Source organism: Haemaphysalis longicornis, unplaced genomic scaffold (genome assembly GCF_048455015.1).
Source record: "Haemaphysalis longicornis isolate Haplotype H1 unplaced genomic scaffold, Haemaphysalis longicornis Haplotype H1 scaffold_5, whole genome shotgun sequence".
In the NCBI taxonomy this organism is placed as follows: Eukaryota; Metazoa; Arthropoda; class Arachnida; order Ixodida; family Ixodidae; genus Haemaphysalis; species Haemaphysalis longicornis.
Genome location: NW_027526385.1, coordinates 192,132,841 through 192,238,097, shown reverse-complemented (window position 1 = coordinate 192,238,097; position 105,257 = coordinate 192,132,841). Strand labels below are relative to the sequence as shown.

The window sequence follows — 105,257 nt, the reverse complement described above, 5'->3', positions numbered from 1 at the left end:
CTACTCGGCATTCAGAAAACACAACCCACCCGAGTTTGGACATTCGGTGCTTTTTTACACTGTGAGGACAAGCACCACGAAAAAGCTATTCCGCACTTACTGTATTCTTCACTTGGTGATGTCTACGTGCGAGACCATGTCGGTGTCAATGTCAGCCTAATGAGAAAAAGCGCTCTTTTCAGAAAGTCTCTTCCATTTGGCTAATCTTATTTCGCCATGCAATTGAATATTTGCGTCCCACAACCGAGAGGTACTACCGTGAACCAACACCAGCTAAAGATAGATATCAACGACACCAAAGAAGCAGTTTTTGCCGTGCCTTTGATTCATTCTCCAGATAGCGAGTTTTTTGGCCCCTCTCTACCATAAAAAAAACTATCGCTTCAGCTTTACATGCGGCTGGTTATTGGCACGTTGCTGAAATATTAACGACTTTTTTATTCCACGTTTCGCTTGTTGCAGAAAATGCCAGTGAACGGTGTCGGCGTCTTATTTGATTCTTGCGCTCACGCTGGTTTTGCTTCCGCTTTCAGGATGTAGAACAACTACTAATTATAGTCGCAACTATCGATAATTTTGCACAATGTGGCGCTCTATCAATTCTACTCATCTGTTTTGTCAGCATGCTAATATAGTATAAATACATTCTGTCCCATTTCTCAAGCCACACACTTCTCCCTCTTACCAACATCTTTGTACCTCGGTCGTACTTAATGAGTGATGCGTGCTTACCGGACCTGGCGATGGCAAATCTGGCTGCTCAGCGAACCGTTCACGTTCAGTCTACACGAATCTCCTAATGGCGTTCTCAGGGAACCCAAACCGGGGCCTGTATTCGGCAACACCCACACTTAGCGATTTTCACGCCAATTGTTTTTTTTTGTTGCAATAACTGCTGCACACCAAATTAAGAGTGAATACATAGCGTGGAGTTGCCCTTGGAGGCTCCTATAGAAGCGTAGAATGAAAAATCTGAAGATCTCCGGATCTGATAAGATTAATCGAGCTGAAACTATGTGGGGTCACTCTGACTGGTTTAGAACAGTCGCGACAGGACCACATCAGTTTTTCCTCTGATGTATGACCACGCATTAGGTTCCAGGCTTGTGTTTTGGTCAGAGGACGGGACCCACCGCTGGAAACAACCCGCAAGGAGTGTTTTAGCATATCGGGTAGCTTACAGTACGCTAGCCTTGCTAAACACCTACTTGGGCGTTAGCTTACTGCGGAGCGTAAAGAGGAACGCGTGCTTGTTGTTACGCTCGCTTGACTAGTTTTACTACAGCGCTAAGTTTTGTTATGCTAATGCTAGCGGCTCCACCGAAAGAGCCTGATTCAAATTATTCAAATTTGGCCTCTTACGTGTGATCTCTCAGCCCGAGGTATTTTGTACCTGTCACTGGTGTTTTTAAGGATTCAGGAAATACCCCTGGGTTGTATTGTAAGAATTTTGAAAGTATGCGAAAAATGGTCAAAACACCTTGATTATTGAAATATCTTGAAAAACATTCATTCTGTCTGAGGGGGAGATACCATGTTTTTGCCGTGGGTTTTTTTGCTCGAGATACTCATTTTATGTCGAAAGAATATACGCCGCAAAGACCACGCGGCAGTTGCGGGCCGCTGCCTGCGACGCAAATGCGGCAGCAAAAATAAACCGCACATTGCCTAGGCCGGGCCAATTAGCAAATAACCTTCCTCGCGTGTGTTTGGGCGCCTAAAACTCTGCGGCAAATCACAAGATGCGCTGAATATAAACCTCGGTGCGCGGGATCAATTTGTCGCGCGGGAAACTGCGCACCGCCGCACATGTGGCGATCGATATTTCTTTATCAGGCTCCGTTTAGTCGGACATATCCAAGGCCAGCTCAAAAATTTTGATGTTGCCCACTAGATCTGAACTGCAATGGTACAACCACAATTGTGGAAACACCAAGCTAAAAATAAGGAAGGGTAAAATTGAACTCCGTAACAGGCAATCTAGCCTGATTCTGCTTACGGCAAATTGATGCAGCGGTCAAATCGATCTTTCTTGCTCGGCGGCTATATTTCGATGTGTTGTTTGATGTATACTGCATTTGCACAGTGTTTGCGTGGGTTGTCCGCAATCTCAACAGACGTGGGGCCAGGTCGCATTTTTTTATTTTGATTTTTATATCTTGGCAAAAGCAAGGGAGGCTCAAATTAAAGGCGGCCGCGGCCGGACGCGGCCGGACAGAGGCCTCAGCCACCCGATTTACACAGTACACAACAGTGCTGTTCACAAATTTAAACCTAATAGCAGAATTGTAATTTAAAATAGCACTAAAGCACAGTCATTGACACATTTTCCATGTGTTATACAAAGGATAGGTCTAAAATTCACAGAGAGGTCACACTGAACACACAAACGCAGTAATTCTTCCGCATTAACTTTAAGGACTTATAATACTATGTCAAAATTAGGTACTAATGTATTTTAGTTTGTAATTGTTCTAAACTTGTCCCTTAGGGGAACATATAGACACATACTTCAAGGATAATTCAATCGGCTCATTTTCCCAGAGATACATCTGGAGGGGTCCATGGGCTAAAAGCAGACTTGACCGCTTGACTGCGACCATGAACCCTTACACAACAGTGCCAGTATGACGCGGGGAACTTTTATTCAAACTCTACCATTCAAATGAAACATATGGCTTGAAAAGTGATTTTATTTTTACACAATGTGATACACAGGAGGTAACAGTTTCAGTACACCATTTCGAAAAAATACAATTTCACAACTACAAACAAAATGCAAATATGCAACGTCATAACGCTCGGAAGTATAAAAACATTAAAATGTATAAAAATGTATAAAATGTATAAAAATGCATCAGGAGAAGCTATAAATGGAAATGTGAAAGGACTGTATAAAAAAGAGGAAACGCTTAATTATATATCAGTATTGTAAACGTTTTGCTTAAACGAGCCATGAACACAAAATACAAGTGGGTTTTATTTGAAAGATTTCGTGTTTTACAGTGTTCCCAGCCCTTGCGCGGCATCAAGTGATGCTGTATTCACTGAGAAATAAAGTTAGGTGTAAATATTTATTTTCCCGCCAAATCGTGTGTTTTGGTGACGTCTACAATGAAGTCATAACGGCGCGGATACAAACGAAATTCGACTGCGCCATTCGGCCCTGCAGTCTTGACGCCATCAAACCTCCCAGATGGCGCTTGCATACTCAGCCCTCCGCCTTTGGTTTGTTTTTGACCGTATTTACATCTGGCGTGGTTTTGTTACGATAGAAAGTAGTCGCTTCGTGAAAAATGGGTTGTACGTAACAAACAGGGTCACGTAAGGGAACGTCGCTTACGCTAATTGGCCAGCGTCGTATAAGACGACTGCAAAGCGCCGGACTGCGGTGCAGCTAAAACCAGCATAGTGCGCCCAGTACAAACAGCAGTGCACATCGGTATTTCTATGTTTACGTGTAATATCGTAACTTTTGTTGTTTGCCGCACAATTCTTACTGCTGTAAAATGAATATGCATTATAGTTAGGCTCAAATAGCTAGTTCGGCAAGCTGATAAGCTCTGCCTAATTTGCGTTTGATTTGGCCGGCCTCCGCAAATCGCAGAGCAGGCTGGTATGACATCATAGGCTTTGTTCCGGGAAATGAGCAAGGGGGTCGCGAGGCCATTCACTTTTTTCCTATTTATATAGCTTATTTCAGCGCAGTTTACATTAACAGTAGTGCAGTATCATTCTAACGCGGGAATCTTTTTATGAAAGAAACTTGTGTTTTGTCTTCATGGCTTCTTTAAGTAACATTTCTTTGACGTGTTTTTTAAATGTGGGTTCACTGGCGACCAAGTTTAATTTTTGTCCCAATTTATTTATTATTTCAGTTGACTGGTACAGAAAAGATTGGTCGTTCTTACTTTTGGAGTGTGCCGTATGTATGCCTGGGATGGTACCCAGAAGATTTATTGTTTGCTTGATTGTGGGTATTTTGCTTATAAAGGCTTTCTTGCTGATAAGCACCTGAAATAGACGGTTGCCGCCATGTGATGAATATAGATCTGTCAGCGTGATTAAGCTACCGCAAGAGATTCAACGTAATTTCTGTTTTAATCCATGTCTTAACTTACGGCCCGGAGTTCGCTCTCACTGTGCCGTCTTGTAATCTTGTAGATGCCACCAGGGGGTAACCGTAAGTGCATTGCTAAGAAACGTGTACTGATGACGTGGTTTGTGAAAATAAAGCTGTTCCAAAAAAGATGCAAAATGGATAATAACCTATATTCCGTCATTAGAAAGGCCGGTGTATTTTTTGTCGCTCGCTAAACTATTTAACTCCACTGAAACCTACAACAGTGCACGTGCTCCTCAACCAATCGTTAACGCATCGTTGCAGTATAATTACTCCATTTCGACAGTTACTGAATACCCACGAGGTACTCTCGAGTAAGCTCATCAAGCGCTGCGTAGTAGATACGCGACGAATGAGAAGGCGTTCCAACGAATATTGCAACAAATGTTTAGATTACCGCCTATGTAATAACAAACTGTTGTTATATTGCAAAGTCTAGAGGGAATAGCTAGGGGAAAAATTAGCCCCATCTTCCCTAAGGGAACGCTGAGTAGATGCGGAGCAGTTAGTGGGGTACTGCTGACGCTTGCTTGCGCCGACCCACTAACTGACGGGACTGTTGCTTCCATCACACTTCACCGAAAGAACGGAGTGAAGTGGATTCAACCGCTGCAAGCGCTGAACTGAACGCGCGCAGCGCGCTACCCGATTTACATTCAAGGTTGAAGGAGAGGAGACGAGAGGAGGAGAGATGCGCAAGCTCCGAGCATGCGCCGCGAAAGCAGAAGCGAGAACGCGGGAGAAGCGAAAGCGAAGTGCACGCAGCTGGTACGAGAGAAGAAGTGGCGGGAGTATCGCGCAGCTGTGGGAGAGAGGGAAGGAGGAGAGTGGCGCATGCGCAGTGTGAGTGCGGACGCCGACGCCGGACATGCCAAGACTATAAGATGCTCCGCATTTAAAACACGTTCGCACTGTTACGGTTGTACAGATAGTGTTTTTTCGCTTAAAAAGGGCGTCCACGTTGCGGCGTTCACAGCTGGAAAGAAAGGTTGCTACACTTAAGTTAGTGCGCCTGCTAGTCTGCCACTAGGTGAGCGGAAAGCGTGACAACATAATAAATAAATATTTCCAATTGTGAAAAAATAAATAAACGAACAAAAATTTCACACAGTAACCGAGAAACCGTGTGTTTATTGACGAGGCAAACAAAGAAAGCAGACACAAGGAGGACAAACAGCTTCCCCCTCTTCTTCTTCAGACTTGCGTCTTTGGTAAGGCACACCCATAAAATTCGGTGGATTGACCTCCTTGATTTGGGACGGCGACACCTCATCACAGTGGTCATACAACAGAGTACCTTTATCGCTGTTGCCGCGGTTAACTTTTGGCACTTGCCACAGCTTCGGACCCGTTTCACGGACAGCCAGTGAAATATCCTCCGAAAAAAATATAGTTTATCCCTTCAGCTTGAAACAGTTCCGCAGCACTGCCATTTTTTCTATGACGTCATAAAATCGAACCACAGCAGGTCGCTGTCACGCGGCATTTTTCTTGCCAACGCAGTGTATACGCTCGACCGCCGTCACATTTACCCTTAGCCCGCCTGCAAAGATGTTGGTCACGACTCTTCCCAAAAGAGCGCCGCGAGCTTCATCCTTATTTTCGTTTCTCCCATACACAACTAGGTTGAGTGATTGATTTATTGTATAGTTTAACGTGCCAACGCTACACATGTGATGAAGCGCGGCGTAGTGGAGGGCTTCCGATTAATTTCGGCCACCTGCGAATGTTTAACCTGCAACGAAATCATATACACACAGGCGTTTTTGCTTCTCACCTCCATCAGAAAAGCGGCTGCCACGGCCAAAAATCGAACCCGCATCTTGGTTCTCCCCAGCACAAATACACGGCCAGGTTGTTCAGACGAATATAGCTATTTAAGTCATGGATTTTTATTCAACTCTTTCACCTCACAACGAGCCGCAGTTATTGCTTCGACACAGTCATCAACAACCTTCTTGTGGTAGTGTTTAAGTGTGGCAAGACTGGCCTCTATGGACGCAATGTTGTCCTGTGCACTGTGTAGACCAGTCTGCAGAGTGTTTTGTGAAGATTTGACCGGTGACAACTAATAGTATCTCTTTCAGCTTAGTGAAAGGACCTTAGATGCCCTTGCGCCAAAAAACCTCACCAAAGAAGTGTTAGGACCAGTGTTTTCCTCGGTGTCAGCACTAAGTTACAACAACAACCCGATAATGCGCAATGCGTCAGAGCAACAAACAATGATACACTTATTCAGCCACGTTTACAGGGTTCAAGCACGTGTTCAAGTGGCACCGCCGCTAGCTTACAAAGACGTTTCCACGTTTTCCACAAGCACAGCTGTAACCAGAGTAGCATTCTTTAAACAAGCTAGGTACCTAACTCAATGCCCCTGTATGATAAGCGCTTCGAACAAATGCAGGTCCCGCTTTCACAATCCACAATCCACCATACTAAATTCCAAAATGCAAACTGGAAAAGTCCAAAGCCAGAAACTACGCCCAAGTCCAGAGCCAACGCATGCTCTAACCGCAAAGGAAGTGCGTTGCGACCCGAGTGCGATGGTAGCGCAATCGGATCGACGCCGCTTTCATAGCACGATAGACCCTGCTTCGAATACGACTACGGGAGGCGTGTTTTTTCTTCCGAATTGGCAGCCCATGGTATTTATTTCTGCACTAGTAACCCCCTGCCCCTCGGGCTTCTGCTATGGCCCAGTGGTAAGGTGGCCGGTTTGAGGGCGCGGAGGTCCCGTGTTAGATTCCCTGGATCTCCTCAACCACCCCTTTTCCTTTAAGCACGCCCTTCGAACAACTGGTCGTGGACTCCTTGCCACCTCGCTACAACCGCACGAACAAAAGAATGCTTCTACAGCTCCGCTGTTAGAAAGTAGTCTCAAGCAGTCGGCATACCCGCTCTGTACGTCTAACGGTAAATGTCTAAATCTAGCTGTGGTAAACCAGGCCACTGATTTATTATCAGAAACTTTTGGCGAGTGTTGTAACGTAATTATGTCGTCCTGCTCGTCTGGGACCGTATTATAAATAAATGTGCAATGCTCATGCAAAAATCAAGCTAGAGCCGCTGATGCTACGGAGGCACGTGTATGTGAAGATGTCAAGGAAGAGTTGGAGAGGACATTTCGCTTCTTGAGATCTATGAGATAAAGCGTATTTTGACGCCCAGTAACTCATTTGGAACGGAGTTATTACTGAATTTATGGCTTGCGCTTCACGAGCACTGAGTCACCAAAGAGAGAAAGAGTAGCAGCAAGAGGTTTAGGGGCGAAGCCTCGTAGGGGCTGGGGATGTTGTAGTCTCCTGTCGTCATTTTAGATGCGGAGTACCTTGGGAACGCACAATGTACGTCTGTGTCCGTGCGCATAGCATTTACAAACGCAAAAAGTCACACAAGCACCAGCAGAATTTTAGCCTGTGTATGGTAGACCAGACAGAGTTAGAGTCAGTCATCTTACCTATTGGCCTACGACCATGAGTTAGTAACCGAGAATAAAACGGCTTACTCCCTCGCCTATAACGGTGCGGAGTACCTTAGGACCTCCTCAGGTCCGTCCACGTCCACCCGTGCGCACACCTCCATCAAACGAAAATCAAGCGAAATTCGATTTGAGCCGTGAGTTGCAATTAATTTAGGGAACAATCAAGCTGAAACTCACCGCTCAAATCGAATGACGGTCGGGGCACAAATCGGATGTCACTCGGGGTGCAACTTAGACGTCATTTCGAGTCCCTGTAGTCGGCACCCTCGCCATCATCCGCGAAGCGTAGATGCGGCCATTTTTTAGTCGTCGTCTCATGTAGTCGCGGTACTTAAACACCAGGAAACTCAGTAACGTCTCGCGCTAGAACGTAAGGAGTACGAAAAAATCAGCGGGACACACATTTACGCCTCCCGCTAGAGAGCTTCGTGCTTGAAAGACAAGAGCCCTTTACAGCAAAGCTGTATACCTCTACCCCCCAACGGTCTTATCTCTGTTGGCGAAAATGCCAAGGCGCAAAGAATACGCTTACACAGTGCATGCTTCCCCCTCGCCAGTTTCACGTTAGTAAAGACGGCCCTGGAACTTTAATCACCGCATCCGACGAAAGACAGAAGCCTTCTGCGGTTATGCGGCTTAAAGTGTGATCGTTAAACGTTGTAGCTGCGGCGTGGGGGTCAACAAAAAGAATAAAAGCAGGGTAGTGGTCAGTTTAAGCGAGAAAGCGACATTGTCTATGTTTCCAAGTGTTATGCTGTATTTTCTAGGCTGGACTGAACGATGCAGTTTTGCGTAGGGAGAGGGTGAAGATGTTGGTTCTAGAAGGAGTTGTTGCAGCATAGAATAATGGGCTAAACTTATGGTAGAAAGTTCAAAGTTGTAACCTTAAGTCTAGGGTACAATGCCCTCTCATTCAGCTCACGGTGGTCATGAGGTAATGAGATAGCACAAACAGCCTTCCACGTATTGATAAAGAGGAATACGCCGTATTTGCATTATTCTAAGCACATCCCAATTCTAAGCACCCTCTCCTACGTTCGGGAAAAAATTAGGTTTGCATGCGAATCTAAGCACCCCCTTTTCTAAGAAGCCATCGCAAGGCGGATTTCGCACGAGTGGAAGCGGGCTCGAGTTGAAGTCGTTTCAAAGTCATTTAGGAAGCTGTCAATTACGCAGAAATTCAAAGGAACAGAAGGCGATTTGCTGGGAGATACTGAACGCGGCGGGCTAAGCGTCACGACTCACTCAAATGGTAGTGAACGTGACTGGGTATCATACGAAAGCGGCGGGTTCACAGTACTTGTTTCTAGATTGAATATTTGCCCAATAAAACATTACTCCTTTCGCCCGTCTCGTCGAGTTACGGCAGCAAAAATAGGTGGCGCGGGGGGGAGGGAGGTCATTTAGGTTTTTCGATGCTAAACATCCTCCTGACTTTGGGCATCGCAATCTTGGAAAAACGTGGTTGAGAATCGAGTAAATACGGCATAATGTTTGAGTTGTTCTCTCCATAGCATACACGTGGAATCGGCTAGGTTGCGCGGAAGAGGATGGGTGCGTTCCCGAGTTTAGAAGAGTTTAAAGCCTAATTTCATGTTCCCATCAAACATCTTCGTCCACGTAGATTTGTAGATACTTGTGTTTTTTTGTCATGTACAGAGTTTGCGATTCGTCAGAATTGAAACCCCTTGTGGCACGGTGAAGGATGATGAGGAGACGTTCCTAATATTTCCCCGTAATGGTTCCTTGATTAATTAGCAATGGCTCCTGGCGATCACGATTATTGCGGCAATAGTGCTCGAGAGGAGGAAGGTTTCAGAGTTCACGTGCCCCTTTGTCGGTGCCTCGTTCTCTTTCAGCCCCTTCTGCCCAGGTGTCCAGATTACATTACTTTCTTTATTGTGGATGGGAGTATCTTACCGAAGCGTTAGGTATTCTGGCTGCAGCCAATAGTCTAATGAAATTTGAGAGTCTGTAATGATAATCACGCATATATATTCGGTATTTGAGCTAGTCGGAATGTGGAGAGGATTGCTCCAACTTCCGCTTCTACGTTCCAGCTTGCAGGAGAGTCAGGCTGTGAAAAAGATTGCCGGAACAGTTAACTACGATAATTGCTTCTTCTTACTTTTGCACATCTCGGAATCAGCGTATTATTACCGTAATTTCTAAATCGTGTTCTCATAACTTTGGGACGACTTTGACTTACCGGAGACCGGAAGCCACCATGGACATTTGAGGCCATCTTGGAACGGCTGCGTCAACGACGGAATGCCGAACAATACCCACGGAGTCATTTCGCAAACGAAACAAGCCAAATAGGCGGCATATCGGAAGGCTTTTTTCGTTGCTAGATAAAGATGACCAAAAAAGTCAAATATTCATAATAACCAGAGCAAAATATTCTGCCTGTGCATTATTATTTATTGTTAAATCCTTTAAATCCAACAAGTTATTCAGTCACCAAGCTTTCCAATCAATCCTCAAATCAATCTCATTGTTCGACCCAGTACTATATATTAGGTTGTTTAAGCTACCTTCAGCCTTTAAAAATATTCGGATGCAGTCTAAGACGACGCGACTAAATGCATGTTGCTCTTTTTTATATGTAGTTCGTCCCACTATTTTTTGGCACCTTGCCTAATAAAAGAATCAGTCACTATTTAGGCGGAAGAAGTTGGCTAGTTATCCAAATTCTGCAGCAAAGAAGCTAGGCAAAAACTTTCAATTTTAAAGTTGCAGAGCGGTTTGCAGAATTTCCGGATAAACAGTTTCCGTCTCTCTGTCTCTTGAATATTACTGTATTTCTGCTTACTGAAAAAATACAAAAAACACTACTAGACATGCCCACTTGCGCTTCTTGATTGCAGTGCTCCCAAATCTTTCGCTCACAAACAGCCATCGGCGTACGGCCGCTTGAAAGGCGACAGTTCGACGATGTAGGCGTTGGCTTTGCCATTTACGCCACCGACGAGCTCCCCTCGTGACAGTTCGTCATAGCGATAAGAACTGGCAACGGTGATCGACACGCCTCTGGTTGTTTTTGCACCGAACATTTTGGAGAACTGCAATTACGACGTGAAAGCTGGCATGGCGCGTGGTGTTTCTGTATATCATGCACGAGTAGGCTGAAAACTACAACAGAAACTATTTATTCGGAAGTTCTGCAAACCGGTGTGCAGCTCTCTGTTTGGAATTTCTTGCCTAGCTTTGCTGCTTTAGCCTCTTCAGTCCCAACAATGCGCAAATACAAAAATCCTTTTAACACACTTTTATTCGATTCATTACGCAAAGAAATCAACGCAAAAAAAATACAATAGCAAAAAGCAAACGAAAGTATTAGAAGTTGATGGTACCCAATTGGGTAGTGTGGGTTTCAGTGCGTGTGGAATGCAAGGACCAATATTTTCATAATACAATGCTTCAAAAATGCTACACAAATACTACAACACATTTTTATTTGGTTCATTATCTATGGAAATAAGTGCAAAAAAATTACAATAGCAAAAAAGCAAAAGAAAGTTATGAAATTTGATGATACCCATTTGGGTACTCTTGGTCTTCTTACCCTGTGGACGCATTCCAGCGGTCGCGCCGGGAAAAGCCATTTTTGCCGCCTCGCTCTTCAGGGATGCCTGGACATATCGCCCCACCCAGAGGTGCTTAGTGAAAGCAAGGCCTGCTTTTGACGGGGAGACAACTTTTGAGGCGCTAATTTTGAATGGGGGAAAGGCTATTGCCATTATGGTTATGGTACCCATTCGGGTACCCCGTGACCGAGGAGGTTAGAAGTTGGGTAAAGAATCTTCTCTCTGATTATCTAATTAGGCAAAATAGAAAAAGTGTTGCTTCAATACACAGAGTGAATGTGCTTGGACTGCGAAGCCGTCAACGACACCCACGACAATTACCAATGGGACGTCACCTCATTTCTCACACGGGGCTGTAGAAAGAGGGAAACCAGAGACGAGTTAAATGCACTTAACAAATCTTTCCATTACTGCAAAACGACAACCACGACTCATTTATGTTCACACGCGCGCACACACACACACACACACACACACACACACACACACGCGCACACACACACACGCACACTCACACGCGCAACCACGCGCACTCGCACGCATACACACACGCACGCACACACATACACGCACACACGCACACATTCACACGCACACACGCAGGCACACGCACCCACGTACGCACGCATGCACACACGCACACACACACACACACACACACACACCCGCCCGCACGCATGCACGCACGCACGCTCACGCATGCACACAAGCGCGTGCGCACTTACACACCGACGATTTCTAACAGCACCCAGAACTCGCACCACCGCTTCGCTTTAGCCCACATTATCCGTTTCTTATCCAACGCGCCAGTAATGCCCGTGGGCATAAAAAACGTGACCTCTTTTGGAACCCGGACTGATACAGCGACGTGGCAAAGCACCCACCGAGTGATCAGAACGTGGACTGCTCCGAGGCCAACAGGATTTTTTCCCGCAATGCTTGAAGCTTCTCCGCAATACTCACAAATTAAACTCTTCAGGAACCTTGTGGAACCATATACTGAAGCCATGCTTTATATACTGGTACTTTTCACGCCCAAGATAACATGATAGGAAAAATATCGCGGATCATTTCGAAATATATGACTAATCGGGCTGAAAAAACCGTCGCGCATAGGGTTACGTTAACTCTTGATCGCCTGGTGGCCGATGGCTGAACTAGGCGTGAGCTGGAAAGCTAGGGATTACATTAGTGTTTCGTGTTGCTTTTGAATTTAAATTTAAATTGCCCTGAGAAGCTTAAAAGAAAAGTGTATGATTCGACCAGGTTTGCCCTGGTATCTCGAACTATGTGTGGGGTTTTATTCTAAACACCGCTAGTTCCCATTTTACAGCAATAGCTGTTTTAACATATGAATATTGACAGTATCTGCAATTACGCTACACGTCGTCGGTCCTCGTGGGGTTATATAATGCTAAGAAAATGTTGAATGGTTATGAGGTTCAATCCATAATAAAACTTGTTCCTGGGCTGCCCGACTCAAGGCATCCTCGAGAAAAGGTGGCGAAGTAGGGACAAACACAAGGCTGACGGCCAGGTCTGGCACTACTGCAACTGACTATATATCCGAAGTCCGCAAAAAAATGGCGGCCTCTCACACGTAGAGGTGTGGCCAGGGTTGTACCAGTTATACATCGGCGGCAATGTTCGCACTGTTATGCGAGCTTGTTAAGGTTGACAAAAGTGAAATTTAATTTTTACTTGTACATTTTTGCTAACGTGATTCACACGATTGGCTCTCCATTTTGTGTTGGAGGATAGGTCTCGGGGAGATGACGCACGGAAAGCATAATCGAGGTCGACACAACAGTTACTTTCTGATGCTATCCATGTCTGACAGAGGGATTGTTCTGTGGTATCCTGTTTTACGATGTCTTTGATGAGTTGGGAAACTGTCTTTTTTTTACAGGAAATTGGGTTTTGTTCCTTTTTAGGATAATCGTCAGATTATAATCATTTATAACGAGAACATGCCAACGAAAAAAGTGAAAGAATGAGGTCAAGTTTTAGCGGAGGTGTGTTATATGCAAAGATTTGAAGTTATTCGCAATAGGGTTAGTGCAAGAGAGACAAAACACGAAGCGGGCGTAAGTGGCGCTACCTATGAAAATTTCCTCAATAAACATATCGTATTATCGTAACCATCGGGACTCCAACTTGTCATCTTTTCGATGCCTAACCACTGCCTTATAATTGGCAGCGAGGTTGTATACCGGAACGAAACTGGTGCCGGAATTGCAAGCAGCATATACATAAATTTGGGCCGTGTTAGGGCCAGAAACTGGTATAAAATAGAGTCCTCCAGGTGACAGACGGGGTTGGAAATTACGTCCACTGCCACTCTTCACCGCCCACCGCTCTGATTCGCCTCACCACTGCTTAAATTCTCTAGTCCCCCACCTTTCCTACTGACCCGTTTGAAAATGTGCGGCTTAGAAAAGAAAAACGGCCACAGTGTGACAAAAGCCCAAGCCGGCCGCATATATTGCCCCCCGTATATGTGGAGGAGTGGAATGAAGTTCTAAGTTGATAAAATTGCCCGCTATGTGAAATCTCGGAGTGAATGGTTATGTTTATCACAGTTTCATTTTGTTTAAAGACTTCCATTTTTCCCCATAGCGTGGCATAAAACACGCGGTATTTGACTAGAACTATTCGATTTTCGAGAAGAAAATTTGAAATTCTTAAACATTACAATCGGCCCTCTCTGTTCTCGAATTGTTGACTTCTCAAACATTTCTGCGGAAGACTCTAAAAATAAAGGTTCGGGAAAACGGCAGCTCAACTCGGATACAATTATCGATTCCAAATTTCCTACAGTAAAAACTAACAGCGCAACTCGGCTAACAGCGCAACTCGGATACACGAGTCGTCTACAAACTTTTTGCTATAAGATCTAAATTGGCAAATGCACAACAGAAAAACGGAAAAGGATAATAGAAGTTCCACTTCGCAGGCTAACGTTGGTACACACACATGAAACGCAATATCCCTTTTCAATGGCACACAAGGGCCATAGTGTACTGGATGTGCAAGTGGGTTTACCCACCTTTACGTTGTGGTTGATTGCAACTGACCTAATCCACATATAAGCATATAGATTCCTGAACTGTCTACTCGATATCCCTGCTTCTGCATCGAGCGCGTACCTTTTCCCATGACGGCGTGCTTTTATGTAAACGCATTTTTGAATCATCATCATCACTATCACTAGCCTACTCAGGTCCACAGCAGGACGAAGGCCTGTGCCATTGACCTCCAACCGTTCTGGTCCTGCGCTGCTCGAGTCCCATTTCACCCACGAATTTTTTTAAACCCCTAAAAGGATTCACGGCCTCGCTCTTCATCTGGACGCATCTCTTGGTATCCACTCTGTTACCCTAATTGTTCACCGGTGCCGGTTCGTCTGACTACATGGGCATCAGAAGTTCAGTTCTTTTCCTTTATTTGAACTATGATCTTCCAATCTAGTTTTTTTTCGCTGAAACATATATATCCTTTCTGCCTTTGAGTGTTACTATTATCATTTTTTGTTCCATGGCCTTTTGAGCCGACTTAAGTTTTCTTTCCATATATTAAGTGAGGCGGCAAGTTTCTGCTCCGTTTGTCATAACCGGTAGTATGCACTCGCAGTAGAATTTTTTGAGCAACAGAGGTAGCTCATTTGGGAGTGTTTACTGAGTGCTCCCCAACCCATACCTATTCTGCTCCAATTTCTATGTCGTGGTTGGGGTCAGCACTAAACATCTGTTCAAGGTAGCTATAGTCAGTTACTTCTCCTAGCGCCTTGTTTCCTAAGCTGAACAGTATGTTTTTGGCATGCTTATTGCTCAATAATTTCGATTTATTCATATTTATCTTAGCACCACAGCGTGCTTTTTATTGAATTTCCTCAAGCATTGTTTTCAGGTATTCTGCAATCTCCATCAGCACAATTATATCGCCCGAAAAACCTCAATACCTCACGTATTCCCCATTTGTCCTAATCCAATGTTTTCCAAGTCGAACTGTTTAAACACCCCTCCAGACATGTTGGGAGTAGTTTCGGCGAGATTGTGTCTCCCTGTCTAACTCCCTTTTGGATGGGAAATTTATCGCTTTGACTGAGAAGGTTTACCCTGCCCGTGCATTCCTTATAAATGTTTCATAGAAGTCGGTTGTAGCTCTGCTCTATTCGTTGCTCTCGTAGAGCTTATAGCACGGCTGGGATGCGCATGGGTTAAAACGCTTTCTCATAGCCTCTAAATGCCATATAAAAGCGTCTAGTTTATTCTGCAGGGTTTTCTATCCCTTGACTGACAACATGGATGTGATCCATGGTTGAGTACGCTTTCGTATACTACGCCTGCTTTCTGTGTTGTTGGAAATCCAGTTAGTCCCCAGTGCGGCCTACTATAACTTTGGTAAACAGCGTGTAAGCAACTGAGAGTAAGCTGATGTGACGGTAATTCTTGAGGTCCTTGGGATCTCCTTTCCTGTGAATCAGAATGTAGAGGTTTTTTCAGGCTATAGCCCCTTTTCACTCTTAAGCATTCCGAAAATAGTACAGCAATCCTTACCAGTGCAATCTGTCCCCCATTCTTCGAATAAATCCACCGCTACGCCGTCGTCACCTGCAGGTTTTCCTTTTTTCACGCCTTAGCCTTTGTTTTCACCTCTTTAGTTACAAGCGGGTCATCGCAATTAGAGCTTGCACTCTCAGTTATTTCCCCTGGCGTAACGTCGCTGTCATACAGCCTAGTGTGGAATCGGTACGTTACCTTTATTACTTCGTCCCAGGTATGCGGAATTTTAACCTGCTCATCTCTGAATGCGCTCATGTTGTCTTTGCCCATGGCTAGCCTTCTAGTAGAGTCTTTGAAACTTCCGTGTACATGCAGCATTTCCTCTACCACTGTCATGTTTTATGTTCGAATGTCGTTTGTTTTATTTTTGCTAACCCTTTCGCCAGCTCGGTTATTTAATCTCATCTACTTTACATGATACTTTTATGTTCTTGTGTTTGGCAAATATTTCTCTAATTTCCTTAGTTTCTTGCTGCCTACATGTTCCTTCTCCCACAGCTGATTCTGATTCACTAATTGCCGATGATGCGTTGTCAATCAGACTGCGTACACTGACCTCGTTCTGCTCGTCTAGAAGCCGAATTGGTTTTTATAGCTAATTGAAAATCTTGCGATCGCGTCCTTACTGGCTCCATACGGTGTTTATTCATTTTCTTAAGTTTTATAATTTCTGTTTTGAGATTCACCCTTGCCTTGCATGTAACCATCCTGCCATCTCTGCTTCAAATCTGATTTAGCACCTCTACGTGTTGCACAACCTTAGTAATCACTTAAGATGAAGCCAGTTTTGCTGTTTGCTTACCCTGACGTCTTTTCCATGTACATTTCCTATTATTTTGTTTGTAGGAGAAGGCACTATGTCAACCTCAGGTTAGTTCACCCTGCAAATCCAATCACTGCATTTCCTCGACTGTTGCGATTGTCTATTCCGAGATTTCCCGCTGACGTTTCTCCCCTTTTCTTCTTCCTAACTTTGCGTCAATGTCTCAAGTGTCAATGGGTGACTGTGTTTTTGGCTTCTTTATTGCTAATTTCACGCCCTCGTAGAAGGTGGCTTTGGCTTCTTCATAGTAGCTGGTTGTTAGCGCTGAGGCGTGTGGCATCTTTAACCTGTATAGCTCGTTTAGCTAAATCACAACCCTGACCCTCTCGCTAAAGCTGAGAAATTCCTCCACGTTTCCTGCTATTTCTGTGCGGATTAAAAATCCCCCCTCCTGTCCTCTGTTCTCTTGGGGTCCAATGTAGCATAACATATTCCCGCTAATGAGCTCTACGAAACCTCCCCCGGTCCTCTTAACTTAGCTGACACAATCAGTATCCCATTGAATGTCCGAGAGCTCCTCTAGCAGTGCAGCTAGGCTTCTTTCGCTAGATAGGGTGTGTGCGTTGACCGTTGCCAGGATCAAGTTCCAAAGGCGGTATGTGCGGACCCACAGACTCTTAGCACTCTCTCATGTATCACTGTTCTCAGCGCCGCCGTCGGGAGGTACTCCACACCTCCTGTGGACTGAGGGCCGAGAGTTGTGTTGGTTTTTCATGAAAGGTAGCGCCAAACTACTACATCAGGGCGTCCAGATCCTTCTATGGTGAGCAAGTGCTTGTAGTGTCCACGAGAATTCCTAGTATTGTTGAACCTTTATAGTGCATCCTCTTAGGTATCCGGGTTAATGGTAACTTCCGGACCGCGGCGCACTCCGTAGCTGCATGCCAAAGTTGGGCTTAGCGAACGAAAAGGAAGAGAGAGAGCGAGATTCCTTTACCACTGACGACGTTGACGTGCACGCCTTCAGTGACACTGAACAAGGCTTTATCTGCTTCGCTGTTTGTATGCCCAGTTCTGAAGGAATTATCTGAGACGCTTGCCTACTGATGAAACATTCACTGACGTCTGGCCGTTGGAAAATTAAGCCGCTGCTATGCTAAAGTTTAGAGCTACAAAAAAAAAACGGCTAGTTTGAAATTCCGCCGGCAAATAAGGCCGCTATTAGCGTCCTTCCTCAGCCTTTTAACACTTTTTGTTAATATCTGCTGGCAGTATTTGAAATCATTGATCTTTTGGTTTGAATACTGGTGGTGCCGTAACTAAAACGTCTTTGCATTGCTGGAATGTCAACTCTACAAGATGGAAAAGACATGTTGATGGTGACGATGCTGATGAAAGACGAAAGAAAAGTTTTCGTTTGTAGATATTGAGCCTGGTCTATTCGATTGCGCTGTCATCGCATTTACGTTTCTCAGCTTTTTGTTTAGATTCGGTTCGGGGTGTTGGCTTTGGACTTTGGGCGAGCTGAAGTGGTCTTTGGAATATTGTTTTTCGACTGTGGGAACGTAGATTTTGGATACTTTGATTCAGTCTGCGGGGAGGAAGCACGGAAATTGAACCATATTTCTTTTATATAATGGTGTTCAGCTTTAGAGAACGTTTGGAACTTATAACTCTTTTTTTCGGTGGGTAATACTTTCATTTTCAGGTGCATGGACATCTTCACATTTCATTCCGGCCCTTACTGGCCAAGGAATCGCTTCTATGAACATTGCATTCACGCCACTGATACCTGTTTTAAAGTTTTTATTTTGTTTATTCTGTGCTAAGACCACATTAAATTTAATTTGCAGCCTCGGGCCTTCATCAATCACTTTTATCAAGAATCGCAGAATACTATCCGACTACTTTAGACTACGTTCAAACCTTTTATTGACTGCAAACTAGCATACCACTCAACTAACTACCATCATCCCCAAATCAAATCATTAAAAAATACCATTGTTTTCAATTATTCACCTTTTTTGTTCGGTGCAGGACGAAGCTTCTGTCAAGGGTTTCCAGCCAAGGATATTACTAGGATATTACAATGTGTGCCTAGTTCATTCTTTTTTGTTAAGTTTTCTGAACTTATCTTTCAGTAGAATCTCACTTTTTTGTGTTGTTGCCTTCTTTAGGACACCATTTCATTATACGGAATATCAACATTTTACTGCTTTGTGCGATACATATACGTGCCAACCGGATGGCTTTGGCTTCTTCCGCGCTAGCGTGTCTTGCACCCAATTTTGCTCCGAAACTAGGCTGCTTTTTCTTAAATCTTAGCGTGGCGTGCAGGTGTTTTTCTTCCTTAGATCGCTGGACGATTTTATAGTTGTTTGAAGACGGTAAGAAATACCAAAATTTTCTGCCTTAATTACCATCACGAGGTCTACAAGGCTTTTTAAAACAGTGATTGAAGCATAATATCTAACAAATCAGTACTTTATGCACAATTACGACCTTGGCAGGAACGTCATAGGCTCGAATGGGTACAAAGCGCACAAAAATAGAGAAGGGCAGTGGAGCGTGCTTTGGAGTTAGTCGATAGAACCAGAGTTTATAATATTGATTCTTGTAGTCCGTTTATTAGATGACCAGGCAATCATTTCAAGCATTATACAGCATTAAATGCTCTCTGGATTTGTAAATATTTGAATCGCTTGCAAAAAGTTTTGCACACTCTTGGAGTTTTCGTCTGAGCTAAATAATTGATTGGAGGAAGTTATATGTCCTTCCTTTGGGGTTTTAGGAGAGCCGGTTGCTGGATATATTTTTTATATAAAAAGGTCATTTTCAAAGGCCTCTACCTCCTTGCACTTGTTTTCTTATTTTTAAGTATCAAAAATTCGGCGCCATGACATTCCTTTCTACGGTGTGCGGCGACGAGTAATTGCACATTCTTCACACTCAGGGTAGTGGCCACGTAAAAGAAGTGACGCCGCGTTTTAAGAGAAAACCGTGATTTCAGCAACAAAAGCGGTGCCCCCGGAGCCCACGACGCTACCGTCCTCATGCTCAGCTAGATGTTTCCTCTCCAAAGGCGAATTTGTCTTCTTCATGTACCGCTTGATTGCAATAACCCAACAATCGACCGGGTAAAATCAATAAACACGTCTCAAATCACGTAAAGTAGCAGGTATTACTGGTTTGAAAATGGCAATATACCTCACATGAAATGGAGAGGGATCGCGAAGTTCTGCTTTGTGGGAACGTACGCCAATATTTTTAATATAATTTGAGCCTTTGAATTAACAAAAAAAACAGTGCTTTCCGCGCCCCCCCCCCCACCACTCCCGAGAACGTCAAACATGAGACGCATACGGAATTCCCAAAACAGAACAAGAAGCTGCCCTTCCCCAGATGCACATGAAATGAGGACACATTAGTTATAAATTGCTGCGGTTTTCCATCGAAATTCAGCTTCCTTCTGAAATAAATTTAATATATATCAGGAGTCAGAATATTCAGAAACGTTCATATATTTTTTGAATTAACTTTAAATGATTAGCGTGTTTCGTACAGTTTACGGTATACGTTTTATCGTAGCCACACCACAAAGATTTCTTGTAATTGTGTCTATAATTAAACTGAACTAGATAAGGCTAGTAAAGCGCGAGCTTCACAGGCTGATGAAATCCACGAAAATAAAGGCAATGTCACTGATGCAAGTCTCCATATAGGCATACCCGAAAAAGATTAGTAGGCCTGGAGGTATTTTTTAAGACCATGAAAATGTGGTATCATTACTCACAATTGCCGAACATGCCCTCTCATGATAATTTTCTTCAATGCTATGCCTTCTAGTGTTACTTGAACTCAAGTGTTATCTTCAAATCAGTTTTATTTGCCATTTACTAGTGTTTAATTGTGGGTTAGTTGGTGTTTTGACATTCGTCGTTCCGCAGCGCACCGAAACAGGACAAACAGAAGATACGCGAACGCAGCTCCGACTAACAAGCTCTTCGCAGGCTAGCATCCAGGCTCTTCTTTACGTAGCCGTACCCTTCTCCTTGTGTAGTTCGAAGAATCTTGACGGTCATTGCACGTCAAGCTGCCGGTACTTTTTCAGGTGTTTGGAGCTAAATTCGGGGGCGGAATACCAGGCCCAGGTCATGTACCATCCTTTCTCGCGAGGTCTGCGTGTCAACTTTTGGGCACTGCTGTACGATCCTAATTCCAAAGCATGCTATGCGAAGGCGCTTGGAGCGTCAGGTAATCGCATGCGCACCTTCACATTATGTAGCATACCGCACAAATATAGAGAACCTACATGACTCTAGCCATATTTTAACTTCTGCAATTACCCAGGCCAATCTGATTTTGAGGGTTGATCACATGGTTTTATAAGACGTTTTCAGGCCCAAGAAAGCGCATTTAGTACGTGGCTCTTTAGCCTGCAACATTCGTTTAGTGGCTGCCATATTCGGAAGGAGTGACCCCATTGTTTTTCGTGGGACGTGGGTGCAGTTGCCTTCATGACATTGCTTTTATACATTTTCTTAGTGACTAGAAATTTTATTTTTTTAGCGTTTGGTATAACTTTGGCCCCTTTCTTGTTCACGACGGCGAACGGCATGTATTCTACAAATGGGATAGAGAACGCTTTTGGACGTTTCAGAGCTATCTATAGAGAGTTTACTACTCTCTGGGGAATCCATTGTTTGCAAACGCCAAACACTTACGTAATGCTTAAAATTGAAGACGTTAAATTATGTAAATGAATGTCGTAAATCGCATAAAGCGGACGCTTTCATAGAAAAAAAGTGTACAAAATCAGGTTACAAATTGTGTGCAAAATTGAGGTGTGAAAAATTTGTACGCAAAGAGCAACAAACTTTGATTTTTCAATGTTGTGGGTTGAACGAGCTATAAATTTTGAACTTAATTCCGAAGCTGTTTTACTGAACGGAAAAGGGGTGTTGACACTGTTATTTTTGTTTTATTCGCTCTTTTATATAAAACTGTTATTTTACCGGGTGCATTAACCTTTCCGAACGGTAAGGACTTGTGCGTTTTTTGAAACGGGTGTATTGATATGTTTATTTTGAGTATACACGCTTCCTCTTGCAATAATTTTTAGTGAGCGAACAGATCATTGTTCATTTTGATTTACTGGTATCCAGCAATCAACCACTCTTCCAAGAGGTACACACCATCGTCGCATGCATCGTCCAAGTAAACACCAGCTATGTCTTCCTGAGGCTAGATATTGGATTCTTCGTAAAGGCTGCAATGAACAAAGCAAATGAAGCACATCCACAAAATTTGTAAAATTGTAAAGCCGACCTGACAAAGCAGAAACACAGAAGAAGAAAATCATTTAGGCATTATTCCTAGGAAACTTCGAACAAAAAGTTACAAGTTCGTTCTACGCCTATTTGGTCTACTGGGATAAGCCTCAAGCGGACGACCACTACAGTGGTCTTGCTGTGAACACAAATAACCAGTCCAGTCATACAGCAGTAACAAAACACCCTTTTTGGTCAGAAGTGCAAACGATACACCGCAACGGGATAAAGGAGAGACAAACTCTAAGCGGCACTCATAAAATTGTCACTATGCACGCTGCTTGTTTCCGTGCGCGAAAACAATAGCAAAATCAAAGCGCTAACCCGAGAATGCCTGATTGGTTTGATTGACTGTAGGGTTTAACGGGCCGACGCCACGTAGGAGATAGGGTGCGCCGTAGTGGAGGGCTCCGGATTAAGTTTGACCACCTGAGGATTTTTAACGTGCGCCGAAATCTCCTACAAATGAACTTTTTTGCTTTTGCCTCCATCAGAAAGGCATAAAATGTTAGGCCGTGGCGGTGTGTCATAGCATATCTTTGCGATGTAATTTGTCTAAGCCGACAACAAAATTACCTTGGACCACATTGAAAGCACATTCACCGAAAGTTTTGTTCGGAAAACTAATCTCGCTTCCAACATCGTTTTTTTTTATTTTGGGGTTTTTCCCAAGTTACTGCTGCCACTTATTTAAGGTCTGTTCTGAAGAAAGGAAAATGCAAAATGGCCATGAGGTGGAAGCTTTCTATGCTATAGAAAGCCGTAGAAAATTGACACTATCGTTGTATTCTATTATAGCGGGCCTCATTGGGCGCATATTTTGTTGGCGCATTAAAACCGACGTTGTTATTTTTATGGAGCACCTTCTATTATTTAAGAAAGGTTGCAGCTTTGAAATAAACCCTTTGGCGCTGCTATTTCAACGGCAATTACAAAATAATACTTATAAGAAGCGTCGGCACGTGCCGCTAAAAGATTTCAGTGCCCTTCCACTCTTTGAATAAGGATGGCATTGCCTTTTGCGCCGTGAAGCATGGCCATAGAGAAATAACTTTATTTTCAGGCAAGTTTGCTTAGTAACAGAGGTGGCCTCCCGTCCGAAAAAGGTTGGCGGCCACGCTACCGGCTCGGTCAATCATACGTAGCTGCACCCAGCGCGTCCTCCTACGGCTCGATGCTACAGATTGGGGAGATGGGTTGAGAAGACTGGCCACATGGTGAAGGTGAGGGTGTCAAGGGAGCCACAGAGGGACAGTTAGGCGGAATTAAACAAAGAGGGATGTATCTTGGGGGGTGGGGAGTGTACGACTGACGCGGAAGTTGGTCTGGAGGGGTCTCCATAGCGCCCGGAGCGTTGGTAATAAATGTGTGTCCAAGGGAGATGGCGGCTGTGGGCGAGACGGTGATGCTCCGTGAGTATTTCGCATGACAGCATCCGACCGCGCGCCGACCGAGCACCGTAGTAGGCCGCCTCGGGGGAGTATGATTACAGAAACCGGCTCCAAATATGGTGTTATTGAGTGAACAGTGAAGTTGTAAACGTTACAGAATTACCGTCTGCTGTCAGTAAATGGCCATATAGGCAGAGAGTTGGGTTACAGAAAACGGTGTTAACTGTTGCTTTACCGGAACTTGATTGTAAGGTTTACCGCGCCGACGCAACGCAGGCGATGAGGCACGCCGTAGTGTAGGTCTCCGGATTAATTTTGACTACGTGGGGATCATTACGTGTGCTGAAATCTCGTACACACGGGCGTTCTTGCTTTTCGCCTCGATCACAAAAGCGGCCGCCGCGGCCGGGAGTCGAACGCGCGTCCCTGTGCTCAGCAGCACAAGGCCTTAGCCACTGATCCACACGGCGAGTGTTTTACCGGAACTATCAGGAAAAAAATGATAGCACACTTAGCCTCGAAGATGACTCTAACATTGCGCACTAAAACTCCGCTGGTCTTCCTTCATCAGAGGGTGGAGGGGCACCGAATCTTCTTAACGCGCGTGTTGAAGCATTAGCTAATTATTATTTTCTAATTGCTATCGAAATAACAGCACCAAAAGGTTTAATTCAAATCTGCAACATTTTTTTAAATTATCGAAGGTGCTTGATAAAAATAGCAACGTCGGTTTTAATGCAACAACAAAATATGCGCCCTGTGAGGCCCGCTATAATAGAATAAAACAAGTGTGTCAATTTGCTACGACGTTCTATAGCACAAAAAACTTCCACAGCATGGACATTTGGTATTTTTCTTTTTTCCGAACATGCCTGAACTAAGTGGCAACAGTAACTTGGGAGAAACCCAAAATTTAAAAAAAAGTAATGTCGGCAGCGAGATTTTTTTCTAAACCAAAATTTCTGTGCATTTGCTTTCTATGTTGTACAAGGTAATTTTGTGGCGGGCTTACAATAAATTGTATCGCAAAGACATTGTATGGCAAACCGCAGCGGCCTACAATTTTACGCCGCCCTATACACGGTGCAACAAGGCACGTTTCTGAGCGCGCGCAGCTTCGTACAGCTGAACAGCGGCAGTTTCGGTCGCTGCTGATGCCTGCGAGCGGCAATTAAACCAGCGCCCCTCTATAGCCCAGCACTGCCTTTTGAAAACAGCCACGCCCCGTGTGACACACCAGCAGAGCGGCGATTAAACTTATCAGGTAGGGCGGCTGGGCCACGCGAACCCACTCTTAGACCGGGTCTCATTGGTTCCCGTCGGTGCCTATACGTGGCGCAGCCATGCAGTTCGGCCAGCGCTCCCGTGCTCCGTTTACTTCTGCTCGGACCTGTACATGGTAAGAATCTTAAGGTTTCCTTCTTTCGACATGTAATCGTAGTATTAACGCAAATTTTGTTCTATTCCAGCATAGCACTTAGGAATGTGTTAGTACTGGACACTTGAGGACTTTCTGAGAGAGACTTCCATGGCATTCATTCTTTTTTGATAATGGCATACATGACCACGTTCAAGCACCCAGATATTTTATTCTAAATTATAAGAAAATTTAGCACCTTTGCTGCTCCCTGAACGATTATTGCGCCTACTGTTACCTACATGGTAGCAAATTTTTATCTCTCTAAATACTGTTATGTTTCGGAGGTTAACGAATCCTAGTGTGTGCTTTTGGGAGAAAAGGGGCATTGAAATAGGAAGGCTTTGTTGTTTAAGGATCCCAATGAGTGGCTTCAGCCGTGTATATCAATATGTGGAACCTTATTTATACTTGCGTAAAGTGCAGTTTAGTTTAGTATCTTATAAATGTTGAGTGCGGGTAGCTATCAAAACCACGCATAGCTTCTGTTATAAATTTTATTAGGTACGAGAGCTTCATGAACTCTTCATTACTTCATTTTAAAATAACGTGTTTTATAAATTTCCTTCTGTTTTCCAGAGCACTAAAATAATGGTCTTTATTTCACTGAAGGAGCAGCACCCTAACTAATGAAAGCTTCTTGTTAGCGTGGCTTACATTCTGGAGCCTCACGCTGCTGTGAACTTTTTATTGCATGCGTTTTACTTACATTTAAAATGTTGCCCTTCCCACTGTACCGGAGGAATGAACCCAAAATTATACAGAAGATTCAAATCGTTGAATCCAAGGGTAGATGTATACCTGAACGCCTCTAGGTCTTTATTACTAGCAGGGGGGATGGTTGAATACAGGCAAAATAAATAGAAATTAGTCCTAAAACAGACAAAGAAACATAAGAGCCGTCGAAGACATAATGGGGTGTTAAAACGCAGTTCATAGGAAATCTTTTGGCTCAGTATCTCGTTTCATTCGCTAAGGTGTGGCTTGCGATACTCACTATAAAGTCCGCGGCAAAGGATGCAGCTCATAACCCGCTGTTTCATGGACGCAATATCTAGGGCTTCGTTTATGCAGCCATTTACATTTTGCTTACAGATAAAATCTAATGCAAAATTTCTAATTAAAGAGCAGCACCGTGGATGCCCCTCAACAATAAAAGTAGTCTCACAATGTTGTCCCTATTTGGTAAACTCTGCTGAAATTCGTAAGCTAGAAAAAATATAGTTTAAAGGCGGAATCTGTCTCCTCATTTTCCTGCATCATATTGACAAAACGTAGAATTGCTGCTGTCAATAAATGAGGGTGGGGTTGTACGTCTTTATGTGGAGGGGGCCCTTAGAGACTATGCACCATATATGCGGAGCATTACGGTCGGAAGCTTTGGCCGGCTAATAAAAATGCGTCGCGTGGGCACATACAAACAAAAAATGAATGGCGTAAATGATGGTAATGAAGTTGATGCCATGATGATGTGGATAAGCTTTCCACATCTTCAAAACCCACTGATGATATCAGTTGCCGTGTATGAAGATGATTTTAATGGTACCCCGTTTATTTGTAACCTTTTCGTATTTGAGACGTAGTGCGATGCGAGAGCATCGTGGTCCCGTGATGCTGGAAATTTCTCTATGCTAACCTGTGCTGCAACAAACATTGGTGTTTTTGTTTTCTCCTGAGTTGTATCTGTGTCCCCCTTAGTACCATCACTGGTAGGTTTTAAGTGCTGCAAGTGGGAGTGAAGTTATACAGACAAAGTTTTCTGTACACAATCCCCAAATCTACTCAGCCGTTATCTTTTTTTTTGCCAAATTAGGATAAGCGTGTTTGACTACAATTCACACGTGTATTTCATAGAGCTTTTTGCAATAGGCAGAGCAACCTTTTTTAATCCGACAAGACAGAAGGCTTGTGGGACATTGCATAATTCTGTCCGCTACTAGATTTCCGCAGTAAGTCTTAATGGCACCGCTACATGTACTAAATGTTGAGCGGAATTTCCGGGGTTCATGCTCAGTGCACAAAAAGACGTTCCAAGAGAAAGTGGAGCTGGATTGGAAGAAACTAAGAAACGCCAATCGGGGCTCTCTTTCGTTACAGCTACTGCGAGTTCTGAACAAGTATGGTAGCGGTCAGAAGTGTCGAGTACCATCCCCCTGATGGAGTAATCACGGAATAGTCTGACTGATGTAGAAGAATGTGGCGGTAGCTCTGGCAGGGGCAGCATGGACTACATGTCCGTCAGGGTGACTGTGTTCCTGTACTAACTCGACAGCGCTGAAACACACCGGTTGGCTGTGTCTCTGTAGGATACAGTTGAAAATTGACTGTTTCCGGTGTGGTTCGGGAAAGGTGGGCTCTTTACGACCTTTAGGGGAAATATTTCTTTCTCTTTTTTTTAATGTACGACAATAACGAGAACATCCAGACAGGGAAGCGTTGCAATTGGGATAGATTAGTACCGAGATCTGGCAGTTTCCGTAAAGACGACAGCATTCTTCCGGTTTCTGGCCTATATATTGGCACGTCGAAGTGGTTGCGGGTGCAATTGCTCTGATTTCTGAAGTAACGGTCCCACTTCGAAAGGTATGAGCGCCCACAGCAGCTATGGAAAGCAGCTTCGCTATCTGAGAAAGCTTAGGGCTACCATAAATAAAACTATCAGTTATGTGTTGCGTAAATTTTCATGTCATATCCCATTTTTACCATGAAAATACTGGCTACTACTGGTTCCTTCAGCTGCTTTAATAAGTTTGTTTCATTGTTTACTTTTGCTTTATAGATAATACGGTTTGGCGTATAAAAGTTTACGATGCAGCTGTATATCGTCAGGAGGGAGGGTATTTCCTTTTGTGTAGACAGATTTTGTCTCATTTTCCCTCTTGACGTCGATGATGGGGTCAATTGACACGGGTCTCTTGGCAATATATTGTTTGCCCAATATGCTTGCAATGCATTTTGCCATGAAGAATTATTATTGATCATGGTGGTTGACAAGTAGGCACAGTAATCGCTTAGAAATACCTGGAAATATGTGCCAAGTCATCGAGTAGTTTGGTTCGACAACGTTGTCAAATCGGTCAGTGTTTGTGTAATTAAAAAGATGATGTGGCATATTATGGGAATACAAAAAACGTGTATGTAGCCCACTGACTTCAAGCTAATGGCCAATATGTTCTCGGAGCGACCTGCGTGGGAGATAGATAGGAAGCTTATCCACCCGAGCCTGGGTAAACCTCAGACGACCAGTTCGTGATGTCTTCTGGTCAACCTGTGATCGCGTCGTCACAGCCTATGTTTGGGCATAAAGGTGCGCCGGGTCACCTCTTACAGGCTTCATAATTCGTCATGGTGCCCTCTTCATGGCGAACGCTGACTGCGGTCATGCTTTCTTGCTGCTATCTGGACCGTCTATACAAAACATGGAGGAGGCATGACCCCTTTGATACACCAGGGCGGCTGGTCACGAAATATGATGTCTTATTTACATGTCTTTTTGTGCTTCTGGGCGTACCGCCAATAGGTCGGCACTTCGAAAATAAGCCGTCTCAAGCGAATGAAAACAATGAAGAGAAAATGATGAACCATGGATAACGTTTTCAGTGGGGGTGTGTGTAGTGGTCTTATGCTCCTGTTTTGTACGGCACATTTCTGTACAGCACTTGTGTAGCAGTACGGCGCCTAAGAATGATGAATACTGTTTAAAGCGTGCATTTTTGGTACACAACCTTGAACGTTAACCTCACTCGCATTGAACCACTTTACAAAGTATTACAGGGCTGGCGTAGGAGTCAATATTTATGGGTGGGCTTTTCTCTTTAAAGCCGCTGTACAGGTTAGAAGATTTGCAAGGAAAAGAAAATTACCAACATTTCTTATACTCTGCGTTTAAGGGGATATTATCTTGAAATATTCTCAAAACTTGCGGAAGTTTTGATAACCGCCATCAAACTATATTTCCTCAACTGCAGTTAGGGTAGTTCGTGTCGGTGTGTACCCAGACGGTTACGACTAGTCGGTGAATTCTGACCGCTATACTCGCCGATCAAGCTGGAACTGAAGCTGTGGTGCCAGTATTTGACTTGTCTCAATACAGGCTATTACGCCAAGCGTGTCTGCGTATTTAATATGTGTGGGTTGCCACCGTACCTTTACTACTGTAACGTTTGCTTCAGCTCAAACATTTACTCAATATCCTCGTTGGAAACAGAAAGATCATCGAGTTAATACAGCTCTAATGTGCAGTCTGTCTTTGTATTTTTTATTAGATTGTGACGGACATTATGAATAATCATATCAGCATCGGCTAGATCGAGGTTACGTACGGTGCGCAGTGACTTGATCGTAAAAATTCAGGACCGTATTTGAGAGTTGTGAAGCCCTGGCGCTCACAGCCGTTGGTTTGGACGGTTTTCGCAACAGCATGCGGTATACTTAAAGCTTTGTTAGCGGGATAAATATGTAAGAAGGTAGAACGAGCGACCATGTGAGCGATCAAAACTTTCAATGGCGATAAAATACACGGGCATGGAATGCATGGTAATTCTGGTTTATTCATTGACTGATTTGCGGTTTAACGTTCAGTAGCTACACATGCGCCATCAGACGTGCGGTAGGAAAAGGCTCCGGACGATTTATGACGTTACCGGAATCTTTAACGTGCACCGAACTCTCGACGCACAGGCGTATCTGCTATTCGCCAAAGCCACTTCTTTTGCGACTATACAAAAAATGCTGATAACAAAAAACATTCTAAACGTTGAGGGGATCTTTTAGAGCTAGGGACTATTCTGCACTTCATTTCAGTATTTTGGTAAGACGATTCTCACTAAGCCCCAGCGGCAGCGAGCCATATCTGAAACGCGGAGATTTTTGGCAAATGAGTGCTAATTTAAAGGCCCCTATGTATAAAGAAAATATTTCCATTTAGGCAGTCATGACGGATTGTGAAGTCAACAAATTCTATTGCGGAAAACGTATACTCCACAAAATGTAAACAAAGATAAAACACACAAAAATGTAGAAGCTGAGGCGCCCACTGCAGTTACAAAGATGAACAGGGCGCCGAGTTTTGTGTACCCGTAATAATCAGGGCATCCTTTTTTTGAGAAATATTCAGGCATGCTCAGAATATTGTCGACCAGAAATGAACCAGTTTGGTTAGCCGGAAGTGGGTCGCGGTCTTTTTCTATACGCAAGATTGCCCGGCACAGTAAACTTCCAAAAGAAAAACTGGCCCGTCGCTGTCAGCAAGGGACAGGATAACGCTTTTAGGTCTGACGCTTGGACGAGAACGTACTAGAACAATTCACTAAGAATTGCTCACGCCTATATACACAAAAAACCGCACATAAACATATGTAACGGCATAATCTAAAACAACATTACAGTTGATCCCGTTACCCGCTCTAATTTTTGTATGGACATACACTAGTGTAACAAGGTTTCAAATACATTTCGCCAGCAAAACGAAGGCGCATGGGAAAATAAGGCTCTCTTACAATTTTTCAAGAGGCCTGCAATGCAGCCAGGTCTTTTTTATAGCTAGTATAGGTGAGGTAGTATAGTATAGTATAGGTCTTTTTTATAGCTAGGTGAGCTAGTCAATAAGCCGAGCCAGAGCTTTTCATTCTGTTTATTTTGGGAACCTAAATGCCATAATTCCGTTTCGGAGCTAGTTTCCCCAAATACTTCCATTTGAAACCAATAAAAAGTGCTAAAGAGACGGCTCTTCTTGCTTAGCATATACGTCATTGGTACTTACAATGAGGCAGTGTGCTCCATTTTCCATATCGTACCTCTCCCGTCCGCATTTCATCGAGCATTTGTACAGCAGCTGATGAGAAAGGCAAGACCACCACTGCTAGGTTTTACTAAGAAAGTACATAGCCCTATTAAGAAATAAACTAGTCGGCGAATGTTTTCAGAGAACGCCTTTTTACTCGCATTAAGTTCTTGATCGATGAACGAAATGAAATAACGGCAGAGCAAAATAAGTTATGCAATCTTTCCCGCCATTGCGAACCAGTAATGCTCACTTACAATGTTTCACTTTTCCTTGAGCAACACATGCCTAGGAATCCCATACAAGCGAAAGCCTCGATTTTCTTATAGATCTAAAATATTTGGTGAATTTAAAGCTGCATTGTTATGTGTTGAGCGGTTCCTAAAATATCTCGCTTTTCACAATGTATTGCAACGAATTCACAAGAAACGCCTTTTAAACATAAAACCGGTCAGCAGTAAATATGAGGCATAAATATCTGACTGCTAAAAGTTATGATACCTTTATACACGGCATAAAACACTCATCATTGTCGATTTGAAGAGTATGCCCGTTTGTACAAGTAACGAATACAAGAATTTTACGACAAAATACCAGTGCCATTTTTGTCCTTCGTAAATCGCCCGGAACAAGCATAATATCTGTATTGATTTGCGCTACAAGAAAATAAATGTCGCAGTGAAATTATTTGCCATATTTTATTTCTTGACACTGCAGCAAATAGTATTACTTAAAAAAATGTCGATCTGAATTGTCACAGTCTCTTAGAAAAAGAAAACATGGGCAGTACTACTGAAGAGAGGCATAACGTAATAAATTGTCTTTTTTTCTACATACCGCTTAAAGAATAAGCATTAAAAAGGTCACGTATTTTACGGGGAACAACCTGTTTTCAATAAATGATATTCGTAGCGCAATTATTGCAAACCCTACAATACAGAAGGCTTTCTAGTTAATCTAGACACTTCCTGAATAGCTTTGAATATTATCGTCTTTTATTCTTTCTATTTTCTAAGCCCAGCTCTTGTGGTGCTAGAATCCTGATCAGATCCCTAGAAGAGAAGCTACTCTAAAGTTGTTTACTGTAGGTTTTTATTTTGTGCAAAATATTGTTCTGTAAAAAAAAACTTCACCGCCGTATTTAGGTCCCTCGCACACGGTGCTGCTAGTTGAGTCGTTAATTTTGTACCACCTGTGCACACACGTGTCCTTCTTGTTTTTTCAAAACTGATATCTCCAATTTTTGTGTTTTATTTCTAAATAAACAACGCCAGTACTCGTGCGCGGCGGCTACATTGTACTGTATCATCTTTTTGTAATCCAACCTTCTGTTTTGCTGGAGAAGTTTTATCAAGAAGTCACTTTCTCAGTGACACAAAAACTCTGCAACGCCTCCAGAGGAAAAACATTTTTTACTCAAATTCCCTTCAACCCGCCTGCAGGCATACGTGCAGTGGTTGTCCATTAGAATCAAATCACGGCTAAATTCTTACGTACGTTAGCATTGTTGCTAAATCAGAAGCGTGATATACGTTCAGGCATAAAGACAAAAACTGCCTTTTACTAAATACAATAGTTAAACAGTTTACAATAGTTAAAAGTACACTATTGACGCCCGACATGTGGCTATAATATTATATAATGTTCTTAATCCGCTGGCATGGTTCCTCTAGTTAAATCTGACCTCACAAAATCTGGACGTCATGAGTGGCCAAGCAGATTTCTACACTAAAGGTGACGTAGTCGCCGGCGGGACAACGTAGCAGAGAATCGTACGTTCCTCATGTTAGATAAGGACAAGGATTGTTAGAAATAGTTTGTTAATATTCCGAAAAGCCACTGATGATGGAACTGAAAAATAGGATGCCGATCCTGATCCCCAGTGGCATAAAAACACAAACGCGCATATGCACGGGTCTCTTGGCAATATATTTTTTGCCCAATATGCTTGCAATGCATTTTGCCATGAAGAATTATTATTGATCATGGTGGTTGACAAGTAGACCCAGTAATCTCTTAGAAATACATGGAAATATGTGCCAAATCATCGAGTAGTTCGGTTCGACAACGTTGTCAAATCGGTCAGTGTTGGTGTCTGCGCAGAAGCGCAACTATATCGGCGCTTGAACGGGAGAAGGAATAGATTTGATAATACCAGCTACAGCTTCGACCTCCCACCCGTCGAAATTTTCATTTTAATAAAAAGTTCTAAAAGGCTCAATTTTTTCAACTTCCAGTCTTTATAATTTATATTTTTTTCATACCTTGCGTGTACTTACCTTGTAAAGATGTGTGAAGAGAGATGCAGACGTTTTCCGAGGACAGCTATTTGTGTGTGACATCGCGCAAAACAGCAGCTCTGTGCTATTTTAATTTGTTGTAGCTGGCATACATTTTAGAAAACATAGTCAAGGTATTTAGGTTGGAAGCATGATTGTAACTTGGAATTAAAGTTTTACTTATTGGAGGACAGTGATAACGACGCAAGTATGAAGCCTATGGGTGTGTGATACATTCAGTATTGGGCAGCAGAAGATATGCTGGCCCTCGGCAAAGACGGGTGTTTTGTTTCCCCTTTTCAGTAGAAGAACTTCGGCTGCGAGGTTATATTTTAAACAGGGGGTATAACAAAAAATTGAACGGCACTGAGCTCAATACCACTAGTTGAATATTAGCTGCGTTTTGAAAAAAGTGGAAAGAAAACGGCTGGCTGCGGGAAGAGATGCTCTTTTCTGGAAGCTACACAGGAAGGGAGGACACTGTATCTCTGGGCCAACAAACAGTTTGACTTCAACAGCTACATCCATTTTGGCTGTTTCCACTACATTGTCTCAGTCTTTTTTGTTTTAAATATGTAATTCTTTATGAAAAGGTTGCCGCTACCATTTACACCAATGAAAGGTAAACACGCTAATCCCGCACAATTCTATTGTGGTTTCAATAACAACTTGTCAAAACGTATGGTACCTTCGCCGAATACGAGCAAATGCTTAAAAACGATGTCATTGTCGCTGTTGCAGCGTATGTATACGTAGAGGACTTCGGAAATAATTCAAAAAGAGAAAACGTTTACTTTCAGTCAAGGGGTTTCGAAGTTCAGATTTGGCTGTTGTAGTTTTCTCAAGGTTGCCAATTAGTTTTCAAACGTACGGCGCCGCATTCTTAGGGCACATTTTTCTGTGGAAAAGGCAGACGCTCATGTGTGCAAAAGCTGCAACATTCTGGGGCACACTTGCGGGACACATGGTTAAGCCGGACCTCGCTTTCACTATTAGATAAAGACTTGTTCTCTGGCCACAACGTCCCTTATTTCAGGACAATTTTATTTTAGCGAAGAATGGGCTTCGTAATGTGAGTTGTTCATTTATGAAAAAGTAGCAATTTGTTCTGTGTCGGCCGACGTAAACTACAAAACCCAGGATATTTGGGTATACTCGAAGCTTTCGCAAAACAGGTTTTCATTACTTCACAAGCTCTAGAACAGAAAAAATAGTTAAACAAGGCTTTTATGTCTATCTCACCCGCATTTCTGAGCAAAAATTTTTGGTCACCGGCACCAAGGTTTTGCCAATTTTATTACACTGCCCGTGGAAGGATTTCGGGTTAGGAGGGAGTTGTCAAGATGCGATGTGGTGACATAAAGTGGGCAAGGGATCTGCGCTTGTTGTAAAGCTATATGGTACTTTCCCATGATTGAACCACGCATAAAAAATAGTGATACCAACCGGTCCGTATCTTGTCATGAGCGTGTCCAAACACGTCGGTCCGGACAAACCATATCCCGAAAAAATACCTGCAAACGAGAGTAGCAGTTTTTTATGTGTATTTTTAGTAGAAAAAATATATTGGAATAGAAAATTTGTTTTTATCCGGCCGCTCAAAGCCAAGTCTCTCGTCTGAAGTACTCAGTCTTTTTCGTTCACAATAATTCAAAAAAGTGAGTACTTTTTTTTTCAGATATGTGTAGCTTGCTGCAATAGATATTTTGAGTACTATTTATGTATTTTGAGGCTGTGATGATTGACTTCCCCGGGCTGCGGAAAAGAAACACTAGCAGACGACGGAGACGAACCGGTGGTCGAAGTTGCAAAAGAAGAAGGCCGCCGGGAGCACGAAGGGCAAGAAGTACGAGCGGAAAATGGGCTGGCGGAGCTAGCGGCCACACAGAGCTGGAGGAACCTGCGCAAAGATTGCGCTCTGGAAAAGGTTCGAGCTCAAGCCAGGAGCATGCTTGCGTCGATTACATGGAACCGTCCAGGAGTGGTTCCGGAGAACCCGCCGCTCCCACCCGTGTGCCTGTTTCCCGGTGGCCTGTTCCCGAGGCGTGTTCGGAGCCATGGTTTGAGGACAAGGCTTAGGCCGGCCGGGCACGAGTTCGCCCGTCAACGTTCCGAGCTGCGGTCACTGCATCTCAACCGCCGCAAAGGAGAAACTGTCCCGCCAGGTTTTTGGTGCACCGACACGCTCCAGCAATATATCTCAGCACCCTCCACCAACAAGGCTTCACACCGACATCACCCCGCCGCAGCGTTGAGTCGGCTGGAACATGAGTTTCTCGCCTCGTTTTCTTTTCCATCCGAACTCTTGTTCGGACTTGTTTGTGTCATTTTTTTCCATCGCGTGGCGTGTGTACTACAGTTTGTTGCAGTTTAGGTCCTCAGTCTCTTTTCCGAGTAGTTGTTTGTCCGCATCAGAATATCTTTTTTCTTTTTTTTCATTCACAAGCAGTGGCGTCACTTTTTGTTGCTTTCCCGCCGCGGGTCAGACGCCCGCCTACTTAACACGCGTCCTCACAATTTCTGGCGTCCGCGACAGAAAAGTGTGACCTCTAATTCCATCTTTAGAGCTAAGCAGGCATGTGGGTGTGACAAGCAAGGATGGATCGCGAAAATGTGACGTCCACTGGCCAAGAACTAGGATTGTCAGGTCCAGCTCTGAAAGAACGGATCGGTGAGGAACGCAAACAAAGAAGGGATCAGTTCGCGACTAAATGCGAGGCGGCTAAAGAAGTCGAAAAGATAACCCAGAAAACCGAGTGCGAGACTACAGCTCGCAATTAGGTTCAACGGGCCCTATTATAAATATTAAAACAAACCAGACACTTCTGGAGAGGTTCAGGTACCCCGAGGAGGGCTACCGCTGATAGTTTAGAGAGTCTAAGCCGCACAGTACGAATACAGGGCGTAAGTGTGCTGGCAGCCTTCTCGGCTACTTTGACAACCGGCCGGAGATGGCCACAACGGAGCAGTCGTGCTCCGCGCTCCGAGAGGCCACAACAGAGCAGTCGTGCTCCGCGCTCCGAGACAAAACAGGGCCGAACAATTCCTCAACAGCTGTCAAAAGAGATTAACCGTTTTTTGAAAGAATGGGTGGCAATAACCTCAACGATCTACCCGAAACCACCGACAACTACCATGAAGCTCAAGGTCTCATCAATGTTGAAAGATGCTGAGAGGAGGCGAGCAGAAAGCTACCTAGACTTTTCAGGGCTCAGGATCAACAGGATAGCAACCCAAGGCATTAATGCTTATTGTGCAATCAGCAGGGCCATCGTCCAGCTGACTGTTGGGCGAAGTTTCCGAGTTCAGGCCAGCTCGGCAAGAAGAATGTTTTCTGGCTAAGGAGCCGCCAGCTCGGACACTCGGCTGTATCTCGCTCAAGCTAGCCCGAGAAGATGGTACAAGCGGCAAGCTTATTGTTTGGGTTCAAGAATTTCCCATTGGAAGCGTAGAACAAAAGTCCACGACGCTAGGCTACGCCAGAGTCTCGGAAAGGCAACCCGCCTACAGCATAGCTGGAGCGGATGCCGAGAACTGCAGGAAGTCTTGAAAGGCTACTTGTTACCGTCTTAGGCGACACTGGCTGTAACGAGGTTATTGTAAAACGCTCTCTCGTTGCGGACACCAAGCTGACAAAAGGCACGAGCACCATCCACCTGTTAGATCGAACATGTCTGTCCTTGCCCGAGGCAGACGTGGAAATCGATTCTCCTTTTTTCTCAGGCCCCCTACTAGGCGCTTCCATGAAGGACCTTCTCAACGATGTTATCATTAGAAACATAGAGGATGCTTGCGATGTTACTACACAGGGCACTACCTTGAACATCCGAGAAGAGGATCCGCTCGAAAGGAACCGATAAGTTTAAGCACGGAACATGGATCAGGCAGTGTCCCAGAAGAGCATCGTGGTCGGAACCTGCCGTCTTTTTTGCCAGCTGTAGCACGATTGAACACCCATATGCGCTAACGCAGCAAAAAGCGAGGCTCCAAGAAAAACGCCGAACGTACCTGCTGTTGCTGACAGCCCCTCTAGGGTCACCACTGCTAACTTATGTGCGCTACTACATCAAGACCCTTCGCTCCGAAAGTTCTCCCATGAGACCGGTAGAAAGAGGATACTTAGCCCAGCTGTGATCGAGTTCCTGGAGACTAACGGCGTTCTGTATTGACAATATCGATTGCCTTCTAGAAAAGGAAGAAAACTTGTCATTGCAGACGAACTACGAGGCATCGTCTTGGAAAAGGCTCATTAAAGAACCCTGAGCGGTCACAAGGGTGTCAATCGAACCATCAATTGAGTATGCAAGGTGTTCTACTGGCCTGCGACGCAGTCTGACACTGCCCACTTCGTAAGTTTTTTTAATTTCGTAAAGTATTGGGAAATCTGTCAGCGGGTCGCGCCTAAACAGCGAGTTGTGACTGGGACCATGGCGGAGATCGAGGCATATTGGCGTGTTGCCATCGCTCTGCTCGTCGACCTCTTCTCCATCGCCGGGAACAGAAGACCATCTAAAAGTTCAAGATGCCACAATCACCCAGCGACGAAGTTAAGGGTGTGACTTTTCCTCTAACTGCGGGGCTATTACCGCTTCTTAGTGCCAATTCGTCCTACATTTCCCCACCATTCTGCTTGAGTACGAGGCAGCGATAGCGCTTGTCGAGCGATTCAGGAAACTATTACTAACACTCAACCAGTTTCTTTCTAGAGTGGCTAGAACACATTAGTTCCCTTCCAGACCGTGAGGCATATTCACAGCCACGGACGTCTTTGCGGCTTCACAATGATACAATAGGCGGAGCAGGTTAAACGTGTTCTCTGTAGGGGTGGTTACCGGTGTCACGTCTCTGCGGAGTACGAATGCAGTGTTTTGTTTTGTTTTTCTGTGTACTTACGCTCCATCGGAGATTCGTTATCACAATTCTGTAAATACTACACAACTCACTGTGTCCTGGGCTGTAAAACTGCAGAACTTTCCTCGGAGAACTGCGCCACGTGGTTTTGTCTGCGAACATGGTCTACCGAGTTTTGCCCGAGACCAACCCCTCTGGATGGGGGATAAATGTGATGACTGGCATCCTCTGGCTGCGAAAAAGAAGGCTATGGTATACGACACAGACGAACCGGCAGCCGAAGATGAGAAAGAAGACCACCGGGAGCACGCAGGGCGAGAAGGATGAGCGGAGAATGGCCTGTGGAGCTTACGGCCAGACAGCTCTGGAGAAACGGGCGCAAAGATTGCGCTTGGAAAGCGCTTCGAGCTCAATCCAGAGCCCTGCTTGCGTCGAGGACCGGGAGCAGTCTAGGGGCTGTCCAGGAGGTACCGCCGCTGCCATCCAGGTGGCTGTTTCCCCGTGGGCCTGTTCCCGAGGCGTGTTCGCAGCCAAGGTTCGGAGACGAGGCCTAGGCCGCCCGGGCACTATCGCGCGCGTGGGCGTTCGGCGTTGCGACCACTGGTTCTGAACCGGCGCCACGGAGAAAGTGTCCCACCACATTTTCGTCCGCTAACACGCTCATCCGACAGATCTCAACACGCTCCACCGATGCGGCGTCAACAAGCTTCACTGATGTCACCCCGCGCAGCGTCGAGCCGACTTCAACGTGTACGTGTTGCCTCGTTTTCTTTTTTTGGAGCTCTTGTTACACTTGTGTGTGTTTTTTTGTTTCCTTCGCGTTGCGTGTGGGCTGCAGTTTGTTGCAGTTTGGGTCCCCAGTCTCTCCTCCGGGTGTTTGTGTGCCGCATTAGAATATATGTTTTTTATTATTCACAAGCCGTGGCGCTACTTTTCGCAGCTCTTCCTGCGCAGGTGACACAACCGACTGCTTAACACGCGCCCTCACAAAGGCAATGGTTTCTCTAGCATGTGCAGCTAAATACCACTTTAAGGTTCTGGTATTCTTGCCTGCATGGTATTTTGCATCCGCATTTTGTCGAAAGGAGAGTTTCGAAATATGCATTCCGGCTGAAATATAAGCACGGAACGTTCCGCAGAAGTAAATGTTGCACAACGTGCACAGAAACTTGTTTTGCAGAAAAACGACATGAATGAGATAAGTTATGCCTAGGGCAAAGGATTCAATGCCGCAGTAGTTACAGTATTTAAAACTAAAATAAAGTGAAACTCCACAGAACATTCCTTACGTTCAAAAGTTGCAAAAACGTAGATCTTACCTGAAAATGTCCATCCATTTGACCCTAACAAAAGAAGAAATATTTCAAATCTACGACACACAGGAATGTATGCAATATTTTATTCCCCTACCAGGGGATTACAAAGTGATTTAAATGTATTCACACATTTGTGAAAGCATTCTTCAAAAATGCGGTAACGCATTTTTCTCTCTAAATGGTCTATCCGTTCCTTCACGTTTATGACCGCCTTTCACAAACTAGCTCTCGCATTCGCAAGCTAACTATTGCAAGGGCAATAATTTTGCTTTTTGTCATTCTTTATACCACAGGTGCCACGCATGGTCCAGCCGTCTTTGATCGCGGTCATTTACCTACGTTGTTATCATTCCGCAGCATGTGGGTGAAAACAATTCTTCAGCGCGGTTTTCCGGGAGAAAATACGTAATTACAAGTTTAAATTGTAACCTCAAGTATTCTAGAGCCCTACACAACTCTTATGGTTGAGCGTCACAGAGAAAAAACTGAAGAATTAGCTCCAAAGATGACTTGAGCATGGTATTTTGTAGAAAAAATAGCTTTAGATAGTACCCACTTCCCGTAATCTGCAAGTTCAGTGGTAAGAAAAGAAAGATTTTACCATTCATTTCTCACAATTGAAATTTGTTCAGCTTTCCTCGTTCGTTATCTCTCCGTACCTAATGTCCCTGATAATTTTTATAACTGTGCTTTTTATGGCTTATGATCTGTCGACATTTTTGTGAACAAATCAAAACTCAGAATGCTGGACGTGTTTACTAACCTCGAGGCGTTCTGTACCGCTTGACGTGAAGGTGTGAGCGTTTCATCGTTTCTTTTACATTCGTCTAGATATTCCCACACATCCATATTCGCCCTATAGATGGGTCTCAATCAGCCGATGTGATTGAGTGCAGATTGTTTAATAGCCTCTATGGATGAATGCTGTAGTAAGTCTGCTTGTATTTACAATTCACGACACCTGCTATATTAGAAAGGTATATTGGCTTCACATGCTCTTGAACTTTACGCAGGATTTTCAATAATTATGCGCATGCTGTGTTGCTACACAATTTCTGCCATGCACAAAAAACATTGGACATAGAGAAACATGAAACCGAGTAGTTAACAAACAAAGACGCAGTGAGAATAAGACCATGAACAAGTCACTCAACGGGGCAAATAGCCAAACTGCTGACGGTACAACGTGCCAGCCGGCGGCGCGAAAAAGAAGACGGAACGCCAAAGAAAAACGACCACCCTCTTTGGTGCCTCCCTATAAACCCCTCTTTTTTTGATGGCAGCACTTTCACTTAATCCCTATTTGTTGGCCGGCACGAAACGTCTTTGAAATCCTGCCTACTTTATCTATAGCGAACTTCCCTGCCCACACACCAACAACACTGACAAGGTGAGTGAGCACTCGACAAACGTGACTGGTTCTCTCAAACAGCCCTGATGCAGAGCTTCCACAACTCTCTCTCCCCTACAGCAAGACATTCATGTTTCATCAAAAGCATAGTCCCCCTGAGAACACAGACATCATGTGCTCACCGCAATTGGCGATTCACGCGTTGTTGCCGGTGCACCACTTGAAGACTACTGATCATGGAGCTTCACCTAGCCGGAGTTCACTATTCACACTATGCAATCTGCCCTGATGAGGCAACGTGACTGCACGATGCAACTCTAGTCTAGAGGTGACTGTAATGAAACGTTTCGGTGGCAGCCTGCAGAATCTGTCCCTCTTGGCCATTTTTCATGTTGGTGCCAGACTACGTCACTAACATGGTTTTAAATTGACGAAAGCCAGATGTGCAGCTGATAATGTGTTTACAGAAAAATTGAGTCTAGCCTTTGGGGAAAATCAAACTGTTTTTTTTTTCAAAAGTCCGAATAGACGTTCGCTTTTATTACTCTAACTTTAATTTATTAAAGACCCCACAGGGGGGTGTACATAAGTGGGGGGAGGGTTTAAAACAGTTACAAAAGCCACATGTTTTCATTGCAGATAGATGGACATACTTTGAATAAAACCTGGTGGATAGGTGATTGAAACAGTGTCGTGGGGAAGGCCAGTTCATCCTCAGGCGGGGCGCAAAAAATTGATGCATTGAGAAAATGAAAAAGGGAAATTCAGAACTCTATAAGCTAGATGTGTTTGAACTGAATTGTATGAACAACCAAGTTTGCACTCCTTTTTTCTACATTTTGCAAACTGAGAGGTCAGGAAAGTCTGCCTAGGTGGGAGAAAATGTCAATACTTCCACATTTTTTAGTTAGAAGCGAATGGTTTTTAAGCCCCAAGACATTTTGCGCGTGAAATTATTTGCAACCATTTGAAGCGCACCCGCGCATACGGAGCAGTAAACACCCAGAGTACAGGTGTCTATACTCACACAGGCGAAGGTAACCGTGGTAGTACGAGGGTCACTGAAGGGATGATCTGAATGAAGCACCACCTGATAACCGTTTTGGCACGCTAAGTTGAATATTGATTTTTTTTCAGTGCAACAGTCATCCATTGCAATAGATATAACTAACCATATGACTTGCCAAAAAAACCTCCAGCAAACTCTCGGGATGTGAAAAATAAAGAAAACAAGAAGAAACATAACGAAACAAAGTTACCAAAGTAGAGCCTCATTCTCTGGTGTCTTCTTGTTTACGTTTTACACATTTCTGGTTGGACTCCTCGGAATGCAAGGCATGCTATGATCAGAAGACTGCTGTTCCGCTTTTGAATAATTTTTGTGTTTGTTGTGAATCTGAGGAGCATTTGGTGTTGTACATACCTTAGGTATGGGCGGAATGTTTTTAATCTGCATAGATTCCAGCAATTGCGGTATCCAAAAGACGTGATGTGTAGGCAGATTTGTCTCCCAAACTGTCAACACACAGATTCCATCTAACATAACTTCCGGAACACCCAATCTTCAAATAAATATGTGTTATATACACCTTAGGCTTCAATCTTTACGTCCAGTTACAGTACAACTCCGATTATACTACCTTTTTGTCAGTGCGAAAAAGCGACGGAAACGGAGGGTGTCATAAAACTTGAACAACGACATTTACTCCAAAAAATAAAGTTTCGTTTGACGGTATTGAAAAAAGTTCAATGTACACTACGAAATAATGCTTTGTAGGGCAAGATTAAACGAAGTAAACGCGAAAATATTATTGTGGTGCAGGTGCCTATCCCGCTGTTTTAAAACAAACCTGGTACGGCAGGCCACTGCCGTGACCCACTCAAGCCTGTGAAGTATTACACAGGGCAAACACGATCACGTAAACACAACTGGAAGCCTGCACCTGTCAGCGCAACCTTCTTGGCGATACACTGCGCAGTGGGAAAAACGAACACCTGTACACTGCCCCTGTGAGTTCTGCGCAACAAGAGGACACGGCTCGCAGGAGAGGAGCAAGCGATTGTGCAGAGTAGCTCGAGGACAGAAACACTGAAAATGAGACGGAGAATAAAGGTCTGCTGGAGAGAACCGATTAGCGCGCGGCAATTCGCGCAAATAGGGCCCGCAGCACATTCATTTCGTCTGCCGGTTGGTTGCGCACTTCGCGTAGGTCGTCAGATGGCGCGGGGCAGGCATGGACAGCGGCGGTTTTTCGAGGTTTATCACGCACTGTTTTGGAGCCGACTTTGCCGGGACTCGACTAGCTCGTCTTTAAACTCCGGTTATTGTTAAACCCGAAAACATATAACTGAGGTTCTACAGTATCTCCAAGTTCTCCGAATGTTTTTTTATATGCAGTGGGGTTATTAAGAAATATCTTTTTGCCTGGAAATAATGTGCTGCAATGCCCAGTTCACAGCAAAATATTAAGGTATTTTGCCACACTGACTGAAGGACGTACAGATGAAGATCTCATGGCAGTTTTTTATTTCAAAGCATAACCTTTATACCCAGTTTACGTAATATTATATGGTATATTTTCCGCTTCAACTACTTTTTTATGATCTCTGACGAAGCGCGCCACTGCAAACAAGGTTCAAACACACCATTTGAGCCACATGTTACGACGCCATTACCATGGGCTTGCTTCTTCGGTGAAGCTGAGATTCAATTGAGCTACATGACACGCGACAACCATGCATTGCCACTTGCACCGTAAATATTTTGCGAATATGTAAAGCTCTTTTTTACACCTTTGGAAAGATAACAGATCCTTCAGCAGAGATAGTGGTGACGTCAAAATTAAAGCGAATATTGTAAAGTTGTCACCCAATGCCATGTGATGTTTTTTTTTTTCACTTTTTAGATCAATACACTATTTCCCACACGTACACAATACGAGTGACCCCGCAATTTACGAAATTTAGAGAATACCTTACAGCTTAGTACACATTGCAATAAAAGCCGAACACGGCTTTTTATTAGAGATTTGCACTTACCAACAGCAAAGAGTGCAGATATCGGAAGCGCCAAGTGTATGAGTGATGCCTTCATGTTGCTTGGGTGATCGTCTGTTTTGGAATCGTAATTTAAGGAGCTTACACGTTTTGTCTACTAAGCTACTAAGCTATAGGGAGCCTTGGTTGACTTTGGCTACTTACGTCTTTCTCCTTGTTGTATTAATTTCAGAATATTGGTTTGTTCGGCTGCAGCTGTTTTATCGGAGAATAGAAGAGCATTGTATATTCTTTGCAATGTGATTTTGCATTGTGTGACTCGTTTCTCTCTTTGTATAGCTGCTTTCTATGACTCTTCGCGTTTCACGATGGCTTCTTCATCGAGAAAAACACCTGGTCTACTTGCTTTGGCAAGATTTTGAAGAACTTCAAACCAAGTTTTCTATAATAACCGTAAAGAGTCTAGGGGCACGTCCGCTGGGTTGCTTTACTTTTAAGTCACGTTTATGGCGTGTAGAAGGAGCTGAAAGGGTATTTTCTTGCGGAGCGACCTGCTGTTAAAAGCAAAACCCACCGAGTATCTGCGCAGGAAGACGTTCGATTGAACAGTTCTTGTTGTGACGCATTCAACACAATATCAAGGCCGTATTATTTCTTGTGTCTGCGCCAGAAGCCGTGTCTGCGTTGTCTTTCTCTCACATAAACCGCAAATAAACATTTCATAAAAAAGATAAAGAAGCAAGAAAATACGCGTTGTTCATACACAAATACGCAGCTTCAGGTAAAAATATTGTTCTCCACGGCTGAACCGTGATGGTAGTTCTTTTACTCCTTTTGGCCGCTTCCGTGTTTCCTTATACATTCCCAAGAATTATGATCTAGACGTTTCTAAGGCTTGACTCATGGTGATCATGGCTTCAATCGTCGAGGTATACGCGCCCCCCTGCTAAGAAAACGAACTTTTGTTTTCCGTCTCTCGAGAGTTTTTTTAAATAACGTGTTCGAGGAGGGGTTCACTCACAGAAGTACTTCATCCGGAATTTTCGATAAGGAGTGGTGCTCGTTAGGTCTCGTTAGCCTCGGTAGGTCTCGAGAGTGTCTTACCTATGATCGCGCGTAGTAGATTGCGCATACAAAATTACACAGACAGCTTTATTTTGGGTAGTCTCTTAGTGGTTCCTTGTGAAGCTATCGCCACAAACTCCTGAATTAGTATCTTTCCTTTGTCTTTGATTAGGGAATAATTATGCCACCATAGCAAAAGTTACGACCAGCGTTATATTTTGCGCATGGCTCGACTGGCATCATTAGCCTGGTGTTTTATATCCGCAGCAAAAGTGCAGCTCTGTGTATGGCTACCATTTCTGCACTGGTTTCGGGCGTTATAAATTCTTCATTCAATTTGTGGCCATTTCCAGGTTTTCTGCGAATTCTAGCCCAAAGATTTTACTCTTGCCTACGTCCGAAGTAAAACAAGACACAAACCTAATCAAGTCAAGGTTCGTCTGTACGAAAAGTTACAAACGAAATATTTCCGCGACGCCCTTCAGGAGAGTCCACGTGCGTCCGCTGATAAAAATTCATGATAGTATCCTGCCTGCTTTGGGATAAATATTCGGAACCGCGGGATAGGAAGGCTGATCCCCTTCGTTCGGTTGCCGGCATGCAAAGACAGCTGAGGGTTTTTAGATGCGAAGCATCTCATGCTCGGGGTTATGTCCCTCCCTCCCTCGTTGTCATTGTCCGCCCTCCCTCCCTCGTTGTCATTGTCCGCCACTGCGCATGGGCGTCTCTTCAGCCCCGTCAGCGTTTGGGTTGACGTCAGCGCAGTCCACTGTAAAAGGAAATAGTTCGGCGGCGCCCGGTTTCGATCCCACGACTCTATGGCCGCAACGGGAGGTAGGGGGCGCAATTCCAACTCCTCTACGAGAATTTAGAACAGCGAGGGGAGAAAATAAGGGGGGTGGGGGCGATGAGTTTAAAACAGAAAAGAGGGAGAGATGGGAGGGAGGAAGCAAATCTATAGGTTAGATGGGAGGAGGGCAAGTAAACGTAATAAAACAGGCAAGTCGGTTGCTGACAACCGACGCCCCGATTCAAAGGGAAAGCCACTAATCATCATCATCATCATACAAACCGAGACGGCAGCATGTACTAAAAACGCGCCTTATGTCCTTCACTCATTCAAACTACGTCAAGAAGCTACTGATCCCACAAAGGCACGTGAAGCTGAACGTCAACGGAAACGACGAACTGAAATCCAACAGGAACTTCAGCTGACCCCATGGCTACTTTGCATACTACTCAGGGTTCCCCTACGGGAAGATGGTGTAAATTTATAGGAATCAGCCAACTGCCTCTACAGGAATGTGAGAAAAATGTGAAGTTTGTACACGCAACCAAATGTAAGGCTGTCAAAACTTTTTTACGGTATTTTTTGCATATCAGCTAGTGGACCTTTATGGCCACCAGTAAAAAACGTTGTGCGGTGTATTCGCGCAATCTTACCGTGAGAAGTTTTTTTGAGTATAATTTCATTGAAACACTAAATTTGACTCGGCAATTTTGTAATAAGTTTATTTAACTGAAGTTTCATGAAAGGTATAAGGTAGGTTTGGTGGAAAAGGCATTAAAATATTCAACAGGTCTTCCAGAACACTAGACCGATACTTCAAGAGAAGGCGAGTCCTATTGACCGCATAACAGGGTGTTTTCAAATTGTTCATCAGGATATTTTTCTTAGCCACCACAGAAAACACTCCTTAAGCAAAGAAACTCTTCCCGTCTAACCATAAATTTCCAAAACGCTTCATAACAAGGTTATGCTTTTTCTCCTTCACCTTCATGAAGTGGCTCCAACCCACAGCGAAGGTGGATTCGCCCGGGCTTGTAAGCGGTGGCTATTCAGGTATGTAAGTAAATGGAAAATTAGGGTTTAAACCAAAGAAAACAATCGCCATATTTACTAATTACGGGAGCAGAAAGGAGTTGAAATGAACGTTTGAAATCGCTTCTTTTTATTTCCTTCCTTCATTTGTTAACATTGTTGTGACGTCACGGGAAGGACTTTCGCTGACCTTTAATTACCATGGGAATCATTATAACCGGGCCCTGTATATTAAACAAAAAATACTTTTGGAAACGCCCACGAAACATTTGGGAAAGTCAAGCCAACAGCAAACTCCTAATAAGCAAGCTGATTTGAATCATTTTGATCCGCTCCACAGCCAGGTCTGGGTCAGTTTCGATACAAATACGTTATGCGTTTCCGTTTGCCGGGCGTTATTGGGCCTATACTGCTGCAACCCATTTTTTAGCTGAAAGTTGCTGCATTTTCACTGCAGTTTTATCTTACTGAGTTCCAATTTGAGGATTTGGCCCATTTAAGGAAAAACCCGTCCATTTGCGGCACTGTTAAAAATTTTCCCATAAACCTACGGTAATAATGACCGCTAACTCTTGATGCCGGCATGTATTCGTATTTATGCGTTGCGCTAATTTAACCGTTCCTTCCTTTTATGGCATTTCACTGTTAGCCCAGAATACGCAACCGAAACCGTAAGTTTTGTCCAACGGAACAGGAACTGTAGCACACTTGTGCAGTGCAGAAACCGTAAGTTCTGTTCAACGGAACAGAAACTGTAGCACACTTGTGCAGTGCAGAAACCGTAAGTTCTGTTCAACGGAACAGGAACTGTAGCACACTTGTGCAGTGCAGAAACCGTAAGTTTTGTTTGATGATGCAAAACCGTACTGCATTTTTATAGAATACAAACCGTTTTTTTCCGTAACGGTTTGAAGCCGTCATGCACTTTCACAAGAGTGTAACTGTAAAAGATCAATACGGCATTTACCAGATGAATTTGAACCGTAAAGCATGCTAACTGTATCGCAACTGTCGCAGCAGTAGCAGGGTTACGGCAAAAAATGAGCGCCTATAAAAGTTTTTTCTGAACAAACCACTTCTGCATTTGCGCTCTAACCTTACGCGATAGTCACATTATGTGGTCTATTTTGTTTGACACAAAACCTGCTTATATAGAAAACAAAAAAAAATTGCCTTTGGGAATGTCACTAGTTAGCCACGGCCATTTGAAATGGCTTGTTTCTCGCAGGCAAAATTGTTTCGTTTTCTAAATAAGCAGGTACCACTGGCATTCTTACTGTCAAACAAGATAGACTACATAATGTGACCTTTGCGTAAACTTAGAGCACAAGCACAGAAGTGCAGAAGTTCAGAAAAAACTTTTAAAGAGATGCTCATTTATCATCGTTAATCTGTTTAGTATTTCATTAATGTTTTGAAGTTTAATCACAATCACTGGTTCCCTTAATAAATACTGTATTTTCTTGACCTGTTTGACTTTGTTCCAGATTCATTTAGCTTTCTCAGTGCAATTAATTCTTAAGAGGCACATGTGGTACTATTTTTGAATACGCTACTAAAACACAATAGAGAAGAGAAGAAATTCTGCAGTTAGCATGCAACTTCAAGCATGCGCACTGAATCTGTTAACAATTTCCACCCACCACTTTGCTGCAACGAAACATATTTGGTGTACGGAATCTGTGTTGTTTATGACACAAATCGACATAGATTGGCAAGACTGACAGCAACAAGGGTACTTTTGAGGCTATATTGAGAACCGTATAATACATCATTCTGGACTTGCAACTTGCAACTTGTCTCGTATCACTTGACGGGCTTGCATGACGAACATTTTTGGATCAGATTGTCCAGTTGTCCAGTGGACGGTCCAGAAACTGGTTTAGCAGAGCAGCTGAAAACAAAAACAAGAAAGTATTTTTATTTGGGAGATTACCAAAGCCTGGACAATTACCAAAGCCATTACCAATAAAATATTAATTTCATACTTCATTAAAACAGGGTGAAAATGCATGCCGTAGACCTATTTTGTATATTTGAGGTTGACCATGAAATGGTACATAAAAAATAAGGCCAAAAAAAGCTGATATATCTTTAAAACATACCTTTGATTATAACAACCTACCAGACGTGTCTGCGTTTTTTTAGTGCAGAGGCCACCGTACTTGCAAATGATAGCTTCCGGTAATTTACCATCATTACCACCAAAAAGGATTGATTAGTCTCTCACAGAAAAGTAGACACTACCTCGTGAACGCCCTGGCTTGGGCTAATAATTGTATGAGTACATTGTTGCTCTGTTTTCGAAATGTATTGAAATTGCCGCCCGTCTGCGGGAGATAGCGCGCGAATAAGAATGAGAACCTCGGCGTGACGGCACGCGGAGGTGACAGAGGAAGGAGGGAAAGAAGATTCTCAGTTGTAAGGGTGCAGCATCTTTATACCATGTAATTATGGTATAAAGATTAACTTGAGTCTGCCTGTCTTGCCTTGGAGATTCACCTTTGACATTCGCCTTTGAGATTCTTCAATGGCCGTTCTTATCAATGTATACGTGTCTTGTAATATATCCAAATAATGACAGTACCAGCTGCTTTTGTCTTTTCCATTATCAGTGTGGCATGTTACACTGTGACAAGTTACATTGTGAAAAGGGATACTGTTTTTTGTATGCAGTTTGCTAAAAAAAATGGCAAGAATTGCTCATTACTATGTGGAGTAAAACACCCTTAAGAGCAATTCTAAACCAAGGGAAAGCAAGTTAGGCCCAAATGACTGGGGCACAAAGCAAGTGGAATTTCAAATTATATGCCAGATTTACCTGTGAGAACGTACGGGTAAGGCATATTCATGATAAGTAAGTCATGACAAGTCAGATTAGTACAGTACAGAATATATCTTTAAGGGGGGACACTGCTCTTAAAAAAACTTTTTGAATTTTTAAGTAAACTTTGAAATTTTTAAGACTTGGTGCTTTTCCCCCCCTGATTTCTTTACACCTTTGGTGGCACCAGTGGCAAGGAACCATTTTGAGTGCCCATTTCAAACACTGAAGTTTAATGGGCTTTAAAATTAGCTCCAAGCGATGCACCAAAAAACTGATTCTCTTATTGCACTCACCAGGGTTCATAGTGTTGGAAAATGTAAAGATTACAGTTTTATGACCAGCACTGCTTTGTCCCTTGTTCCTCCAAAAATGGTTAATTGCCTCTACTTATCTCGGGAACTAATTGACAAACTAAAAAAAATAACGGAATATTTGAAATCAGTGGAAAAGAAGCAGCAAGAGCGACAAGTTTAACAGAGTTTACTTAAAAATAAAAGAAATAGTTTTAAGATACATCCATGTCTCCCCTTAAAGGAGCCATCAAGACAAAATACAAGTTTGTGTTATTCGAAAGACTTAATGTTTTATAGTGCCCCCAGCGCTTGTCCAAATGCAACGATGTTTTATTCACTGAGAAATTGATTAATTTAAGTTAAAATTTTAATTTTCCGACTAAATCGAGTGTTCTCGTGGTCTGCAATGACATCACAGGAATTGAGCACTCTTCTATGGTCCCTATACTCGGGGACAACTTTCTGTGGCAATGGAGCGAAAGCTACGGAGGGAGGCGGAGGGGGAAGCTAACTGCTCTGTGTTACTGCGCGAAGTAGTTCCCAATAAACTGGTTTCGGTTTCAGTTTCGGCGTGACCGATACGCATTTGATCCAGTTCATTTCTTCGCATAAGCTCCATAGTTGAGTGTGCTGAACCATGAACACCAAGCATGCAGGCATATTGGCGTCTCCTTCCACACGCTTCATTTGTTTGTAAACATAGGCCAACGTTTTGACTGGACACGGCCCGAGCGTCCGTGAAGTGGTGAACTCAGACCGATTGTGGACTCTGTATCGTTCAGAAAAGAAGTGAATTTTGTAAGCGCTGCAGTGTTCACTGAATGCACCGATCTGTGAACTCTTCTACTGGGCAGCAGCACCGGCATGTGTGGCGTACGTACCTAGCGCGGTCGCAGTATACCGAAAGAGCAGCATGCACACATGCTTACGCACACGCTCGCTTACGCCGGGAAACTGGCTAACCGAACGCATTGCGAAAACAGCGGAGAGTCCCGGTTGCATCAGTCTCACTTGGGCGTACACTTTGCAAACCACTCGCTTCGTTTGTTTAGACAGCGAAGCTTTACAAACCCTATGCGGAGAATGAAGTGGCGAGCTGCCGAAAGCAGTCGACAAGAACGCCGTGTTTTGTTTTGCTTTTTTCGGGAGGGAACCATTGCGACGCCAACGGCGCAGCCGCAACCAAAAATATCCGAAAATGTAAAAAAATGCTCTCTGTTTCATATATTCTGGCTAGCAATTTAGTAGCATTATCAATGCAAGTCTAAAACTTCAGAACTAAACATTCTTGAATTGCTGCGGTTACCGCCAGCCAATTATTTTTGTTGAACTACTTCCAGGTGCGCAGTGAAAAGGCGTGGTCCGGCTCCGTAGCCTTGACTGCATTGCCACAGAAAGTTGTCCCCGAGTATAGAAAGATATTTCTAGGGACCATAGCTCTGCAGCCAATTGGGAGGCCTTGTTTGATGTTACTGAACCTAGATGGCGCCACCATACCGTAGCATACCGTTTTCTGCCTTTGGCGCAGAGCAAGAATTTCTTTCTCCATGGCCCTTGGTTTGTTTTTGACCGTATTTAAACCTGGCTTGGTTTTGTTCAGGAAGAAAATAATTGCTTTGTGAAACATAGTGCTCGCTCTACAAATATGCTCACGTAAAACACCGTTCCTTGCGTCAGTCGGCAAGTGTAGTCTGAAACAATCTGAAACCCTGCAGTCCTGTGCAGCTAAACCAAGCATAGTGCGCGCAGTACCAACAGCAGTACACATCGGCACTTCTGTTTACGTGTGCTTCCGAAACTCCCACTGTTTGTCCCACCATTCTTACGGCTTTGAAAAGAATTTGCCCTAAATTTAAGCACAAATAGCTCGTTCGGCAAGCTTGTAAGCTCTGCCTAATTTGCGTTTGCTTTTGCCGCCCTCCGCCAAGCCCAGAACTGTCACATGTGATGTCATAGGTTCTGCTGCGGGAAATGAGCTCGTGGGTCGCATGGCCATTCCCTTTTTTCCTAAATATATAGCTTATTAGAGCGAAGTTTACGTTAGCAGTGGTGTCAGTATGATTCTAACGAGGCAATCTTTTGAATGAACCAAACTTGTGTTTTCTCTTCATGGCTCCTTTAAAATATACCCAGATTAAAAGAATACTTATTGGGTGTAGTACTTTCAGTCACATGAACAGACGCAGGGGTTTTATCCAGAATTTTGATTTTGAGGGGGTGTCGAAATCCTCCTGAGGGGGTTGTCGTTCTCCTCCTGGGGAGAACGACAACCCCCATATTGCGTATCCTCTTGGGAGGCTGTGTATATCGCCCTGGGTGGGGTTCTCGTGGTTGTGGAGTCTTTCTTTTCTTTAGGGGGGGGGGAGGGGGGGGTGTATAAGTTCCAGAACAGACGCATACAGTTCACCACACAACTTATAAAGGCCTGCAACTCACTTTGCTGCATTTCTTCTTGAATGTCTCAAGATCTGCGGCGGCTTTCATGGCCTTTGACTTCACTTCTTTGGACCGCGCTGCCTCCTGTTTGGTACCTTCACTTGGTGTGATGCCAACTAGGTACCTAGAACAAAATAAACAGATAACAGTCAGTCCAGCCAACACATTAAATTCCTTGCTGGCTTAGCCTGTTCTTTTATTAGCACAGTGACGCCTCTTTCTTAAGTGACTTAACCACAGCGACTTAATTCTTTCGTTACCGCACCTATTCAAAACCGTTCAATTCCAAAGATACCTTGGGAGCTCCATTTCACAGCTTTCCAGCCGTTTCTGGAACGATCTGGAGTTAGCTCAGAAAATGCCCTTTCAAAATCCATTTCGTTTTCATTTTTGCAATGAAAATGTGATTTTTGACAAGCGTTTGCATTACCTGGGTGTGGAAAAGGGGCGTGGTCAACGCTACTGAAGAAGAATATGTGCCACTGGTAATTAGTCTGCATCAGCGTTTGTTTTTCTTTATAATGGTGAATCAGAAGCCGATTTTCCATCGTCAGGCTTGCACTCTGACAGTAATAATCTCAGAAATTGGCGGAAAATGTCAAGCAGTGTCTGTTTAGGTAGTTTTATTCCCTCTGTGTATGTTGTTCTAAGGTGTGTTGTAGTTTCACTTACCACAGGACCATTAACGAACAGTTTACAACTGTTTCATTTTCATTTCTGCATGGCGAAATTCATATAGGCGCTACTATGCAGTTACCCAACTTCAAGCCTACTTCAGCCAACTTCAAGCCTTGAGCATCCGCTACTGATCCTTGAAAAAAGCCTGCCGTTCCTGATTTCACCCACCCTAACCCAATTCCTGTGATGAGAACTTCCCAGGCAAGTCAAACGATAGGACCCAGTCACCAGATATCAGTTTCGACGAGGAGGGTGCTTCAAACCGCCTTACACACCGCCTACCAGTTTCGTTTTCATACGAGGCTATCTTCAGAGTGTAGTGTTGTTTCTTAGTTGAACCCTCTGTTTGGACAGTCTCCAATACGTTTTGTACTGTTTCTTTTAAAAAATTTTAGGTGGCACTGCAATGGAGGAGGCTGGTAATGCTGATCTTTTTTTATCACACAACAGCAAAAGTTTGCAGGGCATGATTCTAGCGCATTGCACCTCACTGCTGCAAGCAAGGCTACATTAGCGAGTCAGAACATCATAACTGGCGGTGAGCGTCAACAAGCATCAACTTCATTTTGTTTTCAACATCATGCATGTTTTTCCGCATCGCGCGCTTGCCCCAAATACTCTGCTGGCCGGAAATGCTAAGTCGGTCATTGACAAGATGTTTTTATGTTACGTGGGGGCAAATTGCTGCCTCTGCTAATGTCAAACCACCAGATTTCTTCCAGGGAACCGCCAGAAATTGCGCATTTTGAAATGGAGGTTGGGCTTCACTGCATGGCAAGAGCACAATGCAAACTAAAATTTTTTTATATATCTGACAAACTGCTCCACGCAAGTCGACATTTTTTCTAGGGCGGTTTTGAAATGTTTCCCTACAAAATGTATATTTATATTCTAATTTTTTTATACTACCGGTGATTTTTCTTCAACGAAGGAACGGGAACCAGCGAAAAAGAACGCAAAACACGGGGAGAGACGAGACAACACAACGCTGGACTAGCAGCTGAAATTTAATTGAAGAAACCGACACACTCTGTCAACAGCCAAGTCAACGCATGCGGCAACACGTACGCGTGAACGAATGAAAATGCTATTGTTACTAACTACCTCCACTTTCGCATCAACACCTCTCAAGTTTGAAGGAAGCCGATTTCTTTATCGCTGAGGGTGGTAGACGGTGCGCTAATGCAGTTGCCTTCCTGCTGTTGTCTTATGAAGAACGCCTCCAGTACTTCCCTCTCATTCTAAGTCCTGCCTTTTCCAAGGATCGTTACACTATCAAATAATGGTTCGCACTTGCACTGTCGACAGTGAAAGGCAAGGTGTCCAGCTCCTTGAGAACTAACTAATGCGCAAGGCTCCTCCAGCCGCTCATTGACACATTGGCCGGTTTGGCCAATGTAAACCTTCTCACACCTCAGCGGAATTTTATAGATGACACTGTGCTCACACTTAACGACAAGAGGAGGAGTGAACTGCCTCAGGCAGCCAGAAAAGGGGTGGTCAAGTCAATCGACACACTCTTGAGCATGCCGTGGCAAAAACACTTAGACCAGGATATCTTGCTTTCTGATAAGGTAAACAGGTATTGTCAATTTGGCACTTGTATCTGTCGCATCTGCTTCCTAAAACCAAGTTCTGCACTCTGTTCGTGCTACTTTACACACAGTTTCAAAAGGTTAAAACTAGTTGGCCATACTCAGCCATACAGGCTTGCTAACATGTTGTCCAAGCCAATGTGAGAACAATTTCAGAGGATTGTGCAAGGGAAGTGGCACTTCAGCATACACTTCTGCTAAAATTGCATGTAAATCAGTTGAAAAACTGAAAACATGACCCAAGCATTCTACACTTTTTTTATGGTAGAGCAGTCTCTTCACACTTCATTTGTCATAATTGAACTTTGAAAGAAAAAAAAAACGCTGAATCAGAGTTCCGGGCTCAGAGTTGTAATAGCAAAACCAGGTGCCAGTACAAATCCTTGTCCTCTCCATGCTTATTCTAGAATACTAATTTGCTAAGCACGCAAATAAAGCATTACTGTTTCTGTTGCCATCAGGTACTAAAGACAAGCTAGCTCTCTGGTTGATCTGTCTTCACAGACTGTAAAAGAGTCGAGTGCACTCGGAGTTGTCTTGTTTTAATGCGAAAGCATTTTTTAACTCGGTAGGTTGAAAACTGGCACACTGGCAACAAACAAAACGGTTAAAGGCGCAGTCACACTAGCCTGACCATCGGACGATTTGATCGGCCAACACCGTGTCGGCGAGCTGTCAGCGGCCATGTCACACCGCGTCGACACCGACCGTTGGCCAATGTTCCCCGAAGCCCCCACAATAGCTTATCGCCATCAACTCCACTGCTTCGCGAAAGCACTCGCGAAAATATGTGTGCCCGGCTGCGACTGCGATTTCACACTGCAGGGATAGTGCTTGCCGTACTTTGGTTTTGCGTTTTACGATAAAAACCTTGGCCGATATTTATCCCTTATTACCCAAATTACCCTATGTAACTTTTTTTCTGCATGAAACTGATTTTTTTTTGTACAGGCGAGCCGATAGCACACACGTGCAGTTTGCAGTTCGGGGGAGCGGTGTCCCCGAAGAACACGGCCGAAGCGTCTAAAGCCAAGCTACGGATCGCATTAGCGCTAGTGTTGAGTTGTATGAGCTTCATGGACGTTACCGAGTTTATTACACTCCAGAAACTAACCAAACAGAGCTGCATTCATTGCGGCACGAATGTTGTAGGGGCGCAGTTTTCGCTTCTCGGTCTATTCTCGACGACGCGTCAGGCGACTGGTCGGGCAAACGGTTTTATTGGCGGCTTCGGTCAGCAAGCCAGCTACACTACGCGCACTTTCCATCGGCCAACATGTTTATGTCGCCGTCAGCGTAGTATAACAACGTAGTCTGGCAACTCAGCAGTTGGCCAATGGTTCAGCGACTCGTAGGCGTTGCCGTCGCATCGTCATCACTGCCGTGTCAGCCAAGTGTGACCGCGCCTTAAGGGATCGAAGAATACAAACCGGGTGGAAAAATGCTTTGCTTTAACACATATATATATATATTGGCCAGACCGTTCAAAACTACTAGAACTGCTACCATGGCTCATACATGTCCACATTGTGCAGCGCAAAGCAAATGTCAGGCAGATTTCACAGAACAGAAGCACACAGTCTTTGTCAAAATTTTCTAGGCCAAGCCAAAAGTGTACTGGCTGCAAAAAAATTTACAAGCTTGTGTCCCGGGCGAGGCTGAAATATTTTATGTCGGACAGATAGACAAGGCACCTTTCTTTCTTACTGTTATAAAATATTATTGTCACATTTAAAGGTAAAGCCGATTCTTTGAATTGTTTGTGGTCGAGAGGGCTTAGGATTGGCCTAGAAAAGTTTGAGAAAAGGTGCACATAAGCTTTTTTCTTTTACCTTAATGTGTAGGTTACCTTACAGAACAAAAACAGATGGAAGCAAAGAATACATTTGAAATAGATACCGTTCTTTCGCACGTATAACCCGCACCAAAAATGCCCAAATTCTAGTGGCAAAGTAGGGTGCAGATAACGCATGGGGTTTTCCCTTTAGTGCAGTTTCACGGCAATGTGCGTGGTGTAACACAGGCTAAGCCTTCGATTACACAAAACATACAAGGAAGAAAACACAAGGATGGCGAATTGTGACTTTCGGCTTGCAGTCAGTGTATTGTACTTGCTAAATATACGCGTTTTCTTTAGTAGTCCGGGAATCAAATGTCCGGTAAATACGCGAGGATATTTTTTTTCTTTTTCGGCATCTTAAAGTGGAGGTGCAGATTATATGCAGGGGTGGGTTATATGCGTGGGGAAATATGGTGTTTTATCAGAAAATCAGTATTGTATTACTACACACAAAAAAAATTTAATGTGTAATCTGGCAAAGAGAAAAGACGTTTTTCTGGCAGAATACAAACACCAGTTGAATCAATGAAAACAATGGTGCTGCATGCAAACATTGCTCTTTTTGAAATTGATGATCACGATATGATACTCTTAACAATCAAGGTGGCCATAATATTTACCTGAACCTCTTTTTCATTGATGGGTGGCTAACTTACAACCTGACAGAGTATATGCTTGGCTAATATATGTAATTCAGGCCAGCCATTTTTAATGCCGCAATTTCCTGTGCCAAACTTGGAGGCTTGAAATGTATCACATTTTATACAAAGTTTCAACAAGTTTAAAGCTAATTATCAAAACCCTTCAAAAAAATAATGAAGGGGATCAAAGGAAATGAATTGGGAAAGCTTACCCAGCGCTACAATAATTGGCGACTCAGGAAGTCTGGTCCGGAATTCTTCTGTAAGTTCTGTTGATGCCTAATACACAATGAAAAAAATAGAAGGACAATAAGAACAAATTTTAAAGATGTCTCCAAATATCTAGAGGCCTTTCATCTATTCTGTTATTTTACAGTTACAAAGGACCTTCTTAATCCTCAGAAAAACGTCTGCTGTAGCCGAAGTATGCAGTATCTGACATGGGAGGGGAAGGGAAGGGGTTATGAGTGCAAAATTGGGTACTTTGACCGATATTGCATATACATAGTACAAACACTGTTGTTTTTACACGCCTGCAGCACCTCAGTGTTTGCGCACGGGCAAAGAATCGCGTAAACATAATTTCCAAAGCTTAGCACCAGCACTTGGAAAAGGCTTAGTGCATGCGGTCAAGTCTGTAAAGATGCATAATAAGCAGAACAAATGAAGCAAGAATATAACTAGGAGCAATTATTAACCAGCTACAAAAATCAGTTGCGCCCATCAGAATTAGCTGGGCTCTGAATCCCTTCGTGACAAGGCAGAATTCCAGAAACCATTCGTCAGACAAATCAAATCGTTGCCTGACGTTCCCCCAAAGCAGCTTCCACAGTTTTTATGATTTTAGTCAGGTCATTGAAACAGCTGATATGAAATAATCTGACGATGGACAGCTGTGAAATCGAACGTTAGACCAGTTGGACTGCGCACGGCCACCGGCAGATTGCACACAATATACGGGAACCAACCCCCCGGAGGCATTTCTTACCTTTTTCACCAAACGAAATGGGATTGATGCATGCATGGGAATAATAAATACTGACCTTCACTGAACCCGGGTTCTTAATTACATAAAAAAAACTGTGACGAAGGGAAGACTTAACTCCAGGTGCACCACTTCGCGCACTCGTAGCACTGTTGTTCAATCTCACCGGAGTCGCGTTTATCGGCTGCGGCCTCATTCTTGATGGTCCAGCTGACCGTCTGCTTAGACAGGCCTGTACTTCTCGTGATGTCGGCCTGTTTTTCCCGATGTTTGACAGCGCTAAATGGGCTTAATTTATCCGACCGTGAAATCAGCTACCCTGCCACTCATGCCGCTGGTCGCACACACACAAAAAAAGACAAGGCTACTGGCACTGGTTTAACTTAGCTACGCCAACTACCCGGCTGCCAACAATGTTGCCAGACATAGGTTTTCTCGCCAAACTAAACAAAGAAAAAGAATGCCGACCCCGCGGAAGTCCACTTTAAACATTCAGTCGAAAAATGTTTGCCTAAAATTTAGTCTATTGTAGCCGATAGTCTGCTCTAGCCGGGTCCATTATGAGCAGAGTGGACTCCGCTTTAAACATTCAGTCGAAAAATTTTCGCCTAAAATTTAGTCTATTGTAGCCGATAAACTGCTCTAGCCGGGTCCATTATGAGCGGAGTGGACTCCATTTAAAATGCATGGGACCAGACAAACTAACAGCTGTTGTGATGTCAGAATACCCCCCAAAATTAATGCATAGAGAAAAATGACGTATATTGTTTGGGCAACCAGAGCAGTCCCACCTTTTTTTTCCTGTTGGTGTATAACACCTCTGAAATATTGGTCTGCCTACGCCACTAGTGCACAGCATGACAGAAAAGAAAGTGGGAGGTGTTTTATGGCACGACGTCAGCAACACATAGCATTTTGCTTAAAGCCAACCTGTCAGATGCTGCTACGAGCCTGGGTGAATGCCAGAGTGTAGAATCTATAACACCTATGCTGAAATGAATTTCTGCCACACCATCTTGGCTGCAGCATTTCACAAACTTCAAAAGTTATCTGACAGTATTAACACAGAAACATGGAAAATCTTTTTGTTATTGGTGTAACAGCATTTCTCTGTGCATGCAGGAGAAAACAAGCTGAAGAGTATTCGAGGCACTTTTGCCTTGCGTCAATGCAACAGGAACCAATAGCAATATTTGTACTTGGTATATATCACCCCAAGTGCTTCAATATCGAAGTGCAGTTATTGGCTAAGGAACTGAAGCTCCGAAATCCCAATTCCCACCTTCCCATCCATTTTGGTGAGCAAAAAGAATGCCGACAAACTGGTTAGAAAAAACAACTTTTACCTCTCTGAATGAATGTGGGTCTGAAAACAAAGAGTACTCTACTGTAAAGAATGTTTTACTCATTTACTTAAAACAATTACCAAGCATTCCTGATGGATTGGCACTTATTAAAATTTTCTCGATTGTCGTGGAGGGTGCAGCAGAAGGTACCACTATTTACCGGCTGTGCTAATTGGAATCCTCACACCCAAAGTTGGGAGAAGAAATTTCTCCCATCTCACTTCCACCCTCTTTTAGCTGTAACAGATAAATATCATTAAAAGGTTACACTTAAAAAAGTACTATACATTGCCTTCTTTGTTTTGTATAGCTGAACCATCACTGCGCACAGATATACAGCTACAATACAAGACACCCAAGCAACCACGGACGTCCGTGGGACGTCCGAAATACAGCCGGACATCCAAGGCCCAGTTTGGACGGCCACTGTACGTCCATTTTCGGACGTACAGTGGACATCCAGAAACGGATGTACAAGTTTGAATGACATCCGCCAACGGACGTAAAAAGTTACTATGAAGCATCAAATAATGGCGTAAATTGGATATAAAAGCAAAAACGAAAAGCTACTGTGCTTTTCCATTAAAAAGATTTTGCACCTCAACACCCTCGCTTGTAGGTTGCAAGTTTCATCTGCATACTTCTAATATTAAGCCTAATTTTTAAATTGTTTTGAAGCACTTCACCCACTCCAAAGACGATCTCTTTGGGGAAGGATATACAAGAATTGAGAACAGTTAACATAACGTGAAGCAAGTTCACTGTGTTCATGTATGCTGTGTGTAGTATGACCATGTTATATGCAAACTGATTGGATAATTTTCTGTTCTTAGGGCAGCGCTGTTATTACTAGTCGCTGCGCCCTGATATGTGGGTTATAATAAATTATCTTTACCCCCCCCCCCCCGCGTCTGCTTGGTAGTGCGCTAGCCTTGCGCGGTGTACTGTACTGTTCGTTGTAAGGACATTAGCTTGTCGTTATGTGATTCTGGAAATTTTTACTGAACATCCAAAATACAGCCAATTTCGGACGTCCGACTGGACGTACAGAAGTGTTAAAACCGGACGTCCAACGGACGTACATGGTACGTCCATCGGCCCTGAAACGGACGTCATACGGACGTCCGCTAGAGCCGGAATGGACGTACGGCGGACGGCCAACGGACGTCCGGTGGTTGCTTGGGCATGGGAGCACTCTTACCTCGTGTAGCTGCATTATCTTCTCCAGGTCGTCACCAAAGTAGGACACCAGCAGTGGGATCAGGCAGATTGAATCAGCATTTTCCTTGCCAAGCTTAGTTCCAGCCTGTTCCATCTTCAGGGCCCACTCCAGAACGCACTCGCTCTTGGAGGAGGACCGAATGAACAACACCAGCTCAGCCACTTCCTCTTTTGGCACGCCGCCGAGCTTCCCCCTGAGGCTGACACCTGTGAGCCTAAAGAGATCATATAATAACATGGCATTAACATTCAATAACACAAAATTGCATTTACCATTGGAGTTTTTTTTCACACGCGAGGCATTTATGCCTAGCTTGAGCTTACCCACTCGAACTATACAAAACCTTTGTTCTTAGGTGATTGAGCATACCGTACTTACTCACGTAATGAACCCACTTTTTTTCCAGAAAATTCGGCATGAATTTGGGGGGAGGGTTGATTATGCAGGACAAAACTTCCAATTTTAAAGGTCGAAATTTCATAATAAAGTTGCTCAGAGAAGCACTGTCAGAGCCATGCCATTTTCGTGGAAACACGTAGGTAATTATGTAATCAAATTTCTTTTTTATTCGCAACATGCTAGTGGGTCCGTACTCGCCATGGAGCTATACCCTCCTTAGTAAAGTCGCTTGCCGCCTCACATTTGCTGCCAGCCCACAGCGCACCGTTTTGCGTGCTATCAAGGCACTCCAAAACTTCTTTTCCGACACCAAAAAACTTCCCTTCTTTAGACCCACGAAACACACGGAAATCCCCCTGTTCCCCACCCAACAACCTCATTTTTGCCCGAAGCATACACGATGTGCCGCCTAGCCGCGCGGTTTCCATGTGCATCAACGCCTGCTCCACCAGCTTCAGTGTAAATCCGGCTGTGTAGCTCATGGACTGGCCCATCGTACGTTGCGCACTAGGAGCACAAAAAAAGGTCGGAACACAGCTGAACAACAAAATCACGAGCGTGATGGCGAAGTCGCGGAAGCTCAAGAGCTGAGGAGTGCAGAGTACATTGAGTGCTTTGTTCGCACGCCGCCAAAACCAGCCATAGCAACAAAGAGCAGGGAAGGAGTGCGGAGTACGTTTACGTTATGTGCTTTGTTCGCACGCAGGAATGTTTTTATGGCGCAAGAAGGTTCGTTTTGCGTTCAGAAGGTGGCGCTCAGCAAGCGCGCAATTTTTAAATTCTGAGCCACGGCCTTCGCGCTCACGTCTCTTGCTACTGTTGAGATTTCTTTTTCTTAGAATGTGTTTTTAATTTCTGCGCGTACTGTAGCGTCATATCAAGTTACTAAGCTGGTCTAAGGGATCAGCAACCATGCTGAGATAAAAACATACTATTCCCGCTAATTTATTTTTCTTCCTGTACTAGCACAAACTAATGAAGACAGTGTACGTGCTGTAGCACTAGGCGAGTTTACCTAGACTTGCCAAAATTGCTGTTACTGTACTTATTGTCAAATAATTTCCAACTTCAGTGTGACCAAGAGTATGGGGAAAGAACATCACAGTAAATTTGTCGCACCTTTTCCGAGTCAATAACGAAGTTTTAACTTGTGTCAAACATTACAATAATTAAGCATATATTTCAAAGTTTACGTTAACTGTCAACAAGTTACAACCCCTAAATGGCTGACCTGAATGTTTCTATAGGGCTTTTAAAGAGTATTTGAACGAAATGTTTCAGCTAAGAGTTCATATTTTGCTTGTTTGCTTCAGAGTCAATTAATTCATGTGCATTTCTGCATGAGGCTTACAATTAAAAAAACATGCTAAAAATATGAAAACCTGTACCTTTGAAAGTGATCCAGAAGATGTTCTTGTTTAAACAATAAAGGCCAGGCTGCCTTCACATCTGAAGCTGCATGAGCTGGCTGTGATGAGTTAATATAACCCCTCATTTCCGGGTAACAAATATGCATGGCATGGCATGGCTAACAAATATGCATGGCTGCTGCAGCGGCTGTTCTCCAAAAACGCTTAGGCAAGCTTCACCTCTCTCATTTCACTATGAATTTGCAATTTTCATGTTAAAAATTGTAGTTCGGGAAAGTGCATGTAATGGGCAGGTATACCTGCCCGAACACTTTTGAAGTTTCATGATTAAAAAGCAACAGCTGCTGCTGTGAGTAGCGATTTGTATTCACAACACTGTAATGCCACATTAAGGAACAGCAAGAGACAATACAGAACGGCCACCCATTACCAAATATACTACATAAAAGTGAGAACAAATTTCATAAGCATGACCTGCACATGGGTACCTGTACTGGGGTATGTGTAAACATGGATGCATACAGTGCAATAGGGGAAAAAATAAAGACAACTACCAATCTACAATAGACATGTGGGCAAGGGGTCAAATGAATGAAATATGCAGAGAAATGACAAAGGCTCAGTGAAAGAGGTCTCTTTAACGCCATCTCAATCTTCATGCGCTGCGTATTTCAACCACGAACACGGTCTGACTTGAAAATGTTATCATAAAAAGATCACACACCTATATATATTTCAGAGATCGTGTTTTTAGCACATGCACTGTCGCAGGAAAATAATATGTAACTTAGAAACCCAAGCATGCTTCAGAAATAAATTGAGATAGACAATAACAAACGAATAAGTGCTCCTTGCATTTTGCCATAAAAGAACCAAAATCTTATGTTGTCATCAGGAAATATGCGGCTTGGAATTGCGATGCAGATTAACACTGCTCTGAAGCAGGCCTGGGTTTCTTGACTTTTTTTTTTGAGTGGCCAGCTACATTCTGGTTGTGGGATTTTTACAATAAACTTAGGGGTATGATCTTTTCATAAAATCATAAATAGACATAATAGCATGCTTTTTGTCTTTCCACTTGTCCCCATCTGTCGTCACGCTGTGTACACCATCCTTACAAACATATTCTGAACTGCAAACATAACTTGCCCATTTAGAAATTGCAAAGTCGCATTAAGCTTTACATAAGATATGTTATTTGCTTTTTACGTAATTAGGTTTCATTGTTGAGATTGAATATGTTGAAGTAACTAAGCTATGGGTGCATAGTAATAGAGGGCAGCAAATTAATGATTGGGGTGGGCATCTTTAACGTGAGCGAGATTTCAAGACAGGTATTTTTCTTCCACACTTGCATCCCAAAAAGAGCTGCGCCCCTAAGAACCAATAAACCGACGCGGCGAACATCTTGGCTCCTGAGCCATACTTTTTGCCCGAGTAGCATTACATGTTTCATAAACAATTATGCATGATAAAAATCATAAAGCCAACACTGAAAAACAAGCACTGTAATAAAATTATCATACATATTAATGTTATCAAACACTACTATACTTACCAGCAGAAATGACATTGTTCAAAAATTTTTCAGAAAGATTTTTTTGAAGTTACATCTATTTCGTGAAGTTGGTCTAGATAAAAATTGCGTAGTTTAAATTAATCGTAAACACCAGGCAAAAAAAAAAAGCCCCATAACATCCTACGCTCTCATTTTTCTTTGCGTCAAACCCAGCTACAGCTTTCCCGCATAAACTAGATGCCTAGCGGTGAAGGCTGAGTCAGGACGCAGCAGGGGGAACAAAACGTGCAGCTTGCGTAAAGTGCATGGCATATTTCTGCAATACAGAACGTGCTATATCATACTACTGCATCAGAACTGCCCACAACGCAATTTTTAAATTAATTTCGCCTTGTAGAGGCTACACTCGCGAGTAAACTAAGCTGCCTTTTGCTCGTTGCCAACAGGTTGTTTACACGCTGCGTATACCTTATTTACAGTAACACCCTGCTCTTTATCTCAAGAGACGCAATGCGACCGCGTATACCTTATTTACTATAACGCCCAGCTCCTTATCTCAAGGGACGCGATGCGACCACATGTAGTCTTATCTCGCATCTCCAAGCTGCCTGCGCGAGGGTTAGCTCGCGACCTTCAGTCAACGGTTCGGCGGCATTAAAACGCTCGCGACATGGACAACTTACACCAGCCAAACAATTCTAAATCATCCACGTTCACGGGAGACTTCTTACCGTGGAAGCAGTCTCGTTGTTCCAGCGTTGGCAGCGGTGAAACAAATCTCGAAACTATACGTCGTTGACGAACCTCGCTGTCATGGAGCCCGCAAGCTTCCGAACGGCACGGACGGCGCGAAAAAATTTTTCCTTGGGCTGTCTGCGCATGCGTGTCTCGCTCCGCGATCAGCCGCGCGGTTCCCGCTTGGTGCTCCGGTCACGTTGCGCCGAGAAGAAACGTAGAGACGAGAAATTTCATGTGAATGTTGCCGAAATAAAGTGAACATGCTGGGTACGTTGCTTATACGCTATGGCTATGTCTGCTAATAATTGAATGAAGCAGAAATAAGGTGCCGGAAGGCCTGAACGTCCGTATTTTGAAGATACGGTACAGGTACCGTAAGCGGGAACTTACGGTTTCGCAGCGCCTACGGCGCGTTTACGGCTCCAGTGGCGTAAAGTTCGCTGTAATTTTACGGTTTTTTCTAACAGTGAAATTACTTTTGCATGCACCATAACATTGCAGTGGTTTTGAACTCCGTTATTTTTTGCGTGATTTGTATCAGGAATCGGGCCTTACCATCCCATTGCCACTTTGAATCTCCAGTACTGAAACAAGCCCTGCCTGTCTCGGTAGTTTACATTGCCGACTTATACAAAGCGCGCCTTATTAAGGTAACAAATCTCGTATTTCTCACAGAAATTATGTACATTCGGCATGACATTGCAGCTGGTCAATTAGGAATAAAGTGGCTGGAGCATTTTGCTCCCATGCTTTGTCCTTCACTTGAGTAAATCGCAAGAGTGGCTTCATTTCCCTTTATCACATTTTCCCCTCTATTTACAAAGAGCCCGTGGCCAATCATTTTTTCTGGAGGCAAAAATTGCCGTTAAACGCCGCGACGGTCCCTTGTAGCCACGCCTCCTGCAACATATAGTACACAACCGTCAATGCACTTCTCGTTGGGTCGTTCAGAAAAAAAGCATACAGCGCGAGCTATTTTGGAGAATCCCGCTTTAATACGGTTTGTGAATACGCGCTCGAGACAACAGCAGAGGTTCTGTGTAATACGGCCATGAAGCCCAAGCACCCTCGTCATGCCCCGTACAGACGTCACTGATCCAGTTGTTGACGCACTGTTACGTTCCGCTGTCGAGTCTGGCTGATATCTCAGCAACTATGTTTGAGCAGCTGGCTGGCCGCGTCGCTGCAGAAGTCCTATTTTGTACTGCGGCATTGCTCGCTGCTGCTTCAGGTGGAATCCAGTTGCTAAGGTAAGGGAACTGTTGCGTCTGGCTGAGAGTCCGCTTTTTGTGAAAGACATCCAAGAATACCGGGTGAAGAACTTCCACAGTCAGCATCAGAAGGTGAGGTCGAAACTCAGGAGCGCACAAGTTCTTGTGTTGAGCGGCGGATGTAGCATTGTATTTTGGTTCAAGCAGCGTACATAAATTTTAGACTAAAAAAACATGTTAGGCCAAGCATGCTGTTTCATACTGGTGCACCTAACAGCCCTTGAATGGGATAATAAAGAGATACCAATCTTCCGGGTCCTCAGGAAGACACTGGTGGCCAGTCAGGCTTTCAGGAGTCTTATAGTTGCAGTTCGCCGCAGAGCCGTACCACCTTTCTATATCGTCCACGGGAATTGCTTCCTTAGCTCGGCCTGAATAATACAAGCTGCCCACAGTTACCGATATTCTTGTGTATCACCTTCCACATCGCTGTTCGATCATTGCATCCTATACAATCTAGCGTGTTCGATCCCTAGATAATTTTATTTTCGCGAACTGGCAAGAAGTTCGTGCGAATTTTACCCGGTCCAAAGCTACGTTGGGATGATAACACACTTGCTCAGAGGCCCTGGGTTTCGTGAGGTGCTTGCCTGTGTATGGTTTCTATGCGTAGCTTTGTACGGAGGGCCTTTTGCATTGAACTTCTTCGTCAGGGTCACTTGTTGGCGGTGTGTTTAGGATCCGTTCGTTTTGTGTTGGTTCTCGGCATCATTCGCTGCTAAACTTTCACTTCGTGAAGGTACCACCACGACAAAATGTCGCAAGACGTGCGAGACAACCATTTATTTGTTTTGGCAATAGTAGTGGTGCGGCCTTTGGAAGAAGGAACGTCCTCTATTCTATACCATTACTGATGAATACCTTGTTAGGTTGCATTACTTTTTCGACGGTTTTTCCCACCACTTTTATTAAATTTGTCGCTGTAAATTTGGAAGATTACATTTAAATCAACTTTGGTCGAAGATTCTGACTATTAGCGTGTTTCAACAGAAAGTGTAATCATTGCCTGCGAGGTTCTGCTGCATTACCATTATTTTCATTGGGCCGTTGTTGAAAATATTTTTTTGCTCAGATGATGCCTAACGCCAGCTATCGTCAGACATAATATTTCCCAACATAACCCTAAAGCAAGCAGTATAAGCAAAATTGGTTGTTGCTATAACTCCTGTGTGGCATGCGCTGCTTACCACTCATCGTTGCGAAGCTGCAGAAGTCTCAAGTAATTGTGTATGTCAGTACTGCGGATTTTATCGTATGCCGGAATCGGTCATTTCTAGTGACATGCCAGCCGCTAATTAGCAATACCTGAGAAAATCTGCCCCAATTTAAAGCCTACAAAAATTATCCTCCTAATTAAAGGGACAGCATAAGCTCTACAACAACGCAATTTGAGAATGATTTAATAAAAATGTGTTGAAGAAAAATGACCATAAAATTCTCCTTTGCATTGTGTAGCGTGGAGATGTGATTTTACAATTTCTGTGCATATATAGTGAAAAAACCCTTCGTGTGCTGAGTCACTGTAACACTCAGTCAGAAAAAAACATACACGAGCGTTTTCATATTTTGGCATGGTTACACATATTACACAAATCTTATTGAGGCCAGCGACACAAGGCCTGTAAAAAAATCCCGGGCCATCTCCACTATTGTGAAACCTAGGGAGGGACGAAGCATGCAGCATATAAGTGTATTTGAATGTTGTAATCCTCGCTCTTGATACACGATGCGCTTTTTTGGTGCGGGAGAAGCAGCGGTGGGAGGAGCAATTGCGTGCTTTCTGAGGCGGTGGCGTCCTCTCTTGCATTGAACCGGATTTTAGCAATTAAATGAGACACAGACTGGCCGTCAATAGTTTTGGTGTCACACGCACCAACATGCTAAGCTGTAAAAGTATCTTGTCTTTGGAGCACGAAGCGTTATTCTACGGGGCGTCGGAAAACGATTGTCCTGGTGTTCTTTTAGCAGGCGTTATTCCGCACGCAGATGACACGTTATAGCGCGATATCTTTGAAAACGAATGCCAAGCTTTGAGAGTACAGGGCAGCGCAATCAGCGAGGCGAAGCGGAGAAGAGAGAAAACGAAGCGCTTGTGTTTGTCTCGTCTCCGCTTTGTCTCGTTCATTGCGCGAACCGACTCTCCCTTGGAACTACAAAGGAACGCAAGCATACCCTCTCTTCAAAATCGAGCGCTAGCCGCTAGACTAAAACTTAAGTACCAGTTCATCCACAACCAGCTAAATATCGACACTTACAAATATTTCTCCCATTCAAAAACTAGTGATACACGTCACAAGCACTTATTAACTCTAACTGACCGCCCATTTCGCACCGACTGCTTGAAATACTCGTTTTTCCTCGTGCCGTAAAGGAGTGGAATTGCCTTGATTGATAGATCACTAGGAGTTCATCATTACATAAATCTTTAAAATTAGTAGAAACACACCTAAACCAAACATAAACAAGTTTTGAATTGCTTTCTGTTTTGAATTGCTTTCTGAACTTACTGAAGCGTGGTTTTTATACTTGTTACATATTTGTCACGTTTTGACGTTTTTATGAAACCTTTGTTCTTGAACACAGCTACCTTTTGGGAAATGTGTTGATGTTCGCCTGCTGTTCGCATTCTGCATGCCCTTGTTGAAACAACTCAAGTGTGTTCTGTAACAATGCTCAATGCATTTTCTTTTGTTTGACAAACAGATATGCATATTTGACGGTATTGCACTTCAGCGATAATCTACATTGGATAGGCAGTATGTACAAATAAATAAATAAATAAAAAATGAATAAATAAATAAATAATAAATAAACAAATAAACAAATAAATAAATAAATAAATAAAAATAAATAAATAAATAAATAAATAAATAAATATATAAATAAATAAATAAATTTATCTACCAACCGGCTCAAGCTTCAACTCTTCTGAGTTCCCAGGTGTGTTCTTTTAGTTCGCGTTACGTTCAAGCGCGAGACGTAAGAACGTGAGTGTCCCGGTGTTTGTGTACGAAAAACGATTGTCCCGGTGTTTTAGTATACCGTGACTACATGACACAACAGGCCCAGCCCCTAAGTGGCTTCGCCCTTGAAAATATAAATGGTCTTCCACGCTTGGTGAGGCACAGAAGGTGTTTTATTACTTTGTTAGTATAAAAAATAACAAAAACTTTATCTCCAGCAGAATGCATTCTTTTGGCAGGGTCACAATGATACATTAAAGGTAAGTAACCGACCAAAGGCGTTTGTTTGTTGCCTTTGCCTATTGTTACATGCTGAAGCCAGCTGAAATGATACCGAAGCTTCTATACGCCAAATGGGCATACCAGTGCTACAGCAGCAGCGTAAAGAAGTGGTTGGCAGACCCATTTTTGCTCGTTCTCGAAGTCATAGCTCTGTTGCTGCTGACGCCGGCCAAGGCACAGTCTGCGAGGTCCGCGGTGGAAGCGCACCAAATGGTCACATGCGTTACGGTAATTGGACCAATCGTTCATTCTTGGACGATTCCTTATTGTTTTCACATTGCTTTTCTAGAAGTGTTCTATATTGCTTTGCGCGGTATACATCTGCATGGTATAAAGAACAGCAGACTGATGTGGCGTCGAGAGTGCCTCCGGAAGCAGCGCAGGGATGCAGTTACGAGCCGAATTTTTTCGTCATCCACTTTAAAGTGATTCAAAACATGTTTTCACAGCAACGATATCAGTTTGCTGTTGCTGCTCTCAGCAGCCTGGTCACACCACATTTTCCTAATGGTTCCTATTTTTTAATTTTCCTGTAGTTCCTAACGGCGATGTTTACGAAATCGCAGGCTTTGATATGCTGGCTATCTCGATATACGTAACAGTTGTTACTGAAGGGGATTTACATAAAATAAGATATCGAAGTATTTACCTAACCATAATTTGAAAGCTATTGATGAGAAAAACAAGCAGAGGAAAAACGTAAACTGTTGATAATAAACGATAAATAAACAGTTAGGAGAGCAAGCGTCGGAATCCATGTAAAAATGATTTACTTTGAAAAGCACCGTGCCGAGATTGCAGAAAAAAGTTGATTACTAACAATATTTCAGCCGCCAGTTGAAAGAAAAGAAAAACCCCATTGGTTTGCGGTTAAGTAAAAAAGTATTTGTCAACCATCTGGAATATCCCAGTTAGGGGAAGCGAAATCCGCGACATAATGAAAAGTGCAGGGCGACGATGGTACTGCCATTAGATTACAGTAATAAGTGCACTATTTTCAAAGGGTGTACTCGTCTTTAAGCGTTCAATTAAGAAAAAGCTCTCACGCGCTCTGCGTGACGCACAAGAAAAACTCTGTTAAAGCTCAATATCAACGTTGCTTAAAAAAGTTGGATTCAATTAAAAATTTCTGAATAACCGTTCATCCCATTATTATTATAAGAGTGGCGAGTTCATTTAGTTTTAAAAAAAGGAAATTGAAGCATGGCTTCAAGAACAGTTTAAACTGAACCCTTCCGAACTTCTATATCCTTTCTCGGAATGCACGAAAGTAAATTCGGGTACTTTTAATGAAAGCGTTGAGATCAGCTCGAAATGTCCTACAAATTTTCAAACACTCGAACAATTATCTTTTAATATAGAGACATCACATGGTTTTTTCTCCTTGGCACCAGTATTATATTATATATTTGCAATAATCCCTGAACAACACAACTCTACAAATACTCACTGTACTTGCGAAAATCGCCATTCTTTTTTAAGGGACTGGGTGGTTACCAATTCTCATGTCACCCGTGTTTACGAATGGCAACGAATGTCATTCGGTTATCTTTTCGAGGGAAACCTATATTTTTGTGCATTTAATATTTTAATAACTGCTATTACTAGTTGAAGTATCCGCAATTCGGTTACAATAACATGCAGCGAATTTCGGTCAGGTCGCGCTAGAAATAAAAGCTGGATTAGCTGGGCAGGGTATATTCACTGTGCCTGTCTTCGTAGCCGTGCGAGTATGCATGAATTCCCGTTTAATGCACCTTGGTCGAAAGGCGGACAGCGACCGCTAGCGATCGCTGACTAGGACCTTACAAAATGATTATTGAGATTGAATTGAAAGTTAACTGACTTTATTTATTACATAAGCGTTGAGAGTCAGTTGACTTTTAATAGAAATTTTGTATTAAGATCTCGTTGGAAATTGGCGCCGTGTCTCAACTGAAACTCGATGCTGAGTTTAAATTGATGGTCTATTGATGCTCTATTGATCGACTATTGATATAGTCAACATGACTGTTGATTTCCGATTGACTTTCTGTTGAATTGTCAGTACACTTTCCTGATGGGTTCATGCTGAGGAATATCAAAAGAATGTAGTATATAGAAAAAGGTCTGTTGAGTTCTATATAAGTCTTTTAAGTGCTGATAACTTTTAAGTGCTTTTAAGTCTTTTAAATGCTTCGTAGCTCGCTAACGGTCGATATCAAGCGACTGCCGGAGTCAGGTGGAGCAGTGAAATAATAGACTTAAGTAGAGCCTGAAGTACCGTCGTCAGGATGGTCACGCTGAGCCTTAGAAAACTACGCGGTTTGTAGTCATAACCGTTCGAACGCCGTACACCACTAGAGCTTGCCATACTTCTCCCCGTTGTTTAGGGCAAAGAAAACTACAGGTACACTTCAGGCAAAATCTGCGTATATAACCGGCAGCCCCCACGTTCATTTAGTTAGGAACGCTCGCTCGGTTGTTGTTTACTATAGTAAGCGAAAAAATTGGCCGCACAAGAAAAAAATGGCGCCTTCGAAATGACGCAAAAAAGCTCCAGCATACGAAATTTAAGCAAGCACAAAAAAAAATTGGCTGTGGCTAGCTCACTTATGCATGGGCGTGCGTAGCGAGGGATATGGTTAATGTTGTTTAGCTTGGTTCTCTGTACGGTTACGAAGCTTCTCGAGGCCCGCGGCTCGTTCTTCCTCCGTCTCCTTGGCTCGCTGCCTCGTCTTGCTTTCGTTCCGACGACGAAGCCTGATGAGAAATACCACCGAGCCACCCCTTCTATAAATAAACGAATTTGTTTATTTTTTATTACTTCGTTTTTCATTTTTTTATTTTCTATTCCTCTGTTTATTTTTATTTTTTGGCGGCTAGGTGCTGCCAGCTGCGGCGGCAGGGCAATCGCTAAGTTCCCTAGCCGCCGCAGGTTCCCTAGGAACCTTTGCTAGCTAGTGAACCAAGATGCGGCCACCGGTAACAACGAAACGGCGAGAATACGGCCATTGTAGCTCCCGCAACAAAAAGAACAGAATTCCCGCTGGCGGAGCCTTAGGCAAGGGGCGCGCGAGCACTGCGGAGGCGGGAAATTTGAATTTTACATTCATCAAGAGAGGAGTAAGACAGGGCGACGAAGAGCGTGATGGGTGGTAGCGGTGAGCGGATAACGTCGCCGCAACCCATTATGGCGAATTACTGCTCTGCACTTCCGACAACTTTCACATTGAGTGGAACAGCTTTGAGTTTTGTTGACTCTCTATCAAGTCTCCTGTTTGGTTCTTGTTGAGAAATGTCAAATGAAAACCTATTGAGGATAGGATACTCACACAGTCTGTTTGATTTTATTTGAGATTTTTAATCAAGTGAATTTAAACACTTGTATAATAAAGTTCACGTGACTATACACGAAAGGTCCAGAAAGAACATGACGGAAAAATATAAGCTGTAACTGGAATTTCGCAATCTTTCCCACTCTCGTAACGCAGAAGTACAGCGTGTGCCTCGCCGTACGCTTCAATCATGCAAAAGTATTACGAAAACTCGTCTCATCAAGTCTGCTGGAAGATATCCATGAAACAGGTGAAATAGTGAGATATGTTGCATGACAAAGCTTGCTTTATTGCCCATCAAAGCATGACGGGAAGGCTGGACCCTAGCAGTGTGAGTAGGCTCCAGCCTTTTTGGCTATTTGACTACAGCTTGGCTACTTTACTCGGTAGCCCGTAAAATACAACAAGAAAGAGAATTGTTCGTTTGCAGCATTACAGCACGAAATAATGAGTGCATCCCTTCTTTATGGAGCATGCTGGCCTTAGTAGCTGGCATTTTACAAGTTAGACGGTTTCTACTTTTTGAAAATCACGTTAAGGGGATAGTAGATAACAAATGTATAGGATATTTCAGGTTTTAACGTCCTAAAACATTAGCATCATCCATTAATTTACAATTTACAATTTACAAAAGTGAGTGGAATGCCTTTACTTGTATGGCTTCTGCATTAAACAGCCTGAAATCTGGAGGAAGGAACATGTTTGAAGGCAGGCAGGGAGCCGGAAAATTACCTGCATGGGTTGTCTATTGTGTCTTCTACATCTTTCACGCAAGAAAAATATCTTCATACACCTATCTAGACTGGTCTAACGACTATACAAGAGGAGAAGACCCATACCCGGCCAAAAGCATGCCTTTCAACCTGGAGATTTTGTTAAATTTCAATGTTTAAAATTTCAAAAAATTAGACAACTGTCAGTTTGCCTCAACTAGTTTACAAAATTATAGCTACGGCAAAAAGAAAACCAGTGCCAGATGGTACCGTAAACTGAAGTCACTACTAAAGGCAATCTTTCATAATGGCTTGATGAATTGACGAGAATATGGTGCTTTGGGTTTACCGACTAGTGAAAAAGAATATATAAAATGTATGGAAAAAACGTGACAAAAAAATAAGTTTTACATGAATTTCGAAGTCCCTGAGAGACTTGTAACGCCTAAGTACAGTGTGTGCCTTGCAGTACTCTTTCACAAACAAGTAGCACTAAGCAGCAGCTTGAAGGGACCATATGAGACAAGGGTATATCCTCAATTTGCCTGAAACGTGACAATGTCAGAGGACTGTCACCATAGAACAAGATTCCCTGATGCAAATTTACCACAAATAGTACACGAACAGTTTTGCTTGGTGAAGAAAAAAACAGCATAGCTGCTGTAAATGATAAATATTTTTAAAGCTATTTTTTTTTGCTTGGCGAAATACATAGTCGTCTCTATTTTTCAAAAGCAATCCATGAATGTTTTATAATCCTGGGCATTCTTTTTCTTAGCTGGAGTGAAGTACGATTTAGGCAACGTTCGGCATCAGATCCACTGCTCTGCACCCTGGGAATGCTCTTTCTCGAAGCAATCGTTCGAATAAGAACGCGGATATATTGCTGGCAGCGGGCACTTTAACCTGTAAGGATACCTTGCCGCCTAACCCGTTGAACACATTTGCTCTCTGGAATGGTAGATCTGCTTCTCAGCCTAGCGCTGTCAGGTGTTCTTGCATAGCGCAGTGTTCGTGCCTCTTTTCTTGATCCTAAAGGACTCGTTCAAATCGACATTCTCCAATTTTTTTTTTCGTTAACTTCGCTCCTCGAACATTTTCTTAACCTTAATCACAGTGTTTCTTTTTAATCTTGGTACTAGGTAATATAGGTATCCTGCTCCGTTCTGTTGGGGCACTGCGTCTGGGATTTTATTCGTTCGTCACTTGCTTTCAAAGGATTTGTTTGATCTTAATCTTAACATACATGCAACTAAACCAAACGCGAAAACAATACAGCAGCGCGGAAGACAGTAAATTATTGATAGATTGCAAAATGCTAAGTGCCAGTACAACAGCCTCGCCTTTCAATTTGTCACACTTGCATACAGTATTTTTGAAGGGCTGGGGTGAAATCATACTTTTTAGGTCGCTGTCGAGACGGCATTTATACAAACATTGTTTATACAGCAACAATTAATGAAGTCGTTAGTACAGCCATTCAGGGAGGACTGGACGGCGACATTCATGATGAAATGTACAAGAGCGTTCGGATAGAATGAACTGACCCTCACTGTAAACGCAAACTAGCCGGAAATGGAGTTTTAATCATGTAATGTGCCCTGAAAAGTACCTATAGCAAAAAATGTACTCCCTAGGCATGATCTAAAGAAGTGGACGAACCTCCATGGTAGAACCGTTGCCCGTCCGGGTAGCAAAAGGGAGGATTTAGAACGACTTAACACCATTTGTGAGATGGCGTTCCGTTCCTTGTATACTACCACGTCCACAATAAACGCCCTATCGGAGGTAATCATCTCAAGCGGGCGGTCGCCATGTTAGTCTTCTGTTGTCTCCATGCACCAGCACTTCAACCGTGGCCTAATGCTAATTAGAACGAGTAAGCAGGACGCGACGGTTGCACGCAGCTACAAAACCAATACCGTACGTATACCCGTATAGATGCTTCAACCAGCGCGATCACAGGCAGAGAGCGCGGCCGTGTTGTCTCAATCTGTTTATTTTGGCGATAGGTGTTGTCAAACTCTGCTGCTAACGAAGATGCAGTTCTCGCCGTTGCAAACAATTGCAATGTTCATCTGCTTCGCTTGCTTGCGCATACATAGACGATTTAAATTCTCGTGCCAGCGCGCCAACGCACCCGACTGCAGCGACTCAACTTGCCCTGGCGGCACGACTGGCTGCCCGGATGTAAACAACTATCAACGCAGCGCGGCCGGTGACTCGGCGCGGCCGGAGCTTCAAGCCTCGCCTTGGGCCGTCGTTTTTTCTTATTTGTGAAGGACTAGTAGTGCCATTTGGTGGAAAGATTTTCATGTGCCCCTGTCACACGAGGAACGGCCGCAAACAGCATTTGGATACGGCGACAGGTGTGGACAGCTCGCTGGTAAGTGGTCTTTCATCAGTCGATGCGTTTGTCAAACGTTTGGATAGGGTTAACAGCGAAGTACCCGGGTACCCGCGCCGCTCACAGCTCGTACACGCATGGGCAAAGAAAAAAGCGCACACTCGTATTATTTTACTTGTTTGTGGGTTTTGGGGTATGCGTTCGCATTCTTTTGTAGGCCGGTTTGTAACAGGGCATTCGAGATAAAATCGTTTGTCGTGCGCGGCGTCGTTTCAAAGCAACGTGACGGTTACTTCGTGCTGGCGAAAATCAGCGCAGTCAGACGGAAGCGGGAAGGAAGGTAGAGAGATCGGGAAAGAGGGCGCTAATATATAAAAGAAAGCGTAATGCAAGACGAGAAATATAACACAACCCGCCTGCATTTCTCCGAACTTCAGGACAGAGCCGCACACGGGTACGTTGTCACAAACTCGAGCGTACGACGTCTAAAAGTACCGTATATTTTTTTTTTCATTTTTCAACGTGACCTGAGCCACTTATCTTCTCATTGCCGCGCATGCAGACCTGATTGTGTCCCTGTGTTTGAGCGCACAGCCATCCTTTTGCGACATAAGAACCAGCGAACGCGAGAAATTGTAGAAGCTGCAGCCACATCAGAAAAGCTGGTTCCGAATATATCAGTCATCCCTCTATCGCCCTGCTTAATCGAGAAGTCGCATATTTAGACGCACATTGAGCGCTATTTCGGTGCTTATTCTGGGAATGCGTGTTGGGGGTGGGAGGGGGGTCTTAATCCATGTATGATGCGGTTATCTTTCGCCTTTCCTGCGCCTCAAAGTTCGTTTTGTGGTTTTGTTGTTACGGTTTTTTAGTATTTTCGGCTGAGTGCGCCGAGAACTGTGACGCATTGGGGGCGCGGCAATTGGGCGCTTGGGCATATAAAGCTTTGAATTGTGCAATAATAAACTAGTTGCGAGTGTGCGCTTGTGCCGTCTTCGTGTGTTTTTGTCCTCGTTAATTTGCGCGCAGTTTATTTTTCGCAAAGCATAATTACCAACTCGCCCAACTCGCAACCCTTTTACAGATCCTATACTCCGTAAAAATGAGTTGCCTGTCCTTTTAGGTACGGCAAAATCTCGCGCAGCGCATCATTCTGCCAGGGGGCCATAAAATAATGTCAATGCACACACTATGAAAGCAGCTTACACTTAATGCGTCACATTGTCTGCTGATAAGCATTTTAGATTCACCCCTCTCATCATCATTCACTTCGTGGAGATGGCGGGATTTTCTTTCATAGCTTGTTGTCACTGCAGTAATTAATAGCAGAATCAGTCCTACAAATCACAGAAACGGTTCGTTTCACGTTGAAAATACTCACAGTAACACACTTTGCACCACACGGAGGAACAATCGGTTGCAGTGATGAGGCATAAGGGTAACTTGTTGTTAAAGGGTCATTGAAGACAACCAGCAAGTTGATTTCAAACGGAAGTCGGACCTCCGCATAGCCATTTCAGCATTGATTTAGTGCCAAGATGCCTTAAGTGCTGAGAAATCGCTGTTCAACTGCTCATCAAACGTGACGCAAACACGACTGCAGTCGCTGTTTGCATCAGGATAAACCGGAAGCAAGTGAAGCAGCGGTGATTAATAGCAGTATACAAGCAACTGAATACAACATTACCACGTAACAAGCAGTTTGGTCAGTTCCGGTCAAATCGCTCATGCTTCTCCAAACTCCCCTGTCATTTGCCGTTCGAGACCACTAAGCAAAATGTTTCTCCATTGGACCTGTGATCAGTAGTTACGCTTCACTGAAGAAAAAATTCCCCGCATTTCCCCGAGGGGAAGAATGTGAAAGTGCGAATGCACGAGTTGAATTTGCGCGGTTCGGTAATGTTCGCGAAAGAGAGATCACACACACACACACAAATACAAAGAAAGAAAGATGCATTTACTCACAGACACCTATTTGTGTTGTCGTTGTACTTGATTGCTAGAGCGGATCTCAGCTTTGAAATTTCGTGTCAGTACTCCTTTAAGCGGGTGCATTAGCCCTTCTCACGCCCGATTCCTGGCCAATCCCCCACGTGGGTATGTGCCATGTCAGCGGCCCGGCAGCGCGCGCCCATCTCCCCCCGTTGCTAGGGAAGACGAGGAGCGCGCGCACCCGCAGCTGTTGCTATGCGGACTACGGCGGCGGACGATTCAGGCTCGCTTAAGAAGTGCATTCGCACTTAAAACATTGGCCTTTTGAGGCCCCGCAAGTTTTGGCGTCGAACGATTTTCTCATGCGTAGCTCGCATGCTCCCTTGGAAAGCGGTACTGCCACCCCAAGTATGGACGAGTAGCACCATCCAGCGGCAGCCAAGAAAGAAGTGCGCGTCAGGCCACTTAAGCCCTTCCGGTGAAAACGTGTTTTTGGTAGTTTCAACCTGATTTAAAAAAAAAATGCCAGGTGTAAGAGGGGTAAATAGTGTTCTCCGTGAGCTAATCTATCAACCGAGAGAGACTTGCATTTTAACTTCACTGTCATTTAAAGTTGTGCTCGAGTATATTGTGCGGAAGTAATATCTTTTTTATTGCTGCAAAAGCCACGATGGTTAATGTACTGGCACTTGGTTTTATGAAGCCTTTGCATTCCTAATGTAAGTACTGAATCTTCGCAGGGAACCTGGCATAACAATTTTATTACTGTACCGAATTATTAAGTTCATTTTACCATAGTGTCTGTTTTGAATTCTACATGTGGGGCATTTTTTTTCTTTTTTGCTTTTTCAGGTAGATGTTCCTTTGACTCCCTGCCTGCATTCCGCGAACGGGGAAATTAGCCCCCGCATCGATGGCCAGAGTGTCTTGACTGCATCATCTTTACTGGGAGGACTGTGTAGTCTGTTTGCATCGTTCTGGGTTTTCAACATTCAATATCCCAAGAAGGCACACAGAGCTCTAACGTTTGTGGAACATGCCTTTTTGGACCTTGCCAGCACCAAACCACGTGTGAAGGATTTAGAACTAATTAACTTTTATCGCATCAATATCCCTCACCAATATTTTATTTGTTTTCAATCCTGTAATCATTGGATAGTAGTTTAAAGAATTTCGTATTATGTTTCTGACGTTTTCTTTTTTTTTACTGGAAAGGGGATATTTGATGGGCCCTTCAGTATGCTGATAATACAGCTATCTTTTAGTGAAGCAATAATATTAACCAACTAATATAACTTGAAACAATTATCTAAATAATGTTGGCAACTGGTGCCAAATGAATCAACTTAAAATTATCGGAAAAACACGAATTACATGGCTTTTTCTTCTCACTCTGAAGAAGCTGTCGCAAAACCACGCATTCTGTTCTATATCCTTGCAATTAACCCCTCAGACTGGGTCACTTTTCTTGGCGCATTTGTGTCTTTATCAAAACGCACTGGTATTTTCCGCAGCATATTTCTCGTTCTTTATATTACTCATTTATCCATAGCCATCTCATTGCTGTCTGTCTCCTACATCATTTATCTCTTGTGCCTTTACCATCTACAAAATGCTCGTTACCTTTCAATATCAAAACGTTACACAGCTCTCGCTCATTTCACCACCAATTGAAAAATTTTTTTGTTGTTGTAAACCGCTGCAAACATTTTTTTCACTTTGTGTACTGAGTACTGATGCGCACTGATAAGTACTCACGCGTTCTCAATCCTCTAGTATTATATAATGATGTCACTTACCATGCCGTTGTGTTTGTGCCTATTTGTTTTTCGCGTATTTCCAGTTCTTGTAGTAATATTGTTTCTACAGTTTGTTCAACTAGCACACAGATCGCTCATTTCACCACCAACTAAAATTTTTTTGTTGTTGTAAACCACTGCAACCATTTTTTTCACTTTCTGTACTGAGTGCTGATGCGTTCTGATAAGTTCTGATAAGTACTGACGCGTTCCCGACCCGCTATTATTATATAATGATTTCACTTACCATGTGGTTGTGTTTGCGCCTATCTTTGTTTTTCGCGTATTTCCAGTTCTTGTAGTAATATTAATTCTAGGGTTTGTTCAACTAGCATTCTATTGCTGTCTTCCATTCCTAACTGGCGTGTTTAATTTACCATTTTTGTTTTCTTATAGGAGGTCGCCCAAAGTTTTTATTTCGGAGCCTCCTTGTGTACACCATGTACCATGTAAACTTGTATGCATGCGAAAGTTCGTTTGAAATAAACCTGAAACCGAGAAAAACCGTGTGAAATCAGTACTCCCGCAGGGAACTAGAAACTCTCCCTTGTGGCCTTGAAAAAACTCCTTTCGGAAGGCCTACAAAACCGCCCCAACTTTGCAAAACTCCATTCAAAAGAAATATATGCTTCCCTTGAACCTCCTAAAAACTCCCCTCGCGAGGCCTACAAAACGTAAAACTCCATGCAAAAGAAGTAAATGCTTCCCTTGAACCTCCTCAAAACGCCCCTAAAATAACATAAGTACTTCCCAAGGGAGCCATAATAGACTCCTATTCAACCGCCTAAAAAGTCCATAAACATCACTTAAAAACGCCTTGAGGAAGTAAAGAATACTCCATTTTGATCTCCTTAAATTCTCCCTAACATTTCTTAACACTCCCTAACTACCTCCTTTCTATCACCTAAAAACACCCTGTTTTGAGGAGGTAAACAAAACCTCCCTGTTCCATGTAGTAAAAAAACTCCTACAAGGAGGATCACTAGAGGACAGGCGAAAAAGAACCTCTAGGGAGTATATGGGTGGAAAAAAAGTTTAGAGTGCTGTATATATAACAACGCCGCTCCCAGCGTGGGCTCCCATTGTGGTGAATCTATGACGGATTCCAAAGCACTTCTGACAAATTTCCCCAAAGTATCGTGAAACACCCCCTTGCAAGCTTGTTTACCGTGCGGTCACAGTGTGCAGTCAAAATACGGACACACAAAGCATATTAATTGATTGTAGGGTTTAACGCGCCGACGCAACGCAGACGATGAGGCGCGCCGTAGTGGAGGGCTCCGGATTAATTTTGACCACCTGGGGAGCTTTATCGTGCGCCGAAATCTCGTACACACGGGCATTTTTGCTTTTCGCCTCCATCAGAAAAGCGGCCGCCGCGGCCGGGAATCGAACCCGCGACCTCGTGCTCAGCAGCGCAACGCCTTAGCCACTGAGCCACCGCGGCGGGTACAAAGCATATTAACCGGCGGGAGAAGAGCGCTTATGATGGTTTCTCCTTCAATAAACTCGATGTATCGCCTGCTGCACTGCAATGTCTGACCTTCGAGGCTCGTTGGAAAGCTTCGCACACGGAACATAAATCGCTAACAATACGAACAAAGACGCAAATTTGCACAGAACACTGAGATTGCCTACACCACGCAGGTCCGCGCACATCTGGACTGTTGAGAACCAGCGGTTTCGGCTTCGTCTCGAGTCAGTTTGCGATGGCTATGCCACAGCTATAATCTTATGAACATTGCGCGCAAAAACAGTGACACGAGATAAACAAAAACAAACCGACGGCGTTTTCTGAGTCCCGTGTTATTATTTACGATCATTTCTTATGGAATCATTACCAGCTCCTCCAGCACCAGTAATATTATAAAGCAAATATCCAGAATCCGGCCAGGTCACGAGGTTGGCAGATGGCGCCTCTGGCGACTGTGAAAATACAGCGTACTAGTGAGTGGCGACAGCGGGGTCACGTTAGTGTAGCGTGGGAGGGTGCCAGAGTCAACAATAAAACTGCTTATCGGCCGGTGTTCAGGTGGACGGCATTAACCTTTTGTGTCACGCGCCCGGGCCCCTTGCCTGCTTCTGCGAACGGCAGCAAAAGACATGACGCAAGAATTCTGAAAAGTCCAACCATTTAAAATTGCTTTTAGGTTCCTGATCTGTTTACGGAAGCAGGATATTTGCGGGGCGTTTGCGTTTGAGAAAAATTGTTCGCGAACGAGTTGACATCATAAAAAAATATAATTTTGTTGGCGAGAGAATGGTTCGACCTGTAACGAGCGGCACGCCAACTCTCTAATTTGTTGGGTTTCTCTCTCTCTCTCTTCTTTTGTAGGCAACTGAAGCAGTATCAGGCTCGCGCTTTCGTTTTGTGTCGCTGTGCGAAAAAGATGAGTTGTTATTGAGCGCTTCAGTTTGTATTTCTTCCTTTTTTTCTTCGTTTGTTCGTTGAGTTAGTGTGAGCGGCGCTAGTGCGTGTGTACTGAGGGCGTCTTCCGCTTACGAATGAACAGTTTCAGCCAGTTTAACATGAAACGTAGATGCGTATTTGATCCTTGAGGGATTCTCTGCACCCACACTGCAGTACTACACATGTTATCGTATTGCTTGTATTCACTTGTGAGGCGCGCATGCAGGCTACCGTATGAGTGCGCCGTCACTCCGTTACGTCGGGCTCCGTGGGATGGCGGTACTTTCCGTGCTATGCAGATGACTGTGTTTCACTCTACCTCACTGAACGCGAAGTATTGCCTCGAGTCCACGGTGAAAGCTATTAATAACACCTCTGTTGATAACCCCGTTGAGAATCGGGTTGTAACGGAGGAGACGACACAGGCCGGTCTTTTACTTCTTTGGTGTGCGGGCGCAGTGGCCAAAGCCGCGCCATGTCCGTGGCGCGTCGGCCATGTCTGTGGCCGTTTCCGGTGTTGCCAAGCGAAGAAATTGACAGCTAATCTTTTCAAGGAATACCACCTATATAGCCACGTTATCCTCAACGAAAGATAAGCATGCGAGGGATATTGATTTGTTTATTTACGACGTTTAAGGCGGTCACTCCGCACAGGCGAGGAGGCGTGCAGTAGTGGAGGGGTTCGAATTATTTTTATCACCGGGGTGTCGTTAACGTGCGCCCAATCTCAAACCCACCGGCGTTTTCTCTTTTTGCTCCATCCGAAAATCGGCCGCCGCGCCGAAGAATCGAACTCGCGTCCTCAGGCTTAACCAGGGTTAACTATAACACAGAGTGGTTCAAAGGCCTGTACTTTCAATACATCAAAAGTGAAGCAAAAAACGGGTAAAATTGTTAGGGGCGCTCCGATCCCAAGACTTGAAAATGTGGCCCAGTGGTAGAATATTTGCTTAACACGCACAATACCGGAGTTTGATTCTAACTAGCGCCACGGTGTTATATCTTTCTTTTATTAGTTTATTTCTTTCAAAGTCCGCGAAACCTAGGGTAACTACGCACAAGGGTTACTAAATAGAACTGTGGATATTATTTTATGCTCGGCACGAGATGAAATAGTCATACTCTGACATTGAAATAAATATTTGTGCTTCCTTCGAACAGTCAATCACGGGCAAATTTGCAGTTTGCGGTTATAAGAAAAAAGAGCACCGCAACTTTTTTAGCGCCGAATACGTCATATAGATATCCACGCCTACGTTATCACAGCGGTTTATACAAATATTGTATGAAACTGTATGCCTATACATGCTTTTGTTCTATGCAACGTCACATTTGCTGAACTTCGCTAATAAGTGCGTGTTCACGCAGTGAGGTGATAGACCCAGGAAGCGGTTTCACCAACAGAGGGTAGATTAGGCAAAGAAACAGATATTTGGCTAACCGGTGCATATTTTAGCCGAGAGGACTACTCTCTTTACGTACAGTTTTTAACATGTATGCGCTGTCTTTAAGCCACGGGATGCATTATCTTTCATTCAACGGGTCGGTGTAGCAGAAGTTTATGTAGCAGACAACGCAGAAGTTGTTGGTTGCCCCGCATGTCAGCGGCGCAATCGCAAGAATACAGCGAATTCCTCTTCACTTTCGCACTAGTAATAATAAAGCGAAAATATTTATGTAAATAATTATTTGGTTTGTAATATTTTATGTAGTTCTATAATTATTGATTTGTTTGTTCGTGTGAGTTTAAAATATCAACTCGGAAGCCCAAGTTGCCACTGACCGAGGGACGAGGGAAAGACGGATCATTTTCCGCCTCATGTCGCAGACAGTACGCGGACAGACGCACGCAAGCAGCGCGGGCGGGTGGCCACATGATGCGCAAAGACCTACAGATGCCTGTCACGTGAGGGTGGAGCTCCCACGAGGTTTTTTATTTTTTATTACTAGGTTTTATGGTTGTCACGTGACGCTCCCTCCTAAACTATTGTTTCCTCCACGCCAATAAGCCACCAAGGTGGAGTATGCGAGCGATACAACTCTAATGAAGTTCACGAGTGAACGATAATGAGCCCAAGCTTGTGTCTACTTGATCTGAAGTCTTGTTTTAAATTCCGCTGTATGCAAAAAAATTATTGCGGTTCCTTCTTTCGCCGTGTAGTGGTTTACACCAACGTTTTGCTCCTCTTTTCTAATTGTGTATAGGCGTATTTTCGTCAGTGAAATATTCTTGTGGCGTTGGGGTTTGTCAGATAAGTAGATATTTCTGCAAAACAGCGGTGTTAGGGCCATTCCTCCTTAGAGGAACAATGAATCGTCACACTAGGATGCGATGGCAATATTCGTTTTGTAAATGTAGAAAAATAAACCAATTTATTATATTCCCCCCAACCCCTTGCAACACAACGTATCACAACAATATAAGGTTGAAAAGGGCTATGGGCTGTGATTTTTAGCCCCCAAAACAGGAGTTGAGATATGTGTAGCACCCCCCTCCTCCAGCCTTCCTGCTTTTTCCCGGCCGACATATGCATCCCTCCGCTCCACGTTTTCCGAAAGACTGAGTTTGAATATCTCCACAACCCCTAAGTCGCGCCAAAGCTGCAGATTAGAATTAGCGGATATTGCTCACCCTTTATGACGATGCGTGGTAAGGTACCACCCTGTAAGGTGAAGAGCTCAGTCGGCGGGGACGACGACGACGACGACGACGTCGCGGACACATGCCCGTGAATGGATTGTCCTCGTTTTGGCAGGGCCGAAAAAGAAGAAGTGGCAGGCTACACGAGCCGATGACGGTGAACGCGAGTGGCCTATGAAAGCCGGCCACAAAGGAGCGGTGACGAGGCCAGACGGGAACGAGGGAGGACGGCCATTCCAGTGGAGGAGTTCCGAGATGACCGTTCGAGGAGAGCGGCTTCCAGGCGCAGATCGAGAGCTCATCGGGTCTCGGGGACCCAAGCTCGGAGGGATCTACCTTACGCCAAGGCCTCCCCTGACCAGCGTCCTATTCCCCAGTGTCCTGGCCCGTGGCAGGCACACGGTCTGCGTCGTGCCCCGGTCCTGAACGACCACGGCCTGGAGATCATCGTCCACCGGCGGCTACCGGGTGCCGACTGCCCGCGCCCTTCCGTGACGTGGCGCCTGGTGGTGACCAGGTTCCGGCCACGACAACTCCCGCAAGTACCGTTCCAGGAAGAGAAGCGACGGAGCTGCCCCGTCAACGGCCCAGCACGCGAGACAACCCGACGCGGCCCTCAGCGCAACGCAACGCGACACCCCGACGCCCCCCGAGTACTATGCCACGTCACGGTGAACTCGTTATGAAGTTTTTTGTGGTACTTTTCTAGCGCCTAAATGTATAGGGTTTCTGTGCATTAGTTAGACGTTTTGTGTTTTGTTAGCTCTGTGGTAGTCTATCGTCTAAGTCTGCGTCGTGCTTTGTCCTGTAATACATGTTTTCTTTATAACTTCTCAAAGCGCCCTCGTCTGATTAACTGGTGACTGTGTCTACCCCCAGTCGCGACTGAATACACACTACTCAAGAACCTGCAGTTGGGGTTTTCCTTCCCTCCTCACAAAATTGGCGTCCGTGACAGGACGAGGGCGCTTGCACATTGAGAGGTTACGGTGCGACAGGTATCCCTACATCGGTGTACGATGAACGTGCAGGAGTTATTTGCCACCGCGGAGCGTCTTGGGTTGCGTGAGGCGGAGTTGCGTGCGTGGGTTGACGATGCTGTAGCGAAAGCGCGAGATGAGAGGGCGGCAGAGCAAGAGGCTAGCCGCCAGGAGCGCGAGGCTGCACGAGTGCGACTCGAGCAGGAAGAAAAGAACCTGCAGCTAAGGCTCAGGTTGACAGATATTGGGGAGAGTAGAGCTCTGGGGTGACTGCTGGTGACGCGCATTCTGCGGAAAGCTCCGTCTTTAATGTCAAGCCACACAACTTCATTCCCGTCTTCAATGAAGCTCGTGATGATTTGGACGCTTATCTGAAGCGCTTTGAACAAGTGGCGAACGGACAGCGCTGGCCGAAAGAGAAATGGGCCACAGCGCTCAGTTTGTGTATAGCCGGAGAAGCTTTGAAGGTCTTCGGACGGCTGTCTCCTGACAAGTCCGTCGATTATGATGAGACTAAATTTGCGCTGCTGCAACATTTCCGTTTCACGGCTGAAGGCTACAGGGAAAGGTTCTGGCCGAGCAAGCCGCAAGACAGTGAGACGGCGAAGCAATATGCGACTAGACTAGAGAGTTTCTTCGACTGCTGGGTGGAGATGGCAGGTACTGCTAAAACCTACGACGGAGTACAAGAGTTAATTGCCTCGGAGAAATTCCTGACCAACTGGCACAGCGCGTTAGCAGTTTTCCTGCGGGAAAGAGACTGCACAAAACTCTCGGAAATGACGCTGGCCGCCGATCACTTCCTCGAGGCCCAGCATCAAATGAACCTGCTGCGCTTTAACGAAACGCGGGATGATGGGTCGTCAAAGTAGGTGAGGAATATGACGAACCCAGCCAGAAACCCTCGGTGCTTTCTGTGTGACAAGCTGGGTCACCAAGCCTCAGATTGTCGGTCGAGGCCAAAGCAACCGTACTGTTCGGATTGCCGTCAAGTTGGTCATAACGCCAAGACTTGCCCTGACTGAACGAGCCAACAGCAAGGAGACGATATCTTGCTGCATGTCACCAACAGAACGCCAATGCGTTTCTTCGAAGGACAGGGAAGGGAGTCCTCTTTGTGATCATTCCTGTCCAGAGAGGGGGCAAGAAACGAGGGTTGCCCGCGCGGTACAAAAGAACTCCCCGATGTCTCGTCTTCCAGTGCTCGAAGGGGAACTCTTAGGGAAGAAGGTTTCTGTGCTGCGGCACACCGGAAGCAATACACTGCTGGTCCGTAGGTCCCTGGTTACCGATTCGGCGATGACAGGGACAAAAGCTACGGTGCTTCTAGCAAATGGGCAGAGCGTCGAGGTCGAAGAGGCCATTGTGGAAGTACTAATGCCTTATTTCTCCGGAAAGGCCACCGCAAGGTGTATGCACACCCCATTATATGATGTCATTGTGGGAAATATTCCAGGGGCACGCGATGCCTCACCTCCGGATCCCGCGTGGAGGGAAAACGGCAACTTATTATGGGCCGCAGAGAGAAGTGGTGACATGAGTGCCGTACCCTCCACCCAAGTCCTCAGGGGGACGAAAGGACCTACAACGCGCAGAAGTAGCCCAGCCGTGGCCTTGAACATCATCCAAGTGACTCCGCAGGAGCTTCGGCGGGAACAAGAAACATACCCGACTCTACGGATATGTTGGGAGAGGGTTGGAACACCCATAACCGGCAAGCGAGCGGGAGTTCACGCGTTTTTCTTCAAAAACGGACTTCTGTGGAGGCAATACGAAATTTCAAGTGACAACGTGTTTCAACAGGTCGTAGTACCGAAGAAATTTCGTTCCCAAATACTGAGCTTGGCACACGAGAGTCCAATGTCCGGACACATGGGAATCAAGAAGACTGTTGGGCGTCAGCTGGAAGCCTTTAATTGGCCCAGGGTACAAGCGCACGTGCACCGGTACGTCCGATCATGCGACGCTTGCCAGAGGACGTTTCCAAAAGAAAGAGGCCCGAAGGCACCACTTAGGTGCATGCCGCTCATTGATACACCGTTTGAACGAGTAGCGGTCGATATCATTGGTCCCATATCACCAAAGTCATCAAAAAGCAACCGACGACGCACAACGCACCGTGAGACACGCCAAGGGACGGGAAAGGAGCCTTCGGTCCGCAGCTACGGCTCCCGCCCGGATAAAGTCCCGCCGGCTGGGAAGTCCCCGCAACAGAGAGTCGAACGATGGGCCCCGTCACCTGAGAAAACTCGTGGCGACGTTGCCTGCCGCACGTCTCCTGGTCGCCGCCCCAACGAGCTACAAGATAATGAGACCTCCACACCCAGACGGGACCCCATCCGCCACAGGGATGGCTCGGCCACTGCTCAGGCAGTCGACAGAAGCGCGAGTTCCACTGCCAACGCGAAAGCCAAATGTGCGCCCCGAGCACAGAACTGGAGGAGCACCGGCCCCGGCAGGCGGGCTCCGGCCACTTCTTGGAGAACGCCCGAAGACGGGTCATCGTCCCAACAGCAAACACTAACTGAAATTCACTCGTTTGCACTGAGGAGACGAGGCGCGTCCTCGAAGGCAGACGATGTCGCTGGAAGGGACGCCACCTACCCGCTCAGCTACCGTCGGAGGCACTCGACGTGGCGTGCATCGAAACCGCCAGCCCACAACTCCTGCCTTGTGAAACCCGGTACTCAGCCAACGAATAGGAATGCTTGGCACTAGTTTGGGCCCTGGAGAAATTTTACGTCTTTTTGTGCCGAACATTTGTTGTCCAGACTGACCATCAGCCCTTGAAGTACCTCGCTAGCACCAAACACCTTAACAGTCGAGTTCTCTGGTGGAGTCTAAATCTACGAGAATATTCATTCAGAGAAGTGTATATGAAGGGGTCCGAGAACGTAGGAGCGGATTACCTGAGTCGCCTGTTGCCGCCAACCGATAATTTAGATAAGTGAGGTAATGGGGTAACGGTGTACTGGTTGGTGTTGGGTTCAAGCCAAGTGTTCTTGACGACGTTTTTTTTAAATGCGAAAGCATTTTTTAGTCGGGGGTTGTCGTGCTCCGTCGGCGTGCGCCTGCATTCCTCCAGCGCGAGCGCACGTGAGCGCGCGCCTCGTAGTTCTGCCTTCATCGTCGTCGTCGTAGTAAATGCGAATGCATTTCTTAGTCGGGGGTTGTCGTGCTCCGTCGGCGTGCGCCCGCAGGTGTTATCTCTCCGCGCTCCTCCTCGCCCCTAGCAACAGCTGTGGCGCGCCTAGGAACCGGAGCAGGTGGTAGCTCGGGCGGGAGTAGCGGAGGGCAAGGGGAGAGGAGGAGCGCGCTCGGGCGTGTGAGGGCGCTCGCATCGCGGAGCTCGGGCAGAGTAGCGGAGAGTGAGTGGAGAGGAGGTACGCGCTCGGGCGTGTGAGGGCGCTCGCATCGCGGAGCTCGGCGGGAGAGAGAGCTCGCGCGCGGGGCGGGCGTGTTGCGCGGGTCTCTCTCTCCTCTCCGCGTACCCTCTCTCCGCTCGCTGCGCTCGGAAAATGTATATAAATGCAGTGGAGCCCACTCCTCTCTCCGTTACTGCTTGCCGCAGCGCACTCATCGGTGCACCCACTGCATTCGCATTTCCGCACGATCCCCTTCGGGGAGGTGGGGGGAGTTTTTGTACCTAATCGTGGCATGACAGAGAGAGAGAGAGAGAAAAGACTTTATTGAATTTTCGCCTGCAGGAGGGACGAGGAAAGGCTCCACGGAGCCACCCCGTCTCTCGACGCTGCCTAGGGCGTCCTCGAAGCATTGCCCCGCAGGCGTCCGCCAGTTCGGCGCGCGAGGGGCCCTCGGGGATGTCCCCTCGAGGCCTCCGTCGGCGCCTCCCCGGGCTTCTGCCTGGCGAGAGCCGCCTCGAGCTGCTGGACGGCTTGCAGCTGCTCCGTCAGGTCCGACGATGCAACCGCTCGTGCGATGGGATCCGGCAGCCGCCCCTGTGGCGTGGCCGCTTCCGTTGGGTAGCGAGAACAGTCCCATAGGATGTGGGTCAGAGTTGCTCTGGCACTCGCGCACACACTGCACACGTCACTTTCATAAATGTCTGGGCACACGTGGCGCGCGAGCGCCGGCGTGATTACCGATCTGGTCTGCAACTGCCGGAAGAGCACTGCCTGCGCCCTCGTCAGTCCCGGGTGGGGTTGCGGCATAGTCCGACGTTTGAGCCGATACCAGCGCAGGACCTCGGCATACTCGACGAGGGGCTCCTGCTGTTCGATGTCCTGGCAGCCGTCATCGCCTTGCGGTTCTCCGTCCCTCGGTGCCGCTGAGCCGGGGGCGATCCCGGTGGTGGTGGAGGGGGCCACCGGGCGAGCCGCCGCGCGGTTGGTGAGCGCGCGCGCGGCGGCGTCCGCCGTCTCGTTGCGGTTGGGGTGGCCGCTGCTGCCTGCTTCCCGCGTGTCCGTGTGCGCCGGGAACCACCTCAGGTGGGTGGCCGGCACCGTGTCTCTCACTGCACTACACTGCACCACGCGCACTGCACTGGTACACACTCTGTTGCGGGTGAAGTTCATGATGGCCGAGCGGGAGTCGCTCAGTATCGTTGTGCATTGCGGGTCCGTTAGCGCGAGCGCGATCGCGACTTCTCGACATCACCCTGTGGGTCCCCGGGGGCAGCGACGGCCACATCGAGTCGACTCTGCAGACGGCGGTGGAAGCTATCGAAGATCACTTGGGGGACACTGGCCTCGCGTGCTCCCCACAGTAGTCCGAACTACTGATCATCCCCCCGCCAGGCGCGTACCGCAAGAGGGCGGAAGAAGACTCCGCAGCAATCACGGTGCGGACGAAAGACGGCACGATCATCCCCAAAGTGAAGGCGCTCCGGGTACTCGGCATGATCATCGAGGGGACCGGTACAACGGTGCCAGGGTCGACCGAACGATTACAAAGCTCGGAGCCGCCACCCGCCTCATCAAGCGAGTGGCGACAAGGCACAACGGGATGAAGGAGGCGAGCCTGCTGAGGCTAGTCCAATCATTCGCCATCAGCCACGTGGCATACGTGGGGGCGTTCCATTTCTGGAAGACGCAAGAACGAGACAGGATAAATGCAGCCATACGGAAGACCTACAAGGCAGCGCTGGGCCTCCTGAACAGCGCCAGTACCGAGCGGCTACTGGAGCTCGGCATTCACAACACCCTAGAGGAGATCGGCGAGGCCCAGCGCGTGGCCCAGCTCGAGCGCCTCTCGACCACGAAGACCGGCCGTCACATCCTCGAACGGCTGGGACTCGGGGAACGGGCGGCTGCGGCGGCCGACTCGCGAAGCCTGCCGGCCGAAACCTTGCGAAGACTGAAGATCCCCCCGCTACCTCGGAACGTGAATCCGGAGCGAAACCAAGAACGCCGGGCCGCCCGGGCCAGGGTCCTCACGGAAACATACGCCGACGACACCGGCGCCCTGTTCGTGGACGCGGCCAGATACCCGGACAGACCCAACACCTACGCTGCGGTGGTGGTGAAAGCCACTAACGGCGAAGTGCACAGTGCGTGCAGCGTCCGCGCGCCGTCCACGCGGCTCGTGGCATGACACTGCGAATCGTGAAGTGCTATGGTGACTCACGGGAGCCTTGTAGTGCGTGAGTGTGGGTGACAGTCACTGAATGTGAGTGATTGTGTTCACCGTGAGCGGGATGGTGTTCACCGTGATGCCAACTACGTCTACCCCATCCGACCACCCAGCAGTGATTCTTCAGTTCCTTGTGCAGTTTTTTCACGGAAGAAAAATCTTTCTAAAGGGGGAACACATGTAAGGTGAAGAGCTCAGTCGGCGGGGACGACGACGACGATGACGTCGCGGACACATGCCCGTGATAGGATTGTCCTCGTTTTGGCAGGGCCGAAAAAGAAAAGTGGCAGGCTACACGAGCCGATGACGGTGAACGCGATTGGCCTATGAGAGCCGGCCACAAGAGAGCGGTGACGAGGCCAGACGGGAACGAGGGAGGATGGCCATTCCAGTGGAGGATTTCCGAGATGACCGTTCGAGGAGAGCGGCGTCCAGGCGCAGATCGAGAGCTCATCGGGTCACGGGGACCCAAGCTCGGAGGGATCTACCTTACGCCAAGGCCTCCCCTGACCAGCGTCCTATTCCCCAGTGTCCTGGCCCGTGGCAGGCACACGGTCTGCGTCGTGCCCCGGTCCTGAACGACCACGGCCTGGAGATCATCGTCCACCGGCGGCTACCGGGTGCCTTCTGCCCGCGCTCTTCCGTGACGTACCGCCTGGTGGTGACCAGGTTCCGGCCCCGACCACTCCCGCAAGTACCGTTCCTGGAAGAGCAGCGACGGAGCTGCATTGTCAATGGCCCAGCACGCGATACTTCCCGACGCGGCCCTCAGCGGAACGCAACGCGACACCCCGACGCCCCGAGTGCTACGCCACGTCACGGTGAAGTCGTTATGAACTTTTTTGTGGTACTTTTCTAGAGCTTAAATTTATAGGGTTTTGTGTGCATTAGTCAGACGTTTTGTGTTTTGTTAGCTCTGTGGTAGTCTATCGTCTAAGTCTACGTCGTGCTTTGTTCTGTAATACATGTTTTCTTTATAACCTCTCAAAGCGCCCTCGTCTGATTAACTGGTGACTGTGTCTACCCCTAGTCGCCACTGAATACACACTACTCAAGAACCTGCAGAGGGGTTTTCCTTCCTTCCCCGCACACCAACATGACTGTTATTTAGAAAGAATGAGATCAGCAGCTGCTGCGAGGAACTGATTTCGCGGTAGTCTAGTGCCAGAAGAGATGAGCCACTGGAGTTTTGTCAATGTTGTTTTGTTCTACTGTATTTTTGAAGCCATGATGCGGCTGTATTTGAGTAAATGCATCAAAAATGATCGAATATAATTTACTTCTAAACTTAGTAAGGTATAAATAAGATTTGTACAAAGCTACTGCTAGTAAATGATACTGAGTTATCCTAATAAGTTTTAAATATAGAAATGCTATTGAGTTTTAAATAAACGAAGTCTCGATATTCTGTTAGGTTTCTTCCATTGAAACGTTGTTGACTTTTTACTGACTGCATTCATTAGAAATGTCAACGTAGACTAAAAGACCATACAGTAACTTTCTAGTCTTATTGTTATAGAATCCCGCAGACGATGCACTGAAAAAGACAGGTACTTTTTAGGTATATGTTTCAAACTGATGAGTTATGTCAATTAGTTGTCGGATATGGTTTCAATAGACTGCTGTCTATAGGTTTTGAGAATAATAATGAATCTTTATTTCTGTTGCATACTCACAGATACAGATACAGAAACACAGATACAGAAAAGGGAACCGCGGAAAAAGCTCTCATAGCTTGACGAGGCCGCAGCCCCTTTTTGCTCAACAGCAGCATCGCGACAAAAGAAAACCCACAATCATGAAGACAGCCGAAAATGTAAGAATAAAAGTTACCAATAAGACACATCTTTTTTTCCTACGTATTACCCATTATTTTTAACAGGTATAGAAAAGAACAGTTAAACAAAAATGCAAATGAGAGGCATATAAATGTTAACCCATTTTAGTACACATGATACGTAATTGACGCTTCGAACATTTATAGATGTCAAAATCAGTGCACTCAAGTACATTTAAAAGAGAAGGCAGGGTATACTGTATGAGCTCTTTGCCAGAGTTTAAAGGGGCTGTAGGAACCGCCAAAGGTTCCTTATTCCTCAAAGGGTAATTTATTTGTTTCGGTCGTAACCAGGACAAATTGCGCATATTGTTTGTGTTTCTTTTTGTTGGTATTCTGAATCGGCTACTCAAACAATAACTGCACAAGTTGAAGATTTTGATAACACCACTTTTAAGAAAGAGGTCCCTGGTTGTCTCCCTGTAACCTTTGTTATAAACGTGACGAAGAAATTTTTTGTAGGAAATAAACTTCATGGAAACAGTAATACTTTGCGGTACCCCAACCAAGTTGGCAATATTTTAATTTAGAATAAAAAAGAGAATTGTAGAGAAGCAATTTCACAGATTTGAGGAGAATCTACCCTAAACGACCAATAACACCAGTGATTCGAGCCAACTTATATATAACATGGTGTACATGATTATCCCGCGAAATGGTTGCAAAAAAACACAACACCTAGGCATTTGGAGCTATCCACAAACTGTAAATTTCAGGAATTATTTTAATGGTTGAATGAGAGGGAACCGGTTTGTTTTTAGGGCGAAATATAACTGCTTTTGTTTTTAATTCGTTTATGCGCATGTAGTTTGCATGAGACCGTTTGTGCAGCGCCTCTATCATGAGATTGCATGTACATATAAGTTCATCAATATTATCTCCAGAAAAAAACATACTAGTGTCGTCTGCATAAATAAAAAATTTAGCTGTGTCACTAATATTCACAATGTCATTCAAAAAAAGAATAAAGAGCAGAGGCCCCAGAGAACCTGCGTTCTATTAGACAGATATGACGCTATCAACAAACCACCAGCGACCCTAATACCGTAACACCCTAGTTTCTTTTGAGTAGTTCAGAGTTCACTAAAACAAACACTTTGGAATAATCTACAAAAATTCCTATGACCAGAGCCTTATTTTCAAATTGTGTCAGGATATATTCTTTTTGATGCAGTAGCGCCAGTTCTGCTCATTTGTTTTTGCAGAAACCAAATTGATTTTCATTGAGCGTATTATGTTGATCAATAACTTTAGACAATCTACAGTGCAAGATTTTTTCAAACACTTCAGAAAAAACAGGGAGAATAGACACAGGTCTAATTTCCCAGATCATTGCGATCTCCACTTTTTAAAAGAACAGTTTCTTTTACTACATGCATTCGTTCTAGAAATATAGCTGTATTTATACAAATAATATATGTGCGAGAACTGGCGCAATTACATCCACGACATATTTAACGGGATTCACTTGGATGTAGTTAATGTCACGGCATCGGCTGTTGTTCAAATTTCGAACTACAAACATGACTTCGTCTACACCAACTGATTCACGAAATATTGTTTTATCATTGTGCATGTTTATATACTTGCATGCATCCTGCGATGAACCGCTAGCTGCTCTGGTCATGAAATGTCTATGAAAGGCTTTAGCAAGTTCAACTCCAGAGAGTTCTATCCTGTTAACGTTTAGGTTGCAAAGTTTATTTTGGTGCTTCCCAGGCTTTAACAGGGAGTTTAGGCGTGCCCAGACTAACTCAATCCCGACATTTGGCTTAAAAAATGCCGAGTAATATTATTTCCGAGCTAACCTAAGTTATTGTGTTAGCTTATTTTTAAACTGCTTAAAGGACTTAAAATGATCACTTGAACGCGTATTTAGAAAGTTTCTGTACAATTTGTACCCAAGTTTATTTGTTGCCTCAATTCTGGTTGGCTTAAATCTAATTTGTAGCCTCAAATCCGTGTAGCATTTTCTCAAAACAAATCCTTTTGACTTTCTCATGTCAAAGTCAAGAGCTCTTGAGTTTGAATTAGGTTCTATTGACTGTATAAACTCTATTTCAACTGAGTAGAAACTAAAAATTCAGTTTTGTAAGGGGGCCGCCTGATGCCCCAAGTGTTTTCGCAACAATTACCTCACTACAGATCAGCGTTCCCTATTCGAAGCAGATCTATTAGCCCACGGTACACACCAGGCCCTTTCCATAATTTCCCAGAGAGCCGTGAAGGACACGCAAACGGAAGGCAACAGCCTCCGTTGGTGAGGTTGCCGATGTCGCGCAGTGCCAAAAACCTTCGAAGCAACAATGACCAACACGAGACAATGGACAGCATAATATTTTGAAACTTCTTTCACCCAAACTATTACCTTTGATGTAATTGTGCACACTGGCGGCAGTATGATGACTGCATTGGTTGATAGTGTTGCGAAGAATTGAATGAAAATCAAAACTCTGGCTTCTAGTGTAAACACACTGATGCCTCTATGGACTGGCCTCAAGTTTGTTACACCAGCAAACATTTTCTTTACCCATGTCGGTAGGTGTACGAAGGGGACAAAAATACACGGTTGGCGTACGCTAAATGTTTTTTTGCTATATGAGTGTTCGCAGGGTTTATTTCTTGTCTGCAAGCAAACAGGTTAGTCAGAAACTTGCCAATTTCAAAAATCAATTTCTGCACAAAGAGACACAACTTGCAACAATAAGTGCAACAGAACACAAGGCATTATTGACGGCAATGTCACGCAGCCTCCGTGTTCTAGGCGTTTGGTTAACCTCAAAAACGACACACTCAAGCATCGCAGTCGAAAAACACAACAGAAAAATACGACAGAATGATCCTGTAAGAGAATGGGACATTCTGTAGTCTGTAGTAAACCCTGTCCTGTAGTCTGTAGTAAACCCTGTCCTTTAGTCTGTAGTAAATCCTGTCCTGTAGTCTGTAGTAAATCCTGTCCTGTAGTCTGTAGTAAATCCTGTAATGTCAGTTTTCGTAGTAAATCCTGTCATGTCTCGAATTTCAACTTGTTTTGCATAAAAAATTTACTTCCCTTGATGTTCCCTTGAAGCACCACGGTTAGTCGTCGCTAGAGGAGTCCTCACTTCGAGATGCTTGAAATCCGGACCACTGATCTTGCTTTTACCACAGCTTCCGAAGCTTCAAATGTTGCTGCTGATACTTCGCAGAGACATAATATGCACGTTTTTACAAAAAAAGTTACGCGTAACTTTAGCTAGGCAAAGCGCCGATGTTAAATGTGAACGAGCCACTCGGCCATGCAGCCACGGCCAAATTTTGACCGAAAGACGAAAAGCAGGAGGAAACAAAACAGGAGGAACCGGCCGATCACGAGAACTTGTTTCCGCCACCCCTCCCTACCCTTCCCATTTCTTCGTATTGTTGTCTCCCCACCCCGCGAGTGCTGTCGCACGACCTGCCTTTAGGGGTGACGATGCTTCCCCGAACTGCTTCCGAAGGGCCGGGCTAGAGCGAAGGCGTGCGTTATCTTTCTTTCTACATTTATTTTTTTAACACATCTTGGTAATGCAACCGGTTCACTGGCGCCATTTCTTTTTTTTTCACACATGTAGCGGCAACTGTTTAGCTGGTTTTAAAATCTTATTTTAACTATTTAGGCTTGATTGGACACATTGTTCGCGTTAAAATAAACAAATTGCTCGCTAAAAAAATAAAACAACAGCAAGCAGATCGAAACAATGGGGCTCTCAAGGACACCCCGAAATACACGTCAGAATATGCACTGCAATTATTACACCACGTCTTCAAAAAGCACGTCTTGCTTGTCCTTTATGCGTCCGTTTTGCCGACAGGCTACCCTTATTGCCTCATTGTTTTATCTAAGATTGTCCACAGTAGAATATATGCAATTGCAATTCACTCAAAGAAGCCAAGGAATTTGCGAAGTTCTTTATATATCCATTTTTTTGGTTATGGGGCTACGCTTAGATGTTCCAACATTACAGTGATTTGTGCTAAGTTGCGTTGTTAATTGCAAATTTGTAGCGAATGTTTTTTTAAAACACGGCCAGAATGCTACTGGCAGCAATGCAACAAACCTTCATTACAACAGACACTTGCAATGCAATTGAACGAGATGACCGTCACTTGCACGCACCATTGTTTCCGTGCAGCGCACGCTAAAAAAATGGGAATTTGCGGCACCGCACGGGCCGCAAACACCAAGTTTCGCAGCATCTGCGTCAATAGCGGCGCTCGAATACAACAAGTCCACCCCTTAACCGGCGCGCGGCATTCCCGTGTCCAGCCAAGCAGCGGCACCACACTATCCTGTACTATCAGGTACTATCCTGTTCATGCTATGCCGTTCATCCTGGCTGAAGCCCTGTCCCCAAAGGCAATGTCCCCGTGTTATTCGATGCTCTCGAGCAACATCCCCGCGTTGCTGTCGTTCAGTGCGGCGTTTTCCTGTGTTTGCCGTTGTCTCCCGCGTATTCCATCGCTCTCCTAATTATGGAAAATGCGGCCCCGCGTTGCTCTTGTCCAGCTCGGCGTTTTCCAGTTCATTCCGTTCTTTCTGGCGTATTCCATCGTTCTCCTAATGCTGGAAAACGCGGAGTTTTCCGACAGGGTAAGCAAGAGATTTTGTAGCAATACTGAACGGTCTGTCATGTGACACTTTTGCAATCAATCTAAAATTATCTTTCACACAATAAAAATATGCAGGGACTACAAAATGGTCTGTCGCACGGCAGATAATAATAGTAATTACGGAATGCTAGATGTAGCGGCTGAAGGACAGTTTGTGGTGCAGCAGGTAATTTGTGTATTGCCTACAGGGTGTTGCACAACAGAAATTTCTGTAGTACAACAGAAATGTCGCATGCGACAGACATTTTGTAGTTTTACTACAAAGGTTTTTGTAGTGGGACTACAGAATGTCTGTCGCATGATATATATGTGTGTTGTACTGCATGAATTTCTGTCGTAGACAGACATTCTGTCGTCATACTACAGAGATTCCTATCTCGCAACAGACCATCCTGCATTCCCAACAGAAATTCCAGTTGTGCGACGGAAATGTCTGTCGTACGACAGATTTCCTGTAGTTGTACTACAGAAATTTCTGTCGCACGACAGACCATCCTGTAGTCTCAACAGAAATCTCTGTCGTGCGACAGAAATGCCTGTCGTGCGACACAAATGCCTGTCGTACGACATATTTTCTGTAGTTGTACTACAGAAATTCCTGTCGCAAGACAGACAATCCTGTAGTCCCAACAGAAATCCCTGTTGTGCGACAGAAATCCCTGTCGTGCGAAAGAAAAATCTGTTGTGCGACAGAAATTCCTGTTGTGTTTTTCGACTGGAATTGTGGTAAAATCGACAAAGGCAACTTTTAGATATTATTGGAGAAAGGCATATCTGTAAGTAGAGAATTTGTCAGCTGGCACAACAGCTCTACGCAACTTTTGATATCCATGTTTCCAACAAATATCAATAGCTTGAAAATTTACCATCTTGCAAATCTTGTTTACCAAAGAATGTCAATAGCTTGTAAAGTACCATCCCATTCATTGAGGTAGTTGCCGACGTTGGTCATGTTATCCCAACGGAGATGGTGCCTCTAGGTTCGCTGAGATATAACAGCGACATTCCGTTTGAAATACCGCACCGTCTATTGAAAATTGAAGTGCAGGACTATACCAACAACTTCGCCAAGTCTTCCAAAGTACGCCGGAAGCCCATCGCGAAGAATTGGACCGGGACCGATGAGTTTGCCAAACGTATGCGGCAGCAATTGCGCAGGGTGTCTCCCGAAGACACAGAGGCCCTAAAGACAAAGGTTATGTAAGTCATAAACAACGACGTTATCCCACCATGGAAAAGTGCATAGGCCTCACGGGTTGTGCTTGTAGGGAAAAAGGACAACATGTTTTTTGATTTGTGGCTACTGCCGTAAATTGAACAGTGCTACCACCTCAGTAGACGCGTGTTCACTTGACCGGGTGGGTGTTCACCATTCACGTGAAAAAATGCTTTTCGAATATGGTCTCAAATTAAAGTTTTTCCAAATTGAAGTTGACACAACAAACCGTGGTAAAAGAGTATTCGCAAGACCATGCGGAATTTGCGGATTAAAACTCAGCCCATTTGGTGTGTGTTGTCTTGCTGGTACATTCCAGGATTGATGGAAAACTCGCGAGGCTAAATTGGCAGACCTGCAACGTTTCTTGGAACGATGTGGATAAAGAAAATGTGATGAGCTGGTTATAGGACAGCGGTTGCGCTATTATATCACATTAGTTTCTAGTCTCGTATCACATATCAAATTGAAGGCGGCAACGAAATAAAATTAAAACACATGCTACAATTTTTAATAAGGCGCGAAGTCAGAGATTTTAACTAAATTGCCCGATTAGACTAAGTACAGAATAACAACGCGTAGGTTTGTGCTGTTTTCAGTTTCTGGGAGGTGTAAGAATCTGGATTTCTTAAAAGTACTGAATCAGATTCTACGCAGCCCGACCATTCTCGCTTGCTGCATGCAAATCATGCTCGCGATATGGCAGTGGCTTCAAGTACTTGCATTTCTTGGTATGTGGCCACTGAGAGATAAATCGCCTTGCAAGGGAGAAGGTGCAAGACAAGACGGACAGAAGTCAAAAGAGATTAGAAAAAGCCATTAGGCTAAGTGACAAAATATCACAACGAAATACTCTTGCTTTAGCACTATAATGTTTGTTGGGGTATTTCACAGGAGGCTTGTTTGGCGACACTCATCTTCGGATGAATGAAACGCCAAACACGTTAGAATATCTGTTCACGCATCGATAATGAATATAAATACAATTTCTAGCGGTACTCGGCACCAGTAATCGTTTTCTTCAGTTGAAAAAGAAAATACTGAGCAATATTCAGATAAATAAAAACATTGACTAGTAAACAAGATAGTGGAACACATCAACCCGGGTAAAAGTTACTCATTATTTTCTAGAGAGACAATGACAGTAATAGCAAATCGGGCTTACTAAGTTACTTTTTTTCTCTTTTCACTTTTTATGCACGTGTCGTTTCATTGAGTCGTACTTTATTCTTTTGAAACAATGCCTCACCGACCAGGCGAAATTGCCGCTCTGCTGTGTTGTTTGGACTTTTGCAACTCTTCGACGCCTGTGTTTAAATTTTGAACGCTACCATGCCAAGGAGTAAACATTTAAAACACCACGAGGAAGATTTCTTGGCGTACAAATCTTCAGGAATTATAATTTTACAAACTGAAGAAGCCACAGAGAGAAAGGTACTTGACCATTCATCGTCGTCAAGTGTACATTTTTAAGTTGCCGGCCATACATGGACACCAGCAACATATTCAAATCTGACGAAAACTTGGCCGTGAGGTCTTGACAACGAAAAATATTTTTCACAAGCTGAGAGAACTTACAATTAAAAGCTAAGCCTAGTGCGTTATTTTTATGTCATTAGGCATGCGCTAGCATTTTTGAGCCATGTTTTTGGCCATTCGAATTGAGCGAGTGTTTTTTGCTCTTTTTTAGGAAGTGTCCCGCACATCTCAGCATTTGTGTTCCGGCCTTAGTTCTTGGCCAGTGTGACGAATAGGTAGGTGTCAAGAGCGCGACGTATAGTGTGAGTTTGAGACTTCGATTCCATCAGTTTTGAAATCGAATTGACGTGTGTGAGCAGGCTTACATTAAATCGATGGGGCGAGGAGAATCGCTGCTTTGTGTGAAAGGTGTATTCATAAATAGCCATATCTTTTCTTTTAATTTCTGTGTACATGGCTTTAATGAACCAATTTTAAAGAATATCAAATCTGAGAAAAGGAAAATTGACTGAAACAAATATATAAATATAAAAGGAGTTTTTACCAAAAAAATTGTCGGAGGTTGCGCTAGTGGTGAAGAGCTCAAGAAGCAGCGGAGATTGCGGCCCCTCTTCTTTTGTCAGAAACCCGGCTGTTCCACCTCAAATGGATTTCCCAGCTTGCCGCTGAAAGTTCTCTATGACTGGCAGGCCCGTGCGGCTTTCCACGCAAGCTTTGTCATATGTTCAAAGTAGACTGCCGTAGCACTCGCCAGAACCAGGGCAACCGGCTTCGCAAACTCGGCGTCTTGGCTCCCCATTTTATTGACGAACGCACCTGAACTGACGACAAAAACTGCACGCGAGAAATCACGCTACTAATGTTGGGCCGAATTTCACGAGCGTGGAGCTGGCCGATGACGGACGCTCCTAACGAGAGGCGCGATCACGTGTGCTGGGTATACTTCTTGATATTTTGTTGCGAGCTCCTCCCATGGAGCGAGCCCCCCCGTAAGCCCGGAACGCCGCGCTGTACACACACGGCGCACACTTACGTGCACTCGGTATTTGTGTATATTTTTTGGAAGCGTTTGAGATTATAACTGAAAGCTTAACAATTGACATCACAAATTGCTGACAAATAAATGCTGAATAAATGCAATGCGCGTTTAATCTGTTCATTAAAAAGTATCAGGAAAGGAAGGTTCTCCAGCAGGCGTAATCTGTCACACCCCGGCGTGGGCACCAGAATGCCTGCTGGTGTAGAAAGGAGGAGGGGAATTCATAAAGACGGAGAAGGGATGAAAAGAAGAGATAGACTTCTAAATAACCGTAAAGATAAAACCTGCGCACACGCAAACACACATACACGCGCGCACACACAAAAAAAGCAATGAAAAGAAAAAATGTCATTGGGGTGCCGCCCACTGTCTTTGATCCCTAGTCACTTGGCCAGGAAGCTGGGTGCAGGGAGCAGAACCGATGCGTCTACCCTTCCGGCTCGCTGGCATAGCCAGGTGGTCACAGCAGCGGGTTGAGCTCCCCCCCCCCCCCCTTCCCGCCAGACTACCAGCATTTGTGCAACTGTAGATGTGCGACACCCATACAGCTTACAAGCTTTGCTGAAGTGTCACTCATCACCTTGTCCTCTCTCTTTTTTCAAGTATTTAGACATCGTTTATAACCAAATGCATCTAGGCACCCTACCTAAGTGCCGCACTAGAGGCTCTAGATATTCCCGCGGATGTTTCATAGAGGCATAAATAATTCTAGCTAAACAAAAAATCTAGAGCACCTTTTCGGTACCTGATTATTGTGACGGTTGAAGAAATATTGCAAGATAACTAGTTTTTGCGAGGTCAGCTGCTGGTCTGGGAACCTGCTCTTTCCCTTGCGTGACGCGCGACCTTTAGCCAAAGTACTACGAGGCGCAACAAAGAACTTGACCGCGCCCGGAAGCATTCTTCGACTGTATGAATAAGCTGTTACTTTGGATTATTTACTCAATTTTCTTTCCTATGTTCAGAGGAGAACATGTGAAAATGAAAATAGTAGGTATTTATTGGTCTGAGGAAGGAATCGGCTAATTGAGTTTTAGTAGAAATATGTATGAAATACGAATGTTTTGCCATCGTGGTCGTCGCTGAATTGACGAAGCATACTAAAGAAGGTGCTGCCGTTCCTTAGAGGGGGCAGGGTACAGTGGACTCGCCCCAAGCAAAGCTGGCATAAACAAAAATATGCATTAAAAAACCTAAAAAGAATAATTTTAAAATCAGTGAGGTGTTCTGCTCGACAATCGAAACACCGTTTGTAGGGCAGCATGGATAAACAAAACAAACACTGAGCACCATATTGAATTCTTCATTTTATTTCAGCCATATTTAGTTATATTGTGCTAGAGTTTCTCACTTCCAATGTCACAGTTGCACTCAAGCCGGTGGATCAGCGTGGTATTTGAAATCTGAATGTGCTTTACCATCTCCACATCTTGAGAAGAATGATGCTGTGTATGAACAGGGACCAAGGGTACACCCTAGACCTCATATCTGCCATCCGCATCTTGGCCCACTCATGGGATGAGGTGGCGTCTGCAACAACTCAAAGATGTTTCAGTCATGCGGGTTTCTCTAAGAATGTGGCTACAAACCAAGAGGAGTTGGATGTCCATAGTGCTGAGGCGCACGCCGTTTTTGGTTTTGCTGCTGAGAGGTGCTGCACCAGCATGGTGACAGTGGACGATTACGAAGGTATTCGTGTAGACGCTGTCACCTGCCCTGCAGACGCTTTCACAGATATACTAAAGGAAGTTAACGACGGCTCCGGCGGTGACAGTGAATAGGAGAACTGCAATGACGAGCACCAGAGCACCCCACCACTGTCTATAGAAGCAAGCCAGGCAGTAGAAGTGCTCCAGTGGTATTTCTAAAGAGAAGGGTGCTTGGAACACGTGCAGGATAATCAAGACGAATGCCACCTTGTTTAAGCAGTGCCACCCCCAGCTGAAGAAGACCCTCTTGGCAGCTATTTGGGAGTCCCGTCCCTAAAAAACTGCTAATAAATGAAACAGATTTCACTGTCTCCGTCTAGCTTGTTTGAACAGAGTGTAATGTACTTATCGTTTAAAAAGTCAGCAATGCACACACTATTTCAAGCATCACCTTCTCAGCCAGAAGTAAATTATATCGCCGTCTTTTATAGTCCATGTCCACAAAATTTTTCTGCGTCAATCACCCCTATGCCTTGCGTAATTTGTATATTTTTTCTACTTTCCATGCCTGTATATTTATCTGTAACGTATGCCAATTTGTTTTCGCTGTGCCTTTTTACTGACCCTACCGGAACATGCGCATACCTGCTGAAAGCCTATCGTGTTTTCTTTGTCCCTTTGAAAATATTCTTCAGAGTATGTCCCCTTTCTGCCAAACTTTAACCACTTCTAGCCTGAATTTATTATAAGACAAAAAAAATTTTTTTTACTATCGGGTTGTCTAGTGTGCTGACAAAGTATTCACACAAGAAATTTGACACATGTCAGACTATTTGGAACAAATGTACGGCTATGTAGCGATAACGCGACAACAGGTCACGATAGGTTCGAAAATGTCTATTTACAAACACATTTCACAAGTCGTTTCTTCGTGGTCAGGAAACTTGGCTTTCACGCCTTGTGAAAAGCAATGAAACAATTTGAATTATTTTTATACAAAGATGGGTTTTGCACTTTGTGCAAAAAGAATCAGCTTGACCTTTGCAGCCGGGCGTTTTGCACCGCTGTCGCTGCGGTGCAACTTCTGGCCAGTGTCCAACGTTAACGTGAAGGAGTTCAACATTATGAGTAGGAGCTGGTGGTCCTCGTGTTTTTTTTTTCTTTTCACGCTCTGCTTCAACAGAAAGAGACGGCGAGCCCATTTTCTTTATCATGTCCTTGTTTTGGGCAGAGAGGCAGCTGGCAACAGAAATCTTGAATGATAAAAGATTCAGTTGCTCTTTCTTCGGGATCGCGAGAGCACCGCTATCCCTGCGGTAGAGCAGCCAGCTGCTCACAACGGCCCTATTAACAAAGCGGAAAAAAGCCTCAGGTAGAATTTTTTTTATTTGAGACAAATTCTGTAATATGACATCAGTCCATATAGTACGTCAACTCCACCCATAATTGTGTTGAATGGGCTGGCTATATTTACTCCTCGGCTGTCGTACCAGTCCACTATCTCACTTAAACCTCTTGAATTGTGGCCTGCCTTTCCACGTGGCTACCTCTTTCGTTCTTCTTCATTTCAGCATCGCTAGGTAATCGTCAACCAGAAATCCTATTGGCACGCACAGTTGCCATGGCAGGAATTGCGCGCTGGTGTAGATTGACAAGCAGGTTTATGGACGTGAACCAGTTGTGAAAAAAGAGTACGTAGTTCTTGTTCTCCGGAATAAATCGCGAAAGCAAAAGTAGAACGTTAGAGCTTGCACGCGCAGTTCCCATGGCAGGAATCCCACGCTGGTGCAGATTGACAAGCAGGTTTATGGACGTGAACCAGTTGTCAAAAAAGAGTACGTAGTTCTTGTCTCCGGAGTAGAGCGCGAAAACCCAAGTACAACGTTAGAGCAAGCACCAAGGTCAGGAATTCCTGGAACAGGGCGAATCTCTACAGTGTAAATAGAGAATTCGGCAACAAGCCCATGGATATCACAAAGAACAAATATTTTGTATGCCCACTTGTGAGGCTTGGTGGAGACGTATTGTTTGAGTGATGAACGGCCTTTGAACGGGACCATTCGCTCGTCGACCACCAGCATTTGCGACTTCTGAAGTGATTGAAATTTCGGCAGCAAATTATCAATGAGTGGTCTTATTTTGAGCAGCCTGTCTTTGCCAGCGTTCGCTTCCAGCAGATTATTGCCATTTAAATGCAGGCTGTTCTTTACGGTTTGCCGCCTTTCACGTGACATCACTTCTGCAACCTTCTCCACTCGCGTCTTGTGGCTCCAGTACATGTGTTCTCGAGGAAGACTGTATACAGACATATACATTGTGGTGCTCAGAAACTGCTCCATCTCGCTCCATGTTAGGCATAATGCCTTGTTAGCATTCTTTTGTATGGCGAAGAGATTTGACTGCTCCGTTATTGCAGCAAGAAGGTCGTCGTCAAAAAGTACCGGAAGTACTCCATCGTAGCTTTGGGCTCGCCTGGAATGTCTGGAAGAGAGTCTTCCCAGTGAGGGAGGCATGACCGCGGATGGGTTACTTGTTTCCAGAGAAAACGTGTGCCACTAGCCGTTGACATCTCTTCCACGTCATTTTCGTCTTTTGCAAAAAGAAGTTTTTTTGGGGTTGGCCTACCAGTACTACTTTTTTATGATCTTCAAATGAAAAACAACAGGTCTACAACAAGGAGCGGAGGGTTGATATGAAAAGAAAGTTCTGCAGAGTTGGCGAGCGGAGCAGCGAAATGAAAGAGCGCGGCTGCAATATAAAAAGAAAAAGAGCCGACCGTATTGGTATCAACTAGCACCCATGCGATCCGCCCGACAGAAAAACAAAAAATCGCAAGCGCGGCCGCATCGCGACGCGAATAAACGCTGGCGGTGTTCCCTTGCAATTGCGGCCGCATGCCGCACGCCTGAGAGAACTAGAAACCGCACCACGCTGCACACATCGCACATTAGCCTGTGAATGTGCCATGCAAAAAGATTTAAATTGTGCACCTGCGTCGCTCCCAGACTCTTCTGTTGGGGCAGAAGGTTCAAGATCAGAGCGGTATTTCGAATTGCTTTCGCTGAGGCAGCTATCTTCACTGTCATCACTGGGCAGAACCCTGGTCCCGTAGAACCTCGCGGGGTCCATTGCGGATGGAAAAAAAT

General features: G+C 44.7%; 2 protein-coding genes across 7 annotated transcripts; both read right to left on the bottom strand.

Annotated features, from left to right (window-relative positions):
* Window positions 1-21,576: 21,576 nt before the first annotated feature.
* Window positions 21,577-43,471, bottom strand: LOC144138910 (uncharacterized). 6 transcript variants are annotated; one of them, XR_013316002.1, is made up of 6 exons: window positions 43,279-43,471; window positions 38,892-38,915; window positions 34,164-34,235; window positions 32,722-32,825; window positions 30,422-30,493; window positions 21,577-21,791 (listed from the first exon to the last, which is right to left on the bottom strand). XR_013316002.1 is itself a non-coding variant. In XM_077671427.1 (5 exons), exons 2-5 carry the CDS (start codon window positions 38,903-38,905, stop codon window positions 21,751-21,753), a joined length of 195 nt encoding a protein of 64 aa, XP_077527553.1. In that variant the 5' UTR covers window positions 38,906-38,915; window positions 43,279-43,466; the 3' UTR covers window positions 21,577-21,750. The 6 variants fall into 6 exon arrangements, 4 of the variants coding, with proteins under 4 accessions (XP_077527553.1, XP_077527550.1, XP_077527551.1 ...); XR_013316001.1 differs by lacking the exon at window positions 32,722-32,825 and adding an exon at window positions 24,481-24,633 and having other exon boundaries at window positions 34,168-34,235; window positions 43,279-43,470; XM_077671427.1 differs by lacking the exon at window positions 32,722-32,825 and having other exon boundaries at window positions 34,168-34,235; window positions 43,279-43,466.
* Window positions 43,472-56,586: 13,115 nt separating this feature from the next.
* LOC144140057 (uncharacterized) lies at window positions 56,587-64,575 on the bottom strand. Its single transcript, XM_077672258.1, has 3 exons — window positions 64,568-64,575; window positions 59,966-60,200; window positions 56,587-56,712 (listed from the first exon to the last, which is right to left on the bottom strand). The coding sequence occupies exons 1-3, from the start codon at window positions 64,573-64,575 to the stop codon at window positions 56,587-56,589; spliced, it is 369 nt and encodes a 122-aa protein (XP_077528384.1).
* Between the last annotated feature and the right edge of the window lie 40,682 nt (window positions 64,576-105,257).

Coding starts and splice junctions, on each gene's coding strand:
- LOC144140057 (XM_077672258.1), bottom strand. Junction 56,713..59,965: donor AGATAATGCAGCTACACGAG/GTAAGAGTGCTC, acceptor ATTGTGTATTAG/GCATCAACAGAACTTACAGA.
- LOC144138910 (XM_077671424.1), bottom strand. CDS start 43,333: ATGAAGGCATCACTCATACACTTGGCGCTTCCGATATCTGCACTCTTT. Junction 34,236..38,891: donor AAATGGATGGACATTTTCAG/GTAAGATCTACG, acceptor TCTCGTTTGCAG/GTATTTTTTCGGGATATGGT. Junction 30,494..34,167: donor TCATGACAAGATACGGACCG/GTTGGTATCACT, acceptor CTTTCTCATCAG/CTGCTGTACAAATGCTCGAT.